This window comes from Gobio gobio (genome assembly GCF_949357685.1).
Source record: "Gobio gobio genome assembly, chromosome: 21".
NCBI classification, from domain to species: Eukaryota; Metazoa; Chordata; class Actinopteri; order Cypriniformes; family Gobionidae; genus Gobio; species Gobio gobio.
The window spans coordinates 38,248,443-38,383,784 of NC_137117.1; the positions used below are offsets into that span (position 1 = coordinate 38,248,443).

Here is a 135,342-nt window from a genome sequence, read left to right on the forward strand (position 1 = left end):
GGCTGCAAATTACATTTGCTGCCGCTAGGCTGCGCCAAGATTTCTAGGCTCTGAGCGGTTATTGAACGCTTAGAGCGTGGAGGGGAAATTGTTGCCGCCAGTGTTAATTTCGTAGACGAATAAATTGTGTCATAATTTTCGTCAACAACCTTTTTTCACTGAAGAAAAAGAGACGATAACTAAATAAAAATCTAGTGTTGGATGACAAAAACTATGACGAAAATCAAATGTAATTTTCGTCAACAAATAAAAACGAGATGAAAATGTTAGGGAGGGACTATTAGGGAAGAGATCCAGTCAGAACTGATATCATAAACGATGCGTACATTTGATTTGAGCGTTGCTGGTCTAACCGCTGGAAAACACTTCTACAGGCTCATCCCCAATCCAGCGCTCCAGACCGGCTCACAATCAATGAACATTAGCACACATTTATGCCAGGCAATTGTTTATGAACTAAGGCTGATGAATAATGACAATGTTTACGATGTTTATATAGTAATTTGTTTTAGACGGTTGTTACAATGCATATTTTATCTCCTCATCTGAACTTGAATGAGCAGCTGCAACCAGGGTTGCCAGGTTTTCACAACAAAACCCGCCCAATTGCTACTCAAAACTAGCCCAAAACAAGCCCAATCGCGTTAATCCGGTATCGCGTTTGGGGGGTAAAATATGTTTTTTTGGTCTTTTTGGGTTGCCTGCTAAAATTCGCATTCCCATGACTTGGCAACACTGGCTGCAACTGCAATAGTAGAGGCACATACTTTTCAAAATAAGAGTCTCTGTGTATTTCGAGCTTGATTATAATTAAAAGTATCACGCATTATATATTCGTTTTTGGTTACACAATAAACTGTATTTAATTGTATTCCCCTTTAATTCAAAGTCAGGAGGAAAGACCAGTATTTGACACATATTCAATGTATCACAGCATCAGGGTTATAATAGTTAACTAAAACCATTAAAAAAAAACGTAATTACTTGAAATTAAATAAATGTTAACTGAAATTTAAAAAATAAATAAACAAACGTATTTGAAGCTTTAGCTTAACCTGATATGGCCTACTAACTAAAACAGAAATACAAAGTTATAAAAACTGTATAGCTGTTTTTAAAAAACAAACAAACAAAAAAGTGAATTGAGCTCTCTTTTGTGTATTTTTAATGTCAAAAACAAAATGATGTCAAAATGTCAGTTCAAGTGACAGTAGGTTATGTAAGGCTTAAATGCTTAATGTATTACAATTTAACTAAACTCATTAGATTTTAGGAGACTAAATCTACAGTAGATTTAGTCTCCTAAAACCTTATGATATTTAGTCGACTAAAACTAAAAACAATTCAAGTGACTAAAATATGACTAAAACTAAATGGCATTTTAGTCAAAAGACTATGACTAAAACTAAATCAAAATATGCTGTCAAAATGAACACTGGCTGCCGCTCCACTCCGCTCACATACTCTGGTTGAAACTTCCCATAATCACAGCCCAATGGAGCAGAATCAGACTCGAATCTGAGTATGACGACGTCAGGCTAGGTGAGTAAATGATGACAGAAATAACATTTTTGGGTGAACTAACCCTTTAAAGGGACTTAATTTTATGAAGCGACGAGAATACTTTTTGTACGCAAAATAACGACTTTATTCAACAATTAAACTCTAGCCTCTGTCAGTCTCCTACGCTGTTTACGTTGTAATTAGTGCGCGCTTTCGAGTTCTACGGCAGCCGGTGCTGTTCAGGTGAGCACCACCACTTATGCTTGTGATGATGACGCGGGAGCTGCACTGTTTTTACAACGCAAACTGCGCAGGAGACTGACACAGGCTACAACCAAATTGCTGAATAAAGTCGTTATTTTTGTTTGTTTTTGCTTCATAAAATTAAGGTTGAACCTCTGGAGTCACATGGACTATTTTAATGAAGTTTTTACTACCTTTCTGGACCTTGATAGTGTTAATTACATTGCTGTCTATGGAGGGGTCAGAAAACTCTCAGATTTCATCAAAAATATCTTCATTTGTGTTCCGCAGATGAACGAAGGTCATACGGGTTTGGAACGACATGAGGGTGAGGAATTAATGACAGAAGTTAAATTTTTGGGTGAACTATCCCTTTAAGTGTATAGGCCCACTGACCTACTTTTGATTTATTCATCCAAAATTTGACAAATTCTGTGATATTCCGCATTTTTTTATGAATGGATTATCTGATTCCGTCGTTCATGGAAATCATGGAAACCACGGCCCTAATTTAATGACATGATGTTGAATTTAAGACTTTCTGCTCCAATTCACCCTTCGCCTGGAGTTTGATTCACAGTCGATCTGACTGATCATAAGCCGCCGAATCTGCCAATTTTGTCCGACAAAGTCAGTCATAAGAGTTCGTAGATTAACGTTTGTGGACTTTAACTTGAAAAAAAGGAGTTTACTGACATCTTTCCGCGGTTGAAACAACATTCCTTCTTAAAGGGATAGTAAAAATGAAAATTAGCCCATAATTTACTCACCCTCAAGTCATCCTAGGTGTATATGACATTCTTCAGCCGAAAGTTTACTTGATAAAGTTTTAAATATGGATATTTTTCTTACACAAATGCATCGATTCGCTTCAGAAGGCCTTTATTAACACCCCAGAGCCGCGTGAAGCAGTTATATGACGGACAGATGCACTTTTTATGGAAAACAGAGCAACTATGAATCAAATTCTAATGCTTGGATTAGCCTGGACTTTTGTAATATAACTCAGATTTTATTCGTCTGAAAGAACAATGTCATATACACCTAGGATGACTTGAGGGTGAGTAAATTATGGGCTAATTTTCATTTTTGGGTGAACTATCCCTTTAAGTTCATTCATTTTTATTTGATACTATAGCCTAACTAGGGTTCACGTACAGCTTTAACTGAGGCGCTACAGCGACCTGTCACCACACATTAAAGAGCCACAAAACGGTATTTATTGTTTACATTTCTTTAAAAAATGACAAACTTTTAGAGTTGAGACTTTGTTTCACATTAAAAGTAACCTGCTCTGTCCTGTCTGTCAGTGCGTTGTCAGTGTCCTCTTTGCTCTGCGATGTGTTTTTCACTGCGTGAGAACGTGTGTGTGGTGTGAGAGCGCGGCTTGTCGGACATAGCAACATTAACTAAAGGGGGCGGGTCTTTGCAAACGGTCAATTTAAGACATTTTAAGGCCTTAAATTGTGGAAGGTCAAATTAAGACTTTTAAGACCCGCAGAAACCCTGGAAGCGATAGCCTATTTCAGCGGTCCATTGTTCATTGGCAATAGTGTAGCGACATATGAAGCGGTGCTCACACAGAACCACGCTTGACCAACTTGAAAATTAGTGAAATCTGCGTGGGGAACTTGTTCGCCCTCATGCGAAACTCCCAAACACGTGGATTCTGGATTTTACCCGCGAAATTTCGCCATAACTGTGCCCTTTAAAGTCCTCGTGAAATCAAAATTGATCATATTTACTTTGTTAGCGCAAATTGCTAGTTTTGTGGTGAACAATCCATCCATGCAAGTCAATCCGCATCAAAAAATTATTTGGCTTCGTAATCTTTAATCATAATCTGAAAAAGCTCCTCCCCTCTACATTGGTAGGCCTTTTTTGATGACGTCTGTTTGACGGCTTGGGCTTCGACACCAACATGCCATCATTAAACACGCCCATCCAACTGACAGTCTGCTGCACGCCAGCTAATAAACAGAGATGGCGAGGATGTGCGTTTTCTGAATGAAACGCCCACGTTTCTATATCCAATCAGTTCACAGGGAGGAAAAAACAAACCACGCCCTCTGTTCTGCTCATGTAGTATTCCGTTTCTCTCGGAAATACGTCAAATCACTGAAATGAAGTCGGTTGCAACTTCCGTTTCACTGGGACTTTAAAGCACTAATGGGACGAATCATCGAATCGAGTCATTGGATTTAAACGATTTTTTAAATCAATTATCAAGTGTCTTTAAATTATATTTTGCTAATAACAAAACGATTATTGAACAGTTATTGAAATTCCACAATATTTCCCAGCAACAATGATATAGCGAACGATAATGTGTTGTCAATGAGCGGAGGGCGTGTATGGCATCCACACACACACACACACACACACACACACACACACACACACACACACACACACACTACTATGGGTAGTATAGTATGAGCGAGTGTGTGTGCGCGCGCGCTCGCCCGTGTGCGCGCAGATAACGGCATGGCCCCGGTCCGTGTCTTTGTAGCCGGTAAGGGGAAGGCGTGGTGAGTGTCTGATCACTGAACGAACAGATGAGGGAATGAAGCAGATGTGCGGCGATACATCCGACAGCGAGCGTGTGAACTGAACGGAAACGCCCTTATAGACCAAGGTAAGATTTATTCGCTCGTATTAATCAAATGAGTCGCGTTTGTATTATTTGTCGCTTTTTTCGTGTTAGTCGGCTTTGACAACAGGCTGCACCAGAGCACGTGAAACACGATGGATTAACCGGGCGATGCTCATTTTATTTCTAAACGAATAGGGTTTTGCTCAAGTGCAGCTTTTCGCATTTATTCAGCAAAATGACGAACCTGAGCCAGATATGATTTTTATTTTCTTTTAGGGGCAATATAAGGTGGGATCTGTTACTGACCATATCTCAGCATTGATAAGAGAAGATTCATTAATGAATCTCATATGGTCACTATGTCCTGTTGAAGCATCTTTGTGAACTGTGAGGTAGCCTACGAGATATTGACAATGTATAGACAGGCAGCTCTTGGTCGGTGTGTTTAGTTCTTTTAGTTATCAGTTTCTGAAGATGGACTGTATTGTCACTCACATCACAGACAGAGGATTGCAAAATTAATATTTCCTCTTTGATGAAGACATAGGAAATGACACAAGATGAAGTCATTGTATATATTATATGGTTACTACTTGTGCATATTTATATGGTTACCACTTGTACTTAGAGTGTGATTTATATTATATTAAACTACAATCAAACTTGGATTGTCAATATGTGTCTGTTGATGATACGCTCTTCTTTTAATCTTCATGTTTTTAGACCGACTCTGCCTTAAATTAAACTATTTTATGTTTATGAAGTCGTATAATAGCTTTGAATTGACTAGAATTTAAACTGTTATTTGCTAATAATCATCATTAACATGGTGTCCGTTTTTATATTCTTTTCGTGGCACAATAATGTATTTTTCTCATTGGAAACACATGCCTATGGTGACATTTCTGCAGACAAATATTATGCTGTTTTTTGCACGTTTTCGACACTATCAAAGTAATATGTCTAATGAGTGGCACTAAAAGCACATTCAGTTTTATGTGAAACAGATCAATGTGGATCTGGCAATGTTTTATTACGCTGGTTGTTGTACATGATATCATGGCAGTTTGGAAATGTAATTAGTGAGTGGCACCAACATGTTAATGGTCTATTGCATTTGAAAAGAATGTAACACTTAAACTAAACCCGACACTAAACCTAACAGACAGTGATAATAAAAGCAAATGTGTGATAAAAAAATGCATTTGGTTCTGTGACTCAAATGTCAAAATGTATTAGTTTACAAATATTGCACTATGATAATATAGTATTGTGCAAGTAACCGATGAAAACAAGTCTTTATTAATCAATAATCTGCCCCAGTATTCATAATTTGGAATACAATTTGTTGGTGTATTTTATTTATTTTTTAGATCAGAATTGTGTGATATAAACTCGCAATTGCGAGTTATAAAGTCAGAATTGTTTGATATTGCAATTGTGAGTTATAAAGTCATAATTGTGAGATATAAAGTCGCAATTGTGAGTTATAAAGTCATAATTGTGAGATATAAAGTCGCAATTGAGAGTTATAAAGTCAGAATTGTGCGTTATAAAGTCAGAATTGTGAGATATAAACTTGCAATTGCGAGTTATAAAGTTGCGAGACATAAAGTCGCAATTCAGTTCAGTCAAAAGTCAGAATTGAGTGATTTAGTCGCAATTATCATTTAAATTGTTTTATTCCGTGGCGAAACAAGCTTCCATAGTTTGTGAACTCTTACTTTTAGAAGCTAATACAATAACCAGGGGCGTCGCTAGGCCCTTTTTAGGTTGGATTCAGCCTAGTGCTGGGCGGTATACCGGTTCATACCGAATACCGGTATTTATTTATTTTATGATATGAATTTTGATGATACCGCTATACCGGTATATGTCGCTTAAACAACGTTCGGAACGTGGCGCAGCACGTCATTGTTTGAGAGGGGACCCATTTCATTGATGCACTGTAGTAAGGAGCAGTCAGAGCACATTAACAGAGATCGCATTAACAGCACAGCCTATGGCTGAATCCTATACTCTCATTCATTATTCCCTATGTTATCACTTTATTTGAAGGAGTGAATGAAAACGTGCGTGAAGTCGGACAGGCAATGTGTGTACATCGGCTGTACACTCGTTATTGCGGTGCAACGGGATAGAATGAGTGCACTCAATAACGTCCACTAGGGTTTCGGACACCACTAAAAAGCGCCGTCCCCTCCAAATAATGCCCTATTTGAGGTTATGGGGGCGATTTCGGATTCAGCCCTTGATTATAGTGGATAATACGAACTACGCGCGGCGCACGAGAGAGAGCGGTTTCTGCGCGGAGCGCCGCTATGGGAGTAACAACGCTCACCACATGGATCATATAGCACTGATATAGACCGGAGCGAGCGAGTTTTCATTTTTTATGGACATATTTCATAAACTCTAGTGCTCTAGACATGAACCAGAAGCGTGTATGCGCGCATATTTCATCACGTCTTATTAAAATGAAATGCACTGATTACACTGATACAACCGTATGTCTGATCACGAACGCGCTGACACGATGGATTATTCTGCTACACAAAAGACAATGATGTAAATTAATAAATAAACTGACAATTCAAAGAAGAATGGGCAAAAAGTAACTGCTTTATTCTTTCTGTGTTAAACTGATGTGTGTCATTCGTTCATAAAGTGCTCTTAAGTGTATTGCAAATATCCGCGTTTCTCCTCGTTTTGGCAGTTTGTTGTTATATAGGGTTAGATTTTTTAAATGCTTAAGGTGCCCTCAACTCAACTTTTAATATTCAGGTGTCTGTAAGTATGACTCTGAGTGTGTTGCAGGTCTGTGTTTTATTGGTTGTTGTCTCTCCACAGCATCATTTTGTGAGGCTTGGTAAACCAGGCCTATTAACTCTAGTGTGGAATTTTTCTACAATATTCACTCGTCATGACAGTAAAACAGGGCATTCTAGTGAATCTCCTGCAGTATTTCCTCTCTTAATCAGTATAAAATGTGATTAACACAGTCATGCATAGGGGGAAAAATACCGTCATATACCGTGAAACCGATATAATTTAGAAAAATACCGTGATATACATTTTTGGTCATACCGCCCAGCACTAATTCAGCCCCCCTAAATTTCTACCCAGCCCCCCTAGAAATGTTTTGATTAGCTCCGTAATATGTTCACAAATTCGTGATCGCCTTAGTCCCCTTTAAAATTGACAGAACCCCCCCTCCCGGAAGGCATGACCTCGCGGCTTGGTGATGAAAAGGAGGAGGCTTAGGAGGACATGGTGATGAGCAGTGAAGGAGGAATGGGAACATCCGGACGACGATATGACCCCCGCGGCGATGGTGGTAGACATTAGGCTTGCTACGATAGTCGGTGTTGCCGGTGTTACCGGTGTCCAGACTCCACACCGGTTACATCACTTGCCCACCGTGGCACCGCCCACCGTCTTTTTGATTTTTTTTTATAGTAATAAAATAATTTAGTTCAGTTAGAGAACAGACAATACAAATAAAAACTGAACGTGTCTGCTTAATAAAGCAGGATCCGACCGTGAGTCTCGGCAGGAGTCATTCATCAGATTTAAGAGTGAGGAGCTGACTGAGATGATCGCGGAAGATTTGGTTTCAAAGCGAAACGTAAAAGCGCCTATTTAAGGGAGTTTGTCATTTGTTTTGTTGTTGTGTTTTTCGTTAAAAATAATAGGCTAATGAACCCACAATTCAAGCAACCCGCAGCCAAATTGGCGCTGATTAAAAACCGAAAGTAAAATGTGCACGGCCGCACAGAGCGCGCATTGTTTACTTTCGCCTGGCTCCGCAGTGCGAGCCTCCGCGCTACGCTGCTGCGCGGATTTATTTTTGCCGCTCGTGCGGGCGCGTCGAGTATAAACGACGCTTTACGGACGAACTAACAGTGTGCATTCATGGCGTGCATCTCAATCATAGACTGATCAATGCTTGATCAGTGCCCTGACTACTGAACTAGGGAACTGATTGAGACGCACCCATGGCCTCACAGAGCGCGCATTTACAGACGAGCGGTCAGTCACGGTGTGTGCGCACTGGCGCGTTTTCAGTTCAGAGCGGTCGTGTGCATGTTACTTTCGGTTAGATAGAATTAGTGATTTAAAAGCCTCCGCCGGTGATACCGGTATTACCGGTGTTGTCACACATCAATTAACCGGTGGGAAAATTTCCTCACCGTCACATCCCTAGTAGACATCCAAAGGCACAAACCCAGAACCCAGAGACGACAGCCCACGGCGGAGTCGAGGGAGGGAGGAGCCAAGGTGAAGTAGAGGCTGAAGTCAACTGGGGGGCGACCGACAGAGGCGGAGCCGATGAATCCCAGGGCGAAGACCGAGAGCCGATGGAGGAGAGCGACATTGCTGGCACACAAGGAGGCCTAGGCGATACCGCGGCGACAAGTGTCTGAAGTGAAGCCAGATTGCCCGAGGACTGAGGTGATGCCGGTGTGATGGAGGACAGAGGCGTACCCGAAGGGAAGGAGGAGCCCGCTGATTTAGAGGTGGAGGAATGGAGCGTAGCGGAAGATCTGCAAGTCTGTGGCGGAGGTGAAGTGATGACTGACCAAGGTGGAGCCGGTGGGACGAGGAAACCAGGTGGAGTCGAAAGGCAGAGGCTGTCTAGTGGAGCTGATGGTGGGAAGAGCCAAGGCGAAACCGACAGGTTGACGTGCAGAGACAGGCACTTTGGTGCAGATGGTGGTTGCTTGACCTGTGGCTCGACGTCACAGCATGGCATTATAGGAGATGGCGAAGGGCTGCAAACCTCCAGCAGAGGCAAGGCTGGAGGAGTAGCTGAGAGGGGTGGTGACAGAGGCAGATGGAGACTTGACAGGGTTGAAGGTAATAATATATCGTCCATGCAAGTCTCTGTGCTATTTAGAAACAGCGATGAAGGTTCACTGTTCAAACAGTCCATAGTGCTGTCTAGAAACAGCGGTGAGGAACACAAAACGGGGTGGGATAGGGTGGGAGTCGATACCTCTGCACTGAAGTCCATCAGCCAGTCCTCAGTCTCTATTTCCACCATTATACCCTCGGCCACAGATGTTGCGGGCTCACACCCCTGGTCAGAGTCACTGGGGGGGCTCCTCTTCCGGGGCGAGGGTCAGGGTTCTCCTCAGGCTCCTCACGGCGGGTGGCAGCTGTCCATCTGCGGGGGGGCTCACACGATTCCTCCGTGGTCGCAGGTGGTGACACAGGCTCTAGGTATGGCTGTGCTCTGGACAGGGGGTAGACACCCTCCAGACACTGGTTGATAGCGTCCCTCCAGTTTAGTCTAGAGTCTGGGAGGTCTAATGGGTGATGATAATTCGCCCCGATCCAGAACAATGACTTCAGCGTCTCTTTGTCGAAGGGGCTGGTGAAGGCAAGAAGACAGAAGTTTTTGGTGAAAATCCAGGCTCTCACGAACCAAAACAGGGTTAGGGTTAGGTTAGGAAACTCAAACAAAGGAAAACTGAAAGTCCATGCAAACAAAACAAAGGATGAATACAATTGAATAGGCATGATATATTCCGTTCACCTAAATAATGACCCAGCAGCTGATTGTGACATATTTATAAGAAAAAGGATTTGTGTTTTTTTGGTATCACTTTGAATTATAAAAGTGGTGAATAGATTAGTGTGTGGTCATTCTTTTAAATCAACAACAAAAAAAAGGAATGGTTTAATATAGGGCGCATTAAAAATGTTGCCAATCTAGACATCTACAGTAGCATAAAGTTTGTCTATTTTCTAAGTAAATATTAATGAATATGATCTGGCTAGTTAAAAGGACTAGGGGTTGACTTGATAGTGTAGAACCTACTGTATATATTCCTGCTTATTTTAGTGTCCTAATTTGACTAAATCCTGGCATAATCTAAACCGTGTCTGTGAAACCAGGCCTATAAGTGTTTTTTTCTTTTCTTTCTTTTTTTTAATTATACCCTCACTGGGGGCTGAACCCCCTAATATTAAAATCCTAAACGCCCCTGACAATATCCATTGTCAGTCTAGTTATTTCTAAGGTTGCTTTTACAGTGTACTGTTGCTTATGTGCAGTCTACTTCCTATATATCTATATACTTTCTTTACCTTTTTCTATTTAACTACCGGTTTTTGTTTATTAGCTTCAGGATTTGGAGATATTTTAGGATGAGCGGACAGGGCACTCATGTTTGCAGGATTCTAGCTCATTGATATTCAAAGTTTTACCTGGAAGTAAAATGAGGTCATGTGGCTGAAGGAATATTTGCATCCCTGTATTTGCATGCCTTGCTGTAGGCGCTCCAAAAAGGATTGATGCTTACTAAAAGCTTATGAAATCACGCTTTTAAAGCGTTACAAATTTTAGAATTTGGCAAATTCAACAAAACTTGACTGTAAAACTAACAGCATTACACAAACGTAATGCACCATGTTTCCTACTGAAACAGGAAGTTTGGGCTCATCCCTTGCTTTTTTAAATAGCCATACACTTTAGTTTTAAAGGTGTCAAGAACTGGCTTTTTAAACTTTTTTATACTGTCTGAGGTCTACTCGTGACGTTCACATGGTTTTTACATTCAAAAACATCATAATGAATAAGTAATAGGCTATTTTCTGCCCTTGTTTTGAGCCTCTCTCAAGACACACTCGGTTTTTATGGGAGTGCTGCACTGAAGACTTGGAAGTAAACGCCCACGGCTATGATTGGATAAGCTTTGCATATTTAATGATATGTGAGTACACGTGAGGCATTGTTTTGAAAGTGTGTGGTGAAACGGCAAACGGAATGATTCGTCCCACAGGGCTCGCAAAATGTCTTTATCAAACAAACACAATGATTTATCTCTCATCCACCCGCAATTAATATGAATGTTATTTTATATTTCTTGGCCCGCTCGATCGGTGGATATACGCGCACGCCAACGTTGCAGACAGCATGATCAAAACTTCCCGATTGTTTTTTTCCTTCAAATATCAAGTCAAGAGAGTGAACAACGCACATCAAGAAAGGAATGTTATTTTATATTAAGATGATACGTATTGGTAGCCCGTCTGGAAAACACAGCCCCGGGACATTGGGCTTTGCGAGCCCTGTGATAGTGGTAAGTAATGTTTAGTTAGACATGTACACAATGTAACATTATATTTGATCTGTAACAATGCAATACTATCACATATACAGTATATAACAAAAAAAAATTACTCACATTAGTGTGTGTTGGTTCATTCATTCATGTAATCTCATCCTGTCTGCAAATCCAGTCTCTTGTTTACAAACAAATCCGTGGTTAAATGAACATATGTGCAATGTCTTCCCCAAGTGAGCTGGATATTAATTAAAAATAAAGTCCAACCACACATTCCCAATATTAGAATCCAAAGGAAGCTTATGCAGTGACTGTGTTCTTCCACAACCAGGCACAGCGCAATATCTTGCTATCTTCGGCATGTTTATTGCTCGGTAGCGTGATCCGTTTAGCTCAGCGAGTCAGTGGGCGGGGCTACAGAATCAGTATCTGTTGAGGCGGCGTTCCAGCATACGATGACGTCAAGGGTTGGCATATTCTGAGTTCGAGCGTTTTCTTGGCCTGGTGTCAATGAAAGCTTTTCTTTGACTAACTAGGAAGTTTTCAGCTCCAAAACTTACTGGATATTCTTATATCACGATGAACTTTTATATAACAAAGGCTCAAGGGAAAGTTGATTTCTCAATTCGTCACCCCTTTAATGTTTGCTGATGCTAGTCAGAGGCAGCCATTGTTATCGGGAGGACCTGATAACAATGCTCAGCGCTCAACACAAACAAAAGTTCAGTTTTGATTTAATGTTATATACAAAAATTCTCATTCGAATCTCATTCGAGTCCTTTGACCTGTTTTTATTGCTTTTTTGTTTTCCTCTTATCTCTCAGGAAAAGAGTCTTTGACGCACAGCTAGCTTGTCAGCCTTGTAAACAGGAACTGGTAGTTAAAAGACGGTCTTAGGAGGTGGAAATAAGCTAGCATCTTCCACCGTCTTTTCTGTGAGAAGCAACTGCAGGAACTCATGTTCAGGAAGCCCTGTCTCAAACAGACATCAACTAATTTTAAACACCAAATCAGAGGACTAATCACTCATTGTTTCTGCATTCAGTCAGTGGAAGTGACAGTACATTATCACATCCTTTTCGCTAGTAGCACATCTTCCTGTAAAACGTTTCGCACAGATTACGTTCAAGGTGCTTTTATGTTCAGATTTAGTTAAGAGTAGATGACCTAGTGCCTGATCTTATTTTTAATTCAGTGTCATTTCTCTTTTCCATCTTCTGAAAGCTCTGGTTCTCTTAACTGTCTGTTTGATGCCTCTGAGCTTCATAGTTGGCAGGTACATTTTCTTCACAGGCAGAGGCGACCGATAATCCTCAAGAAAGGCAGGATTTTTTTTCCCGGACTGCCAAGAAAATCATATTTCACTCTAGAATCAAAAGAAAAAACAAGAAGTTATTTCACATAAAGAAAACAAAGGACCATGAAATTAATCGTTGACCTATGAATGAAAAATCTGGCATTGTTTGCTCATATAAATATTGTTACCCATATGATTTGAACTAGAGGTGCTCCGATCAGCATTTTTGGGGCCGATCACCGATTACCGATCACCAAGATCATGATCTGCCGATTGCCGATCACTGCCGATCACAGAATGGCAGGGGAATGGGAATCTTGTATCTATAATCTTGCAGAGTTTGCACCATTTGTAGAAATGAAACTAACTCTAAATTAACTGTATTGAGAAAAAAAACTGTAGAAATAGGCTAGAGTCAAGATCTTGAAGAACCACCAAGTGTTTATTTTAGAAAATGAGATAACTTAAGGCTACTGTAGGCCATCTTTCCCAAATAAATGTATATAATAAATGTATATAATTATCTCATCTAAATATTTGATCATGCAGTGCTTTAAAGACAAATTTTCAGGTAGGTCTAACATTAGTATTGAGATAAGAAATACTAAAGACATTTAATAAGAAATCAAATGTAAATTTATATTGGTCTTCCCTGAATAAATTAAATTAGATTAATCCTTACACTTAAGGTTGCAAAAGTTAGTCATTCAAGAGCATAAAGGTGTCATAAAGGTTCATCAAACAACACAAGACAGAGAAACTCAGAGACAGCAGCAGTTTATTCGACAGCTGTAACTTTAAGAGTGAACACGGTTACAGTTACATGCGGTTACACAAACGTTCACTCGCGAGTCACGACAGGGTTTACGTGCATACTCGTCAAGACGGTAATTTAGTACAGACATTTGTGTGTATCTGACCATTTCACCGCAATTAATTCTCGCAAGCTTTTTGTGAGATGGCCTGTGTGTGTGTGTGTGTGTGTGTGTGTGTGTGGGCGCGCGCTCACGGTCTGGAGAGCGCGCGAGTGCTGAGCGGTTTGACCACTGGCAAGACTTAAAAATAAATGCAAATGATAAACTTTAGTGACGATGCGACACTGCCTCGATTGTGCAAGTGGCAAATCATGTCAACAGTGGCAAATCCTGTCAACTGTGCAGCTTGATTTTAGTGCAGATGCGATGATATGAAGCCATTTGAGCATTTTGAAAGGGAGACAGAGCGCGCGCACGCGGTGATTCACTCGCGCTGTTTGTGAACTTACGCAGTCATTTGAAAACTTTCTGTGAGACGTAAGTTATTTAATAGAAATATGAATTGTACCTCACCTTCAGCATTATAATTATTTTACCCGCGCTGGAAAGAGAATGAGACGGTGTCGCTGCATATCATGCCGCTCTCACGGCAGGCGCGGGTTTTATGTGTGTCAGCATGCGATCGGTTAATGAGATCGGCCTTTTTAGAGACCGCCGATCAATCATCCCAAAGCGATTATCGACCGATCGAGATCGGATGCCGATCAATTGGTGCACCCCTAATTTGAACAAATTATTTTTGAGTCAGTTCTTTACAATCAGTCTGTTGATCCAGTTCACAAAATTGGTTTTAGTTGTTTTAAAATGATTGATTCAGGTTTGGTTTGACACTAGATTTTCTAATGTTTTTCAAAGTAGTCTCTTATGCTCATCAATGCTGCATTCATTTGATCAAAATACACTAAAACAGTGATATTGTAAAATATTATTACAATATAAAAATTACTATGAGAATATATTGTAAATTGTAATGTATTCCTGTGATCAAAGCTGAATTTTCTGCATCATTACTCCAGTCTTCAGTGTCACATGATCCTTCAGAAATTATTCTAACATGTGACCCTGGACCACAAAACCAGTCATAAGTAGCCTGGGAAAACCCAGGCAAATTTAGATTTGCTCTGCAAGTAGTCTGGCAAAGAGCCCATTCAAGCCCATTTCTAAGCCCCAGAAATCGAGGCACCAATCAGAAACGTTGAGGCGGGCTTTACACGATGACGACAGCGCAGCGACAGTGAAGCAGATTCTGTACACTGACTACAAAGATGGATGCAGCAGTGGAACATCACTATCAGCTATCGCGGCTGTTTTAAGCGATTTAAACTTTTCCATTCCGTTAAAACCAGAGCAAAGAACAACACAAGAAGCCTTCATATCTAAAAAAGATGTTATCGCTGTCTTACCGACTGGATTCGGCAAAAGTCTGATATACCAGCTTGCTTGTCTTAGCGAGAGCCCTCTGGTAGTGTTAATGTTTCACAAAATATACACGGGTTTCCTGTTTACAAACATTACAGGGTGCGTGCGCATCCTGGAGGCAGAAAGACAGATCGCTCAGCTGGTCCGCTACTGCAACAACCTTAAGTATTGAAGCTTTCCTTATTGTTTGTATATAACTGCTGACTCAATAAAACGTGATTTTAGTTGGATCTGTTTGTCTGTCTTTAATTTTGCAGTGTTGCTGTGATACATGTACAGTAGGACTAAAATCTTTGCGTGGCAGGGGGAGCTGCCAACAACAACTTAGCGTTGCGCCTGCCTCAAGATCTCTCGGTGTTTTACAGATTGCACTGCCTGTTGATCTCCTGTATCAATCTGGGTCTAAGCAGCTGTAAAACACAGAGAGATCTTGAGGCAGGCGCGACGCTAAGTTGTGGCTGCCGCGACGCTTAGGACGCGCGTTCCACACAAACACAAATAAAGGAATAAAATATGAATTAAAGTGGTAAATAAGGTCATGACTGCACTGTCTGTTGATCTCGAGGCAGGCGTGACGTTAAACTGGCGGACGCTTATGTGACGGGACGCGCGCTCCATTACAGACAAATGAGTGGATTAAAATACATGGTAAGGTCGCAAATAAGTTAAATAAGAGCATGATAGCACTGTCTGTTGCTTTCGTGCTTCAGTCTGTGTGTCTGGCAGCTTTAAAACAGTGAGAGATCTTGAGGCAGGCGAAAAGCGTTTGGTAAGTGGTGAATATTGACCCATTGTGCGTACCGTAGTGTCTCTCGCGTACTGTAGTTTGTGTAAAAACGGCGGAATTACATATTGTGAAAAAAAGAACAGCGTTGTCCTCGTTCACACGCATCTAGCGGACTGGCAGCTGCCTCCAGCACTGGCAGGTTTTAGAGGAGCTGCCTTGAACAGTGACTGGTTTTGTGACGGCTGCCTTCAGCACTGGCAGGTTTTTGTGGCAGCTCCCCCTGCCACGCAAAGATTTTACCCCCTCTCTACATGTATGAATGATCATGTTAGGCTAGTAATAGCCGCATACAGCGCAAATTTGTTTTTATTTACGTTAAGCTTGTTTACGTTACTTTACGACCTGCCACATTTCATGACTGCACATATATACACAAAATACTAAACTGTAAATAAAATATTTGACAATGGATTACGTGGGAAGCCTTAGTACCTCCGACCGTGCCGATTATATAAAAAAACTTACTCTCAGCAATGGTGAGATCTTGCCAGATCCTTACGCTATACATGACGATCTGTGGATTGTGGATTACAAAAAATGGCCAGCAATTAAATGGCCTGATATATACAATTATCTAATTCAGACACCAAGTGTGTATACTAGAGAAACAGAGCGTACAAATCCCTCGATGCGGTCATGTGCAGCTTGTTAAATACTTTGATGCTGCACCGGATTTTTGCGTGTTTAGGTCAGGTGTGCTCCCTAGTCAAAGGCAAGGGATTAAAGCCAAGCCTTATGATGCCTGGGTGTATGTCCACAAGGCCCTTGGGTACATCCTCACAGCTAACTGCAAATGCATGGCAGGGTACGTCTACCTATCAAAATGTACCTGCAATAACAAAAAAAATTTTTTGGCAAACGCATGCTTCCCCCTAGGTATGTTAAACATCAGGCACCCAGCACTGGCTCTGTTGGTACAATTAACCACGCAGCAACTCCTTGGCATTTTGACTTACAAACACGCCGCTACTAACCTACAACACGAGAGGTTTCTTCTTTCTGCCTCTCGGGTGCGTGCGCAAGCAGTGATGACGTCGCCGAGAAATCCATGTATAGTTTTAAGTCCTTTTCAGGCGAGAATGTAGTTGTTTTTAAAGCCAAAATCTGTGGTTTATTTATAAAGAGAGCGCCTTTTTGAAAATTTGATCTGCCGTTTTTGGAGTTGTGAGCTCCAGTGGACCAGCGGCGCTCAATTGCTCAACCCCACGAGAGGCGCCTTTCCTCGGCCAGTCCTTCTGCCGTCTGCCGCTGGCTCTGATGTGAAGATATGATTCGTCTTGTGTAGATCTAACGGCTGATCTTTGCTCTCATTAATCTATAATTTGTTCCCTGACAGATCGTTTTGTCTGAGGGCAAAGTGAAGTTTCATAACTTTATATTTGTAAGCTATTAAACTTTACCGTTGTAGTCTCCTAGCGCTGACTTTCTTTGACTGAATTGCTTTATGTATTGTATAGCTTCTTATACCTTTTACTTATACTTTTAAAATGGATATTGATCACGCATTAAACTAACATTTAGAGAACACTAACAAAAAGAGACTGGGTTTTGTTTTATGTCATATCTCATTGTATTACAGTGATAATCGGCTATATTATGCACACATGATATTACATGTTTTTATTTTTTAATTTAAACGAAAAGAGGCCGGGTTTTTTAAATATTTCGTTTTGTTATATACATGCATTGAAGATAATATGCATTGCCTTCACTACATTTGTGTGGCTATAATATGTTTAATATTAACTATTACCGTCATCGGGAGTTCATTCTCCGGAGTCAAACTTGGTAAGTCACGGATGCAAGTTGGAAGTTCGCGTACAAAATATGTCATAAAACACCACTGCCTCATTTCAAAAAAAAAAAAAAAAACTTAAACATATTAGCCACACACATGTGGTTCAGGCAACGCGTAGCTAGGCCTACATTGATTATCTTATATATTTATAATAAAACGAAGTATAAAACACCCTGCCTCTTTTCGTTTACATTTAAAAAAATAATTAAACATTAATATGTGGTTTAGGTAAGGTGACCAGATTTCTGAAATGGAAACCGGGGACATTTCCTATTTGAGAACACAAGTACAGACAAGTAAGCATATTGAGAAACGGCCAGAGTCTCAGATGTTTCTCCGTCGCTCTGCATACGTCATCTCCCTCATCGCTCTGATTGGTTTTAGGTCTATCCAATTGCGCCGAGAGACATTTGAGCGACGCCCGTTGGTGACGCCCCTTTGGAAATGATTTCTCTATGAAGCTTTGCCAGACCATAACTCAGTTACTACTGAGAATGGTCTGGTTTTAACCAGGCTAAGTCATAAGGGTATTTTTTTTTTAAATTGATATGTATGCACCGTCTGAAAGCTGAATAAATAAGCTTTCCATTGATGTATGGTTTGTTAGGATATGACAATATTTGGCCGAGATGAAAATCTGGAATCTGAGGGTGCAAAAACTAAATATTGAGAAAATCGCCTTTTTAAGTTGTCCAAATGAAGTCCCTAGCAATGCATATTACTACTAATAATACATTTTTTATATATTTATGATACGAATTTTTACTAAATTTCTTCATGGAACATGATCTTTACTTAATATCCTAATGATTTTTGGCATAAATGAAAAATGTTTGACCCATACAATGTATTGTTGGCTATTATACCCGTGCGACTTATGACTGGTTTTGTGGTCCAGGGTCACATTTGATGATATGATCAAGAAACATTTCCAATTATTATTATAAATGATGAAAACAGTTGTGCTGATTAATATTTTTTGGGGGATTAGAAATTTCAAAAGAACAGCATTTAACTGAAATAGAAATCTAACATTATAAATGTTTTTACTGTCACTTAATTTAACTTGATTAATTTAATGCATCCTTGCTTGCTGCATAAAAGTATGAATTTCTTTCAAAAAGAAAAAAAAATAAACATTTACCCCAAAGTTTTGAACGATAGAAGGGGAGTAAAAAGATTGCATTTTGACTCTATTTTATTGACAATTAAGGATATTTTTATGTTGATTTTAATAATAATAATAATTAAAAAAAAGAATATTAAATGTCTGTGTTACGGTGATGACAATGAGATTATTTGCATGACAGTATTTACAATTTTGGAGGGAAATGTGAATAATTATAATGAAACTAATGTAAAACAGATTTAATGGTGCTAAAACAGGCTTACTTTTCTTTATGGAAAATATAATTTATTACTTTTTGGTATTATTTTTGAGGTAAAATATTACCTACATGTGATAATCACCATATAAGCCTAAATCCCAGTTAACTGAAATCAAAGCATTTTGTTCCCAGTTCCCACGTGAATAATAAACTGACCAAGTTCTCACAAACATGGATGACCTCAGAAGAAAAAATTGGAAGAAAAGGATGTTTCTTTTGAAGAAACATCTGGTAATCAGATCAGTTTGGTTTGAGCTGATTGTAGTATTCCCACTGACCTTCAGAATACAGAATGAACTACACTGTTTAGACTATGAACTGCAGGTGGATTTACTGAAGTCCCAGAGGGCTGCAAACATTCGTAATCTCTTGCCCAAGCAGCTGGCAGACAGACACCCAGCTTTAATCACCCATAGGATATGAGCTGCCGGCGGGACAGTGTATGTGTGTGTGTAAGAGGTGTGTGTAACCAGTCTAGAGCTGGATCCTGTGACATGATATCGACCTCTGTTGTTTAGAGAAACCAAAGACAGTGTTCTGTATGAGGACCTGTACTGTGGACTTTAACTGTATATCACACCACGAGTGTCTTCCGAGTCCCATTGAGTTTCAATATACAAAGACCTTATGAAAATATAACGTCTTATGAGGATATCTTTTGTAATGTTAAATAAACCAAATTTTACAAGACCGTAACATTCATTAGCCCATGAATCAAAATGTACAGTATTTTTCCCCCTTTTTTAGTAAATGTCTTTTCAATTGGGCTTATAATATTGTTGACTCATCTTTCATTCACAAGCCTTTGTCTAATAAAATTATCTCGATAATGAGAATGCCCCTCCCCTTAATAGCAATAATGAAAATATGGAATTCTCTACCACTGTCATTTATTAAAATAACACAGACATTTGATTTTAAGAGGCAGGTAAAGAGACACCTTGGATTATCGTATTTAGAGGAGGTTATGCATAGAAATTAGTTGAATGCGTTAGACCTGGTGTTGGTTAGCAATTTATTTTTACACCGACAATTCCTGCCGGACCTGAGACTCAAACTTGTAGCCTTCCGGTCGCAAGTCCAACTCTCTAACCATTAGGCCACGACTGCCCCAAATAAATGAATACATAAATAGATCCATCAGTCGCTGGACCATCTCACGCACAGCGCTGACAATATCTATTGGCGCTTTCGCCGTGATAACGAGCGCCAGGGAGTAGCTTTATCCATTTGAATTTGATACAAGCGCAGCATCATGTGTACAGTAAAGGCTCTGTGGCGAAACTAGCTGAACCAGACCTCTTGCTCCGACCATGTGAACGGAAGTGTTGAGGTAAACTATAGGCTGCCTATACGACTGTAATCATGGCCATAGTCAGCTATGAGGTCGCCGTGGTCTAGACCTCAGAGGTGTATATAAAAAATGTTGTAAGATAATTTCATCAGATTAGGCATAAGATAATGAATGTGTGTGTACATATTGTGAATGAATTTATTAAACGTATTTACCTAGCGTTCGTAACCTTCAGTGAATTCACTTGTCTAAGAAAATGCTTAATAAAATATAGGCTAAATATCAGTTGACCCTATGTTTACTTTCTTCACTGACACAGAGGAAAATGAGAAGACTATCAGTCAGAGCTCAGCTTTAGGAGGGGAAGAGAGAGGGCAAGAGAAAGAGTGATGGAAATGAGGAGAGAGCAGGTATGACAGATAATCTACTGCCCACTAACATGGTTTTCAAAACTATTTATTATTATTTATTTTGTTTAGCCTTCAACCATCTTAAAATTCACATATGTAGATCAGAGAAACCAAAATTCTTCTTGGGGGACCATGCCCCGCAAAACACCAGTAAATAACTCAAATTTGGGACCTTAGGTTTTAAAACTCCTTAAGGCAGTTGTATGCTCAAAAGTTGTTGCTGTTTCTGGAAACCTGTTTGCTTTGACCTCATATCTGGAGTTAATGCATTTATGCCGTTAATGTGTTGCAGACTGGAATATTTATATATATAGGCCAACTTAATATTAAAACTGAATATTCAGACAGTATATACTCATTGTATCTCTGTGCTTTGACGATATATATTTTTTATTTTTTACTAATTATTTCTGTGGTAGCAAACATTGTGGCACCAAGATCAGCTACATTAGAATATCAAGTAAATAAGTTTTGTGATTCTTGGTGCCACAGTGACACTCTTGTCCCAATATGTATTGCTATACCACGATACTCAATGTTGTCCCACGGTGAGTCATTTTCCCCTGTTGCACCTACACAAAGTTTGAGGGTTCCCCCACCTGCCAAATCCCACTTTAACCACTGCCTTTAAAGCTTGTAAATGTAATAACTAACTGCATAAGTGTGCACCGCCCTGAAAAAAAATACTTAGTTGAAGCACCCTTTGATTTTGTTGCTTTGATTTTATTCAACTTGGCACATTTTGACTTGGGAATATTTTCTCACTCTTTGCAAAAAAACATTCCAGATCTGTTAAATTGCGAGGGCATCTCCTGTGCCAGCCCTCTTCAGGTCTGGGCTCTGTTCCAAAACATTCATCTTTCTTTGCTGAAGCCATTCCTTTGAGGATTTTGGATCATTGTCATGCTGAGGGGTGAAAGTTCTCTTCATTTTCAGCTTTCTAGCAGGCGCCAGAAGGTTCTGTGCCAAAATCAACTGGTACTTGGAGCGACTCTCAATTCCAGGGCCTAAAACTAACTTTTTGCCACACCTGCCAATGGCCAGTGACTAAAATTTACCAACCATAAATATATTTTTACCAGCTTTGTAAATTCTCAATTCTCTATTCCAATTTCAATAGCACAGCTAAAACTACTAGCCTAACTGATGCAAATTTAAACCATTATTAAAGACAAGTGAACAGTAAGTAATAAAATAAAAACAAATAATCAAATTACAAGCAAAATCACAAATAAATACAATATAGCAAATGATAAAAATGAAAATAACAGTAGTTTTGCATGTACAGAGATTTTGTAAAGTAAGCCAATGTTAAATATAGGGCTGTCATTTTAACGTGTTAATTAGATTAATTAATAATGGTAGAAAATAATGTGTCCAAATTATTACCGCATTTAACGCACTTGACCCGCCCCTGACCTACTTAGGTCATCTTACATTTCATACAGTTGATTGATGAAGAATATGATGCAGGGCAACAACTCGCTGTGTGTTAGCCTATAGAATGCAGTCAGAATGGCCACAAAATTCAAGATATGAGGCAAAAATGCCCCTGTTTGAGTTTTAGTCTCAGTTTTTACACTGGGCACGTTTGTTGTGGTCCGCACACTGCAGGCTCACTCTCGCTCGAGTCATATCCAAGGAAAATCATCAACACTATCATCCCTTACATGTGTTTTATTGAACTAAATACATCGTCATCTGATAAAACGCATGCGCTGAGGTTACACATCAGGTTACTTTTCTTGCGCACTCGAGTCCGTGTTGCTTTCACGTGCAACACGGACTTGAGTGCACAAGAAAAGTAACCTGATGTGTTTTTTCTTTGTCTTTTGTTGTTTGGTTAACATGAAAACACAGACAGCAGTAGGAATATTAGGCTGCTGTCACTTTAACAGCGAATGCACAGATCTAATATACTGATACTCAGTGGTGGAGAGAGTACTGAAAAAGCATACTCAAGTAAAAGTACTGTTACTTGTCAAAAAATGTAGTGCAAGTAGAGTAAAAGTACCTGTCCTAAATACTACTCAAAGTAGGAGTAAAAAGTAGCCCTTGTAAAAGTACTCAAGAGTAGAGAGTATTAAGCTCTGAATGTTATTCCACCTCATACCCTGCAAATTAAAAATGTAGCTTACTCTTTTATGGATGATTCTCAGTTAGAACAATAAAACATGAGATCAACAGTATTTCAATATTTCTCCAAGTTTTATTTTTGACTGCTAGCACTAAAAATACAGCCATGTAATATTTGAGAAAGCCACCAATAATCTGGTAACATTTATGACAAGTCTGTAGAGGTTTTCTTGCGGTTAATTAAAAAAGGTTGCAAAGCGTTGTACATTAACAATTTTACTTTAAAAAAAAAGCAGTTCTTTCTTTTCAAGACGCATTCATTGTACTGCTTTAATTTCAATGGATGTTTTCTCTGTTAAAAGAATAGGCTACACTTCAGAAATCAGAATCGAGTAACTCACAATTTTCATCACTGATTATTTTTGCTTGCAATTAAAAACATAAACCTGATTTTTTTGAAAGTTTTATGAAAGTTATTTGCTATATACATGGACTACAATTTTAAATCGCCATGTGAGAACACATTACATTAAAATATGCACTTGTAATGAGTGTAAAATCAGCATTATAATTTTCACTCAAAATCTTTTCTTTATTATTAAAAACTCTGATTCTCTTATTTTGAATATATTGTTTGATTTTCATTGGATTGTCTTTTGCTTTAATTATGCTGGTATGTATATTTTTGGAGTTTTATATGATTTGTAATGAAGTGTACCGCCCCTTTAAGAAACAATTGACTTTGGACGCGTTCTCTCCTCGCTTAGTTGATAAACTACGCTGAGATGAGGATGCATGTTGGCTCACAGAGCAATTTCACGTTTTAAGTCATCATACAGTAACCAGCAACAACCCCCTTTCATAAAGCGCGCGTGCCTCTCGTGACGCATGGAGACAGGACTTATTATTCGCCTTGGCCAATCACATTGACAGGACAAAAATAAACATAATGTAGCGACTGCAGGTTTAGGGAAAATAGCGCAGTAAAAGTACCGATACAGCACTTAAAACGTACTCAAGTAAAAGTAAAACTACTTAATAAAGTACAATTCCTGAGAAAAACTACTCAATTACAGTAACGAGAGTATTTGTAATTCATTACTTTACACCACTGCTGATACTGTACATATGCATTTACTTGCTCAACTGTTTACATTCACTTAAGACATAATTTTTTTTGGTGACAATTTTGTGTGAATTTGTCCACTCAAGTGCAAGAAGACGTCAATGAGAGCTCAGTTTTGTATCCGCACACTGTCTGAAGCAGCTTTCTGGGGGTGTGCTTCGAATGTGCTCGCACACAAAACTTCCCACACAGTGTGTGAGTAACGAAATTAGCTCCCTTTCGCGTCTTTTTGCGCTTGAATATAAATTGTCAAGGCTTAAACTTTCATGGCGATGAAGCGCTGGCACGTCAACTGTGTCCTTAGCATCGTTCACGTTTGTTCACGTTCATGCCTTGTTTGGATTTTAGTATGATGGATATGTTAGCCCTGCTGTTATCTATAAGCTAGTGTGCTCCAAAACAATGACAAGATTCACATTTAGAAGATATAAGCATTCAAAACTTAGTCTTTCACTTCCACCAATAAGGATCAATGATTTTGATGACATCACTCTGCACTTTAGCTTCTCATCAGATTTTCTGTCCAATCAAATGCTCTCTAGAATCTTAAGTGTCCCACCCTCAAATAGTCGCTGAAGCTGCGGCTGAAATTGGTAATTTGTTCACACATTTACTATTCTCTACATGGTGAATGGCACATAGTGCACTATATAGGGGATAGGGAACGATTCACACTGTGTAAATATGCTCTCCATTGGGGCAAATTAAGTCTGGTTTCATGTTAGTGTGGTTTTCAGTGGCATTGCAAGTTATCATTTTTACATTATAGGTGCAAAAGGTCTGATATGATTTATGTAAAAAAAAAAAAAACATCACAAAAACTGCTTGGTCACTTTTTTACGTTGTTACAAATACTTACAAATTGTTTTTACAGTACTTTTGTCATTAAACTGGTAAGGCTACAACATAAACATATCAGAAAATCGAACTAATGCTGTAAAATCAGTGCTATAAACTTAAATATTCATCCACCAATCACAGGTTTCATAGATGTAGCAGCAGTGCGGTGCTTTTGGCACATTTCCAGGAGTGCTGCTGCCTTAATTCCCGAACAATGGCACGATGGCCTATTGGAATAATAAAATATTAAACATGCAGGTTCAAAGAGTCCTGCTGAAAAGTACATCTGTTGCGCCCTTGATTGAGCCACTTAACCCCTACACAGCCTCTCAAGGGACATTATAACTCGCCTGTAGCCACACCACAACGCCAGCAGTGTCCAGTGTGCCAGAGAGAAAACGCTCCGTCTCAATATATAATCAACTGACTTGACGTCTACTGCCTGCACGGCCATCTGTCTACATTGACATCAAAATGAAACCACATACAGTAGGTGAGAGATTTGAAAAGGGCAAGATCCATATCTGGATTGGTCTATTTAAGCTTCTTTTAACATATACCTAGATTGTTGTTTGCCTGTGCTAAAATCACTGTGTTGTGGGTGGTTGTCAGTGTATTGTTAGGTGGTTGTTTACTGGCTCACCCCCAAGTCTCTTTGAAATTTTGGTCTGTAGATATGGCTCGTGTTCCTCCCTCAGTATACGTCTATGGGATTTTTTTATTTATTTTCCATTGAATCATCTGACAGGTGGGGAAAAAAAGATGGATTAGTAAAGTAGTAGCAGTCTTCTTCTGTAAGCCACACTTTCTGTGGGATCATTCATTACGGCCTTCAAATCCTCAAAGTATACTTTTAAAGGGTTAGTTCACCAAAAAATGAAAATTCTGTCATTAATTACTCACCCTCATGTCGTTCGACACCCGTAAGACCTCCGTTCATCTTCGGAACACAAATGAAGATATTTTTGTTGAAAGCTGAGAAAGGCTTCAGATAGGCCTCCATTGGCATTCAGTACATTTACACTCACAAGACCCATAAAAGGCACTTAAAACGTCGTTACAAAGTCCATCTCACCACAGTGGCTCTAAAATAATTTTACGATGCGATGACAATAGTTTTTGTGCGCAAAAAAAATCTAAATAACGCCTTTATCCAACTTGCACATGTAGGGCCCCATTTTAACAATCTGAGCACATGTTCTGAAGCACATGGCGCAGGTGCAATTAGGGAGTGTCCGAATCCACTTTTGCCAGTTTAACAATGGATGAAACGGTCAGTGCTTCAGGCGCATGGTCCAAAAGGGTTGTCATGGGTGTGTTTTGAGCGTAACTTGCAATAAACTTGCAATCAGAGTCTCATCTCCCATTCCCTTTAAAAGCCAGTTGCGCTCACACCACGCCTATTTACATGACGGGATTTGCGAGCGGAAAGACTGAACGCTTCTCCAGAGAGGAATACTTTTATTTTTAATATTTGAAAATGTTTGTGTGCTGCTGCGCATCCCTGTGTGTGTAATAAGCAGAGTGTATGCACATTGTGCACCCGCCTATAGGCACATATTACTAACACACCCTTTAAATAACACAATAAATACTGCGCTATTGACGTTAGAGCAGGTTTTTGTTGGTCAATGGCGCAGTCGTTTTCAGTTCCTCAAAATAGGGACACGCCAACAATGCGCCTGAACACACCTGGTTTTCAGACCAGCACGCCCATGGGCGAACCGATGGAGCGAGTGCATTTGCTATTTAAACAACGTGGCGCTGGACGTGAAAATGAAACTGCGTTGAGATGAAACTGGCAAAAAACACTTGCGTCGCGCCTGGTGTCGCATTGCGCCGGGTGTATGATAGGGCCCTAACGTTTTCATGACACTTAAGTTTCTTAACACACTTAAGTACACTTTTAAAAAGTGTTCTTTCAAAATAAAGTTTTACAATTTAAATCATGATGTTTTCATAATCGTTTGTCTTGCTTTAATGAAGTCCACTTATTCGGATGTGTTGACTAACAAACGAATGTCACGTTTGAGTTTGTTCAGTGTTGTTTAGAGTTTGTTTTTGATCTGTTTTCCTGTTCATTGGTCTGTTCTGTGTACCTCGCTTATTACATCTGAGATGATTTAACAGATCCCAGATCTTCTAATCGTGATAACTGAACTCTGGCTAATTACCAGAGTTCAGAACCTTCTTGGTTCTTCAAACGAATTTGCGGATTGGATCAAAATATCTGGATTAAGTTATCTGAGATTACTGCGCGTTCCTGTGTTCCCTGAAGAGGGCAGATGCATCGATACTTGAAACCACATGAGTGGTTACATGAGTAATGCAGCGATTGGCTGGCGTCAAGACCGCAACGTAATGACATCATATAATTTAAAAAGACAATAAAGCTTATGACGTGTTTCGCTTTTCCTTCTTGATATCAACTGATTATGTACGTGTCTAACTAAACATATCTTCCACGCTGTCACAGGCTTTGTATTTGAGTTTGGTTCATTGTCCTGCGATTCGTGATCAGACTCGAACATGTATGGTGCAGGGCTCCCACTGTCTTAAATAGTGAAATGCACGTGTGTGTGTGTGTGTGTTAGAGATGCACGGGTCATGGTTATATTCACCGATCGGGCGGGAAAAGTAACATTCCAATTAATTGCGGGTGGATGAGAGATAAATCATTGTATTTGTTTGATTAAGACATTTGGCGAATCCGGTTGCTGTTTCCCCACACACTTTAAAAACAATGCCTCAGGTGTACTCCTGGGGGAGCAGAAGCTCATTATAATATGCAAAACTGTTATCCAATCATAGCAGTGGGCATTTACTTCCAAGTCTTTAGTGCAGCACGCTCATAAAAACCAAGTGTTTCAGGTGAGATGCTCAAAACCAGGACAGAAAATAGCCTATTACTTATTCATTATGATGTAAAAACAAAGCAAACGTAATAAGTTGACCTCAGACAACAGTATAATAATTTAAAAAAAAAGCCTGTTCATGACCCCTTTAATAAAACCTGTAAACAGCTGCCATTCGATCCTGTCTCATACTTTGCTGCAACCAGTGTGTGACAACTAAAACACATGTAAAGGACTTGATTATAATCTTAACTATAGTGCGTCATTCAATATTACATATAAAGTTAATTTATTTTAAATGTAAATTGCGACAATCATTGCAAATGTATATATAATATATAAGATAAAAGTATTAAATACATTACATACAAGTTTCTAGAGAAATTACAATAAAGCGTATTTGAGTTTACAAAAAATGCTTATCATTTGGCAGTATCCTTTAACCATTAAAATGACATATTAAAATGTATTACTTAATGTCTTAAAACACTAAGTTCAGCTAATTGCATTTAATATAAATGTAAACTATAAGACTGTAATATATTGTCATTTAATTGCAAATAACATGCAATTGATCGTTTAAAAACATTGCAAGTTTAAATGATATTATTTCTGTATAAGTGCTCTTTTTCACAAGGGTTGCACCTGCAGTCCTAGAAATGTTATCTAGGTAGTCACCAGGGCTCACTAGGCACATTATCTTTCTAAATGTCAGCTGAAAATAACACAACCCGTGAAAAGCTTGAGCGCTAAGACTGAGCGCAGAGCAGATGAATCTTGATAGGCCACGTGTGTGTAGCGGCTCAGACTGCTGTGAAATGCTGCACATGTGTACAGGTACACTGTCAGCACAGGTTACAGAAGATGCTCTGCTCTTGAATTGGTGACAAGCCGTGTCCTCGGCTCATTTACGGCTTGAGTGGTTTTCCTTCTCCCCCTCGGCCCGGACGGGAGAGACCCCTCCCGTGGGGACTGCAGTCCAACTGCAGAACTAGTGCAGTTTCTCTCTGATGCTGCGGTGGAGCGCTTCGGCTCTGATGAGAGACCAGCATCAGCACTGAGAATAAATACACTTACTGAAACACATCACCAACACACTAATTAGGGATGCACGATATACGATATGCCGATATTTTTCAACTAATTTTGGCCGATGCCGATATCGATACCGATATATGTTTATTTTTTCCCTTTGTTTGGAAACCACCATTTTGAGCAAACATGTTTTTTTTTTTCATTCTGGTTTAAGATTTCTGAGGTCTCCTTACTAAAAGGATACTTGTTAAAGATAATAATGTTAAGAAAGTTCTTTTTATAATAAGAGTATTTTAAAAGGGCTGAAAATAACAATAGTAAAGTCAGTGATTTTTCACCCCAGACAGATGCAGTTCTAACCTAAATATTTTATTTTTGGATGTAACGTTTGTGCGCATGAAGTGGGGGTGGCATGGCATCAGTTGATGCTGTATTTAGCTTCAAATAAAATAATAATAATTTTAGTGCCCCTTGGATTATTTTTCTAGCCTGGATGCCAGCCGAACTTAGCCCCGCCCACAACATTTTTACTCGGGCAGTTCGGTCTGGACTTGCTCAATAGAGAAGTAATTATGCCCGAACAGAAGCTGTTCGGACCAATGAAATTGTCAGGGCGGGCTTTATACGATGATGGACAGATGATCAACATTAACGTAATCATCCACGTCATCGAAAGGCGCTTGGGTTGAATTTGTTCTAATCCTAATGGAGAACTTGTTCATATATACATTCACCTTTACTATTTCTCTCAGAAATGATGATCGTGTTGGTAAGTACTCTGTGTATCCTTAAATTCTTTTTTTACAACACCGGCAAAGTTAGTTTACACTCATCTTTTTCTTCTAACGTTAGTCCAGCTTGCGTGCAGACAGAGTTGCCAAGTGTTTACAACAAAACTCGCCCAATTGCTAACGTTCCTCAAAACTAGCCAAAAACAAGCCCAATAGCTTTCCAAGGGGATTCTCCGGGAAAAAAGGCATTTGGGGGGTAAAATATGTGTTATTTTGGCAGGGCTGCCTGCTAAAATTCGCATTCCTGGGTCTGTATATCACATAATTGCGGTCGCTTCAACCCGCGGACTTGTTGAGTTCTGTTGACATTTGACAACTAACGTTATGCGTCGCTCGGTCGCTCCGTTGCTCTGATTGGTTGTAGGTCTATCTAATTGAGGTCTTTCCTGGTTCGGTTGAAACACGCCCCATAATCACAGCCCAACGGAGCAGAATCAGACTCATATTCTGACTAGAATTGAGTATGACGACGTCAGGCTATTATTTTTCATCATCCATTTCATAAAATTGTATTACAGATTTATAAACTGTATATAAAAGTATTTAAGTTACAAGTGTCATGCTTGTGCTTTGACATCATTACTGCTTTATTTATTCAGAAAAAGAAGTAACTTCTATTTATTTGTGTATTCTACTTTTCATTTTATTACTATAACAACAGCGCCCCCACTAAATAGGCTATATACACATTCTACAGGGCGGGCACTAGGACCTGGAGGCGGCTTCATCTGCTGTGGAGGCTGCTGCGTGCGCTAGAGAGTGGGGAGACGCGATTGGGCTTGTTTTGGGCTTGTTTTGTTGTGAAAACCTTGCAATCCTGCGTTGATTCACAAATCAACTGTCAATATAAATAGCCATACATGAAATGTATTTGCTTGTTTTCACTTCAAGAATGACCACACGGCTGACATGATCTCATCGCTATAGCACTCCTTGCACACTTGAGTTATTGCAGGCTCATATCAACACATTATCATATCGGCAAGGCATATCGGCATAATTTTTCATTTCGGCCGATGCCGATTTTTATATTTTAAGCGTTTATCTGCTGATTCCGATAATATCGTGCATCCCTGACACTAATGCTAATTTTAGTTTACCTATACAAGACATTTGAGAGGCTAAATAATGCTAATTTCCACTTACTACGGTTATTGTTACTATGGTAAAACAGTGTTAACTTGGTATTCAAAATTAAATAAAAAAAAATAGATTCTGAAAGCTTTCTTAACTGTTTGAAGGAGATATGATTATGAGTTTATAGCAGTACACAACAATAACTGCTATGCTATAATGGTGGAAACTACTAAGGTTTTCCCACTTTGTTAGCTAGTCATTTTTACCCTTTGGTTGACATTATCTTATTCCATGTTTTGAATGAATCAGTAAATTATGATTTAATATATTGAATGGGTTCATCATTTCTTTTACATTTGTCTTCCTTTTGAGAATCTTTTTCATCAAATACTGATATACTTTATGTATGCACTTATTTGAATAAATCCATCAGCATATCTTAAAGGTCCCGTTTTTCCTGTGTTTTTGAAGCTTTGATTGTGTTTACAGTGTGCAATATAACATGTGTTCATGTTTCGCGTGTAAAAAAACACAGTATTTTTCACACAATGTACTTATCTGTATACCACAGTTTTCACTGTCCTAAAAACGGCTTGAGGATTTCCCTATTCTATGAAGTCCCTCCTTCAGAAATCCGTAACGAGTTCTGATTGTACCAGCGGTTCCCGTGTTGTGATTGGACAGCAGCTTAGCGCACGTTACCCGGAAAGGTCACACCTCTTACCATAACGGGGAGATGCATGCGCTCAAACTACAGCGTCCCTGAAGGCCAAACAAAGGTGATTTGACTCCGGGATGAAAATAACAGCGTCTTGACGACATGGCGACAAACACACTGCAAACGCAACCGAACGCAACACTTCCTCTTCTCCACGTGGGAGAGCAACAAGACCACGCCCCCTTTTTTGCGAATTTTCTTGTGGGTGGAGGTTAGTCAACAAACTGTTCTACTGACGTCATTAAAGCAGGATGTACAGGGATGTAGTCCAAACCGGCCGTTCACTGTAGGCTTTGAAAGGGAACTTCTGTTAAATAAAATATTTCGCTTGGCATTGAACTTTGAGCTTTATACTTTATTTATGCTCTAACAGCAACATTACACACTAACTAAAGTTTGAAAAATGGGATCACGAAGACCAGGACCTTTAATTCAATCTGATAAATGTTATTCAATATTTTGAAATGCTCATATTAAGCTACTTTAAGGATTCCTAATTTAGTTTTGGAGTCTCCTACAACAGGTTTACATGCATCCAAGGTCAAAAACACTTTAGTTTTCTCATAATATACACTCACCTAAAGGATTATTAGGAACACATACTAATACTGTGTTTGACCCCCTTTCGCCTTCAGAACTGCCTTAATTCTACGTGGCATTGATTCAACGAGGTGCTGAAAGCATTCTTTAGAAATGTTGGCCCATATTGATAGGAGAGCATCTTGCAGTTGATGGAGATTTGTGGGATGCACATCCAGGGCACGAAGCTCCCGTTCCACCACATCCCAAAAGTTGCTCTTCTATCAGCTTGAATCAGTCGGCCCATTCTCCTCTGACCTCTAGCATCAACAAGGCATTTTCGCCCACAGGACTGCCGCATACTGGATGTTTTTCCCTTTTCACACCATTCTTTGTAAACCCTAGAAATGGTTGTGTGTGAAAATCCCAGTAACTGAGCAGATTGTGAAATACTCAGACCGGCCCGTCTGGCACCAACAACCATGCCACGCTCAAAATTGCTTAAATCACTTTTCTTTCCCATTCTGACATTCAGTGTGGAGTTCAGGAGATTGTCTTGACCAGGACCACACCCCTAAATGCATTGAAGCAACTGCCATGTGATTGGTTGATTAGAAAATTGCATTAATGAGAAATTGAACAGGTGTTCCTAATAATCCTTTAGGTGAGTGTACATTGCACATCACCTCTTTATCTCACAGTGTCTGAAACGGTTCGAAAAAGGATTCGGTCTCTCTAAAGCCGACGGTGACGAACTAGTGGCGACTGCGGGGTCTGCGGGGTCGGCTCACGACGGCAGCGTCTGGGTCCAAAGTTGCCCTGATACACCAAGCCCAAGTAGCACGTCCGTTCTGCGCCTGCGTAAGAGGACATATCTTTTCAACCAGCCGATAGCAGTAGCTGAACTGCCAATCAGAATGATCAGATGACTGACGAGCTCTGACACCGATTTGACCAAAAATCTGCCAAAAGAAAAGCAGACGAGGATTCAGCCGACGGTGCGGAACACACTGAGAAAGCGTAGTCGGCCGACACACAAAAACTGCCCGACTGCCGACCGTCAGCTCGGTGTGTTCCAGGCTTTACTGTGCATGTCGAAAATGAAACAACCCTTATCATATCTAAATTTCAGCTCTATACACAGTGATAAGAACAGTAAGGATGCAGTCGTGTTTTCCCCCGTATCAATTCCATCGTCATTTGACAGTTGAAATTGAATTAAGATCCACACCATCCACGGTCTAGAGTGTTTAGGCTGGGATTAGAGGTGTCCGACTCAGTGACTCATCCAACACTGAATGGAGGGTCAGAGGTCATGACTGAGCACTTGAGGAAGCCGAAGAGGTGTTAATATCAGCTGAGATGGAGCGATAGAGAGAGAGAGGCAGAAGAGAAAGGAGTGACACACACACACACACATGCTAGGTGACTAAATAGCCACTGGATAATAAATTGTTAGATTTCACTCGCCAGTGTTTGAGTTAGAGCCAAAGTATAAGTTTAGCACAGATATATTTTCGCTCGTCTTGAACACTCTGACTGAGCACTTGCCAATTCGTCTCAATGGATCCAGTTATTCTCAAATGGATTATTTTCCTGTCAAAATAACGGAGTTCAACTTCAGCCTTTAAACACAAGCAGAAGCAGGCCCGTCGCGACAAGGCAGGCAAACCAAGCAATTGCTTGGGGCCCCGAGCTGGCCTGGGGCCCCAAGACAACGACAGGTTAAGAATAAAATGAAACGACAAACTGTGTGAGCGCCCCATTGATAGTCAATGCAGTAAAGTGCAATGACACTGTTATCGGGATCCCCCTTAAAAGGCCCCTCTCAGTAGTCGCTGACAGCAGCCAGCCAACCACGCGATCTCTGCTGCGGCAAAATACAAAACATCCTCGGATTTGAAGCGGAATTATGCTTCAAGAAGCCAGAAAAGAAAATAGAGAAAGGAAGAGGAGGATAAGAAAAAACAAGATAGTGGTATGTGATAAATTACACTGGATAAAATAGCTCTACTTGTCTTGTACAAAAATGGTGTAAGTTTGCAGCAGGTAGGCTAGCAAAAATATGTTTATGTTAGCTATCGTTATGTTAGCTATCGTTCGCCTGACGGCAAATGCTGCTTGTAACGAACACTCAGTGCAACTTTTTTTTCGAACAGGAATGACATGAGATCGCTATAGCTTTGTAATAGGTTTTGATGAAAGTGGCATAGCATGCTATACTAACTATTATTTATGCTATGCATAAATAACCTGGAATAGTTAATATAGCATGCTATATTAACAATTATTATAAACATTATTTAACCAGAAAGGCAGAGGAACATGATTTTTTTCATAGCTTTTTCATATCTTAATGTGCTAGTGTCGGGATATACGGTAGTGACAGTTTGCAAATATGACATTATTTTTATGAGTTACCAATGGATCTTGAACAATTACTTTATTCTGTGGCAAGTTTTACACTGTTACATTTTGAAGTACAGTATCAGGACAACCCACATGTTTTACTGGTACTGTTTACATGTTTTACTGGTACTGCCCATATGTTTTACTGGTACTGTTTATTAACTATTCAACAAGGTATTATAGTCATCTGTTGCAACTTTATAATAACCATCCAGATAATGTTTATAGACAGTTTACAAACCAACTAGTAACCCTTAAGTATTCCCAAAGTGTTAGGAATATCTGGTCCGTCTATCTATGTAAATGTAATCTCCATGTCCATTTTGCTTGGGGCCCCCAAATTTCTTCAAACGGCCCTGAGCAGAAGCCACTGCCGGTTTCTTTAGTAATGGGCGGAACCAATGCACAAACGGCAATCTCATCGGCTAGCGCTCACCTATTACTTTTGATTTCAGCAAATCAGTTCAAGCGAAGGCAGACAATGCGATTAATATTCATTAACCCAGCAGCTCATCAGACCTTAGTACGTTTATATTGTTATTAGTAATAGAATTAGTAGTAGTAGTAGTATTATCATATCAGTATTATTGTTTAGTTTTTTTCTTTAGAGAAACACTGAATGACCAATAATGTCTCAAGCACCACCACCAGTCCTAAATTCAGTTAAAATGACAAATATGCATTCATACATTTTCATTCATTCATGGTTATGTACTGTAGTCTGGCAACTAAACTAAAAACATTTCTAGCTAATGGCAATTCTATTGCCAAGGTGTGCGTTTCATGTTTTATGGGGACTTTCCAGCATAGACATAATGGGCCTCATTCATGAAATGTTCGTAAATATATGAGCAAATTCGTAGTTTGCGTGTAAAATGGACCTTTACGAAAACTCTCATCCAGATTCACAAACGCTTCGTATACCACGGATTCGGTAGTTAAACGTGTGTATATTAATGAATTCCAAACATCTGTAAGCACGCTCATTCATAATTAGCATAATCCCCGCCCATGAGTTACTGCAAATGGCGTATGCAGGAACGCTGTGGAGTCTTCTGGACTTCTTTCTCAGGTTTGGCGCCAGTATTTTGCATAAATGCTAAAGAGACTAATTGACCATATGCCTAGCAATAAATATTAAATTATCGTGTGTCCACCAAAGCATTTTAGCCAGCTAAAAAACGGCTGGTGCTCTTCTGAAAACGGCCAGCTGGTGGCGCTTCAAAGCGCTTTGCAAGGGCAGTGTTTTTCCAGCTGAGATAATTTGGTTGCTGATACAGAATATCCATGGCAGTAATGTGTTACTAGTATCTCATTTTGAAGAATATTACTGAATATGAAAAATGCTGTAAAAAAAGCAATATTAACTTCTCCATTTTTGTTGTTCAGTCGGTGTATAAGTCGGATGATTGGTCGGTGTAGTATTTGTCCCGCCCCTCCTCCACTGTGATTGGACGGCCTGGTAAAGGTTGACAGTGACGAGCACTGCCCAACGTTACCCAAAGTTGAACAGTAAAAAAAAAAAATACGGGGCAAATCAACTCTTTGAATATTATTATGGTGCATAGTGCATCAAAATGCAATGTCATCAGTTTGCCTAAATCTGAACACAGAATGTTCAAATGTTTTACGCACTTGGTAGGGAGCAGGTGTACATTTCTTTCATACCAACTAACATTTTGAAAATACGAACATTTTCGTGAATCCGAAAATTTACGTCAGAGCAGCTTTATGAATGATTTACACACAGATTTGTTCTGCTCGTGTTTCATGGATGAGGCCCATTGATTTTTATACTGTACAAACTGTATATTCTGTCCCCCTTACACTAACCCTACCCATCACAGAAAACTTTCTGCATTTTTTCATTTTCCAAAAAACTCTATATGATTTATAAGCTGTCATGGGGACCCAAAAAATGTCCCTACAAATACAAGGATATCGAATATAAATTTTTTTGTCGGGATAGGGTTTACCAGGACCACACATGCACACGCACGCACGTACGCACACACAGACAATTGAACACAACAGCAGCTCTGTGAGAGATTCTCTTCAGAATTGGTATTGCGGTAAACATGAGGTGCAGTAAATGTGTGTGACAAGGACTTGATTGTTCGAGAGAGAGAGAGAGAGAGAGTATCCTGCGAGGGTGAGATTGTTTACAGGGATCTAGACCAGTGGTTCTCAACCTTTTTTCAGTGATGTACCCCCTGTGAAATATTTTTTCAGCCAAGTACCCCCTAACCAGCGCAAAGCATTTTTGGTTGAAAAAAAAGACTTAAAACAGAGCACTGTGCCATCAGTGTCTGATTTATTAAACTTTGGAACAGATAAACGCATACAAAATTCAAACATTTGAAAAAAAATTACTATTTCGAACATTTTAAATGATAATAATCCATGACTAAATTTATTGCAAATATTTATCATCACTAAAATGTAGTGATTCAAACTAATGTAGTGAAAACAGTGACCATATTTCTGAAATGGAAACCGGGGACATTTCATATTTGAGTGGTCAAAATATCACTTAAATCTCATTTGTTTGATTATTAGGATTTTTGGTCTGGATTTAATACAATAAAAAAACACAAAAAAACAAACAAACAATGAAAACAGTTATTGGTAAGCTAACCATTGTAAATAAGCAGTTCAAAACAATATTGTAACATGACTTAACAAAAACACATAACAAAAATAAAACATAAATATGATAAATAAAACTATTCAACAAATATTGTAACATTTTATAATTTTATTTAAGTTTATAGGCAACTATATAAATTACTTTTTTTACTTCAAAAGTTTTGTTACGTTTATGCTTGAAAATAATTCTTACTGTCCTTAATTGGTCTTGTTATTTAGCTTTTTAGGATTATTTTAAGCAGAAAGTATATGTATTCTGCACATGTTGGTTGCAAGTGTAATTGTTTGGGGTTAGGGTTAAGGTTTTTATATTGAAGTTATAGTTCAGATGTGTGGTAATCACTGCATTGTGACTGCAGATCTTTTGGGGACAAAACAATCCCGCACCTTGTTGAGGCTCTGTTATAAAGCACATACAATATTACTTTAAATTAAAAACGAATAGTTAGTATGTTACTACCTTGAAAGCGACAACGAGGTTTCTTTTGATATTTGACGATAATGGCGCTCTGTCTGCTCTCGACTCGGTACGTTCTTCATGAAGTTGAAGCGGGCGGAGCGTGCGCTACCAAGTAGAGTCAGCGTAGCAGCTGTATGTTGGTTGGGCGCTTTTTTTCCAATATATCTGCGGGTTGTTTGGAACGAGCTGTAAAACGGGGACATTTCCGGGGACAACTCCAGTCGGGGACAGAACATTAAAAACCCTCACCCTATCACCCTATTGTTGATCCAAGTGATTGACAGGTGATGCCAGGCGGCATATGACAGGTTGGGTCAAACCATCCTGGTATGGGGGAGACTCTGGGTTTTTAGGATAATGAAATCGAATAGCCTACTGAATATAAAATTAATTTTATGAACTTATACTTATATTTTTCTGAAATATTTATTAAAGAATTATTTTTAAAGTATTTTTGCATGGATGCTTCTTTTTAAATATATGTAGGCAATAATTAAAAATCTCACGTACCCCCTGGAATGCCTTCACGTACCCCCAGGGGTACGCGTACCCCCATTTGAGAACCACTGATCTAGACCGACAGGAAGACATGTTTTGGTCAGAAGGAAAGTTTTGCTTTGTTTCAAAGCAGGGACCTGATAACCCTTGAAACTGCCCGTCAGACTCCGCACGTGCATCTGTGCTTTGAGTTCATGGCCTGGAAAAGCTGGAATGATCTCTAGGGTTAGGTTTATTTTTAAACTGAAGGAATCACATGTTTTTATGATGTACGCTTCTATTTGCGATTCAGTCAGAACCAGTGTTATTTTAGTATAATTGCGATTGTTGGTTGGTTTTTATTAATATTTTATTTTGATATTTTCTGTTTTAATTAACATTTTATATAAAGTAAAAAAAAATTAAAAAAATGTAATAAAAGTAAAATAATAATCAAATAAAAAGTTAAAATGCTAACAAAAATAGTATCGTTTTTGTTTGGTATTTTAGTATAGTTTCCTCAAAAGTACTAAAAGTATAATTAATGGAATTGTTAATGAACCACAATCGTTAATCAGAATCTGAATCGTTACATTTCTTGCAATTCCCCATCCATATACATTGTTCTAGTAACTCTTTTGTGTTTAGTAAATTATGTAGTAGGGTTATCTTTCCACATAATTTCTTGAATTTCTTGGCCCTGATATACTCTAAACGAAATCGAAAGAACTGAACTTCATTTTGAACAAAATCAGGCCCAAACAAAGTTCGTTTGGTGTTCATTTTAGGAGTTTGAAACAGCTTGCAAAAGCAAACATTCCGGAAAAGTTCACTCCGGCTGGTAAATCAGTGTTGGACTACTTTAAAGGTGCAGTGTGTAGATTTTAGTGGAATCTAGTGGTGAGGTTGTGAAATTTCAACCGCCCAACGCTCACGCCTCCCTTTCGGAGCACATAGAGAAGATATGGTGGCCGACACAGGACAAATATGTGGTCATCTGTGAGAGCAGAGGGTAGCTAGTGCTCTGTAGAGAAGTTTGTCCCTTTAGGGCTACTGTAGAAACATGACGGCACAAAATGGCGATATCACTGTAAAAGAACCCGCGGTGTATGAAGATTGAAATGGCTCATTCTAAGGTAATAAAAACATAACGCTTCATTTTGTAAGTTCTTTATACTCCACTGAAAAGATAGTTATGTATATGATATTGCATTTCTGTCAATAGAGCCTCATAAATGCTACACACTGCACCTTTATCACTGTTGCCGCGGGCTGTTTTTTATGTCCACAGGTTGAAGCGACACCAATAATGTGATATTTATCCCCGGGAATGTGAATTTTAGCAGGGGAAGCCCAACAAAAATACAAATTTAACCCCTAGAACACAAACTTTTACCGGGGGACCCCCCTGAAACGTGATTGGGCTAGTTTTGGGCGGCTTTTGTTGTGAAAACCTGGCAACCCCGTGGTAAATACCTTTAAACTACCATTTGTCCACGGCGATTACGCATTGGGTAGGTGTGTGCTGAGGCTCCACCCTCTTTTACAGTCATTTACAGTCACATTACAGCTAGATGATGCAAAAAAACGCATTCTACAATATTTGGACAGTGGAATTGATAATGTTAGCTATGCAGTCGCACATTTAGCCTTGATCTTTAGATTGCTTTTGACTAAAGATGGGTACGTTCAGAGAATAAGAAGAGCACATTCAGACAGTGTGTGACAGAGCGCTACGTCTCTGCTCATACCCGGAGAGACTGTGACACAAGTGCTGTTAAATTATTCATCACATGGAGTAAACAGAGATAAGCTGAACACAGACTGGGACGGAGTTTGATAAAGGCTCCTGCTTGGGTTCACTCGCAGACATGATATCCACGACAAATCTGACTCTGAACACACGCTAGGCCTGGAGAGATACATCTCTGTCCCTGCAGATTCCTGGAATAGTTGTGAATGGAATTATAAATGCCACAGAATAGAGTCTTGTGGCGAGGAGATGAATTTTCTAGGATTTTAATCTGTTTTGTCGTGGTAAGGCATATAAGAGCATAATTCAAGCCATTAAGAATGTGGAAACACATTCAGTGTGGCTTCTCATGCAAACATGGGTGTGCCATAGTCATGCTGTTTGCCAAGCGCTCCTCGTATGGCCATATAAACAGGCAATATCCTAGATATTTGCGTTAATGTGGCCAATAGTGACCAAAGTCCTGGTTTGCTGAAGCATTTTGTTTGTGAAATCCTGTTTTGCAGAGACATTATAGAGACACATTTAGCAGGATCATTTGCTCCGTTCATAGGTCTTGTGGGCCTTCATCCCTTGAAGTGCATATAATTGTATTGAATATGCACTTGTAGTGTACTTATTTAAAAAATAACTGTACTTTCAGATAATTTCATATTAATGAAATAAAGCCCACTTAAGATTTGTTTTTTAATTATGTTTCTTAACACACTTAAGTACACTTCTATCCCCCCCCCCCCCCCCCCCCCAAATTTCCGGCTTATATGCTGTTATATCTTATATAGCTTATAACTTATATGCTAGGGGGCGCTATTACACATCTTCTGAAAGAATACTGAATGTCCTGATCAAAACACAGGTGAAGAAGAAGCAGAAACAAGCGATATCATGTAAGCAGATGCAATCTAGACAAATGTATTTTTATAATTTGTTTTGAGTTTTATGAGTTTTATGTTTCTTTCAATTTAGACAAACTTAAGTTTAACTGAAACTTGGCCGGCGATTTCTATTTCCCAGCATGCCATGCCACGGCACTCAAAAAGGAGAATAAATGCTAAAATTAAGTGCTATATAATGTTTTTTGTTCAAGGTTAATGTTAAGTGGGAGATTTAGTAGTGTTTAATGCTTTGTTATGCTAGTTTAGAAGAGTTTCCGTTATGTTGGCATAGGGTTTCCATCACAGTCACAAGTGGAGCGTGAACTTAGTTTGAGAACAGATTCATGTTACATTTATTATATTGCCATACTCTTTCAGCAATAGCTATGCTAATGTTATCAAAACACTGTGTTACCAATTAGCATTTTCTGAATTAGCTAGTTATAGATAGCTAAATTGCCACTACTTAAAATATTTAAATTGAGATTACACAATATTTTTTAAGTTAAATGTAGGAATGAACTTGCTCAAAATGTTCAAGTTAAGAGCAATTAAAATGTACAACATTGAAATCTGCCAGTTCTGCTTAAACTTTGAATTTCTTACCTTAAAAAAAGTATGAAACTGATTACCTCAATTTATTTGTTTTTCAAACTTATTTGGGTTTACAGTGCATTGTAATGTCAAATTAAAAGTATTACTTTAAAGTACATTTCAAACCATTGTTTTAATAATCTTGCATTTTTGCTTTAAAGAAGATATTTAATATTAAATATAAATATATTAAATGCAATATTGAATAACACTACAGTTACAATTATAATCAAGAACTTTACATTTGCTTTAAAATGTTAGTCAACAGATGAAAAAAGTGTACTTCTATTAAAACATGATGATTTAAAATGTACTTTGTAAAGTAAAACTTTGTCATACATTACATGTCGTTACTGTAGTAGCATAACCCACTGGTAAGTGCACGGTTAGTTAAAATTACTCAGTACTTAATGTAATGTATAATTACACTGTAATACGGACACCTTAAAATAAAGTGTAACCAAAAAATTTAACTTGACAGTATTGCAGTGCATTTTTAAAATGTGTTAAGAAACAGTCATGAAAAAAACTCTCTTTAAGTATAAGTGACCTTTATGTCATTAATATAATCTGCAAGTACAGTTTTAAACAACTACAAGTGCACAACTACAAGCGTAGATTAGGTACAATTAAGCACACTTCTTTTTCACAAAGGAAATCAAGAATTTTCACTTCAAAGATCCAGTTTTACTAAAATGTGCATGTGCATTGACTGAATCAGCCTGTGGCGTGATTTTAGCTCAAAAAAAGCTAAATTCATGATACAATTGATTTAATTGGTGCTGTAACATGTTATCGAAACAACCTTGACGGGTTGTTCTTTCCCCATTCAAGTAGATAGAGCTGCATTAGTTTGCCTATTACCTACATAGAAAACAGCCGCCTGGGGACATTACAAGATGGCCGCCGAGTGAACTGACTCGCCTTAAACGCACAAACTCATAACTAGGACTTCAACAAGCACTTGAAGACAACATTACTTTGTTATAGGCCATTAATGTTAGAGGCTGTAGTGTTTTATAGTAGTGTTTTTGATACTGGGGCCTCAGCTGCAGGTTGTTTGTTTGCTAACATCAGTGAAGTGGACAGGTGGCTATTAGATGAACAATGCACAGACTCTTGAGGCAGTCCCCCTTCCTCTCATCTAGTGCCTCTAAAAAAAGAGTGACTTTAATCCGCGCCATCAATGTTCTAGTAATTATACGATTTAATTGTGTCATCTGTTAAGGCAGAGTCTCAAACAAGTCACTGTTTTTTCTTTAGATTGTGTATTCGACAAAGACCAAACCCCAAAGAGCAGATTGAAAGATGCACTTTTAGGATCCTCATCCATTAGGGCGGTCGCCTCACAAAAGGGTCCCGTTTATGACTTATCTTCTCAGTCTATAAATGTTTCTCCACTGGGAAAAGTGTACGTTAATTCAACTCAATTAGGTTTCTTTTGTTAGTAAGCAGAAGAGCTCTTCTCAGTGTGGCAGATTAAAGGACAAAGGGTTTTTGTCGGAGGCTTTACATGGATTTACTGGAGTCTGCCCTACTCAGGACGGACAGTTTAAATGTGTCTTTTTAACTTCCCTGAGCCCAAGGGTCTTGTCTTGTGTACCCTCCCCCATGGGACTCAATACTCGTGACACCAAATAACAAAAATCACACACACACACACACACACACACACACACACACACACACACACACACACACACACACACACACACACACACACACACATGCTGTGTAACAGTGGCTTGTGGTCACATGGGCATTTTGCAGACTGTCCAAATGAGCAGTTTACATGCTATTTCTATGCTTTAAAGGAGACCCGTAATGCAAAATTCACTTTTACTTGGTGTTTGAACATAAATGTGTGTCGGCAGTGTGTACACAACCACCCTATAATGGTAAAAATCCGCACAGTCCTCTTTTTTTTTAATCCCCATAAATCATAAGCAGTGTCTCAGAACAAGCCATTTGCAGATTGTAGCTTTTGTGATGTCACATGTGCTTAGGCTCCACCCACGACTGCTGATGGACTCCGCCCTATTTTCTTAGCTCCTCCCCTGAGTGAGCTGTACACAGTCCGCCATGTTTATCTCCTCGCCAATCAATCAAAAGCAGTGAGTAATAATAATTTTCGTCATCATTTTCGTCAACAACCTTTTTTCACTGACGAAAACGAGACGATAACTAAATAAAAACTAGAGTTGGATGACAAAAACTATAACGAAAACCTACTGTCATTTTCGTCAACAAATAAAAACGAGACGAAAATGTTAGGGAGGGTCGATTAGGGAAGAGATCCAGTCAGAACTGATGTTCTGTGTAACAGATGCGCACATTCGATTTGAACATGTGCTGATCTAACCGCTGGAAAACACGGCGCTGTTGCGCTTCTACAGGCTCACACATCCCCAATCCAGCGCTCCAGAGCGGCTCACAATCAATCAATAACACACATTTATGCCAGCCAATTGTTTATGAACTAATGCTGATGAATAATGACAATGTTTACTTTACGATGCTTATATAGTAATATGTTTTAGACGGTTGTAACAATGCATATTTTATCTCCTGAACTTTAATGAGCTCCTGCAACTGCAATAGTAAGGCGCAGACATTTCAAAATAAGAGTCCCGATGTATTTCGAGCTTGTTTATAATTAAAAGTCACGCATTATATATTCGTTTTTGCTTACACAATAAACTGTATTTAATTTCATTCACATTTAATTCATAGTCAAGAGGAAAGACCAGTATTTGACACACATTCAATAAAGTATCAGGGTTATAATAGTTCACTAAAACCATTAAACAAATCTTAATTACTTGAAATTAAATAAATGTTAACTGAAATTAAAAAAATAAATAAACAAACTTATTTGAAGCTTTAGCTTAACCTGATATGGCCTATTAACTAAAACAGAAATACAAAGTTATAAAAACTATATAGATGTTTTTAAAAAACAAACAAAAAAGTGAATTGAGCTCTCTTTGTTTTTGACATTAAAAATACACAAAAATGATGTCAAAATGTCAGTTCAAGTGACAGTCGGTTATGTAATGCTTAAATGCTTAATGTATTACAATTTAACTAAACTCATTCAATTTGAAGAGACTAAATCTACTGTAGATTTAGTCTCCTAAAATCTTATGATATTTAGTCGACTAAAACTAAAAACAATTCAGGTGACTAAAATATGACTAAAACTAAATCAAAATTTGCTGTAAAAATTAACACTGGTGCGCTCAGAAAATCATATATCAGAAGTTTAGATTGATATGGCTTTAAAACGCATGCAGATCATAAACTTTCATAATGACGAAGAACTGCAATGTCACATGAGCGTGAGTGCGATAGAGATGATCATCAAAACCCAACGGATGTTTTAGTTTTTGGCAGAGTATCCGAGGAGCTGTAAGGCTCTGCCCTCTTCTGGAAAGGGGGCGGGGAGCAGCAGCTAATTTGCATTTAAAGATACACGCACAAAAACAGCATGCTTTTCTTTCCACTCAAAAATGGGCATTTACAACATTGTATAACAAATAATCTAAGGGGTATTTTGAGCTGAAACTTCAGACATTCTGAGGACACCTGAGACTTATATTACATCTTGTTAAAAAGTAGTTCCCCTTTAAAGTCAGTGAATAGCCTGTTGTATATAATAGCCTATACTATTACACCAAATAGCCATGGAACAAGTCGAAATACACAAATACTTAAAATACATTACTGTAGCCTTGATATTTTATGCATATGCAAATGTTTAATACTGGGATTCATATTGGGGCTGGTTGGTTTGGTTAATGACTTGAAGAATTTTCTGAATTCTTATTAAGAAAATGATTGGAAAAAGTTCTTCAAGAACCAAAGCTGCTGATAAAGTGGTCTGCTCGGTCACTGTTTTGCTCTGTTGGATAAAGAGACAATTTCATTTTCAAAATTAAAGTCTCACATTAGTGTGTCACTCATGTGATTGTATTGTACTTTTAGTCAGTCCTCTCTATGTCCTCTATGGTCTACTGAGGAGAAAACAGAAACAAACAAAAAAGGTTATTTTTTCTATTTATTTACATTTTATTTACTTTTTACATTTAATTCACTATATGATTCATTGAATTAAGTCATCACAGAAGGATATTATCTTTGATAATCAATGGAAATTAGAATCAGTTCAAAAGAATCAGGACAAATTACTGTTTTCACTGTATTTTTGATCAAATAAATTTAGCCTTGATGAGTATGAGACTCAAAAACATGACAAAAATCTTACCGACCCCAATCTTTTGAACATCAGTGTATGTAATGTATGACATATTATCGATATATTTAAAACTATATATTGTGTTTGTTATTTGTTACCAGTACAGCAAAGCCAGTATTGACATGAATTGAATGTGAAATGCGCTGCCATCAGCTGGTAGCATGTGTCATTACAACAGGGCCTGACAGGATATGAGCTTTGGTGGCAGCCCAGCCACTTATAAATAGCAATTTAAAAATGACATAGATAAACATCTAATATCTGCCATGGCAAATATCATCCACGCTTTCAAAATCCTCACAGGTTTATCTTTACAACCAGCAGTGTTTATCTGAGTGCGCGCAATGCGTTAAGTGGTTTCAAGCTGTCGTATAAAAGCAGTGAGTCATATTTTTATGAATCTTATGCTACCGAAAACCAATAAAGATGGAATAGCTGAAGTGGAGAGATGTAAGTTATTATACCGAAATAGATTTTCTGCTTGCCGCTCAGTTACTTCAGTTAAGTATAACATTTTAAAACCAGAACCATTTTCTCTCAAATGAACCCAAACGGTGAAGATTATGCTTTAGTGTGTAGGGGACAGAGTGTGTATGAGTGGCTGAATGGCTGTTGATTGGGGTGTTAATTGATGCAGAGGGTAATGCTGGTCACGTGATTTGTGTGTGGGCGGGCTAAGCGAGTGTGTGTGCTCTCTTTGGGGAGGAGATCTATCAGTTTAACCAGGGTTTGACGGGTCTGAAACTGCTCTCTTGCTCTCTGTCTGACAAGCAACATCTGTAATCTTCCCACCAGCTAACAAAAACATGCTCTAAGAACGTTTTGCTGACATCCCCACTAAAACGTTATTTTGAATGTTTTCTGAACGTTCAAACTGGCCAGTTTTTTAAACGTTTAAAAAAAATGTCTTGGTTATGAAGACTTTAAGGGAACATTCATTCGATCATCGTGCACACATTATGGGAACGATACTTTTGAATGTTCTTTAACACTTAGCAACATTTAACCCTCTGGGGTTCTTCATTTTTCGGTCACACTCAGGACCTTCGGCTCAAAAATGACCCGGAGGGCAGGATTAAGATAAAAAAGATTTGAGCAAAATCAAGGAAATATATTTTTGTTCTATAATATTTTTTCTTTTCTTTTTTGGTGGTTTGAGATAATTTTATGATTTATAATTAATATTTGTGCAATAATTATGACCCATTTTTTCCCATTGAATATAATAAAAAATGTGTGTATATATATTATATATAATTTTTTTTTAAATTTTTTATTAAAGCTGTATTTCATTTTAGAGTCAAGCCTAGGCCTCATGAAAGCAATTTTTTAAATGAGGTCGGTGCCATCCGGTGGACACATTGAGCATTTTTATCACGCAATAGCACATTTTTACCACTATAGTGGATCTTGCGATTTATAATTTAAAAAAAAAAAGATCATAGCTTCATCGGAATGGTCCGAAACTTTATTGGTACTTGGTATATGAACACCCAAAACAATTTTGGACAGGATTTGAAAAGTCTAAGTGGTCGTAAAAAAAAATAGTCACACTCAGGACCTTCGGGTCAAAAATGACCCCCATAGGAAATGAATGGGAAATTGGGAAAAATATGAAAATACAGAAAAAAAATACACACTTATACACACAAAAACACACGCACACACAAATTAACACGTGCCATTCCAAAGGCTAATTGTGTTTTTGTGTGTGAGTTTTTTTGTCTGTTTTGCACTCTTGATGTTTTAGAGATTCACCCCTTCACTCTTGAGTCCTTTTTTTCTGCATCCTGGCTCATTTGTAGATTGTATGCACAAAAAAACTCTGTATTTTCACATTTTTCCAACATATCCAATTTCACATGAATTTCCTTTGGGGGTCATTTTTGACCCAAAGGTCCTGAGTGTGACTATTTTTTTTACGAATACAAATCCTGTCCCCAATTTTTTTGGGTGTTCATATACCAAGTACCAATAAAGTCACCAAGTCCGATGAAGCTACGATTTTTAACATTTAAAAAAATAATAATAATTCGGGTCAGAAATGACCGAAGAACCCCAGAGGGTTAATACTCATCAAGGGCGCTGTTGCACCTCTTTGATCAGAGTGGCAGTGTTGATGGTCCAGGAAAGATGCATCATTCACTCTCTATCATATCCCACAATCCTGTGTGTGTGCGGTTCAGCAGATTTCTTCTTCTTCTTTTTTTAAAGGTTTATATTGAGAAATAAGCATTGCAGTCATTAATCACTTGTGTAAAGGTTATCAGATGTGACATTTGGTGCTTCAGAAGTTAGAGGTGCCTTCATACAAAAAGTCCCAATTATTGAAAGCATATTGCTGACAGATTTCTAACCCCCACCTTCATTTGTTTTTGAATTGGTATTTTTAATGAGAAATCAGCAGTGTCGTTAAGACATTAACACAATGCTGTAGTGTTTCCAGATAAAAGTCTGAGACTTCATCTCTTGGCCGCTGCTGTTCTTCTGGTTTTCCGCTGGTTCCTTTCTAATAACAGCGTAGCATTATGGGCCGCTCAACAGAACGGGCTATAATTTCAACATGCTGCACTTTTCCACGCACTCCCGTCAGTCAAAATCTGCTAATAAACTGCAATCAAATGGGTGTAGCTGGTCCTTGCATGGCCTGATACTCAGGAATATAACAGTTGTTCTTTATTTTCCGTGGCCTGATGAAGTAATGATGAGCCGTGAGGCTGGGTTAACCTCTTCTGTCTGTTTTTTCACACAGGCATTGTGCATCAAGTCAGTCTAGGAGATGCAGATTAATGTGAACTTTTCTGAACATCAAGACACAGATGTGTTGCCCTATGAATATATTCCTCAAATACACCGGATGTTAGCTCATTAGCTAAAGAGATTTAATGAGGTTCTTAGTTCCCTATCTGTCGACATATACCACTTGGGAGCCCCAAACACCTCTGATACTTCAGAAAAGGCCAATGACAATTCGACAAGTTTGATTGACAGGTGATCTGACCAATCATAACGCAGAACCCGCCATTTTGTCCGAAAAACAAACCAGACAGGAGAGTTAGTAGATTAACGTCAGTGGACTTGAATTGGTGCGTATTGACGTCTTTCAGCCGTTGAGACGACATACCTTCTGATGTTCATTCATGTTTATTTTGTGGGAAGAGATGATCGGTTCACGTGCCGCTTGAACTGAGGCGCTACAGTAAACAATTAATTTTTATTTATTTAAAAAATGACAATTTGAAAGCTGAGACTTTGTTTCATATTCAAAGTAACCTGCTCTGTCCTGTCTGTCGGCACGTTGTCAGTGTCCTCTTTGCTCAGCGATGTATTTTTCACAGTGTGAGAACGTGATATGTGGCGTGAGAGCGCGATGGCTTTACTGAAGTAGCAGTAATGGGGGGCTGGTCTTTGCGGACAATTAATTGGTAAGAACGAGTAATAAGTTGCTGACTGCAGTTCACTTAACCGCCACCAGTGTTGCTAATAACAATGGTTTCTGAATTCTACATATAGCCCCTTTAATCATTATTTAAAAAAATGTAAAGGCAATTTTGCTTTTTCAAATATCATTAATTAATCATTCATAAATATCAGAATTGTTTTGTCGCACCACATTCTGTTGTCCATTCTATGACATAATTTCCTGTTTTATGTTTTTGTATGTTGGTTGGATCACATAACTGTTAGTCTCGCCATGACTTTTGGCAGACAAGCTGTTTAACATTAATACGTTTTTTTTGATTTTCATCTTTTTATTTGGTGTGTTTTTCTTCATTATGATATCAGGGCAGTTGTATCACTAACATTTCATGCACCTGACACTTTATGCACTCAAAACTATCAAAATGAATTGTAATTCAGAAATTAAAAACATACATACATTTTTTTAAATGTATTTTTTATAGTGATGCACTGAAATATTTTTTTTTTTTACTGAAACACAAAAAGTTTTTTATTTAGCTGGAAAACGAAAGGTTTATGTAATTAAATTTGGGTAATTGCATAATTAATCTTAGTGACTTAGACTTAGACTTGTTCTTAGGTGATAAATTAAACTAATCGCAGTAAAGTTCTTCGGCAATGAGCCGCCTCGCGATATTTCAGCCAAAAATATTTTTTACATATTACAATTAGTATATCCACTTTATGTGCATGAATTAAATGCGGACACGGTCAAAACACGTCATTGGAAAAGTGCTAATTAAACATAAATGTTTCAGTCAATGTTTACATCCCTCAACTATTTCAGCTGAAACTGATTTTTAGGTTCTTTTTGCTTACTCTTCTGAAACTCTAGAGGTCTTTTCTCAGTAGAAAAATGTGCAAAACAGGAGATTTACTGTAAGCAAATGTCTCCATTTACTTTGCATTTAATTCTATTACTGTTTAAAAGAAAGACATAGAGAGCTAAAACTTCTGATGTACACTATACTGCCAAAAGTATTGGGACGCCGCTCCAAATCATTGAATTCAGGTGTTCCAGTCACTTCCATGGCCACAGGTGTATAAATCAAGCACTAGACATGCAGACGCTTCTACACACATCTGTGAAAGAATGGGTCGCTCTCAGGAGCTCAGTGAACTCAAGCGTGGTGCCGTGATTGGTTGCCACTAGTGCTGTCAGTTAAACGCGTTATTAACGAAGTTAACGCAAACCTATTTTAACGGCGTAAATTTTTTTATCGCGAGATTAATGTTCTTTTTGGCCTAACAAACTTTGTAGTTTTTTCACATGCTGTTGCAACAACTAGTAACGTTAGAAAAACTACAACACCACTCCGGATGTAGATAGACCGGAAACAAAACATCAGGCACGCTGCGGCTGCCCACACTTGTTTGGGCCATTAAAAGAGTAGACATGGATGGCAAGCGTGAGACGCCGAAATGGATGCCAATAGTATTCTGAATGGAAAGTTTTCTTTTAAAAAGTTGCCAAATGGTTCCATTGACAAGACCAAAGTGGTCTGAGGCCTAGTCCACACGTACACGGGTCATTTTATTACCGGAGTTTTTCCTTCTCCGTTTTAAAAAACGCGTCCACATAAGCACGGTTTTAAAAAAATCTCCGTCCACATGAAAACGCAAAACCGCGCTATGATTGGCTGCTTGATTTCCACATGGGTCCCATCCACGGCACCGATGCACTGATGCCATGGGCTCAGTGAAACCCTTCTACAAGTTTACTTTGGACTCAGTGACAGGTAACTGTATATACACAGGGGCAGGGCCCAAGTGGACTGAAGCTTCACACACTTGCCTTACTATGTTGTATTATTGTATTCTGGCGCCTCTGTTCTGCAATACAATGAGATAACTGCGCATGTATCTGTATATATGTAATAAACGCTGTTAGCAGAGTTATTAAAAGTTACGTCCGCCATTGCATAGACTCCACTCATGTATAAACAAAAGCGATAACGGCGCACATTTCGACTTAACAAGCCGAAATCTCCGGTTTCACCGTCTACACGACAACGCTGTAACCGGAGTCTCTAAAAAACTTCACCATGGCCGCAGTTTTCAAAAAAGCCCGGTTTCAGTAACCGGATACTGCGTTTGCGTGTGGACAAACAGCCAAACCGCGTAGAAAAAGCTGCAGTTTTGAAAATACCCGTGTTCGTGTGGACAGGGCCTGAGCTATCATCGCAGCACGAGCAGTCTGAAATACCACTTAATGGCCAGGCGTCAAAGCCAGGCAACAATGGATGACTTCAGACAGAAACACATGGATACCACAACTGCACTATAGGCTGAGTCCTAGCTTACCTTGCATGTGCACTTTGTAATTTTATTTTGTATCACCCTGTTTTGATCCCTTAGAAAGGGCTGTTGAAGGGGCTGTTTGTGCGACAAAGTATTTTTTTCACCCTTTTATTGATGGACAGTGTTGCATTGTATGAACGATTATTTGCTTCAAGTGAGAATGTTGGTGTGAAGTCGAACACTACAGTATGCCAGTGTTGTTTTCAATAAAACAAACATTTGCCCAAAGCAAGCCGATCCACTTTTCTATGTTGATAAGAGCATTAAAATAAGAAAAAAATAATGGGACAAAAAGAAATCAAGGGACATTTAGAATAAACAAAAATGTGCGATTAATTGTGAGTTAACTGACATTAATGCGATTAATCGCGATTAAATATTTTAATCGTTTGACAGCACTAGTTGCCACCTGTGCAATAAGTCCATTCGTGAAATTTCCTCACTACTAAATATTCCACACTCAACTGTTAGTGGTATTATAACAAAGTCAATGTCAGCGCATGCTGAGGGTCACAGTGCGCAGAAGTTAATGCAAAGCGTGGGATGCAGTGGGGTAAAGCACGCCGCCACTGGACTCTAGAGCAGTGGAGACGTGTTCTCTGGAGTGACCAATCACGCTTCTCTGTCTGGCAATCCGATGGACGAGTCTGGGTTTGGCGGTTGCCAGGAGAACGGTACTTGCCGGACTGCATCGTGCCAAGTGTAAAGTTTGGTGGAGGGGGGATTATGGTGTGGGTTGTTTTTCAGGGGTTGGGCTTGGCCCCTTAGTTCCAGTGAAAGAAACTCTTAATGCTTCAGCATACCAAGACATTTGGGATGTCATTAAAGTTCATGTGCATGTAACTTTAGGCAGACGTCCCAACTTTTGACAATATAGTGTATCTTTCCTGTGGACGTTTGAACCCAATAAGCATTTCACCATTGAACCCCACACACATTTTTGTGGAGCTATAGGATTGTTATGTATATTTTAAGCTGTGTTGCCATGTAAATCCTTTCACTTTGTGTCAAGCAGTAAAGTAGGAGGGATGGTAGCAGCTTTTTGGGACACGTGGACAGGCCGCAGAAATCGATGTGGCAGAGCCTGGTTTACTTTTGGAAGCAAAATGTCAGGATTGTGTGTGTGTGTGTGTGTGTGCGAACAAATCTGCCCTTTAAGTCTCCATATGTGCTCGAAAAGGACCAGTGAAACCGTGAGCTAAAATCGTGACTGGCAGGGCAGCCCAGGACTGCGTCCCCACAAACCTCAGCTCTTTCCTTCGCTGCCTGGCCGGCCTCCCAGAGTCTCCAGCTCTAACCTCAGCGCACAGACGGCAAAAAGAAATTCCCCTTCCATCCTCTCCAGGGGCTCAGCGGAGTCTCCACGCACATGGGGAATGTAGTCGAAACGCATGTCACCTAGTTGGCGATCTTGCACGAGGGAGCAAAGATTAGGAGGTGGTGAAAGAACGGTCTGTCTAGAGTTTGACCCAGAAAAGGTCCGCTTGCGTAAGAGAGGGGCGACCCGGGTACCAGCCGGTGGCGGGGCGGCCATGGCTTGGGGCTTAGTGTGTGGGGTGGAAGCTCTGCTGCTGCGGAGTGGCAGTTTCATATGGCAGATCGTCGTGTGGATGATCCGGAGGTGTTACCTGCAAAGGATGAGGTCATGCCAGCAGTGCTTACAAACCTGCTTCTACCCGGGCCACGTCTATCAGGTACTGCCGGTCTTTTGTAACAGCATGGGGATGGCGGTTGCTTTGGCACTCTTGGTCTGTTTTTGGTTCTTTGACTCTTCTACCATGAAGAATATAGTTTGGTCTTTGTTTCTTATTTCTCAAAGTCTGCCAACTGAAGTTTGAGATTTTAATATGAAACGCATAATAAACTCGATCTGAACATTTCCCATCAGGCTGAATAATCGTATCTATCCATATTTACAGCTCTATTCTCTTATTTAGACAAAAATGGTCTTGTTTTGTCTACTTTTATTTCTCTTTTTAATTTAACAATGTCAACAATGTTGATACTTTAATACATAACTGAGATCTTCAAACATAACTGAGAAGTGTGAGTTATTTTTTTCTCTGGCCATGATGAGTTGGAAAATCTGAGATCAGAAGCTTTTGGATTTTAAAAAAGAAAAGTTGTGATGTTAAATAAAGATAAATATGTGAGATTGATATTGTTACTATTATTACTAGTTGGCCTACTGTATAACAAACTTGTGACATTGATCATATACTGATAGTATAATTTGTAATGAAACAATTAATTATGAAAATGCCAAATACAAGCTGGATCCTACTGTACATCGTTCATTGTATTGCATTGTTAAACACAATAAAAAGTTAATTTTCTCCAATAAACAGCTCATGAAAACAGAAAATTAGACACTTTTCCAGGATATCATAATGCAATAACTGAGAAATTCAGCACGTTTTCAGCTCTCCTCAGTGCGGATGAAAGATGTGAGCTATAGTAAGAACGCATGTTTTCTTAGAACTAATCTGAGTCCACTAAAAAAACGTAAAGTATTATTATCCACATTTATCCTGACCAAAGATTATATCATATTTTAAATCATTTGGACTCGACTTTTACAAGAACACCTCAACAGCTACATGAAATTATACATCAACTCCACCACAGTATATTGTAAACAGACATTTTTGGTATTGGTCGGTTTATAGCACAGTCTTTGTGCCGAACTGAAAAACAAAGCAATTTTGTGCCGTTTTTGTGGTTACATAAGATTCAACTGGTTTGTTAACAGATGTTTTTATCTATTTTAACTTCACTTCTTTGTCCAACATCCTGTTGTTATTTTCAGTGACAGAAAAATAACTAGTTTCTGTTTTGTTCTGCACACCAAATGTGTGTTTTTCCACAATAATCTGTGTGTGCATGGCATCTGGTGGTGCAGAAGATACATGAAGAAAAGAGCTTTTGAAAGGGCCAGTTTATGCTGGTTAAATGCTTCTCATTAAAAAAAAGTTTCAACGTTTTTTTGAATTTGTCACCAAATTGACCCTACATTAGCAGTGATACAAAAATAAACATACAATGCCTATTGACATTATGCACGGAGCCATTTTTGCGCTCTCCTTCAACCCTGTAATGTTCAACCCTAAATGTAACATGAATGTAACAGGGTTCTGGAAGAGATACATCATGGGTTATTTGTTTGCTTGTTTTGGTCGATTGTCTCTTTGTTTTGCTTCAGTTGTTTATTTATCATTTGTTTATTAATTGGTTTGGTTGATTGTTTTGGTTGGTTGATAGTTTTTGTTTGGTTGCTTGCTTGCTAGGTTGGGTGGCTGGTTGTTTGTTTGTTTGGTTGGTTGCTTTATTTGTTTGTTTTTTGCTGTTTGTTTATTTAGCTTGGTTGACTGTCTGGTTGGTTGTTTATTTAGTAGATTGGTTGGCTGGTTTGTTTTTTTGGTTGGTTGTTTATTTTTTGTTGTTGATTGGATGTTTGTTTTGTTGTCTGGTTGGTTGTTTATTTAGTAGATTGGTTGGCTGGTTTGTTTTGTTGTCTGGTTGTTTGTTTGTTTAGAAGTTTAGTTGGCTGGTTTGTTTTTTGGTTGGTTGTTTTGTCTGTTTGTTTGTTCATGTGTTTGCTTGTTTGTTTTGGTTGGTTTGTTTGTATGTTTGGATTGTTGGTTGGTTTTCTGGTTTGTTTGTTTTCTTGTTAAGTTGAGTGGCTGGTTGTTTCATTGTTTATTTGCTTTTTGCTGGTTGTTTGGTTTGTTGATTGGATGTTTGTTTTGTTGTCTGGTTGTTTGTTTGTTTAGAAGTTGCTGGTTGTTTGCTTGTTGTTTTTGTTTCATTGTTTATTTGCTTTTTGCTGGTTGTTTGTTTTTTTAGAAGTTTAGTTGGCTGGTTTGTTTGTTTTGTTTGGTTGTTTGATTGGTTGGTTGGTTGGTTTTTTATGGTTTGTTTGTTTGCTTGTTATGTTGGGTGGCTGGGTTTTTGATTTTTGTTTGGTTATTTATTTGTTTTTTATGGTTGATTATTTGCTTGGTTGGTTGGCTTTTTGTTTATCTTTGCTTGGTTGGTTGATTGTTTGTTTAGTATATTGGTTGGCTGATTTGTTTTTTTTTGTTGGCTATTTATTTATTTTTTGCTGGTTGTTTATTTGTTTGTTTGGTTGACTGGCCGTTTGTTTGTTTGTTTTTGTTTGTTTTGTTATCTGGTTGGTTGTCGGTTTAGTAGATTGGTTGTCTGGATTCCAAACTTACTAATCATGTAGGTTAATCACTTGAATTTGAAAATAAAAATAACAATGTCTAGCAGTAATGCTGAAATGAAATGTATTTTCAGGCACTTGAGAATTAATCAGCCATTTGCAGAAATGTCTCATCTCCATCTCAATATGCCACCATAACAGATTTTTTCTGGATTGTTTTGGCTGTTGCTGCTGAGAGATGCCTTGTGATTTATACCTTTTGATGGCAGTTGTTATGTGAAAATATTTCTGTCTGTTTACTTTCCCATACACGTGTATGTTTTCCAACTGAAAGAGGTCATTGTACAACTTGAATTCTGAATCTAATATGTTAAGTTGGTGTTCAGTGTGTCACTATAGTGAGGAGAGAAGGTGTCAATCATCTGAATTCATATCTGTGTCCACAGATGACCGAGGGACGACTCTGCCAGGTGCAGCTCCTGGACGACAGGAAGCTGGAAATGTTGGTTCAGGTAAAACGTCTCACAGTTCTGATCCCAGCTCTAGTCTATTACACCTCCCACTCAAAGTGTAATGGACCTCAGTAAACCTCCCTGTCTCACATCATATTGATCAATGGATTTTCTCTCGCAGCCGAAGCTGTTGTCTCGTGAACTCTTGGATTTGGTCTCGTCGCATTTTAACCTCAAGGAGAAGGAATACTTTGGGTTCACCTATGTGGATGACACGTGAGTGCCACTTTTTAATGATGTTGTCTATAGAGGTTCCTTGTTCCCAAATTGAACTTTTGGAAAAACAATGAATATGCAAATGAGCCCCGCCTCCACTCACTCACACAATATCAGAAATCCACTCGCTCAACTTTACTGTCCCGCCCCCCTCGTAACAGGATGGGGTACAAACTTTTTTTCACTACTTTTTTAAGGAGAAAATACTCAGCAATGGTGTTGACTTATGAATTTACACATGGTTTGTCTTAAAGCATGTTAAAAACACCACATAGACATATAAACAACATAAAAAATTAATTAACTATTTATATATAACAATGTTTCAGTCATCACTGAGGCAAAATCTCATCTAGTTGTGCTCAGTGGAGTCCTGTTGAAGTCGTCTCTGTGCAGATGATTTTCATATATTAGTGTTGAATTGCAGAGCGTTTACTGGGTTGAATAAGAATGTCTGATCGCACATTTCATCCAGATTAACTTTCCTCTTCCAGTGGTCAGTGCAAATGGTTGCAGCTGGACCGCAGAGTGCTGGATCACGACTTCTCCAAGAAATCAGGGCCTATTGCTCTTCAATTCCTGGTGAGGTATGTGATCGCTACCTCATGATGTCTTAAGTCACATGACCGCATCAACCACAGAATGCAGCACATTCCTGGACTGAATCACTGTGGTGCCGCTCCAAAGAAGCACCTTGTTTTAGATTTGAAGTGAGGTTTTTGTCATTTGGCTACGACTCGCCCTGTTTATTACGACGAAATTGCGATTAACTGAAGGATTTGTCATTTGCAGGTTTTACATCGAGAGCATTTCACTTCTAAAGGAGCACACAACTGTGGAGTTATTCTTTCTGAATGCTAAGTCTGCCATCTATAACGTGAGTACTTTTGTGTCTGTTTACCCACTGAAGTGATTCACAGTCTCATTCCTCGCCTCCATAAACAATTAAAAAGCCACAGACCTCAGAGTGTTAATGTACCAGTTATTGCATCCCGGGGCCATAGAAGAAGAATGTGTAACCGATTCGCTTGTGAATCAAGAAAACAGAGCCATTCCTCTAAGATTCTTCACAACCATGAGGACTATTTTGCGTCATTGCAGCATGGGCAACAACAAAATACACTCTTCGTCATGGCTCAACACTTTATGAGCTTGCGGCAGAATTGGATGTAATACAGAGGAAGCATTTGATTTGTATGGAAGCTTGGTTCTAGCCTGGTCTTTCATTTGTACAGAATCTGGCCACCCTCCATTGACAAGCGTTAACTTCCTTCTCTGTTGAAGTTTAAAACTATTGGATCTGCCATAACCAATCGCTAATGATGTATGTCATCTCAAACTAGCGCAAGCCATCAACGTCATCGTTCTCACTCACTCTGTTTACCCCCCAAAATTTCACGATATAAACTCGCAATTGTAAGGGAAAAAGTCTGAATTGTGAGTTTATATCTCACTATATCTCAACATATAAATGAATAAAGTTAATTCAGACTTTATTTCTCGCAATTCCGAGTTTATAACTTGCAATTCTGAGAAAAAAGTCAAAATCGTGAGATATAAACCTGCAATTGTGAGGGAAAAAGTCTCAGTATATCTCAATATATAAAGACTAAAGAAAATGCTCATAATTTTCATAAATGCTCACAAACTTGTGAGTGTTTGCTTTGGTTGGTTGGTTGGTTGTTTTTGTTTGTTTGTTTGATTGGTTCGTTTTCTGGTTTCCTTGTTTGCTTGCTTGCAAGGTTGGGTGGCTGGTTGGTTGATTGTTTGTTTATTTATTTGTTTGTCTAGCAGTTTATATCTCAATATAAAACAATTATCAATTCTGACTTGTCAAACTCGCTCAAATTCTTACGCTTGCCCATTTTTCCTGCTTCTAACACATCAACTTTGAGGACAAAATGTTCACTTGCTGCCTAATATATCCCACCCACTAACAGGTGTTATACATATAAAATAAAGTAAATTCTGACTTTATTTCTATTTCTATATTACTAGTTTATAACTCGCAGTTCTGATAAATAAAGTCAGAATTGTGAGAATTAAAGATTTGTGTTTGCTCTGAAATCTTTTATTTTTATATTGTGTCTGCTGAGTGGTTGTTGTGATTGTTATCGGTGGCAGAAAGCGACAGCGGTTATATGTTCTCTGTCACACACACCTCTCTCAATCTATTTTGCTTTTCCACGGCTCACTATCCGTTCCAGTGAAATCACAAACATAATGTAAACATGTGTCTCCAACATACAGCGGCAATTTTTCTTTATTATAATAAACGCTTCTATCAAAGCAGTTGGTTCAGTGACTATTTCTTATACATGACAGACTAGTTATTTATGAAAACAGTAAAATATAATTTTAAATTATTTGTGTGTAACCTAATTATTATTCATGAGCTAAGCCATTTCGCCAAAAACAAATCGACACCCATGGCAGAAATATCACATGCATAGTTTCTCATTACATTAATAAATGGACATGATGAATATGATTTCAAAGCATTGTGATTCACAGCATGTATTTAAAAGTGACGCTTTGCTTGTTTGTCGTCCACAGGGTGACATTGAGGTGGAGAGCGAGGTGGTTTTTAAATTAGCTGCTCATGCATTGCAGGTAGGACTATCAGAGCTTTTATATATATATATATGACATGTTCTTATTTATTTTAGTCAGTGTTATGTATTAAATGTATTTTGTTTTACAGGAATCTAAAGGAGACTATACAAGGTGTGTAGTTTTACCACACTTATTTATGACCTTGTAAAAATGTCTTTAAGTGTTGAAATAAAACTTGAAGAGTTTTGACCCGGGACAATAAGAAAGGCATTGCAGGACGTCTGTGCACTGATATATAAAACATATACCTATTTATACTGTATATATTCTTTATATTAATTGGTTGCTTCTATAGAGAGCAAAATCACTATTAAAATAAATCTCTCTCTATCAGACAGTGCAGTGATGCAGTGAATCCAAGATTATGGCAAAATACATTAAGGGTTGTTAATTGAGAAGCAAGGTCAGCATGAGATTAGAATAATGTAATAATGAAAGTTCCTCGGGTCAGAAAAGTTTTAAAGTTTGACAGAATATTCTGTCATCATTTACTCAGAATCACGTCTTTCCAAACCTATATGACTTTTTTAATGGGGTTATTTAGTGGAATGTTCAAGCTGCTGTTTTAGAAATAGCTAAAAAGCATGTTGATTCTGACTTTCAGGTCTAAAATGAACCATAAAAGTAGTCCACATGATTTGTGTGCTATATTTAAATCATATGGTAGCTTTTAATTTAAGCTGTTATTCACTTTACTAGAGCAAACCATATACAAATTAGTTTGTTTATTGTCTAATCATTTTGTGAAAAATAATGACATCGTTACATCTCTGTACGTTATTACAACCCCAAATCAGAAAAAGTTGGGACAGTATGGAAAACGCAAATAAAAAAAAAAGAAGTGATTTTTAAATTTACTTTGACTTGTATTTCATTGCAGACAATATGAACACAAAATATTTCATGTTTTGTCTGGTCAACTTCATGTAATTTGTAAATATGCATCCTTTCCTGTCATTCAGACCTGCAACACATTTCAAAAAAAGTGGGAACAGGAGCAATTTAGGGCTAGTAATGAGGTAAAATGGTTAAATAATGATGTGATTTGAAACAGGTGATGTCAACAGGTGATTGTAATTATGATTTGGTACAAAAGCAGCATCGAAGAAAGGTCTAATCCTTTAGGAGCAAAGATGGGCCGAGGATCGCCAGTTTGCCAACAAATACATGAGAAAATTATTTAAATGTTCCTCAAAGAAAGATAGGAAGAGATTTGGATATTTCACATTCAACAGTGCATAACATAATTAAAAGATTCAAGGAATCTGGAGGAATGTCAGTGCGTAAAGGACAAGGGCGCAAGCCTAAGCTGAACAACCGTGATCTCCGATCCCTCAGGCGGCACTGCATCAAGAATCGTCATTCATCTATAAGCGATATCACCACATGGGCTCAGGACTACTTTGGCAAACCTTTGTCAAGTACCACAATACGTAGTTACATCCACAAATGCCAGTTAAAACTGTACTGTGAAGACCAGGTTTTTGTTGGTCAATGGCGCAGACGTTTTCAGTTCCTCAAAATAGCAACGCGCCAACAATGCGCCTGAACACACCTGGTTTTCAGACCAGCACGCCCATGGGCGCGCGAGTGCATTTGCTATTTAAACAACTTGGCGCTGGATGTGAAAATGATAACCGTTTCAGGCTGAAACTAGCAAAAAAACACTAGCGTCGCACCTGGAATTTCATTGTGCCGGGTGTATGAAAGGGCCCATTGTGTTAAAAATGTCAGTTATTGAATCTTATTGCATGCTGACGGTGTATTTTTGTTGATTTTAGTGATGAAAATACCAGAGCAGAGCTGAAGAAGCTTCCAGCATTGCCCACTAAAGTACTGAAGGAGCATCCGTCTCTAGCATACTGGTAAAACATGTTTTTACACAGCTATTTCAATACAGAAAACACGCTCACACTTTATATTAGGAGACTTGCACTACTATGTACTTGCATCAAAAAATTAGTACAATGTTGTCTATCATTGTGTATCAAATTATTAATGTTAGTACATAGTGACACTATATATATATATATATATATATATATATATATATATATATATATATATATATATATATATATATATATATATATATATATATATATATATATATATATATATATATATATATATATATATATATATATATATATATATATATATATATATATATTACAGTGTATGTATAACTAGCTTATTAAAGGTCACATATTATGCAAAATTCACTTTTACAAGGTGTTTGGCTATAAATGTGTGTTGACAGTGTGTGAACACAACCACCCTACAATGATAAAAATCCACCCACTCCTTATTTTTTTAATCCCCATTAAACAAAAGCAGTCTCATCAGACAAGCCGTTTTGATTCTCTGGGAATGTGATGTCACATTCCTCATGCCCCGCCCATGGCCGCTGACTGACAGCCCTGCATCACCATAGTTTCCGAAAACAACAGGCCAATCAGAAGAGAGGCTCATGAATATTAATTAGACAGGCCTGTTCTTATCAGAGCTCCTGAGAAAGGATATATTGAGATGGTTTTCGGTACTTATACCGCAAATATATATTCGTAAGGACAACAACACCTAAAATAAAACTCCAGAAAGGTGTACAAAATGGGACCTTTAAAAAAATGAAGTGTCTTCCTATTTTGTCTGATATGTTTGCCTTATAGTATAATGTTGTTTAAATACTACCAGTGCTGATCTGTCATTTAAGGTAGCGGCACAGACAGCCATGAGATTTACATTCAGGGCAGACGAGTCAGTGGTGCTGAAGCTGCATTTATAGCCTTTTATGAGAGCTTTATGGCTGATGATCCGTGCTGTACTGTCTTTATGCTGAGGTTTGGGGGGAGGGTTGCCTCATTTCATGGGTGGGGAATATATCCTCCGTGGAGCAGATTTCATCATCCTTCTCTTTTGCAGTGAGGAGCGTGTGATTGAGTACTACAAGCTGCTGAAAGGGCTCTCCAGAGGGCAGGCCATTGTGCAGTGAGTATCAGAAAAACAATGATTAGCCTCAAGGGGGCGGGTCATCGGGAGGGACATGATTTATGATTGGCTGCTTAAATCCTTCACGCCCACACCTCAGGCCTGCTGAGTGCTGATAGATCCTTAAGATGCTGCTAAACATCAATCTTAACTTCATTATGTTTGTTTTAGGTATTTGACCCTGGTGGAGTCGCTGCCCACATATGGAGTGCATTATTATGAAGTAAAGGTAAAAACTACCTGCAAAGTATAAAGATTAGACCAACTGCTATACTCTTTTATGCATGGGTCATAGTGTCACATTTGAACTGGGATTTTTTTTTATATGTAAATATTCACTATATTGCCAAAAGTATTGGGACACCCTTCCAAATTATTGACTTCAGGTGTTCCAATCACTTCCATGTGAATTCAAGCGTGGTACCGTGATAGGTTGCCACCTGTGCAATAAGTTCATTCATGAAATTTCTACACTACTAAATATTCCACGGTCAACTGTTAGTGGTATTATAACAAAGTGGAGGCAATGGGGAACAACAGCAACTCAGCCACGAAGTGGTAGGCCACGTAAAATTCTCTGGAGTGACCAATCACCCTTCTCTGTCTGGCAATCCGATGGACGAGTCTGGGTTTGGCGGTTGCCAGGGTCTTGGCATGCTCCCTATGAGTTGGTTGCATTGCTGTTTTGCGACTTTTTGCCACTCCTGGTGAAAACAATTCAAGCAGCTCAGCTTTATTTAATGGCTGGTGACCCTCTTGATTAGCCTGGTCCTACGTATGGCATCTCAAACTAGCACACGACATCAATGTCATCGTTCTCAGCCACTTCCTCTGTTCGCTGATTGGACCGGTATCTGAGAAAACCAGAGAATATACCGCAATCCCAGATGGAGTACTGAAGGAAAATGAAAATTGAGTGGAAGTAAGTAGGAGGCCGGAGCCAGGCTAGCTCTTGAACAGATTCCAGAGGTTTTCAGTGGGGTTCAGGTCTGGAGAGTGTGATGACCATGACAGGGTCTGGATCTGGTGGTCCTCCATCCACACCTTAATTGGCCTGGCTGTGTGGATTGGAGCGTTGTCCTTCGAGTTGCCCTTCATTGTCAAAACAGAAGGAAGCATGTTTTCTTCCAGGATAACCTTATACGTGGCTTGAGTCACACGTCCTTCACAAAACAGATCTGCCTGATTCTGATCTTCTCTGATGATTCCAGTTTTCAGCTTTGCCCAACACCTGGCCCTCTAATGGTTTGGCAGAGTCCTGGAGAGGCCTACAACCCACAGTCTCTCCTACTGTGTAATTTGGTGAGGATTGGTGATGATCTGGTGGTTCTTCAGTAAAGCTAGAGTCGGGCAGATACGTCTTTGCGAAGGATGCTGAAAGAATAATTGCTTCCTTCTGCTCTGACAGTGTTCCCCAACTCGAAGGATTGGTTTTTCCCACAGGACAATTCCCACAGCTCCAATCCACACAGCCAGGCCAATCAAGGTGTGGATGGAGGAATCATTTTCAATAAAAATATCTGTGAATACAAGATATCAGAACACAATAAAAACACAGAATATATTTAATTGTATATAATTGGCTGGTATTTAGCTCTGCATTGCTAAAATAATATTTATCACTCGCGTTCTGTCAAACGATAAAGTTGCTTGATCCACGATTTAATCGGATAGTGCCAAATCCATTCAGATTTGACTCAGAATGTTGTGTTTTGGCAGAAATGTTGCTATTTATTAAAAATGTTGCTGGTACAATATTAAATATTGGGTAATATAAATATCTTTCATAGAGGTTGTTTTTGTAGTTTTTCATGTTTTTACACTTGTTTTATTGTTATTGTTGTTTTTTTAGAAACCATATCCATGGTAACGAAGAGCATGGTTTTACCTGTTTAACTTTTTGGTTCTAATGAATTTTAATTGAAGTAAATTTTAATTCAGATTGAGTTAATTAGAGCTTGAAATATGAAATATAAACATCTAGCCTACATTAGGTGTTAACTCTTTAACAATGTTACTGTTAGGGATAGATCTGAAACACACAAAATATATATTTTGAAGGATGTTGGTAACCAAACCATTTAGGTTAACCTTGACTTCTATTAAAAAACAGACATTTCTCAAATTATCTTTTATGATCCACAGAAAGAGAGTCATATAGGTTTGCAATGACATTAGGGTGAGCAGTACATTTAGCTGCTTTACGTAATACTAGATCAAAATCAGTGCTTTACTGTCAAGTACATTTCTATGTGACAAAAATTAAATATTAATGAAATACTGTATTTACAGTAAATTCAATAATATGTATCATTATTTGTTTCTCTCCTATTTTATTTATTCATTTATATACTCAAATTTAAGGCCTTAACCCCAGAAAAACATTCACGGGTGAACTCGTGGGTAGGATGGGATGGATTTGTCCAGGGCCAAATTTTATCCCCAGTCCAGCCCTGCACACACCCATACAGAAAATGCTAATTATGAACCAGTTATGTTATTTTGAAAATGTATGTTTCTAATAAGTAACTATATAAGAACGTTTGTCCCCTCTGTTTAATATCTTGGGCATTTTTGTTTATTTTTGTGGCATTTTGCAAAAAACAAGTAATGGATCATACGTGTTTTGTGTTGTGACTGAATCCATTTAGTGTACATTTTTAAACATTTCAGTATTTATTTATTTAATAAATTAAGCACCAGCCGTTTAAGCTGTCGATGTGTAACTAATGGAAAGGTCTTTCTGGTCTTCCAGGATAAGCAAGGTATGCCCTGGTGGCTGGGCATCAGCTATAAAGGCATAGGACAGTATGACCAACAGGATAAAGTCAAACCTCGGAAGGTACGTTGCGTTTTCCTGCCTTTCGGCATTTGGGGAAATATGTGTTATCTAAACATAATCTTGAGTCATTGTACAGAGCTCAATATCCTGTGATATCAGGCTTTGATTTCCCCAGATGTGACTAATAGCATGTCGGCACTTGCATTCATATTTTATTTACTCTTGAGACCACTATGATGTTATGGAAATGAGGCGTTACATTCAGCACATACAGTCTGTACAGGACATCTGCTTGTGTTATGTAACACAATGAAACACAGTGATGAAACTCACAGGTGAAACACCACTTGTATCGGTGTGTGTGGCTTGATTTTGTTGCATAATATGTACAGAATTGGAGAATGACAGGAAATTATCGGATAAAGATTATGGCACACTGATAATTGTAACGTCAGTTGGTTTAGAAACAATAGAGAGCAGGATCCAAATGCAGTTATATAATGTTTATTAACAAAATATAACACAATTATAATCCATTGGGGCTTTCGCACCGGGTAGTTATAGGAACTAGGCACCAGGGTGGTTCCCCAAGAACTAAAAGTTCCCCTAGGATCATTTTCCTGGTTGCATTCGCCAGGCTTGTTGTATTTTGACAGCGCTGAGAACGGCAGTGCCTGAGCACACACTCTCCTATTCTCCATCTTCATTCGTTTACGATCTGTTTATCAGTCCTGTCTAATACGGTATTAGATGGAACTGCTTTATAAAGAAAGTAGACAGCATATAGACAAGTATTTGCGTTTGTCGTGTGGTTGATGTCCAGTGTCACTAGTTGAGCAGAAATACATAATCATGTTTCTTTTGGTCCCCTCAAAGTTGTGTTGGATTTTCTCTTTAGTGTAAAGGTTGGGAGGTCCATCCATCACTGTGTTCCTTGTTCATAGAGTTTGTTTCTGGAGGAAATATATAGACTATAATCTGTGTGTGTAGACGTTTTTTTTTAATGGCGGGTACTGGTGTTTTGCGTGTGTTCGGCCAATCAGAGGACACTTATGTCACTGGTAGTTCCTATTGTGCTGGTTTAGACCCGACTCTGAAGTAGGAGCTAGTTTAGTTCCCCTAAAAAGGAGTTCCCAGTTCCTGCGGTGCGAGCACGCCGAAATCTGGGTACTTCCACCAATTGTTATAGAAACGATAAAAAGGTTCCTCCGGTGCGAAAGTCCCTCGTGTAACAACTAGATGGTCAAAACCAAGGCAAACTATACAAACTATGACAGAGTCCAAAAAGCAAACAAACAGCAGAAGATTAAGACCATAAAACATGACGAGGGAAACGCTCAGAACGAGCTCAGAGCGAGCGCTCAGAAATGCAGTGTGACCCTAGCAAGACTTTGCAAAGAGTGAGAGAAAATACAGGGCTTATATACACAGACATTAACAAGCTAATGACACATAGGTGGATGTAATCGCACGATAATGCGTCAAGGCAAAGGTTTATGGGGAATGTAGTTCATGATGGAATAGCAAAGGACTTTCAAAGGATCGTAAGCACTCGGCACTCCGGCTGGCAAGCGTGCAGTCATATACTGAATTATATAACACATTACACACACATGACATTATGAACTGAACAACTGGTTTAGTAATCTCCAGCAGGGTTAGACCAGGTGGAGCAGTGGCCCAGCCTGAGTGCGAGTGATCCACCCTGAGCTTTAGATCAGTTTCACTCCGGAATCCCAGAAGGGAGGAGAGCCGGAGACGCTTCAGTCCTGTGAGGAGCTGCTCTGGTATCTGAGTGATGTCATGCGCAGCAAGGCTGGGCCGAGACCGCATGCCTGAAGCTTCTGTAGGAAACCTGATGAGACAAGTCAGGCTCAGCGAGTAAAGACAGCTTCAGCAGAGTAGACGGTAACATAATGAAGAAGCTCAGGATTTGATTAACATCATTTAACCTTCCGAACCACCGGTAAGAGGCTCTAAAAGCTGGATAATTCAATTTCACACGTGAAGTCTTGAGAGTTTAAACTAGAGAATGTTCTTGTGGAAAACCTGCAGACACCTTCACTGAAATGTTGTGATGACGTATAGCATAGAAGGTGAAAGTGTTTTTACTGTATGTTATAATGTTTATAAATATTAGCAGAAATGCTTTTTTTTTTTTTCTTCAGCAACCATACACCTACTGTGTTTAATGATAGAATAACCATAAATAATGTAGGGTTACTGTCTGCAGGGTTAATATGCACTTAGCGTTTACAAATTTGGGGTCGGTATGATTTTTTCTTTTTTTAAAGAAATGTTTGTTCAGTCAGCAATGACTAATTAAGTTGATCAAATGTGACAGTAAAGACCTTTATAATGTTGCAAAGGTTTTCTATTTTAAATAAATGCTGTTCTTTTGAACTTTCTATTCATCAAAGAATCCTGAAAAAAGAAAATTACGATTTCCACAAAAATGTAAAGCAACAGCAGCTGTTTTCAACATTGATAATAATTATAATAATTAATTTATTATAATTAATAAATGTTTATGATCATCAAATCATCATATCTGAATGATTTCTGAAGGATCATGTGACACTGAAGACTGGAGTAATGATGATAAATTCAGCTTTGTTCAGAGGAATACATTTCATTTTACAACATATTCAAATAGAAAACAGCTATTTTAAATTGTAGTAGTATTTCACAATATTACTGTTTTACTGTATTTTTATCAAATAAATGCAGCCTTGATGAGCAGAAGAGACTTTTAACAAAAACAGAAATATTAGTGTCCCCAGATATTTGAATGGTAGTGTATTTGTATTTAATATGATGGAATCAACTTGAGTATGAATGTAGTTTTAATAACAGTTTGTAATATTTCACTCATAACTGAAAAACCTTCTCACCTTCATCTCATGGAAGCTTGGTTTCACCACAGAATAAAAAAAAGGGTAAGTGCCTTTTTATCTCAATATTCTGACTTTTTTTCTCAGAATTGTACGTTTATATCACGCAATTCTGACTTTATAACTCACATTTCTGACTTTTCTTTTAATTGCTAGTTATAAAGTCTAATTCTGAGGGGAAAAGACTGACTTTTATATATCGCACAATTCTGACTTTATTACACACTTGCTTACAATTGCAAGTTAATATCATACAATTCCGAAATTGTCCGAATTGAGAGATGTTAACTTGCGCCTTTTTATCTCACAATTCTGAGAATTGCGTGATATAAACTCAATTGTGAGAAAAAATTTTTTATTCTGTGGCAAAAACAAGCTTCCATACATGCTGTGTGCTGTTATTTTTTCCACAGAAGAAAGTGAGATAGATAGTGACCATGTCTGCTCAAAAAGGACTCAAATTTACAGGGTTTTTTTTACAATCGCTATGACACATTTCTCAAAAATGCATTCAATGATGACATCTTTCAAATGACATTAATTCTTTTCTCATTTCGACACAACAACCGCCAAAACTCTGTGCCAATTTGCACATGCTTACAATCTGTTTAAACTGAAGTTCAAAACAATAACATAATACAAAACTGAATAAGACAGACATTTGCTAAATTTCTATAGTAATATTTTAATGAGATATATTCTGAATCTAAAAAATGAAATACTATCAAAGCAATTAGATGAAACTGAACTCCTACACAAGCGTTAGATTTTCAGCTTCATTACTTAGGAATAATTTTGTACTGTAGTGTAAATATGGACCATGTAACATATAAGCAGTAAAGAGTGTCATTCTTGTTTTGTAAAGACATTTTACAAAAGAAATCATTGTATAATGTTACCTATTGTTAGTGTTTTTAAGGTCTGCGTTGTATGATTGACGTGTGTTTGTTGGTTGAAAACCTTTTGCTAGTGTTCAGGAAGAGTTGATTTGAGACATGGATGAAGTATTTTGGTAGTTTTAGTGCATTTTTAATGTGAAATTAATTACTGTGCCAAAAATGAAAGTTGGTTAGGAGAACTGTGTGAAGGGTTTTGAAAAAATGACCTAAGTATTGAGAAATGTGTCCTGACTATTGTAAAACACTGTAGGTCAATATTTACTGATAATACTTACCCACCCACCCTCCCTTCAGATGATTTAGCTTAAAATCAAAACATTGCTAAAATCCTAACTGAATGGAACCGAATAGAAATTGAGGATTGCTTTGGTTGCATACACAGCTGTGTGTCAGACATGCTGTGAGTCATTTGTCTTCTGGAGCCCAGTGAAAGTCTCACATGTTGTTTTACCTGCTTTAGCTCTTCCAGTGGAAACAGTTGGAGAACTTGTACTTCAGAGAGAAGAAGTTTGCTGTGGAGGTGAATGACCCTCACAGGTGAGGAGAAATTGAGGTTTTTGGAGATTGTGTGTGAGCATAAGAGATCATAGGAGGGCACCTTATACACACTACCGTTCAAATGTTTGACAAATAATAATGTGATCAGGGCAAGTTTTTATTATTATGAGCTAATAAAAGGTTAGTAACTATTTATTAAAAATGTGTCTTGGCATGCATTGTGTTGTTAGCCACTATTTTCTGCCGAGTGTGAGCGCGAGTGTTTCCTCTGTGAGTGTATCCCAGTGATCATTCTGCGTGTGTGTGTCTGCTTGTAGGCGAACGGTGACTAAACGCACTTTCGGCCAGACCGGGCTGGTGATCCACACTTGGTATGCCAGTCACTCATTGATCAAAACCATCTGGGTCATGGCCATCAGCCAACACCAGTTCTACCTGAACAGAAAACAGAGCAAAGTAAGTACCCATACACATGTGCGAAATGAAGTATTTTTACTCTACTCAAGTACATTTTTCAAGTATCTGTACTTTATCAGTGAAAACTTTGACTTCACAACATTCCAAAGCATAATATTGTATACAAAAAGATTTACTTGGGTACAAGTAAGAAAGTACTACATTTTATTAAATGATATTCAGTATGAAACGCAGTGCAGTAAAAAGAACAATATTATGCTTTGGAAGTAAAAGTTTTCCAAAGAAAAACACTCAAGTAGTGAGACATGAAAAATGTACTTGAGCAGAGTAAAAATACTTCACTACTGTCCGCCTCTGGACACATGACTGTAGATTGCTCATATAAGTACAGTAGATTCATACGGACTGACGAGATTCAACGCACCCAAATCCAAACATTATAGCAGGCGTTACATCATTCCTGAATAATGAAACATTTCCTAGTATTAATAATAGTCGCTCTACACCCACTGTCTAATTAAATCACAGGTGTGTTGTGTGTGTGTGTGTGTGTGTGTGTGTTTCATAAGTATTAGTGTTTTAAAGTTGTTATAGTCTCTTATTTAACCTAGAGCAATTAGATTAGGAAAGTTTAAAGGGATAGTTCACCCAAAAATGAAAATTAGCCCATGATTTACTCACCCTCAAGTCATCCTAGGTGTACATGACATTCTTCTTTCAGATGAATAAAATCAGAGTTATACTACAAAATCCAGGCTAATCCAAGCTTTATTATAGCAGTAATGGTTGTTCTGTTTTTGAAGTCCATAAAAAATGCATCTGTCCGTCAAATAACTGCTCCACGCGGCTCTGGGGGGTTAATAAAGGCCTTCCGAAGCGAATCGATGAGTTTGTGTAAGAAAAATATCCATATTTAAAACTTTATCAAGTAAACTTTCGGCCGACCGCCTTCCCTGTTCAATTTCTGGAAAAATTGTTGAAAGTGCCCCTGCCGATGGAAAGACTAACGCGACCAGGTCCGCTCATCATGACGTCACGTACACATCTTGAGTTTCACTTTCAACTTTCAACACTTTTCAACAGAAGGCCAAAAGTTTACTTGATAAAGTTTTAAATATGGATATTTTTCTTACACAAACGCACCGATTCACTTCAGAAGGCACGTTATTTGATGGACAGATGCACTTTTTATGGACTTCAAAAACAGCAACTATAACTGCAATTATAACGCTTGGATTAGCCAGAACTTTTGTAATATAACTCTGATTATATTCGTCTGAAAGAAGAATGTCATATACACCTAGGGTGAGTAAATCATGGGCTAATTTTCATTTTTGGGTGAACTATCCCTTTAACTTTATTATAAGTACACTTTATTTTGATGGTCCAATTTAGACATTCTTCTGACTATAAGTAACTTTGCAACTACATGTCAACTAACACTCATTAGAGTATTAGTAGACTGTTAAGTTACGGTTAGTAGAATATGCTTGTAGTTGCAAAGTTACTTATAGTCGGTAGAGTTTCTGTTGGGGGAGCATCACAATAAAGAGTTAGCTGATATTAAGCAGACAGTCTACTAATACTCTCATGAGAGTTAGTTGACATGTAGTTGCAAAGTTACTTATAGTTAGTAGAATGTCTAACTAGAAGTGGACCATCAAAAATATGTTTTAAGATTGTTTTGCTAACATTCGCGTTAAGTTAATGTTCTCTGAACATTCAAAAAAATTGAATTCAAATTATCGGTAATGCAGATATTAAGGAAACAAGTAGTAACATTTAAAAAACGAGTATTCAACTAAAACATTTTTCAAAAAAATCTTCATGAATGATGCAATATTTTGAGAGCATTATTTAAGATCAGATGCCTTTGTATGAACATCCTATTAACGTTACTGGAAGAACGTTTGTTTATAACTTTGAGAGAACCTTGCCAGAACGTTCCGTGTTAGCTGGGAACCCATTGGAAATAAAAGCACAAATTAGATTTTTTCTTTCTTTCATATTTCAATATCCTATTTCCTTTATATATTATTTAACAGGCAAAAATCACCACAGCCCGAAGTTTAGGAGACATCGCGACTGACCTGACAGAGAACGGAGCATCAAAGATGAACAAACTGAGTGCAGCAGTGAAAAATCAGCTCATCATGGCCAGTAACGGGAGTCTCGTCTCAACAGGTACATGAGCTCTCGTCTTACCCTCGGGATACTTAGAGAGTAGCTGATGATTGAGTCAGAACTGAAACCTCTGTTTGTCCACGTCAACACACAGCGGCAGATCTCTGTTCGCTTTATTTAGCCGCCGTTAATGAGCTGCTCGCCTCGGATGGCTTCTTTTCCTTGCTTTTTCTCAAGACTCACTGACTCACCGAAATGTCATTGAAGTTCATGTGCTTTAAACAGTCTCAACATGATATTTTCTTTTATTACCTGTCATTATGAATGCATTCATTATTGTATGAATGCATTATTTCACAGGTTCGGCAGACTCAGAAATGAACGACGACCAGAAAAAAGAGAAACTTGCCGAGTTGAGAAAGAAAGAGAGGGAGATCCAGGATATACTTAGCCAAAAACTGACGGAGCTGAAGGAAATTTGCCTGCGAGAAGCTGTAAGAGCAAACAACAACTAAAAAATTCCCTTTTTAACTGTGTTGTAATTACACTGAAAAACATCCAGTCTAATAATGAAATAAATAGTCCATATACTATGTACTGTTAAAGTTATATTCAATTATGTAGCATGTGTTATTTGTAGTGCATTACCCCAACACTGGTTATATTGCATTTATATAAACAAGTAACAATTTTTTTCATATACAATACTTCATTCTATATGTTTGTATCATGACCGCATTTATTAGTGCGACTGGCCGACTATATATTATCCCTAACGTATTATTTTTGAGAAAATCAATAATTTTTATGATTTTCAGAGTCATGTCTAGGTAATATTTCACCCCAAAATTATCAAAAGGCGTTCAAAAGTTTGGCCTTAATAAAAAAATTTTTTGTAAGAAATTCATACTTTTATTTAACAAGGACACATTAAATTGATCAAAAGTGTTAAAATATTTCTATTTCAAATCAATGCTGTTCTTTTGAACTTTCTATTCATCAAATAATCCTGTAAAGTGTATCACAGTTTCCACAAAATATTAATCAGCACAACTGTTTTCAACATTGATAATAATCAGTTTCTTGAGCATCAAATCATCATATCAGAATGATTTCTGGACTGGAGTAATGATGCTGAAAATTCAGCTTTGATCACAGAAATGTATTATATTTTACAATATATTCAAATAGAAAACAGCTATTTTAAATCGTAATAATATTTCACAATATTACTTTTTTACTGTATTTTATTTGATCTAACCAACTCCTTTTTAGCCAATTTTAGCCAACTAGAAAGCAAAGCAGCTGGACACATTACAGTAATGAGAATGAGATTTTTGGGCATTGCTTTAATGCGAGGGGGAAATCATTTTGGTTCTAAAATTGGTTGCATTGTCTTTAAGCAAAATATTATTTATTATTTGTTTTGTCTTTGGGGTGAAATATGACCCACACGTGTTCTTTTTGTCCTATTTACAGTATGTTTGATGTTTTCCAGGAACTCACTGGCAAACTCCCAAAAGAGTATCCCATCATCAAAGGCGAAACCCCTCCTCATGTTCGGAGGAGAGTCGGGACGGCCTTCAAATTGGATGACCTTTTCCCATATAATGAGGTTAGTGTGAAACACTGCCACACAACAATGTTGCCAAGTATAGAGGGCTGAATAAAATATTAGACACCGGGGGTTTGGCTTTATTGCTCTGAGGCTGTCCTGAGCTGGTCAAATGCCAACATGCCGCTTTCAGCTTGTGTGTCAGTATCTTCTTCGAGCATTTGTCCATTATCACCTGTAAGATTTTAGCTGCCAAATAATTCCAGCATGGGGCCTTGTATTGGAGCTCAATCTTGGAAAACAGCCACTTGTTTTGGACAAAGAATTCTGTTTATTGATTGGTGGTTTCAACCAAATCGAGAACAATCCCAGGATGTGTTTGTTTTAGATTGTGGCCTAAGAGATCATGAAATGTGCTATGTTATGGATTGTAACTGCGATAGCATTGAGGCTATGTACATGCTAGTAAAAAGTTGACAAAATAAACATACTTTTGCATTTCGGAAAACAGCCTCATCTCACTCGTACCGACAGGCGTATTTACATTTTTGGACAGATTTATGAATAGAATACAAATTAAACTACATCTCAGTTTTCTTTTGATTGACAATCCTTCTTCCCAGGATCCATACCTCAGAAATCTGGAGAGCCGATTTGCGCTGCAGCAGAAAATCGTGGAAGCGGCCAAGAAGCTCGCTGCCGATCCTGACATCTCTAAATTAGTGAGGAAAAAAAGGAGGAGGAACTGTCTGGACGCCATGCAGAAACTGCAGATGATCGAAGATGAAATGAACCAGTACAGACTGAAGAAAGGACAGAAACCCACACAGAGAGCATCTGTGATCATAGCCGGTATGTAAGACAGATGTCCACTGAAGTGGCTCATCGCAGGGCAAGGACACCCCACGATGCATAAAAAAACACTAGATTATACTTTTTTTCTTCTCACATGCCTCAAAAATCTTTAGTCATATCATCAATGCCACATCTTTATTTAGAATGCTTCCAACACTTTATCCCTTGTCAAAAAGAAGTGTGCTTAGTAGTACTGAATGTGCACTTTTAGTGTATTCAAATCTTAAAAGTATATTATTAAGAAACTGCACTGGCAGATTATATTAAAATAAGCATATTTAAAGAGAGCACACTCTCATGACTGTTTCTTAACCAGTGTTGGGGGTTACATAATCACAGTAATGAGTAAAGTAACAGATTACATAATACAAATGCACTTTATGTATTTAATCTCACTTTATTAACCAATATCTTTGCTGCTGACCTTCGATGATCCAGTTCAACCATACTAATAAGCAAAAATGACTTTAGATAAACATCACATTTGATTAATTTAGTTTTTATTGCTGAAGTAAGAGTGTTGAACTTTCTCCTGCGTCCTATTCTTGAATGAAAATCAATTTGAATCAACTTAAATGAAAGTCAATTTGTAGTCTAGCGGTAGAGCGTTGGTCAACAATGTCAATGACACAGGTTCAAATCCTGAGCAAATACAGGCTTCTGTTGGGTGCATGAATTTGCATTTCCTTCAGCCTGAGGTTTATTCATCTCACTTTTGGTGTCAAAAGGCATTTACATTTGTCAAAAATAGAAAGTTTTTTGTTGTTATTACAAAAAGAAACAAGCCCAGCCCAGGTGAGAAAAAGTAACGCAAAAGTAACTAAATGCATTACTTCCTATAAAAAGTAATTACATAACTCAATTAGTTACTTTTTAGGGAGTAATGCAATATTGTAACAAATTAAAAGTAACTTTTAAAAGTAACTTTCCACAACACTGTTCTTAATACGCAAAAGTAACATAACGCAAAAGTAACATAACGCAAAAGTAACGTAACACAAATGTAACGTTAATGCTTTACTTTCTATAAAAAGTAATTAAGTAACAGTACGTAAGTTACTTTTTTAGGAAGTAATGCAATATTGTAACAAATTAAAAGTAACTTTCCCCAACAATGTTCTTAATACGCAAAAGTAACGTAATGCATTTCTTACTATAAAAAGTAATTAACAGAATTTGTAACTTTTTTAGGAAGTAATGCAATATTGTAATAAATTAAAAGTAACTTTCCACAACACGGTTCTTAATACACAAAAGTAACATAACACAAAGTAACGTAACGCAAAAGTAACAACGCAAAAGTGACATAACGCAAAAGTAACGTAACACAAATGTAACGTTAATGCTTTACTTCCTATAAAAAGTAATTAAGTAACAGTACGCAAGTTACTTTTTAGGGAGTAATGCAATATTGTAACAAATTAAAAGTAACTTTCCCCAGCAGTGTTCTTAATATGCAAAAGTAACGTAGCGCAAAAGTAATGTAATGCATTTCTTACTGTAAAAGGAATTAACACAATTTGTTACTTTTTTAGGGAGTAATGCAATATTGTAACAAATGAAAAGTAACTTTCCCCAGCACTGTTCTTAATACGCAAAAGCAACACAACGCAAAAGTAATGTAATGCAAAAGTAACGTAACACAAAAGTAACGTAACACAAAAGTAACGTAACGCAAAAGTAACATAATGCAAAAGTAACGTAACACAAATGTAACATTGCTTTACTTTCTATACAAAGTAATTAAGTAACAGTACGTAAGTTACTTTTTTAGGGAGTAATGCAATATTGTAACAAATTTAAAGTAACTTTTAAAAGTAACTTTCCCCAACACTGTTCTTAATACACAACTGCTGTAACCTGATTTTAAGGGCAGAATTGTGTTAATGTGGCTTGTATTTATATTTAATATTTATTTATTTAACCAAACCTTGTGACCAAAAGCTCAGAAATTCAGTTCATCTGAAGGAAGCATTTAAAGCAAGACAATCCAAAATATACACATGAACAAAAAATAAAGCAAAAAAACACGAGATGGTGAAACACAATTTTACAGTCACTATAGCTCATGCAATCATATTTCACATATATGTTTATTAGGCTGTGATTTTAACATTAATTTAGTCTGATTAATTACAAAAAAGGGTTACAAAAAATTAACAATTAGAAAGTTGATTAACCCTTCAACTCATACCTCGAGTTTTTAGCGACCCAGGATGTCCTTCACCCCCCCCCCCCCCCCCCCCCCATTCAAGTTAGACATCATATCTATTCATTATAAACAATATAACAAGGAAAAGGAAAAATAATGTCTGTTTCCTAATGATTTAAAAAAAAATTGTATAAGGTCGCTAGCGACCCGATGTGTGTAATAGTGCAAGTATATTTTTCCTGCACAACAATAATTAAATATCTGATGACTGAATAAGTGCAATTCACCTTTATTCCTCAAGGTGGCACTGTGATGGTAAAATCTTCTGATCAAATTAAACCCTTCCAAGTTTCAAAAGGTAACAAAGTATGCTTTATTGTATTCTTTTGTAATTGTTAATAAAACTGCAGGAGAGTTTTATGCTATTGCAGCATAAATCCGTCAGTGTTAGATATAGATCCGGGTCCCTAAATACCCGAATATGTATTAATGATTTGCGAAACATTCATGCATTTAAGGGTTAATCATTTCATGTAGCTATTTTTATTAAATGTTTGGTTTCATTAACATAATTTCTCTTTCTCCCACAGATGAACTGGCTCAGTCTGAGTGCAGCTCCCTGTGTGATAGTCTTCCTCTAGATGACGGTAATGACATCAATTATGAAACTACTATCAACTCTCTGATTATGTAATTAAGATCTATTACAGCTCACTAGCTCACTTCCAATGCTTCTTCCTCAGAATTGTTCCCTATTGTAGACACTGAGTCATGCACATTAACACTCACAATAGATCATTTATCATGCAAAACCAACAATGAATTTACATAATATTATTCGAACTGGATGCAACCGAATGCAGTGGAGCACACAGTCAAAAGCCATTTTTGTGTCTTCAGAAGATGACAGCCAGAGGCCACGTTCTCGCTCCGTCCAGTGTTCCCCATGTCTCAGTCCTCCTCTGTCATCATCTGGCCTGGAGTACGACCCCGAGAGACGATCCTCAGCCAGCGACACGCACCACGACAGAGCTCTTAACAGGTGGGATTATGCACTGTAAACCGTCAAGAACATTAATGCTCCCAAAAGGACATAAAAGCACCATACAAGTATGTATAACTCTAATACTATATTCCAAGTGTTCTAGCCCATTCGATAGCTTTGTGTGACATCAAACCTAGCATATAAAACGTCATAAAAATGATGTTCCATTGTCCTTATGCAGAAACATTATTGCTTATTTTTTGTCTTTTGATTTTGGGGTGAAAGATTACCCAGACATGTTCTCTTTCATCAGTAGTATTGCTCTGTCTGTTTGAATTCAGATTAGATCATGAGGTCCAAGGGCCAGGACATTTTTACGCCCCCCGAGAGGTGTTCTCTGCCCAAAGCAGTCCGTGTAAAACTTTACCCAGAATGCTGAAGAACCCCCGCAGCTTACCGCAGACCCCCGTCATGCCCCGTAATGCCTACAGCAGCAGCCAACTCAGGTAAGTTGACATGGGCACACTGGGTTCAGTAGCAACTACTACTTGCAATTTCTTGATAAATTGTAAAAATCTAGTTCTGATTAGGATTGGGTATCGTTTGAATTTTAACGATTCCAATTCCGATTCCTAATTTCGCTTCAATTAGGTAAAAAACTTAAAAACTTAGATATTCATATTTATTCTAAGTCTTATTGCAAAACATCGTATTGTCTCTGAATACCAATCAACAGGCTAAAGAACACCTACACAAGGAACTTTTGTCTATGCTTTAAAAATACCATAGCAAAAACAACTAGCCTAACTAATATAAATGTCAAGCATTATTAAAGACAAGCAAACTCTCAGTAATTTAAAAAGAACAAGTAAACAAATTTAGCCAGACGTTTTCATACTCATTGTGAGTCTGATACTGCTCCGTTGGGCTGTGATTATGGGGCGTGTTTCAACCGAACCAGGAAAGACCTCAATTGGATAGACCTACAACCAATCAGAGCAACGGAGCGACGCAAAACGTTAGTTGTCAAATGTCAACAGAACTCAATTGCACAGTGTTGCCAAGTCCGCGGTTTTCCAGCGGGCTGTTTTTCCATGTCCGCGGGTTGAAGCGACCCCAGTTATGTGATATTTAGACCCAGGAATGCAAATTTTAGCAGGCAACCCTGCCAAAATAAAAAACACAACAAAAACACTAGAATTGGAATCGATTTGTGATTCCCAACCCTATTTCTGATGCAAGTACTTCATTTTATTCAGTGCATTCTTTCACCAAAACAAACAAGACGTGTTTATCTGTGTCCTGTAGGTCGGAAGGTCACATCCGTGGTTTCCGTCACCGTAGCGGCAGTTTGGAGTCTCAGTCACAACTTCTCCACTCTCACTGCGCAAACAAGTTGGTGTTCCCGCTGTCTCCTTCACGCCGGAGCAACAGCACTGAGGTGTTGGATGACTGCTCGTCCTATACCAGCATGTCCAGCATGGACTACTGCCTCCCCTGCTCGGCCACTCCTCCCTACTCACAATCCCACGACTACCGGCTCAACCGCAAAGTGGAGATCTACGGCAATACAGGCAGCATGCCCAACTTGGTCCCTCAAAACTCCAGCTGTTATGGCTACCAGCAGAATCACTGCGGACCGGCTGCCTACTACGTGACTGGGTATCCCGGCTTCGAATATGAGCCTTGTTCTAACGGAGCTTACGTTTATGAGAGTGAACTCGAGGGTCACTATAACATCAACCCCACTTACCCAGCACATGGTTACCAGGGCCGTAGTCGCAACAGGCATTATGGAATAGAAGGGTCGGATAAATTGTTACAGAATCCATATGCAACCGTTAGGCCCCCCAGAGGAAGGCAGGGACCCTTGAATGAGGTGTTGACGAAGAACATGTACAAGGCTTTGGTGGCAGAGCATTTGAAGGGATGGTACAATCGCAGCGCTGGGCAAAGGGACCCAGGTGCCTATCAGCTGGTGTACACCTACAAATATGACAGAGGTTCCCAGCACAGTCTAGGCTACCAGACGCTGCCCGCACCCTTCAGCCATTCCAGCCGAACCAACTCATTCTCCTCAGGTAAGTACAGTTTCTCAAACATGTAGACACAATGTAGAACAGGGGGTCTCAACCCTGCAGGAAAGTGGACCTCAAAGGCCAGTGTTTAGCTCCAACCTTGATCAAACTCACCTGCCTCTAACTTTTTAGTAATCTCGAAGACCTTGATTTGCTTGTTCAGGAGTGTTTGATCAGGTTTGGAGCAAAACTCTGCAGGAAAGTGGATCTCGAGGGCCAGAGTTTATCTCCAACCTTGATCAAACTCACCTGCCTCTACTCACTTTCTAGTAATCTGAAAGACCGTGATTAGCTTGTTCAACTGTGTTTGGTTCTTGAACAAGCAAATCAAGGTCTTCCAGATTACTAGAAAGTTAGAGGCAGGTGAGTTTGATCAAGGTTGGAGCTAAACTCTGGTCCTTGAGATCCACTTTTCTCTGGTCCTTGAGCTCCAACCTTGATCAAACTCACCAGCCTCTAACTTTCTAGTAATCCCAAAGACCTTGATTTGCTTGTTCAGGTGTGTTTGATCAGACATGGAGCAAAACTCTGCAGGAAAGTCGATTTTGAGGGCCAGAGTTGAGAACCCTTGATGTAGACCAGGGGTGGGGAACGTTGATCCTGGAGGGCAACTCTCTTGCAGAGTTTAGCTCCAACCCTGAAAAAAAAACACTCACCTGCCTGTAACTTTAGAAATCCTGAAGATCTTGATTAGCTTCAGGTGTGTTTGATTAGGGTTGAGGCTAAACTCTGCAAGAGAGTGGCCCTCCAGAATCAACGTTTCCGACCGCTGATGTAGACTATGGACACAATTAATAATTTGGCTAATAAAATCCTAGGTTCTTGTCCAGGGCCGCAGTAAGCAATTGTTGGGCTATGGTCTCGGGGGTTCTGAATCCTCCGCAATCCAGTCCGGGCCACCCTCAAGCCCACTCCTGGGACAAAAGGTCCAGTTGTCTCCTGTGTTTGGCGGCCCTGTTCTGGTGGAACAGAAATGATTCCTTCCAAAAGAGCCAACAAATTTAATTTATTTTTTTTAAAAAACTGCACAGTGGAAATAGTCAACAACAAATAAATATCTACTTGTTGGTCCACCAGAACAATTTGAAAATCTAATAAACTTTGGCACGTAACTCGCCCTGCACCCCTTGTCTGAATGATACCTCATTGTGGCTTTTTGAGGAAAATGTGCTAGTAGTTCTCTAAATGATTGAACTCACGGTTTTAATCTGGTAGGCGATAAAATGAGCAGAAAGTGTTGTAGATTTGCATTGAACGAGTTAATCAAGTCAGGGGCCAGGTGCATAACCTAGTTTGACCAACTTGCAGTTAACTATCCAACTTTTCCAATTCAAATTAGACCGATCTACCTTTTTATGTAACTGACTTGACTTTTTAGCACTTTTAAGACTTACTCTAAGCAGTTTATGCAACCGACCACAGATCTGTAGATCAGAATATTGTACATTTTGACTTGGGCCAGTAAGCAACCTACTAAAACACCCTAGTAACCCCACGCAACACCCTAGCATTGTAGCAGTGATTTCTACCCCTAACATTTTCTTCTAATGAAAATTAAGTTTAAGGTTTGATGTTACGTAACATATCACACTTTTCTTCCTCAATAGTGTCATCTACTGCCAGCGGAGGGGGAAACTGGCAGAATCATTTGGCAGTGGGCCTGACTGACGGTGAATTGCCAGATGTTCCCTCGAGCACTGGGACTTACAGTCCTTCACACAGTCGCAGCCCTACACACAACAGGTGAGATTAGAAAAGGAGTTCTTCCATGTGAGGCTACTTTGGAAAAGCCCCACAAAACAGCTATTTAGTTGTATTTATAATGGCCATGAAGGCGGCCATGCATAGTATGCATTCATGTTTATGGATGCTGGAATGTAAAGCTTGATTTCAGTAACGGCTCCCAATTTAGGTTCTTCACACTGAATTCAATCACATTCAGTCTCTACCCAGTCCTGCACATGGAGGACCACCTTCTTGTAGAGTTTAGCTGCCTGGAAGTTCTAGTAATTCTGGGACCTTGAATAGCTGGGTCAGGTGTGTTTAATTAATGTTGAAGATAGACTGCAATGCTGCGTTCCAGTTCATTTTTATTATGCTCTTCACTCGTTAACTTCCCTCCGTCTCGTTCACTCGGATCGGATGTGCGTCATTGCTTATGTGCATGAGTGCCCACTACTGGAGGAACATTTGCAATGGACTGAACTGGAACGTACTAAGCCCTTGATGACTTCGAATCCACTATGGAGTTGATTTATAATTTTTTTTTTTTCCTTTACGAAATTGTTTAATGCAGCATTCTATATGTGTATTTGGGTTGTTTTAAATGTTTTTAAAAATAATAAAAATATCAGAGTTGTTTGTGGTGGGGTAAATTAAACGCGATATGTGGTGACGTCACAATCGTGTTGCATTGTTGTATATGAAGCTGCCTGAAGTGTACATATGAAGTAGACTCGGTCAAAATTGAGGGAGCAAGGGTCTGTCCATATAAACTTGCCTTGTCCACTTCACAAAGTGGAACGCACTTCAAAATGGCGGCGGGGATTCCCCCGAGGGGAAGTGCTTAGGGAATTTCGCAAGTGCATGTCTAAAACTGGAGTGGAACGCAGCACATCACAATGGTCCTGTACACCCAAGCCTTACTATGACTTTTGACTGGTGTTCTGAAGCAGGTGACTTTAATCACTTTGGATTACAAACTTAGTTTGTCAAATTAAAATGAGGATTTGAGAGTTAATATGTCATAATGGCTTAAGGTCCTAGGTAACTAGGACTCCTAGTTTATTTTGGATTTTTTTTGTTGGTCCTCCGGATATTCATGCAAATAAGTACTTTCACTTTGTCCTGTCTAAATATGGCTTCTACCCTGACTAAGGTCAATATAATATCAGCATTAGATCATAGTGAAGTCATTTTGTGTTTTCAGAAAATATCCTAGTACAATGATATTTGGTTGCAGCCCCTTTTGGGAAACGTGACCACATTTAGCAACCACCCAACAAGCGCAAAAACATTTTCAAAACACTTCCCAGTGAAATAAAAAAAATGAAAAGATTTCACAAATAATGCACACAAAACAAATAAAAAAACAAACAGACAGACAGATCAAAACAAACAAAGACAGAGAGCTCAAACAAACAAAACAAATAAAAAGGAGATTAAACGAAGCAAATAATAAAAGCAAAAAGAGATCAATCAAAAAATGCAAACAAAACTAATAATAAAAACAAAAGGAGTTCAAACGAAACATTTAAATAGCACATCATGTGCATTGTAAATATATTTGGTTTTGGTATTTTGTTGCTGGGTTTTGTACAAGCAAAATAAGAGATTGAAACGTTATAAAAACACCTAGCAGCCTTCAAGCATCAGTAGCAGATTTTTAGGATGAAAGGAAAATCAGACCAAACTACAATGTTTGTTTAGGCACTAAAAGTCCCATATGCCATTTATGTGAATTATATAATTTCTGTTGAGCACTGTCAGAGAGTTCAATCTTTTGTCCATACTTTTACTGGCATATTAATCCCTTTTACAATGGGATTTTTTTGTGATTGCATCAGACAAATAAACAAAGTCCTCAGGCTGTTTGGTGTCTATCCATGGATCCAACTGGATTATTATGACAACCTCCACTTCAAGGCATGACCGGTTGACATGTTGACATGTTTTAATGTTTGCTTTTTCTTTGTCTTTCATGGCAGGTTCCCAGCAGAAAGTGCCACCTCTCACACCCCAGAGCCGGAAGAGGTGTTCGGTGCCATGGCCAGCTGTTCCGACGCAGACCATTAAAGAGCACACGAGGACAGGTCAGCCGTCAAACTGTCATCTTTCATAGCTGTGATTTTATTTTATACTGTTATTGTTAGCCCTTTTCCACCGACCCGGTTCAAGTGCGAGTCGATCGCCAGTTGGCCGGTAACATTTTTATGAATTCTTACAAAGTAATGTTGAGAGAACATGAATGTGAACAAAAGTGAACCACGTTCGGGATAGTGGACAGGTCAGCGCTGCATCGCCACGAAAGTTTGACCCTTGTCAATTGAAATATTCAAGTGCAAGAAGATGCGCAAGGGAGCTCAATTTGTTACTTGTGCAGTTTGTAGATGAGACCCTCGTTCCTCATCTGGGATCGTGTAGAGCTCTTTAAAGCTGCATTGAAATTGCAATTTGGACCTTCAACCCGTTGAAGTCCACTATATGGAGAAACATCCTGGGATGTTTTCCTCAAAAATCTTCATTTCTTTTCGACTGAAGAAAGAAAGACCTGATTATCCTGTTGACATGGGGGTGAGGAAATTATCCGGAATTTTTTCTCTTCTGAAGTGAACTACTCCTTTAAGTCACGGCCCTGGTTGCACTACATTGCTCTTTATATCTAAATATATAAAACGATGCACCCGAGAGAGACCCAGCGTGAGATCAATCAATAGTTTCAGTTTCAATTAATCTCCTGTTTTGCTGTTCACAGTACTAGGAGCTTGCATAAACGAAGTGCCACACTGCCCAGCACAAACACCAGGACATGCACGGTTTGATTTTAGAATGGTAATAGTCACGTAAATAACAAATAGCTGCGTTATGTCACTGTTAGTTCCTCAGCTCTGTGTAACACATGGTTGGTTCGCAACAGGCTCGTTCGCCTGGCCGAGAACAGAATCTGGTGGAAAAGGGGCGTGACAGCACTGTGATTTAAAGCTCTGCTTATGCTCTCTTTAAACCTTGAGCTATGCGTATAGACCATTGAAAACCAATGATAGAGATTTATGATTTTTATAAGATGACCTTAAAGGGATAGTTCACCCAAAAATGAAAATTACCCCATGATTTACTCACCCTCAAGCCATCCTAGGTATGTAGGACCTTCTTCTTTTAGACGAACACAATCAGAGTTATATTAAAAATGTCCTGGCTAATCCAAGCTTTATAATGGCAGAGCCCAAAATGTTAAGCTCAAAAAAGTGCATCTATCCATTATAAAAGTGCATCCATCCATTATAAAAGTGCTCCACACGGCTCCAGGGGTTAATAAAGGCCTTCTGAAGTGAATCGATGGGTTTGTGTAAGAAAAATATCCATATTTAAAACGTTATAAAGTAAAATATCTAGCTTTCAGCGGACCCCCTTATGCAGAAAGTGTAAGGTCTCTCTCAGATCAAAACGCTTACGCTACGTCCCACGTCATCGTCACGCCAGTCACGCTTTTCTCATAAAGTTGAATACAGAAGGCAGTCCACCAGAAGCTAGATATTTTACTTTATAACGTGTTAAATATGGATATTCATTGATTCACTTCAGAAGGCCTTTATTAACCCCTGGAGCCGTGTGGAGCACTTTTATAATGGATGGATGCACTTTTATGGGCTCCAACTTTTGGGCTCCCATTCACTGCCATTATAAAGCTTAGATTAGCCAGGACATTTTTTAATATAACTTTGATTGTATTCGTCTGAAAGAATAATGTCATGTACACCTATAGGATTTCTTGAGGGTGAGTAAATTTCCTTTTTGGGAGAACTATCCCTTTAAACGTCTGGGACCAGACCTATCCACTAATTTTTGGAATTCACTGATTGGCCGTTGGAATAACTCATTTCACATGTCACACAGAGCACACGCCGATACCGCAGCAACACGACTGCTGTATTTCCCAACGTCTGGAGGACCAAAAGACATATTGGCACAACAGAAAGCAGAAAGGAAACAGAAGCACCTTACCGACAGATGTGGACGACATGGACCTAATTCTCTCGTGCCTTGGAATGAGTCTTTCAGTTCCAGAGTGACAGGAGAAGCGCTGTGGTCATGCTAGTGGATGTCTAGCTGAACAAATGACTCGTAAAAAGCCCAGAACTGTCAGAGCATCAGTGTTTATTTGCGTTAAAACTGTGGCGAGCACAGAGAAAAAAAAAAGCCAACCAAATGAGAAGTGCACACATATAGTGAATGTCATTCTAAGAAGGTGAAGAAACTAGCCATATCACATGACCTTTTTTTTTTACGTTGGCATACACAGAACAGTTGATCGATTTGAACTTCAAAACAATGCAACTAAATAATGTAAATATTATTATGAACGAGTGGCTGTTTTTAAATTGCTTCTCATTTTTAATTTATTGAGTTGTCCATGCTTGTAGACGTGCATAATATGTGAGTCGTTGATACTGTATATACTTTGTCCTGCACAAATTCCGTTAGAACAGCACTTGATTGAAGAGAAGCTTGGCAAGACTGCCGATACAAGACCCTGGGAAATCCAGACTTTGGTTTTTCTGCTTTAAGAAAAAAAAAAAAAAAAAAAGATGTTTTCTGTTTTTACTACAGAACGCTGTAAGAATGTTGTCAATGTTCTTAAAGGGATAGCTCACCCGAAAATGAGTGAACTATCCCTTTAAAGGAATGTTCGGGTTCAACACAAGTTAAGCTCATGTGAATCGTTCGCTCGTTCCTCAGTACTGTGTGCGAACAAACAAATGTACAAACTGAACTTAAACATAGTACAATAATGCACTTACAATGGACGTCTAGGCAAACTTTACAGGGGAAATGTAAAGCTTCTACTTAAAGCACTTATATTATGCCTGCTACAGACTGTGCGATTTCTTCAATCCTAGAAGATCGTTACAAATCACACCGTGCGACATGGATCTGATAAATTGTATGATGTGTGTAGACTGTACGATGACGGACACCTATTGAATCGTAGAATACCAAGTTAGTATAGAAGAATAAAACGTCATCCGCTTGAGCTAGTGGTGAACAAATAGAGCAAGATGAATCGTACTTTGGCGAGAGGAAGCGAAAGACAAGAGTATGGACGCGGTCATTGCTAGGGAAAATAGGCCAACTTGGCATGCCAATCTTGCAAATGGAGCTTGAGGTAAGTAGTTTTAAGATTTAGCGCCATGTTAAAAGCTATATAAATAATGTGACTGTCCCTCCTGTTCGATCTGCCCGCTCCAAGCGGGACTCGAACCCGGTCCACGGCATGAGAGTTGGATGCTCTAACAAGGAGGCTAAAGGCTGCAACCTCTAGCGTCAGTCGCTAGAGCGTCTCTTGAGATCAGAGGAGTGAGGTTTACTCGCACAGCAACTACTAGCTGGCCTCTGTTACACTCACCCCCCTAAACCTCACTCCCATCCGGGTCACGGCACCAATGCAACCCCTCCTGTTCGAACCACCTGCTCCAAGCAGGACTCGAACTCGGGTCCGCCAGCATGAGTCGGACGCTCTAACAAGGAGGCTAAAGGCTGCAAACCTCTAGCGTCAGTCGCTAGAGCGTCTCTGAGATCAGAGGAGTGAGGTTTACTCGCACAGCAACTACTAGCTGGCCTCCGTTACACTCACCCCCCTAACCCTCACTCCCATCCGGGTCACGGCACCAATGCAACCCCTCCTGTTCGAACCACCTGCTCTAAGCGGGACTCGAACTCGGGTCCGCCAGCATGAGTCGGACGCTCTAACAAGGAGGCTAAAGGCTGCAAACCTCTAGCGTCAGTCGCTAGAGCGTCTCTGAGATCAGAGGAGTGAGGTTTACTCGCACAGCAACTACTAGCTGGCCTCTGTTACACTCACCCCCCTAAACCTCACTCCCATCCGGGTCACGGCACCAATGCAACCCCTCCTGTTCGAACCACCTGCTCTAAGCGGGACTCGAACCCCGGTCCGCCGGCATGAGTGGGACGCTCTGACGCTAGAGGTTGCAGCCTTTAACCCTCTTTGTTAGTCGCTAGAGTGTCTCTTGAGATCAGGGGAGTGAGGTTGACTCGCATAGACTACTAACTGGCCTCCGTTACATATACATATAAATATGTTATTTCATGTTGCATTTTTATTAGCTAGTCAGTAGACCCAGGTCGTAGCAGCAAACACACTGTGAGATGATCCTCCTGAAATTATCACAGGCTATCTTCAGCCGTCTTTGAACCTCTCTCACTGTACGACGTAGGACCAGCGTTTAGCCACGACCACAGAAATCACCACGATTGGTCATCTTTCGTCTGGGAAAGCCCAAGAACGTACAATGTGTACCGGGCATTAGTTCTTCCTTTCGGAAATGTGTAAAATAAGCTGTAAAAGTTGTAATTAAACAAAATAGAAATATTAGATGAGAAACTAAACATTTTGTTTTTAAATGTTGCCTAGACAACTAACTAGCACTAAAATGGGAAATAAATAAAAACTAAAATGGAAATAATCCATTAATTAAACCTATATAGTAATACATATACACGTCAAAACATGAAAACAATAATAGTACTGTATAAATGACATAGTAAAAAAAAACTTTTCACAAGAGATAGCACACATACATCTGTTAAAGAGCGCTTTATCTGGAAAGCATCTGCTGTGTACAAACGTCTTTAAGATGACAGTTTTACATAAATCATAAAGATCTTAAAGACATTTTCTAAACGTCTATTTAACATCTGACAGGAAACGTCCTTGAGACAGATTGCAGATGAGCAAACACTAAAAATATGTCTGAGATGTACGCATGCTTCTCCCCCCCAATAGTCTTGTGTATTATTTTAGTTTTGTGCGAATAGCCTACTTACAAACTTTGATTTTCAACCTAGTGCAGTGTCCCGCCACATACACACCAACTGTAAGTGCATTACTGTACTTTTTTATTTATTTCTTTTTACTGTGGGACAAGACATTTATTTATATCATAGGTCAAACTTATGGAAGCCTGTGTCTGCCTCGGAATAAAAAAAGAATTGCAACTTTTTCCTCTCACAATTGCAAGTTATAAACTCGGAATTCTGAGAAAATAAGTGCGAATTGCGAGATAAAAAGTCGCAATTGCCCTTTATATTCAGTGGCGGAAACAAGCTTCCTTACACACTTAACTTGCGCGGAGCCTGAAACGTTCCTTTTAGCCAACAAAACGCCCATGTGCCATGCTGGGATACACAGACCTCCTGCTTTGAATGTGTCAATCTGATGTACAGATTGTAATTTCCTGTATTGTCTGTATTTGTGGCTTAGAAGCATGTGATGTACAAGCACACGTTTTAGAAAGTTTTTGGTGTTTTTTAAACTCTATGGTTTGAATGTGATCAATGACCGTTGACCCAGCACACCTTTCATTGGAAAAATTATCTATTCATTCCTTGAATTAGTCTGTCGTTTTCCAACAGGATGTGAATAAAAAAAACACACAAAAAAACAAAGTGTGTATTCAATTATGACTTTTTACATTACAATGTTGCGTATGTGTTGTTGGTGATGATACACTGGGCAACTTTTTGCGCAATGTTGTCGAGCGATGTAGCTTGGGCACTTTCTATACGGATAAATTAGATCGGTCGTGGGCGCTGTCGCTCACCTGGTTGTCCGTTGACGGCAACATTGCTCAAAAAGTCGCCCCGTGTATCATCACGTTCATATAGAAAAGAGCTGACAGGAATGTCTTTTGTGCTGTTTGTGTTGCACATGCAGCGACTCCCTCAAGGACAGGGCGGAAACTGTATGAGCGTGTATGACAGGCATTTCCCACCTGCTCCCAAGAACGCTTAATCCAAGGACCATTTTCTTATTCATTCCAGTTTAAGCGAAACAACCAACAAGACTTCACTTGTTAACACCTTATGCTGCCATGCCGACCATATGTTTGTATGTAGCAGGTTCATATGCTGTATGAATGGTAATATAATTATCTCAACAGTCTTTCTGGTACAATAGTCTTGCCCTAACAAGAATCTTTCCCATGTTAGCTCTTGAACACTTGGCCTGTGTTGTGGTACAAGGCCCGGCTTATGCAGCATTTCACTAAGAACCACAAGAATCTAAGACATGCAGCCTGCAATTAAAATGCACTGGAATGCCAAAAAGAGGCTGTTATTATTAGGATATAAGATATTTGGGATTGGTAAGATTTATCAAGGCTGCATCTATGTGAACAAAAATAATATTATGGATTATTACAATTAACCTCCTTAGCTCTGGGACCATTTTGGGGGATTTCCAACTGGATTTGGCCAACCCAAATTGAAAAGCTTCCCATACCCACATACAGTGGTCTCTAAATACACAATTTTGGTGTAAATTTACAGGAAACTCTTTGAGGTTTCATAAACCACTGCTAAAAGTTATAAATATTTAAGTATGTGTTGTCTAAGCTGCAATAAACCACCCCCCAAAAAGGTGCTTTTTTATTTTTTTGGTTATAAATTCATTTTTGAAAGTGAGTATCTCAGGCCCTGTGTGCTCTAGCACCCTGCAGACAGTTTGGGCTGTTTCCACTAGATTCCAGAAAACACTGGAAAAAAGAATTGTCTGGATCATGTATGCAAGATTTATTCTTGAATGGATCTGAAGGGAGGAATATTAACTTTTTTATGTAATTTCCACCTACCCAAATCCCTCCAATATATAATGCTGCGTTCCAGGCAGGTTTTTGGGACCGCAAGTTACAATTTCAAACGACGACTCATGACTTTGTACACTCTGAAAAAAAAAGGTTCTATATGGCACTAAAAAAGGTTCCCCTATGATTACGAGCCAAGAACCATTTTTGGTGCCATATAGAACCTTGTTTTTTTTTTTAGAGTGTAACGTTCCGGGCAAAGTCACGGCAAACTGCCTGAGTAAGCGGAATAGCGGTAGCTAGATGTAAACAAAGCATGGCGTACCGTACGGGGCTTATGCTCATTTACAATAATTTATTTTGCCAAAGGTACTTACTCCTGGTTTATTTGAGGGAAACGGAGAAAAAAAACGGCGCATACGGCAAGAGAAGCTGTTATACCTTTTATCTTACGTTATTCGTATATTTGTTTCATAAACACTGCATCCATCCATAGGGGCTGCCATTGTCGTTTCGCGGGCTATGTGACGTCAGAGCTCGTAACTGGGAGTACATCGATCTAGTACGAGTTCACGGGTGGGAAGTCATGGGTTTGACTGCCTTCCAGTGCACTATCACGGGTAGAAGGTTGGAAAAACACGGGTTGCCTGGAACGTGGCATAAGTTTCCCCATATACAGTGGTTATAAATGCAATATCCCAGTGTCACAAAAAAAAATTCTCCAGTGTTTGCTGCCATCTAGTGGAAACAGCCAAAACTGTCTGCAGGGTGCTAGAGCACAGGGCACACAGTTATACACTTTCAAAAATGAATTAATAAACAAAAACAAAAAGTCTGTTTTTGGGGGGTTTATTACAGCTCAGACAACATATCTTTACATATTTATCAGTGGTTTATGAAACTTCAAAGCAGGGCTCCAGACTAACTTTTTTGACTAGGAGCACAATGGCCCCCAACTGAAAATTTTAGGGGCACAACCAGAAATTTTAGGGGCGCACACCGTAAATCAACATGCTAACCAAATCTACTAATATCCACTTTATTACTAATAGGTATCGGTATCGTTAAGGTTTTAATGGTATTACTACTCTTACCGATACTGCTTATCGATCCGGTACTTTTAACAGTATTCTTACCGGTTCTTTTTATTATACTTTATTTTATTTTTATTATATATATATATATATATATATATATATATATATATATATATATATATATATATATATATATATATATATATATATATATATAAACATAATTAAGAACATAATTAACATGGCTTTATAACCTGAAAAGTAAAATATCTATTGCAAAAGAAACCGCAAAGTTTGAACAAAAATATAAAACATCTATTTGTAAATGGACCAGTGTGCAGGCATTCGGAAGGTCTGCTAACATTAATATTACAGTAAAGAACAAACCTACAAAGAAATCTAATAAAGTAATGAAATGTAAAATAACACTGCATAGTTTTCACTGTATAAATTGATAGATTAATGCTTATAAAAGCTAAAGTTATTAATTCAAGAGATGTGAATATTTGCCTTTTGTTCGATTCGAATGAATGGCTCAATCGTCAGCAAGTTTATTAGACGCTGCCCCTTTAAGACCGATCGAATGTAGAACTAATAATATCATATTCTCCTATTTCTCCAAACTATTTACGCCCATTTAAGATATAAACTGTTAAAATAACTACTCTCCGGTCATTTTGACACCGGCTATTTGTTGTTTATTTGATGGTTTAGACGCGCACACGAAGCCTAAAATAATATTAAGTGCAAGTCGGTCCATTTCGCAGCACACACACATAAGCCGCCTTGAAGTTGGAAACAGCGTCTCTTGCGCGGATTATTGTGCATTTAATAGCTCTTTATTATCAAACACATCCCGCAGTTTAGCAACAGTAGAGACTGCAGTTTACAACAATCACTGAATCTGACGTTTAGTTTAGGTTTAAGGAGAAATGACAGCAGCTGTGAAGGGAAGGATGAGCTCGACTGAACACGGCTATAGGAATAGTTTTACCCTCATACCATCTTTTTATAATTCTTGGAAGCCAAAATCGAAAATAAAATTAGATTAATATCACAGCACATGCCTAAAGTTTAAGCAGAATAAACTTTTGTTTAGTTCTTGGCCATCGTCACTCATTAAAGCGGACTGACGTGTTGTGTTCGCTGTAGCTCCACGTGAGAGCGCTCGCTTTTTCTCTCTCCTGGATTGCGAATGGCAAAAATGCATCACGGACAAATGGTTTAATATAATCTCCAGTGTTGTGCCAGTTCACAGCTTTTCTGAACTAGTTCAAGTTCAGTTCATACATGCTCAAAGTGAACAGTTCACGTTCAAAGTTCACAATTTTAATTCTGAACTAGTTCAAAGTTCAGTTCATTTTACTTTTTTCGTGAGATATTCAAATAAATACTTTTTTTCACACTACGAGCTAGAAATCACTATACGTTCCTTGAAGCTGCTCATTGTAGACATTTGCTCATGACACTGCAATTGTGGGTTTCTTACCAGGTGATGAAACTTGCAGCAGTACAGACAAGGTAGACCAGTTATATACTTAGTGCAATGAAATCTACCAGCATTTAATTAAAAAAAGAATATATAATATGAAATATGTATATATTATTTGATATATATGATATTATATATAGCCTACATATGTGTGTGTATGAAATGAGCAAAACTCTTGAATGAAGGTAATGAAGGCAAAACTCAAAGGCACAACAAACTTCCACTAGCCATTTTTTTTAAAATTGCAGCGCTTTCTCTCACTCTCGTCTTTGGTCTGTCTCTCTCTCTCTCTCGCTCCTCTAGCCCTCCGCGCTCTCGTCGTTGCCTGCTACGCGGCGTTGCTATGCCTACCCCGCTCTGCTGCATTTCATCACGGGTAACGTTGTGCGGAAGCCAGTATGCTATTCAACTATTCTCAGCCGGACACTACGTTGCCCGCAATGCATTGCGCACACAATGTCAAAACCATTTCTGTCTGGTGATACATGATTTAAGCGGCACCAGCGAGAATACAGGAGGGAGGAACTTTCTCTCGTTGCGTTTCAAAAGAGAAAACAGATGTCACTCAGTTTTCAATGGAAAACAAATTCCAACGTTCATTTACAGTGATGTCTGCCGTTCATGACACATAATGTGAACTAATTCACGTTCAAGTTCTTTATTAAAAAATGTGTTGCGTTCAGTTCAACGTTCACGAAAAAATGAGCGTGTTCAATGAACGCGTTCTTTTGAACTCGTTCACGCACAACACTGATAATCTCATATAGAAACGGCTGGCAAAGATAGAATTTGCCAGACATAACGTCTATCAATTATAATTAGTAAGTGTATTTTCTTAATTTCTCCAGTACCGACAGCAGGCAAATTTACTGGTTGCACATGTGCGACTGGATGTAAAATTCAGTCGCACACTCTCAAATTTTAGTCGCAAAATGCGACCATTTAGTCGCACTCTGGAGCCCTGCTTCAAAGGGTTTCCTGTAAAATGACACGCAACTTGTGTATTTAGAGACCACTGTATGTGGGTATGGGAAGCTTTTCAATTTGGGTAGGCCAAATCCAGATGGAAATGGTACCAGAGTAATTTAGAGTAAATAAATGCCAAAGTGATGCATATCTCCAGAAAGTAGAGACTCCAAGCTTTCAAATGGTACCAGATGAGGTCCTCCACAGACTTTTATATTTTAAGAATATACTTGATTATGTCATCAGGGTCCTTGGAGTTTAAGAGGTTAAAAATACCTGTTCCCTTTCAGTCGGTCACGTTCGACGTTACGTCGACGTCGCGACATATTGGGATCCCAATATGTCTGTGACATTGACGTAACCGAGACATTTTCTATTTTAATGTCTGAATTTCAAGCATCATTACTCCAGTCTTCAGTGTCACATGATCCTTCAGAAATCATTCTAATGTGATGATTTGATGATCAAGCAATATTTATTATCATTATCAATGTTGAAAACAGTTATGGTGATTAATATTATTGTTTTGTCAGGATTCTTTGATGAATAGAAAGTTGAAAAGAGCAATCTTTTGTGACATTATGAATGTCTTTACTGTCAATTTAATGTGTCCTTGCTTAATAAAAGTATTAAAAAAAAAACGGACCCCGAACTGATATAGGAAGCTGTATTGTGCAAATGCATTCTCTCAGTACATGTCGGGTTGTTGGGGACAAACTCACTCATTGCAAACGTCATGTCTCACAGTCATTTCACAGCGAAATTTAGAAGAAAAAAAACTTTTTCCTCAAATTACCATAAAAAAAGGAAGATCCCCCACACACTATGTTAATAATAAAAAGCTGAACTGGAAGGAAAAGTCACAATAGAATAGAATATTTTCTTCTTGTATAATTGAACACATTATAGGAAATAAAATTAGCCTTTTTTTCTAACTTGGATTGTGGTAAAATGAGACCCAGACGTGTTTAGGCGTCAATACATTTAAAAAAAAACAAAAAAAACATCTGCTTTCAAAACATGTCCCATTATCAATATTCATACAGCAAGTCCTATATTTCACATGAAACAATTCTTATAAGGAACCATTTTCTAAATCATAATCATCCAACAAAATAACCTTTTCTGTTAACATCCGAGCAAAATTAGTATGAATAAAACAAACAAAATAAACATAACGGCACTTAGTGCTAATAAGGACAAGTACTCACAAACTCACTCTGACCACCTTAAATTCACATTTAAAAACCTGTATACCAGCTTATACAGCTTATAAGTCATATGATATGATATATTTACTGCAAATTAGGCTAATAAAAATCCTCTGCTGTGCCTTTTCTTGAAGAGACGATCACTAAAGAATAATCTACTGTGCAAGTCTTCACAGACACCTGCTGTCTGTCATTTCTGCATAGACTGTCATGTCACGGGAGACATGCGAAATGCATAGCACACGTACTTGCAAATCAGCAAAAGCTTCTGCTTAGGGTCACTGGCTGTTGATCAAAGAATATATAAAGGGACAAAACCGTGTGTTAAAAGTCGAAAGAAACGTATTCTGAATTGTCCCAGTTTTCCATCCTGACATCATTTTCTCAGCTTCCCAGAATTGCAAAATGTTTCGCCTAAATTCAGGTCATCCGCACATGTTCACAAATTGCTTTCTGGGAAGCTGACGGTGGGCTAAAGTCACAGAGCTGGACTGTATTTACAGTAACGGTGTGCTGTGTGGTGGGTTTTTTCTTCAGGGTCCTGAGGGTATTCAACCTGAATCCAATTTAGAGAGATATATATATATGCACTTTCCACTTGACTCTAAATAAATAGGATTCAGGCTGATTAAGGAAAAACACTTTCCTAAATCAACCTGAATCCGATATTTATCTGCATCATTCCAATCTTTGATAAATGGTCTCTTAGCTGCATTGTCGCTCTGTGCACACGTTCCGCACCACAAGGTTACAAACTGCTCACGAGGCGTTTCGTTTAGTATTGGAGAAGGTCCAAAGACGTACAGCATTACTCCACTGGGAGGTTGCGAATGAAAAAGCCTTTCTCCATCCTTCCAGGAAGCATCTGAGATCCAACGCCACTGCTGACCATGGGCAAGAGCAAAACAGAAGACATTACACTCAAACACCACAATGTTACCATAGCACACCCCCAAAATAACGTGTTATTTCCATGGTACAATGTCTTAAACTGCACTTACGAAGGGCTGAATCTCCTCTTTTTTGCATCTGGTTGTTGTGGGACAGCCCCTTTTTCTCTCCTTTCTGCTGCCCGGTCCCTGTATTTCAGCTAAAAAGAGCGCCACCCAGAGGTCAATACTTCAGAAGTGTCAAAATCAATGAATCATAGGAAAAAAATAACAGTTAAGAGGGAAATACAGTCCTGAATGTATCAGGAGTTTGGAGATGTAATCGGGGGTTTACCTCAATTTCGGATCGCTCGTGTGACTCTGGCTGGCCCGGTCTGGCTCTCCTCTGCTCCAGGTTTTGCTGCACATGGATGAACAAAGACAATGACGTGTATTATTCTGATAATTAATTTGGTTTGTTGTTGCAGCTTGAATTTGGATTCATAGATTTTTCCAGCAAAAATATCCAAACTAAAACGAGACAAAAATGAACAATCAGACTGAGTGTGAACAACAATAAAGTGTTTTAGTTGCACAGCGAGCACCGTTGGTCTAGTTATAGCTGGTGTTATTTGTATAGTATTATGGTATTTATTCATATTTTAAGTTAGCAGTTTTTAGTAATACTGCTGTTTTTGTAATTTGTATTAGTTCTGTTGACAGTCGTCTTTTATTGCGTGTTCCACTGCATTCGGGCCAGTCTGAGGTAATATTCATATTTCATTATATTCAAGCTTTTTTGAAATGAACAAAAACTTTTTTTAATAGTTTTATTTTAGGCCCTGTTCACATCTGGTATTAAGATGCATTCATGGTCGATCGGATCACAAGTGGACGAAGCTAAATACAGCTGTAAACGGGTCTAAAAATGTTTTGAGCTTGTCCACTTTCCACCACTTCCAGGGGGTAGTCGAATGTGTTCAAACAGCCACGGAAAAAACCCGTCTACTCTACGCCTACTGACCTAATGCATAAACATTATGGGAAGCGCGCTAGCCAGACAGGATTTAAACTCAATTCACTCAATTTTGTTTTGACGATGAAAAACGTCCCAAGCTGAATGTTCTCTCACCATTCCTGATTTCTAACACACACTAACAGCGTTCGGCTGGTCTTGTGTCTGTCAGAGCAGAAACTAAAGCTGATGCTCTCCGTGTTTTTCCGTTGTCTAAATTCCACAAGCTAATTTCATCCATTAGACCGAAAGAGCTGAAAAAGCCCATGCATATGCCCGCCCATAGACCCTCCACTCACACAAATCAGGACAGAAGTGGTTGAAAGTGGACAAAAGAGATGGATTAAAACACCAGGTGTAAACGGGTGTGTCTCCCTCGTCTACTTGAGATCTGATCGACCAAAACGCATCTTAATACCAGGTGTAAACAGGACTTTAGATAACAGTAATAGCACTGTTTATTGCTAATATTCTTTTCAATGTACACTATATTGCAAAAAGTTTTGGGACGCCTGCCTTTACATGCACATGAACTTTAATAACATCCCATTCTTAATCCGTAGGGTTTAATATGGAGTTGGCCCACCCTTTGCAGCTCTAACAGCTTCAACTCTTCTGGGAAGGCTTTCCACAAGGTTTAGGAGTGTGTTTATGGGAATTTTTGACCATTCTTCTAGAAGCTCATTTGTGAGGTCAGGCACTGATGTTGGACGAGAAGGCCTGGCTCTCAGTCTCCGCTCTAATTCATCCCAAAGGTGTTCAATCGGGTTGAGCTCAGGACTCTGTGCAGGACAGTCAAGTTCCTCCACACCAAACTCACTCATCCATGTCTTTATGGACATTTGTGCACTGTTCTTGAGCTAATCTGAAGGCCACAGGAAATTTGTAGGTCTTTAGCTATTGACTCTGCAGAAAGTTGCCGACTTCTGCGCACTGTGACCCTCAGCATGTGCTGACCCCGCTCTGTGATTTATGCGTCCTACCACTTCATGGCTGAGTTGCTGTTGTTCCCAATTGCTTCCACTTTGTTATTATACCACTAACAGTTGAGCGTGGAATATTTAGTAGTGAGGAAATTTCCTGAATGGTCTTATGGCACAGGTGGCAACCGATCACGGCACCACGCTTGAGTTCACTGAGCTCCTGAGAGAGACCCATTCTTTCACAGATGTTTGTAGGAGCGTCTGCATGTCTAGTGCTTGATTTATACACCTGTGGCCATGGAAGTGATTGGAGCACCTGATTCAATGATTTGGGAGGAGTGTCCCAATACTTTTGGCAATATAGTGTATGAAAAAAAAAATTTACATATAAAAATGAAAACAACATCCTCTTGGCATTCAACAAGGCTCATATGTTGGCAGATCTCCAGCCATCACTCACTCTGTGTAGCTCTGAGAGCTGCTGATGTCTGATCAGAGCCTCTTTACTGGGGAACTGTCTCCTGCACAGCAGACAGGCCAGTTTAGACCAGTCTGTCAGTCTCTCCTCTCGCTCTCCGCCCTCCTCCTCGCTGTCCGTCTCTCCGCTGTAGCCTGCCACCAGACCCAGAGGAGGACTCTGCTGAGAGAAGCAACAATTCATTTTTTAAAACACTTCAGTGCCAATAATAGAAAATGTTTATTTTGTGCATCTTGTATGTGTACTGTTTGAAAAACAAGACAAAAAGAAACCAGTCAAAATCACTAATAAAATAATCCCCAAAATCCCAACATGCAATAAAACAAAACAACAAAAATACAAAATAAAATGGAAAATAATATAAAGACCCGAACATGTAATGATTGGAAAACCATTCATATGGTGGAAGTAGTGGAAAGCCATGCTTTCTTAACAGCTGTTTTTTCACCGCTGTCATTTTTGTTGTGGATTTATTTTGTGTGGGCGGCATTGTATGTTCTCTAACAGTATATGACGGTTCACGTTTTTCAAACTTTTTACTTTTTCCCCCTTAAGCGAGGAACGAAAAATAACTTTCCCATGAGTATAACAGGCCCGTAGGGTAACAAAACACAAAACATACTTCTCTTTCTTCTGGATGTCTGATCTGCTCCATCAGAATCTGAGGTCTCTCCAGCAAGACACCCTGTGGGAAAATTTCACACCATCAGTGAGACATGATGTGGCATTTTAACAGCAGGGCATTAGTCAGACGTGTACAAACCCAACCTTCATCTCCAGGACGGCGTAACCCGCATCCGCGCTGGCAGATTCCCGCCTGTCGTCCGGTCTACCCTGTGCCATCAATCGAGAGTTTGTGCTCAACGTGGAAGACGAGGACGACCGGCCATTATCCTTCTGCCTGTTCAGACTTTTGGCCCACCGCTCCATGTCTTTGGCTATCTGAAGAAACATACAAATACTCGATTTAAATCACATGTCATCTCACCAAAACCTCAACGGTCGAAAAAGAAACTTGTTGTGGAGATGGCAACAACAACAGACAGTTTGTTTCAGCTGATACATCAGTACACCTTAACATGCGAAATGATTCACATGCAGTGAGCATTTCTGACTTCTAACACATTTCCTTTAAAGTCGGCATGAAATGGAAGACAAAATGTAGGGCGGGACTTGGTTTTGTCCATGGGGAATTGATTGGATGGTTGTGGTTTGCTAACGGTGGATCTCATGTGAGTGACAGGTTGCGCCAGTAAACACATTTTTCATGGTGACTTAAGTAGTTTGAGGATGTACCTGCTGTGCTGTCTTACTCTTGGGCTTGTCCTTCTTGTCCTTGCCGTTGTTGGGAGCACCTGAAAGGTCAGAGGACGCTCCCGTGGCCGCAGGGTCTGTGGGGTCATCGGACGTCTGTGATGGGGCAGGAACATACGTGCGGCTTTCCCCATCCCAGTACATGTACTGCTGCGTATGGGCATTATAATAGTACTAGAAGAACATCACAAAGCATTCTCAGTATCAGTATGCTTGTATAGAAGCTGTATTAAGTTGCTTGGTCATCACTGACGGACTAGTCATCAAATAAAAGACAAGAACCTTACACAATTAAACTCACCTGAATCGGTCGGAAATCAATGGGGGCTTGGGGCAAAAATGACACCAAACTGAACAAAGATGCTCATAATAGATAAGGGGGCATAAACTGCTCAATTAAACTAAATCTATTATAACTGTTGTTATTAAAAGTGAAATATGAAAATTAAAAGTGTTGATTGCAGCATTACATTTAGATCTGCTCACGTTGCATCAGATTTATTTTTGTGTGTTGTTTTTTGCAGCGCTGAGCATTACAACCAATAACACACGTTTCTGTTGAGCTTATGAATGCAATGGTCAATCAGAGGTTTAGATCTGACAGCTGAAAGCACCGCCGTTTTATTCTGTGACTAAATCCTGAATCTGAAAATGATTCTTGTCATCATAACACTTTATTATCAGGTGTTACATGTACTTATTGTGGTAATAACAGATCTGCAAAATTACAAGTAACTACTCCTAAACCAAAACCTATAGTAAGTACATGTAGGTCATCAATATTTCTCAGTACTTATTTATGTAATTTAGTGCCGAGCAAATTAACGTGGGTGATTATTTTTTTTCAGTTTAACGCATTCAAAATATTTAACGCAATTAACGCAGCGTCCGTTTTTATATCCATTTTTGCCTAGCGTTACATTATATGATCACGCCTTTATTCATGTAAATGCTTTTAAACAATCCAAGCGCGACAAGACACAAGAGAACACGCTGTATGTCATTGTCCTGTCTGTGTGTGTGCGCATCTCATGTCAGCTAATCGAGGGACACCCTGACACACACTCGACATTTTAACATTTATTATAATGGGGTTACGAGAAGATTGTTTTAAGTTCACTTAAATTAAAACTTGTTTTTTTAAAGCCTAATAAATGTTGAAATTGGTAGCTTTCAGTTATACTGTAATGTAACGACATTAATGTTTCATAGAGACATTAGTATCAGTGATACTGGCCTTCATTCATATAGAGATGCCATTACAACAAATATTTAAAAATATGCTGTCTTTAAATTGTTTCTACATTAATTTGGAGAGTAACTAAAATTATTAAAATATAATAAAACATATGTTTTTAATCGCGATTAATTACAGAAAAAAAAAAGCGATTAATTAGTGCAAAAAATGTTAATCGATTCCCAGCACTAGTGTAATTACATAAAGTCACCTTAAAATAAAATACCCAATATTGCAGCCCTACCCTGTAATGAATTCCTGTTTTTTAGTTTAATAACTGATATACTTTATTTCGGCTATTTACATTATGAATTGGTGTAAATACATGTATGCCAACTTTGAGCAGCATTAAACAGTCAATTAACATAAATGCCATTCAGGTGGAGCTTTTGTCCCACCTTGTCAGTGTAAAGACGGCTTTTGTTGATGCTGGTATAATTTGATTGGTAACAGTCCATAGTATTCGGAATAATTGAAGTAACTGGTCAAATTTAAGCATTTGTCATAAAAACACAGATATATTCCATAAGGTAATGATATAAATCCACCTATATAGAATAAAAAACACCCCAGATATAAACAGCTACATGATATTCAGGGTTTAACTTTGGGTTCCTCAAATCCAGCCCTGAAGGTACTATATGCGGTCCTCCAGAGTTTAGCTCCAACCCTGATTAAACTCAAGCAACTCTGAAGATTGACCAGCTGGTCCATGTGTGTGTTTGATTAGGGTTGGAGCTAGAGGTCTTCACGGGTCCACCTGGATCTGAAAACCCGCAGTCCGACCCATTTTAAATATCAGAGTAATTTAAAATAAATGTGCTTTTACCGAACAGTAAATATGCTAACTTTTCAATTTAAAACAAATACATATTAAATCACAATTTTATGACAACGTTATTATGCCCCTTCTTCCCAGTCAACATGCGCTTATGTGTAAATGACCAAATCCTCCAGCACGCACTTCATAAACTGTGTTCTGCAATCCCCAAGCCTTTTTTATTACCTGTGAATTTGCGTCATAATAGAGGCCTGTAAGAGGGTCATAATAATAGCCAGAGCTCTCATCGTACTGGTACGTGGACACGTCAGGATCCGCTGCAGGAAAGAGGAAACACAATTGATGCACCTTGTTTATATGAAAATGAAGATGCACAGGAATTCATTAGTCAGCTGAAGTAACTGCAAATACATTTTTGGTAAAATTAATATTAAAGTGCCCCTCATTATGCAAGTTTGAATATTTCCTTCCATGCAGTGTGTAATATAGCCGTTTGTGAAAGTAAAAGTTCAGCAGTTTCATAGATCAAAATGCACAATAAATGGCATTATTGTCTCCTTAAAAGAAAGAACCAATTCTGAACTGCCGAAATGAGCAATTCCAGTCTTACTTACATAATAAACCTCCGGAGGTTTGTAACTAGCCTATGGTCTCTACTGGCGGCCCAAGAACAATGTCTACTTTGACGTTCAAACTCTGTAGTTGTAGCTGAGACTGGAAGAGTTTGGTTCAGGTTGTCGACATGTCAAAGCAAATCCTCTTTGCATGCACTTCCAAAGAATGATGACATGGGCTTGAATTGATTTGGTAAAACAAAACGCCATTGTTACGGTTTGTATCACCGTGTATACAACATACTGGGCCATCTGACCAAACAGAAGAGTAGACCAAGCACAACAGACTGGACCATCTGACCAATCAGAGAAGAGTAGACCAGTTACATCCGACTGGACCATCTGACCAAATCAGAGCAGAGTAGACCAATCACAACAAAAATGTTTTTAACTTGGATGCATGTAAACCTATTGTAGGAGACAAAATTAGGAGCCTTTAAACTAACATAATAGGAGCACTTTAATGTTTTGGACGGTGTGCTTACGGTACTGCTGGCACTCCAGGGCAGTTCCAGGTGTGGCAGGCTGGTTCGGGGTAGCAGGCTGAGGTTTCCCAATTATCTCCACCTGGAGACACACAGACACACGGAGTATAAAGACAGACAATAAGTGCATCGGAAATTTAAAAAATGGTTCACTGAATTTTGATAGCAACACAGAAAATAAAATAACGAATGAACAGGAAAAACAGAACTCCACCTGGTTGGCCAGTGTGGAGGTTGTTGTGGCGACAAGCTGGCTGTGGGATGCTGCGAGCGCCAGTATGGAGGTAGCACCTGTTTCTCCTGCGATTAAAAACACATTTACACTTACTTCAGTAAAAGATTCAGGGGCTGGCAGCAGATGTAACGGAGATGTAGGTATACCTGTAGAGGCAGTTCCTCCGTCAGGAGTGCCTAATGAAGTGTGGCTAGTCAGCCCCGCAGCCGCTAGCCTTTTAAAGGGTTGCGCCTCTGCACTGAAACCATGTACGGCCTCTTGCCCAAACACAGCTGCCGCCCCCTGCGGGTGCACACTGAAATCACCACCTGCAGCTGCACCCGAGAGCTGCGCCGTCTGGAACAATAACCAGACATTTGTCAGAGGAAAATCACTGAATGCAAGTAATCCAAAAAACGAAATCAATCTAAAAACAGACTAATTAAAGACTTTTAAAATCAATGTACATGTTCTTTAGGAACAGTTTTAAATAAAACTTTCTAATGTTCATTTGTGTTTGAATGAAGATAATTAAACATCACTGTTTCTGTCAATCATTTGTTCAAAACCAAAACTTCATTTTCAGCCATATATTTCCAGTTGCATCACTAGATAGTATTGTGCTAATATTAAAAAAAAAACACAGTCAGTTTTACTTTTAAAAAAATCTTGCTTCTGATTGGTTGAGACTCGTTCACAGTTGTTTGCTGTATTTGTGTGGCTATTATACATCCAGATTAGCCTTTGAGAGTTACACATCACAGATTTTTCCCAATTGTCATGTAAGATTTGAACGGTTTCTAAGCAAAATAGGTTTCTAAAGGGATAGTTCACCCAAAAATGAAAATGTTGTCATTACTTACCCTCATGTTGTTCCAAACCTGTATACGTTTCTTGCTTCTGCTGAACACACAATTGGTTAGACAGTTGACGGTAGCTATTGACTTCCATAGTATTTTTTCCTCCCTATTTTTTTGGCTACCGTCAACTGTCTAACCAGTATTCTTCAAAATATCTTCTTTTGTGTTCCAAGAAACTCATTTATGGGTGAACTATCCCTTTAAGTGGAATAACTGATATCAAATCAATCTGCTTTGCAACATGGCCGCATTTACACCTTGGATGCACATTCATTATCACTAATTGAACATCCTAGAGTAAATTATTCCCTACATATTAGTCTTTATGTTGTGAGTACCTGAGTGACGGCCCACTGCGCTGCAGCTATAGCTGTACTCGCTACTGTCGCCACACTCACCCGACTCCCATCTGCCAGAAAAGCATCGCTGAGAGAGAGAGGGAGAACACTCACAAAGCTGCATAACATACATGTAAAGCATTATAGTAATAGTAAGATCTGTAAACATTCTCAAATGTGTGGCTCTGCTGCATTTTACTTTTCCTATTACACAACTATGACATCAGTGTAGCGCTGCTGGATCGGTATAGGCTTTTAAAAATCACAGTTCGCTTGTTGTCACATCCTGCTCTGATTAGTGGCATAAAGGAATTTCTGCCTGCATTATTGTCAACTTAACAATAATGTCAATATTTAAAACAAATTATTTAGACTTACATGATACCCTGCTGCTATGCGTGTCATCTTTTATTTTACTGTTTAACATTATCTGGGAGACACGATCATATGTGCTGCCGGTGCTGCCATTATTAATATAATTTCCCCACAAACCTTTAATTTACTTTAGTTGAAATTAATATTGGTTTCATTCTGATGCTCTTTAATGTGATACACTATATAGCCAAAAGTATTGGGACACCCCTCCAAATCATTGAATTCAGGTGTTCCCATCACTTCCATGGCCACAGGTGTATAAATCAAGCTACTAGACATGCAGACGCTTCTACAAACATTTGTGAGAGAATGGGTCGCTCTCAGGAGCTCAGTGAACTCAAGCGCGGGACCGGGATCGGCTGCCACCTGTGCAATAAGACCATTCGTGAAATTTCCTCACTACTAAATATTCCACGGTCAACTGTTAGTGGTATAATAACAAAGTGGAGGCAATTGGGAACAACAGCAACTCAGCCACGAAGTGGTAGGCCACATAAAAATAAAAAAGCGGGGTCAGCGCATGCTGAGGGTCACAGAGCGCAGAAGTCGCCAACTTTCTGCAGAGTCAATAGACCTCCAAACTTCATGTGGCCTTCAGATTAGCTCAAGAACAGTGTGTAGAGCTTTATGGAGAGGGTTTCCATGGCCGAGCAGCTCATCCAAGACTTACATCACCAAGTGTAATGCAAAGCGTCGGATGCAGTGGGGTAAAGCGCGCCGCCACTGGACTCTAGAGCAGTGGAGACGTGTTCTCTGGAGTGACCAATCACGCTTCTCTGTCTGGCAATCCGATGGATGAGTCTGGGTTTGGCGGTTGCCAGGAGAACGGGACTTTCCTGACTGCATTGTGCCAAGTGTAAAGTTTGGTGGAGGGGGATTATGGTGTGGGTTTGTTTTCCAGGGGTTGGGCTTGGCCCCTTAGTTCCAGTGAAAGGAACTCTTAATGCTTCAGCATACCTAATTTTGCTCATTTTGGACAATTTCATGCTCCCAACTTTGTGGGGACAGTTTGGGGATGGCCCCTTCCTGCTCCAACATGACTGCTCTCCAGTGCACAAAGCATCGGCCCATAAAGACATGAATGAGCAAGTTGGGTGTGGAGGAACTTGAGTCATGAGCTCAACCCGATTGAACACCTTTGGGATGAATTAGAGCAGAGACTCGAGCCAGGCCTTCTCGTCCAACATCAGTGCCTGACCTCACAAATGAGCTTCTAGAAGAATGGTCAAAAATCCCCATAAACACACTCCTAAACCTTGTGGAAAGCCTTCCCAGAAGAGTTGAAGCTGTTAGAGCTGCAAAGGGTGGGCCAACTCCATATTAAACCCTACAGATTAAGAATGGGATGTCATTAAAGTTCATGTGCATGTAAAGGCAGGCGTCCCAAAACTTTTGGCAGTATAGTGTATATTGTTTGTTTCGTATTCTTGCAGTTCTGTAATAAAATAAGGCAAACAGACTGAAGTATTGCGTAAACACATACAGTACGGCTTGGACGCTCCCCTTTAAAATCACAAAATATGCACTCAGAATATTGACACCTTTTTTCTTTGTTTCACAATACTCAATTAATGATTGTAAACTGAGGTTGGTGTCTTTAAAATAAGTATCTGTGCTGAATTTTACATAAATAAATCTCAAGAATCCCATGCTATGGGCACAGCCTACAGCAGAAGTTTATTTTTAAGCTTCCGCTTTTTTAAACGCAGAAGTGTGATAAAGGCCTATTAGAAAGTTATGAACTCATACCGTTTGGAGCCCTTGGCAAACTCTACAGAGATGAGCTTGCCGTCAATAGAGAGAGGAGGCTGCAGGGACTGGAGGATCTGAAGCAGCTGTGAAGCTTCCTAAAACATGATACAATACCTGTTTGTGTTAGTCTTACACATATGCGTTGAAGCCGCAACTTCCCAGCAAAACAAGCAGATGCCATTTGCAAGTAGAGTCGCTGTCTTACCACGATAGTAGTGAGCTGCAGGAAAGCAAACCCTCGGTTGAGCTGTGTCTGTTTGTCTTTGATGAGCCGGACATTTGAAGAGGAGAGAGTAGCAAATGGGGACAAAGCGGACAAAATGGCCTCTAGTGTCGTATGGGGTCCCAGATTCCGCAGTATCAGAGCTGAAGACATGTGAACACAGATGGAAGCAATGTCTTACCCAAAAGGAAAAGTGTTAAACGTGTGTACGACTTACTGTCATTGGCCACCTCGCCAGCCTGGGTCGAGGAACTTAAGTTGAGAATTGGAGATGCTGTCTGGTATATGATGGGAAGGGGCAGTAAACCCTGAGCTGAGTCCTTTAACTGACCCAAAGGTAAACTCTTTGGCACCAGAGGCAGTTTTTTTAGCTCAGCCTCTGAAAAGAAAGAGCCATACGTGCAAGAATGTACATTAATATACATGTTTTTACCATTTGGAGCATGAGAAAGGCCATTTCAATTCTCACCTGATTTTGGAACTCCGCATTTGAAACACTTTTCTCTTCGTTTGAAGTTCTGCACTCCACACTGCCAAGCAAAACAGATGTTTAGGCCAACAAGAAAGAAATTAATACAATCACACCATTATTTTGGTGTTTTCCCAAATGGTCCATTATTGTGACATCAATATATTAATAATAATAGTAATAAGGCTCAACAGCAGCTCAACATTGCTTAACGAGCAACAAACCTCATTGGCTCAACATTAGCCCAAACAAGCTTGATTTGCGACTGAGAACCAGTTAAGTTTGCTCTTCCATTTCCCATATTTGATGTGCTCTATGTATGTGCATTGATCAATGTCTACATGTGAAAATATGATAAACAAATTTAATTTAGGCTTATAAACGATCTGAAAGTGCATCTTCAAAAGACTTAGATTAAACTGCTTGATTCATATGGATTACTGTTATTCATATTGAAGCATCAGAGTTTTGGTTGCATGGACTTTCAATGGAGGGTCAGAAATTTCTCAGGTTTCATGAAAAATATCTTCATTTGTGTTTCGAAGATGAATGAAAGTCTTAGGTTTGGAATGAAAAGATGCAAAAGTGTCACACAATGATCCAGTGTAACGTGTGTCATATATTCCAAGTGTTCTGGGGAATATTTTCAAGTGTATACGATAGGGTTTAGGGAAAAACAAACCGAAATGTAATATATTATTTAATGAAAATCCAGATATTGTCCATTGATCATCTGTGCACAACTACACGTCTGTGAGACTCAAGATGAACAAAAACGCGACATGAAATACAATTCATGTAATTTCTTCTCTGAGGTTAATATATCCGTTGTGTTCGCCGAAACATAGTTATTGCCAACTATTATTCTGACTGTTATCTAGTGTTGGGGAGTAGCTAACTACAAGTAGCGACACTACTAACTTAACTACATTTTTCAGTAGCTCAGCTGTAGTGTAACAGTGTAGCTTGACAGTAGCTATAAACTTTTTCCAGCTAGTAGCGGTGTAGCATGACCAAAAGCTATATTGCGTTTTGAAGCATCACAGCGTCGTCTTCTTATTAGATCACAAACTGAAATTGTGAATTACATACAGGTGAATTGCAGCGCACTTATCACACAGCAAAGGCTGAGATCTAATTAAATAGGTTGTGTTGGTTTTCAGAATGAAGCGCACTGTTTTCATGCAAGTAGCTCTTGATTCGCGTCTCAGAGCGGCTCCGTTCACAGTAAATGAGCTTCATCACTGCATGTGCTGTGAGTTTAACCTGCATTTTTGACTACTCCCGTGTATACAATTTCATCTGCATACATTTTGTTCCTGCATTGATGTTACATGTGTAGCAATTTTGCACTTTCAGTTTGAGATATAGGCTTAAATTTGAATATTATTGTGTGTTTCTTTGGATAGTTTATAAAATAAACAATACTGTGAAATCATAATTGTATTACATTATGTTGTTTTAAACCCCAAATCCTAATTACTTATAACATTCTTCATTAAAAAGTATTCAATTATTTGTAATATACAATGTCATTGTAAAAAAGAAAAGTTTTCAATGCGGCTAGCTACTTTTTGATAGTAAGTTGTAGTGTAGCTCACTACGTTTTCAGAAGGTTTGCTTGACTGTACCTTAACTACTTTGTAGTTTGACTAGCTACTCATAAGTTAGTCTCAGAGTAGCTTCCCAAACACTGCTGTCTTCATCTTGAGTTCCGGTCCTGAAATATTCAACCCAGTGGAGAAAGTCCACAAATACTTTTTGGGAATTTCTAGGCATTGCATTTCATGTCGTGCATTTATTAATCTTGATTTCTCACAAATTGTGTGCTTTCGGAGTGAACTGTGGAGTCTCACGAACGCACATGCGCATAGCTGTGCATCAAAGACCAATGGCTAAGGTCAGGATTTTCATTAAAAAATACATTAAATATAGGTATGTTATAGTACAAACCCATAGTATATCCATAGAACACTTGGAATATACGACACAAGTTACACTAGATCATTCTGTGATACTTTTGCGCCTTTTTTTGAAAAGCTTGATGCTGGGCACTATTCACTGCCATTATATGGAGGAGCGGGACAATTTTTAACAATTGTCCTTTTGTTGTCCGAAAAAAAGAAAGAAGGGCATATGGCATTAGAACAACACCAGGGTAAGTAAATTATGACTTCATTTTCATTTTAAGATGAGCTATGCCTTTAAAAGCACAATAATTCAAGAATAAATTTTTACTTGGACTTAATTTAAAATGATTCTTTATTAATTGAAATTAAGAACCTTTAGAAAGTTACCTTATTGCAGAGCCAGTCTTCATTAGCACGGGGCTTTGGGTCGCTGTAGTGCATAGATACTCGCTGTCCCAAAATAGTGAGCACTCTCTGAAAACGAGACACAGAGGAAGAGAGGGGACAAAAGAATAAATATCATTTTCAGGGTGGAATTGGTACACTTGAGACCTTATCTCACACAAGAGGGGAGAAGAAGACTGGATAAAAGAGAGAGAGGAAGACAGATATCACCATCAGCTTGAGAGGACTCAGAAAGACGCGCCGGCCTGCGTGTGAGAGAGTGTGTGCGGACACTCTCTCTGGCCAGAAGCCTCAACCTCCCCCATTCAGGGGAAAAAAAAAAAGTCGCGCTCACTCCTGCCCACCCACATTAAGCCACAAATAACACATCCAGACAGAAGTTTCACAAAAGCAAATTCATACAGCGATGACAAGATACATTGAATAAAGACTTGATCGTATTACTGTACCTGAGCCAAACATAAATCCTTCAGGACCTCAATGCTTAAAAATAAATGCAGACAACTTCCCTCATTTGAGCTACTGCCATTAAGAAAACATCCTTAATGTAACTGAATACTTAAAGAAATCTAACCACTATCCAATTACCCAATTTTGAGCATGTCAGAGCCCTGATAAATAAATACAAACATGACTCCATGCTTGTGTACATAAAAACAAATACGCCTTGATATTGTTTCACGTCTATTTGTTATGGCACCCCTTCGTACCCACGAATAATACAGAAATAACCTAAAGTTAGCCTTTTTAAAATCAAGATCTAGGCTAGTAATGGACCACGCAGTCCATTCATGAACCATCTGCTACATGAAAAAATGGCAAAAAACTGGCTGAAAATTGGTGATTTCAATCTCACGGCCTGGCTGCTACACAAATACCAGAGATCAGGGTGCACAGCATGAAAGAAAGTGTTGTTTACCAGGAATTGGGCTGCTGCAGCACATTTAATGAAGAACAAATCTGTGAATTTGCCCAATTCTGCAAGGATTGTGGCAATAAATTAACAGCACACTTAAAGGGGTGGTAAAACACATTCTTTTGAAGGCTTGACTGTGTTTGTGGGGTGCACTGTAACATGTGTTCATGCTTCGTTTTAAAAAAAATTGCCTTATTTTTCATATATTTGACCTTTATTCTACACTGCTCTGTCCCTCCTTGTAAAACGGTCTGATGCTTTCCGGGTTGTATGAAGCCAGTCCCTCAAAAATACGCAGTGGGCTCTGATTGGTTAGCTGGCCCAGTGTGTTGTGATTCGCTAAACGCCTAGTGCACGCATGTCGGAAACGTCACGCCCCTTACCGGAGGCTGTGCTTTGGTCAGTGTTAGAAACAACGGCGTCAATAAAACCATATGAGCCCGAATCAGACCCAGAACATTTGAGTGAAGATGATCGAGCAGAACCTGTTCAGTCCTCAAGAGTAAAGACTGCGGATCTATAGTGATCGCTACTGAATGGCACTTTAACTTTTGTATTTTTAGAACGATTATAGCCAAATATCTGTCGCAAGAACTAACCCAAAACAAACACTAAGCACTGGCTTTAACTAGTAAGTTAGCCAAATCACACACAGAACCATGTTTAGCATGCCTGTAGATAAACACTACATAAAAGCTCTAATCAAAGAATCATTTACACTAATGTCAGGTTCGCTGTTGAGATTTTAACGTTAGTGTTTGTAACGTTAGGTGTTCGTCGGATAACGTTAAGTATGAATGATCATTTAACAGACTGGTTTGCAGAACAGTGTTGTCATCTGTTTACTTCCTCGCTACAACCTATTACAGGAAAACACATCGATGAAATATAAATCAGACTTACAGGTTGTGGCCCGTAAACAGCTTCTGTTTGTAAATCCAGCTTTCAGGACAAGCCGTTGTGCATATCCTGTATTGAACTTGCGAAGTTTGTGGAAGTTTGTGTTGTCCTCCGTGAAATGTGCAGCGCGCGTCATGCATCCACGCACCGGCAGTGTTTTTTTCACGCAGCTGACGTTGTGCAAATCTGGCATTGAAATCGCGAAGACGGTGGATGTTTTCCTCTGTTAGATGTGCTGCAGGGAGCCCCGCGCGCGCCTGATTCCCCGCTGACTCAAACACACGTGCATATAACATGTTTTATGTTAAACGCTCTGCAACGCACCCCCGTCCCAAGGAAGGCTGAACAGAGCAAGTACCCCAGACCTGCAATCCGGATGAAAATAACAGCGTTTCCTCGGCATCGCGGCAACAACACTCCAGCCTACTATACCACAACAGCGCCGCGATACAAAATGGCCTCACCCCCCCTTATTTAATATTCTCGGAGGAGGGGTTTATGTAAATATTGAGCCTGTTGATGTCACCAACCCTGGAGGAATGTGTGTAGTCACCTACTGGCCGTTTGCTGTAGTTCTTAGAAACTGATTTCTTTAAAAGCAAATATCTCCCTTTGCTTTAAACTTTGAACGTTGTAACTTTGCAGATGTTGTTTATGCTCAAGCAGCAACATTACACGCTAGCTAAAGTTAGAATAGTGAAATCGTGGTTTACCACCCCTTTAACTTTTGTGAAATATTAGGTAGTTATTCATTCGCTTTCGACGCTGCGTCATGATGTTGACACTATGGGAATGCCTTCAGTGTGCGCCGGTGTCTGAAACACGTGTGAAACCACGCCAATGTTATCGGACAAGGCAATCAAATGATATCACTGGTGCGCCGGCATGACTACAAAAGGGCACCTGCATTAAACGTCACCAGTTTTGTTGTCTTCAGGAAGCCGCTTTGTTTGGGAGTGCGAGAAAGAAATAGTTTGTGTGTGTGTCCTCGATTTAATACAGGTCATCACACACAAACACTGTGTTGTCTGTTTGGGAGCGGAGCACGCTCTGTTTCTCTCTCAATGGGGTTCTGCTGCTCTTGCTTGGTTCTCTTTGCATGGGGATGGGGGCCAGGCATCAGCGCCTCATGGTATGGATTGTTTCTACCTGATCTCCATACTAAAAGGTGTCGAGATCATGGGGAATTCCGCTCACATAGTCACCTCTGTTGAAATATTTGAACATGGAGGCGCTATGTGAGCATGGATACAAGAAAATGCCCCTAGTTGAAGAGGTGTTTGCAAGTCATCTCTCCCTTGTCTTCCCTGAAGGGACCGGTCTTGCCCTCTAGGCCAGGGTTTCTCAACCCTGGTCCTGGAGGACCCCCAAACACCGATCTCAAAGTCTGCTCTTTCTGAACACCCGATTCAGGTCCTGGAGTTACTTCTAATGAGCTGATGAGTTGAATCAGGTGTGTTTAACTAGGGAGACAAAGAAAATGTGCAGTGTTGAGGGTCCTTCAGGAGCAGGGTTTAGAAACACTGCTCCAAGCCTTTCCAGATTTGCCAAGTCGTACGCAGTGGCGGGTCAGGCCAGTGGAGCCCTGCACAGTATGGCAATGTTGCAGGCCGACCTTCTGAAGGACCTGGTCCAAGGGGAGGGACCATCTCCAGAGGCAGCCCTGGAGCACCGCAGAGCCACAGATCTTGCCCTTCGTGCCACCAAGCAGATGGCCTGTGCCAATGGCCATTCTATGGCTGTGATGGTTGCCACAGAGAGGCATCTATGGTTAAACATTTCGGGTATAAAGGAAAAGGAGAAATCCTCTCTCTTTAACACCCCGGTCTCACCCTCTGGCCTTTTTGGCACTGCCATAGATGCAGTATGAGGTTCAGAGAGGTGAGGGTTCAGTCTGCGGCCTTTACAAAGTTTGTGTTCAGTGTCCTTCAGCCCCGCAGTGTGGACATGAACTATGTTGGCACGCTTCCTGGAATTCTGAGAGGAATGGGTGAATTGACAGTGTTAAGTTCTCCTTTTGTCAGCTCGTTTCCTTGCTGGAATTACGATGATAATAAGCAACCATTAGTGGAGGTATGGGCTACGTTGCAGAAGGGTGGCCAGTACACTTCCCTAGAGGACCTGTTAAACAGACAGTGTCTCTCCCTGGTGGATAGGCGGAAATAGTCTTTCAGTTCCTTTTTTGGTGACAACCGAGGAAGGGCAGTTGACAGAGAGGAAGTCGGGCTCTGTCTGTCTCCCCCTGAAGCTTTAACTCATAGTGGCGATAGGCGATAGTGCAGATGAGCAATGACGGCACACTTCCCCCGAGGTCCACCCAAAGGTTTTTCTTAGCTAGATCTCCTGAAAGTACTTTTGCTATTCTTCTACAAGTTGACTGAGGGCTTTGAGCTGGTAGTTTATAGAGCAGATGGTTCGAACACTAACCGCCGTTCCTCACTCTTGTGCAGTCTTCGCCAGCTCTTTGAGACTGGATGCTGAATACATGCTCCCCTTGGTGGGGTTGCTTTTAAAGAGCTTTACAAATTGGGAATGGCTAATGTGGTGGTACAGTATGTGGTGGTACAGTAACAGTAGTCTGCCCTCTTCCAGAGTGGGGCACACAGCTGAAGCTGCAGCCTCTCTAGTCAGCTCTGCCCTATAGGGGCCCTAGTAAGAAGATGACCTACTCAACTTTGGTCCTAGGACCAGTCTGCTCGCTGAAGCAGTTATTAGATAAAGGCACCTCTTGGTGTTAAAGTGCTTAGCATGTATCTTGTTTGGCACCTCTAGGTTCAGACCCTGGGTTTGGGCTATGCTTGGTTCAAGGTCAAGTCAAGTCACCATTTATATAGCGCTTTTTACAATATAGATTGTTTCAAAGCAGCTTTACAGTCATAATAGGACATTAATGGAAGATGGGTTGTTTATGGCCTTGTGGGTATTTATGTTCCCATAGCATCAACACCATGACGCAGCGTCGAGTTACCTCAAAAGGGAATGTCTTAGGGTCACGTATGTAACCCGGTTCCCCTGAAAAGGGAACGAGATGCTGTGTTGCGTTGCCATGCTTCAGGCATGCCTGTACGTTTTCAGACAACTGACAATCAGACAACTCTAAGTTGATGACATTTAATGCAGGCACACTTTTATGGTCATGCTGCCGCACCAGTGACATCGTATGACTGCCGTGGCCAACAAAATGACTCTTTCTCCAGGCAACTGCACCATTATTTGGATCAGTTTTTTCCACATGGTCTATCATTTTGGCATCATCAATACAAAAACAAAATTGTGGTCAATTGCTTTTCAAGGCCTTCAAAAAAAATCTTCCTGTCCAAGCGTGTGGTTCTTGATCAGAATAAGCTGAAGTGTGGACCAGAATGCATTCTGATGTTGTTTCCGCAAGGTTTACTTCAGGTACATTGAGAGACCCTCGTTCAGACTATCAGTCCGAATCCGAATTTTTGTGCCTATCCGATTGAAATCCGATCAGATTTAGCAAGTGTGAATATAAATATAATTCACAAATGCGATTTTTACAAATCTGTTTTTGAGCTACATTCATGTTGTTTGAAATCCTATTCAAATCTCCTTTCTGGAAATCCATTTCAGTCTGACGGCTCTGATCGAGTTTGACATGGTTTATGTGACCCTCACAGCATATAAAACAAACTTCAGACGTTGTTATGGGAAGCTGAAAGTCGCTGCAGAAACAAGGTTGTGTTGGTGCAAAATGCAGGACGAGCAGAAAATGATAATATAGGAGACATGTTTTGAATCCGGCGGAGACGACAGCACAGAACAAAAGCCACACATACCAGCCTCCTACGTTTCTGTCCCCGTCTCAGAAGACGCAGTAGTCCTACACATCGTCATGATGTAAATAAGACAACATCTGTATTGCAAACCCCTCTATGTTGCGGCTGTTGTTGTTGTTTTTGGGTTATACCTACCTAAGGCAACATCACTGCCATAGAAACCAATGCAGATATTCCGGAAAATGAAAGAGCGGTATGGGACACACATATCATATCATATCTGAACAGTTGCAATACACAATGTGGACAGGCAATAATTTTGATCAGATTCCAATCGGATACACAAATAAGCGGATCTGGACTGACGGTGTGAACGTAGCCTTAGTGTACCATAAGTTTCTCTGAACAAATATGTCTGCCACAGTATTACATTACTAACTTCTTCCTATCTTTCATGTAAACTAACATACAGTATACAGGTCAGCTAATCTATGAACTCACTGGTAATTTAAAGATGCTCTAGAGGAACATTCTGGTCAAATGCTCATGCTTTCTGAAACCATCGAGTGATTATGACACTTTTCAAAGCCTTGAAGATTCCACTACAGAGACACAAAAAATAGGGCAGGTCTCACACTAGGATTTTACGGCTGCCAAGAGACACTTCGCAGCTAACTGAAAAAGGGAGATGATAAAACACAAACTGAGCTTTCGGAGGGGCGTGAATACTGTTGAACTTATATAAAGCTTAGGGATTTCCATTAAATGCCCAACTAGTAGCACAGTTGAATGTATGTGCTAGACCGACTGCATATTAGAGTGGCAACAGACAGACCTCATTCTTAAGAGATGGCGAAATCTGTGAAATCATAAGGAATCCAGCTGTAAAGGGCATATATATCCATACACGTGTGGTCTTGTAGTGTGTATGTGTGTGTGCAGTGTGAAGTGACCTGGTTGGTCTCCATCCAGTGGCTGGCATCCTGCAAGTGATTAAACTCGACGAAGCCGAATCCTCTGCTCTGACCTGGAGACACAGCCGTCGCCGGGCCACAATGACAGAACAACACAACGCAGTGAGGGTTAGTGTTTTCATATCGACAGAGAGGGAGAAAGAGAGAGAGACAGAGATGGTAGAAAGAGGTATAGCTGTATTCTAACCAATAATCACACTGCTGCCTTTAAACTGCTAGGACTGAGAGATCTTTTCGTCCCCCTGCTATTTACACACAGGGCATTCATTTGAAAATGTGGGTACACACAAAACTATAGGTCTATTAGATTTCTGATGTTTTACCAACAAAACCTAACATCTGAAAACCGTTAACATGCACTGCCATTCACAAGTTCGGGGGTTTAGAAAGTGTCTTATGCTCACCTAGGCTGTTTTTATTTAATCAAATATACAGTTAAAACAGTAATATTGTGAAACATGAAATATATTTTTTCTAACTTTTTTTTGTTTGTTGTAACAATGTAAAAAGTCTTCTTTGTCACTTGATGAATTTAATACATCCTTTCTGAATAAAATAAAATGAATACAAAAAATTGAATCCTACTGATACACACACTATATTGCCAAAAGTATTGGGACACCTAGGCATGCAGACTCGTCTACAAACTTATTTGTGAAAGAATGGGTCGCTCTCAGGAGCTCAGTGAAATTTCCTCACTACTAAATATTCAACGGTCAACTGTTAATGGTATTATAACAAAGTGGAAGCAATTGGGAACAACATAAAAGACCACATAACGACCACAGAGAGGGGTCAGCACATGCTGAGGGTCACAGTGCGCAGAAGTCGCCAACTTTCTGCAGAGTCAACAGCTATAGACCTCCAAACTTCATGTGGCCTTCAGATTAGCTCAAGAACAGTGTGTAGAGCTTTATGGAGAGGGTTTCCATGGCCGAGCAGCTCATCCAAGCCTTACATCACCAAGAGCAATGCAAAGCATGGGATGCAGTGGGGTAAAGCGCGCCGCCACTGGACTCTAGAGCAGTGGAGACGTGTTCTCTGGAGTGACCAATCACGCTTCTCTGTCTGGCAATCCGATGGACGAGTCTGGGTTTGGCAGTTGTCAGGAGAACGGGACTTGCCTGACTTTATTGTGCCAAGTGTAAAGTTTGGTGGAGGGGGCATTATGGTGTGGGGTTGTTTTTAAGGGGTTGGGCTTGGCCCTTTAGTTCCAGTGAAAGGAACTCTTAATGGTTCAGCATACCAAGACATTTTGGACAATTTCAACAGTTTGGGGATGGCCCCTTCCTGTTCCAACATGACTGCACCAGTGCTCAAAGCATCGCTCCATAAAGACATGGATGAGTGAGTTTGGTGTGGAGGAACTTGACTGTCCTGCACAGAGTCCTGACCTCAACCCGATTGAACACCTTTGGGATGAATTAGAGCGGAGACTGAGAGCCAGGCCTTCTCGTCCAACATCAGTGCCTGACCTCAGAAATGAGCTTCTAGAAGAATGGTCAATAATCCCCATAAACACACTCCTAAACCTTGTGGAAAGCCTTCCCAGAAGAGTTGAAGCTGTTAAAGCTGCAAAGGGTGGGCCAACTCCATATTAAACCCTACAGATTAAGAATGGGATGTTATTAAAGTTCATGTGCATGTAAAAGGCAGGCGTCCCAAAACTTTTGACAATATAGTGTATATATATTTAGTAATTGCTTTGCTTTACCTTACAACACTTACATAATTATCTAAAATGTTTTTGGATACTCACTTTTTATGGTTAACGGTCTGAGTCTAATTTATATACAAGTCTAATTAATACCCCAAAACAAATTTTTATGAGGTTTGTCTGAAATCACACCAGACAGTACAGTACAGGTCGATAAAATCAGTCGGCCTGAAATGCCAAAGGACTGTGTTTAACAAACTGCCCACATGGGATATAAGCTGTTTGCATAGTGGACCGCTTGAAATGCAGAAATGCAAACAAAACATAAGCACAATACGTTTCATTACTATAGTTAATTGATTAAAAAAAACATTACATTTGAACGATAACCATTTTAATACGGATTAAATTGACTAACCTCTAAACTACAGTGAATAGCTGTTCCACATGCATTAAAAGTCAATAGCTAAGAACTTTAATCTTCTCTCCAAAATACCTTCATGCCACTGACACATAAACAGGGTGGAAAAAATAAAGGAAACACCTAATAATACATTAATATCAGGGTCTATACAGGAAAACGCCCACCTTTGCCTTTACATCTGGTAATCAGCAAGGGATTTGACCTTATCCTGCTGTTCAGGAAGTCATTCTCAGTTGTATCTCAGCAGGTATTATCACTCTTGGATATGGCAACGGTGTTTGCCTCTTAGGGGGCACCTAAGTCTGCTGTTACATAACTGTGTGTATTACAGCAATCAGACAAAATGAGTCCAATAATGCAGCTGCCTATATCTTTACAGATTATATACAATATTTAACATTTACTGTGATGGGTTTTTCTAATGTAAACCCATTAGAACAGAGACTAAACCTGACTAACCTTTGTAGCTGTCTAAATAAGGCTGTGTTCAAACTTGGCAGGTTTGAGAAAGAGTGCGGTTCTTTTTATTAAGTGCGAACGCCATCCAAACCCTGGTGTGCACTGAACAAGAGAACAGAGATCCCTGAAAAGATGGGTCTCTGTCCGCTTCCACTGGTGCGGTTCGACTGATAAATGAACGCAACAGACCAAAGGCATGTAAACGAACCAAAAACAGGATGTGATGTCACAAGATGTGACCCTAAAAAGGACCCTTTCTCGTGATATTAGTCACGATGTTGCCCAAAAGCTCGGTACAAGCGTCGGAAACAGGCTCCTCGTTTGTGTGTGTGACGGAGGGATTCAGGCCGCTGTTTTATTCCTTTACACATTTTAGAAGCTATTTGAGAGTTCTCAGCTGGTCAAAATACCATCATATGTAGCTATGCACATACAACGGGCACATTTAGCCCAGCACGCAGCATTGTTTTCACAAAATATACGTCATAAAATCTGTTTGGGGTGGGCGATATGTCCAAAATCTATGAGAAATTTTATGATAACGATATACATCACAATATAGTTATTAAGAACAAAGACACAAACGAAATAGACCTAAAAAAAAACTAAAATACTACATAAAATGTATAAAGTACTTTGTCTTTGACATAGGTATGTATATTTAACCGTTCAAGCCCAATTAGGCGGCAAAAAGCACATTTCTCACATGCTCTGTGAGCAGCGGCTTCATGTCGCACGTCTCTCAGACAGCATTGAGAAACACTCTCTCAGAGAGCGTGCGCATACTGAAACGAATCGTCTTTAGCTGCTTCAATTTTTAAACCGCAATGCTTAAAACGTTAAGATTTTGTGACCGTGCAGACAGCAACGCACAGGGAGAGTAACCACGATAGAGATGATAGTACAAAATCTCTACCGGTTGGCAAATTTCTACCGATTAATCGCGTCTGCCGGTATATCGCCCACCCAATGTTGGGGAGAAACTAGTTACATGTAACAGAGTTATGTAATTTAAGTACAAAATAAATGCAACTGTAATCAGTTACAGTTCCTGAGAAAAAAAAAAAAAGTGTAGTTAAATTACAGTTACTTATGAAAATTGTATTGATTACAATGGTTACATCTGAATATTTTCTGTAAAAAGCACAGTGCCTCCTGCCATTTAAAGGCCGTTTAGTGAAGCTATGCTTTTGATTGGCTCTCGTTTGAATTTGCAGAGCACCACGTCTGCCAATTACATCAATCCACATTGCCGCTTAAAGCTTTAGGCTACAACCTGTCTGAGAGTTGACACCATGGCAAGCGACAAAAGGGCATTCCAGTGCTGGAAATTAGAAAAGTAATCAAAAAGTTATCAAATTTAATAATTTACATTACTTTAAAAAAAGTAATTAAAATGGTTACACTACTTATTATATTTTAAAAAGGATAACTTGTAATCTGTAACCCATTACAAAGTAACCGCCCCAACACTGCACCCACCCCTAGAGAACACTACGCGAACCAGGACTAATGCAGAGTTCAGACTGCCCGTTTTTAGCCCCGATTTTGACTCGCCGACAGGTTTTGCGAAATCGCAGACAAATTCCCGAAATCATAGGCAAATCGGTGCTCGTGCACGCGAGTGACAATCACGCAGTGTGAATGATCAAAGACGCGATCAGAGAGAATCACCGATGAGTCGCCGACGCCCGCAAGATATTTGGCGTGCGATTCAAAATCCTGCTGTGTGAAACGAGTTCTGACCGAAATTATCTTGGCAATGACCGACAGCCAATGAGAGAGCAAGATACAGGGCAGCGGGAGGTTCAGGGAGGAGTTATAGACCAGAATATCAGTATTTTAATAGATATATTTACAATTATCAAACAGAATCAAAAGCACAAACATTTTCTTGACTAGCCGCAACTGCAGCACATTGCAAAAGGATTTCTTTACCCTTTTTTAAGGATTTCTAAACTCTCTTTGCAGAACACAATCTTTGCTCTGCCTCCCCAACCATTTCCTCCACAATAATCTTTTTCTTTTTCTAATTTTCACTGCAAATCAGTGCATAGACAATTTGGATCGCAAGTTTTAGCGGCCTATATTTTTAAGAATAATTCCAGTCTCACGCACGTGTGATCACGAGTTGTTTCCTTCACTTCTCGTGTGTGTTTGCTTGTTAAACGTCGTTTACGAACAGGACAGAGTTGTCTGCGATTCTTCCTCTTGTACAGTCATGCAGTGTGAAACCCCCTGTCGCCGATCCATCGTGCAGTGTGAAAAGAGCAGTGATCCGACGAGTTTGAAAATCGTGCAGTGTGAACTCGGCATTAATGTATCATTTTCTTTTTTGGTAAAGACCAAAAGAACCGAAATACCAGAGTGAACACACCCTAAATGGCCTGAAAGAAAAGAAACGCTTTTAAATGGTGTTTACCTTACTTTGTCCACCCTTTTAGCTGAGGTTACAAAATTCCAAAACCTTTTCATACCCATCAAAAAAGCCCAAAATTGCTCATGTAATGGTCAGCCACACTTAGTATCTTCTCAACACAGCTATTGCAAAATACTTACACAAAACAAGGCGCAAGATCTTCCACAGACTTCAGGACAAGGGCAATCAAAGTGAGATGAGGGATAAGGCTGGAAGGACATGTGAGGCAAGCTTGGCACGTGGAGTAGATGTGTTTTTGCTTGTGTGCCAGTGTATATATTTCTGTTCCGTGTGGATGTATCAAGTGAGTATGTGAATGGTGTCTGGTTAAGAATAGTCTGGCAAGGGGTATGGTAAGAAAATGATCATACACACTACAGAACAGGAAACAATCAGAAGTGATGGCTTAAATGAAAAGATGTGCAGGGGGTTAAGGAAACATACACCTGAATATTTCAAAACACCAGTACTGAGCAGCCTTTTCATTCAACTCAAATACACCAGGAGGAAAGTGAGACAGAAGAGAGAGACTGGACTGAAATAACACACTGAACTAGGCAGACGCAAGAGTGAGCTAAGGCTTGTTATGAAAGGCAGTGGAAGAGAGACTTGGATGTCAGTCTGGGGTACAAAGAAGCCCCCTTGGTAGAGCATGCTTACCCGAAGACTTGTTCCTCATGAGGCGAACTTCCCTGGGGCGCATCCCCTGCTCCTGCAGCAGAGCCCGAATCTAAAGAGCAAACAGCAAACGCTTAACTACACCAGACCTCAAATATGGGATTTGCCCAAAATGGGTATCCTAACTGCTGGATGACTAAATACTCCGGGTTAAATACAAGTAAAGCTCTATCATGTGTAGTATACTGTGTAGTGTTCATTTTGTCAGCTATTTTCTTAAATTAGTCATGGTCCTGTGTAGGGATGGGAATCGAGAACCGGTTTCCCAGAACCAGTCATTTCGCCGATTTCGCTTATCGGTTCCTTATCGGCCTCCGTGCTTGCCATAACTCTAGCCTAGCTTAGCACAACTCTAGCCTAGGGTTGGGTACCGTTCACATTTTAACCGGTATCGGTACCGGTACCCAACGGTACCTTTTTTCGGTACTTTAGGGATTTACATTAATAACCTTATAAGTCATTTATAGAAGTGTTATTGACATTATGCCAGAGCTGCCCTGGTCTCTGTCTGCCATTGTCTGTGATGTTTGTATACTGTAATATTTACTAGATAGTAGGCTACTAGGTACTTCGATTAATTAAAGTTTTGATTATTATTATTACATTTGTGTTAGTATTATTAATTGAGACTTATCTAAATTCTACTGTACAACAGTGATGTATTTGTCATTTGACTTTTATTTTGACGGGTTGCCGTTCCTTTGAGTTTCTGTGTTTATGACGGTAGTTTTTCTCAAATTAAACAGTAAAATGCTCATAAATTGACTCTGGAGATGACGTTCGTGCGTTCATGTCCTCATATGAGACGACAGAGATGGAAACACACGACCGGCATTGTGATAGCGAGCGCGATAGTGAGTGAGTGAGTGTGAGAGAGTGTGTGTGTGTGTGTGTGGTAAACCGCGCTTCTACGGCATTAATTCGCACAGACACGCAGGATTCATATTTAAATAGTCTTTTTGCGGCTTAATATTCACAGACACTAGTCTATATCACCAGATGCATTCTCAGGTACATTTACATTACATTTACATTTATGCATTTGGCAGACGCTTTTATCCAAAGCGACATACATTGCATTCAAGGTACACATTTTACATTTTGTCAGTTCTTGCTTTCCCTGGGAATCGAACCCATGACCTTGGCGTTGCTAGCGCCATGCTCTACAGTTTGAGCTACAGGAAAGCCTGTGTACTAAGACCGATATGGGTAGGAACTATTCTCTCATTCCTGCGTAGGAACTTTGCTGCCGTATCATGAGTGCAGCGGCGCAATGATATTACACAGCGCCTGAAAATAGGCTAACTTCCGCCAACATGACCGTTTACCTCCAGTCAAGCTAGGCTAGAGTAGGGTACCGATTGATTTAATGTGAATCGGTACTCGGCAGAGCATGTAAGCGGAGCGGAGCGGGGAGCGTAGCGGTAATATTTCCTCCAGAGCGGTGAGCGCCTTTCTGAAGATTCCGCTCAACTCGCTCAGCGCCGCTCGCTCAACCCGCTTAACACAGAATGTCCTTTGGTGATTTGCTAGATCTAGAATCTGTGAAATAGCTAAGCAATAGTGGAGCAATAGGTTATGGAGTTCAAATATTGTTTTAATGAAGTTGCGAACCTTATACATAAATGCACAAAGTTGAGAACGAGCAGGGAGAAGAAATTGAAAGGGAGTGTGGAGAGATTGTGAGAGTTAGCTAAGATATTGGAATCTAAAGCGACATTGCCAGAAAGCACGAGGATGTGCTACGCAAACATGGCAGTGCAGCAAAAGGTGAGCTATATATCATTCGATAATAAATTAATAGATAAATAGGTAAGGCACGGTAGGTCTATCGTGTATACGGAGCCCTGCTCGTAACATGCAGACAAAAATATACCATGGCCATTGGCCACAAATTAATATTTCGTTCCCATGAATTAAGAATTCGTTTTCTCATTTCTAAATCGTAGCCACGAATTAAATTCGTTCCCACAACTTCTTAATTCGTTCTCCCTGGTTAAGTAAATCGTGGCCACGTTGAACTAATTCGTTCTCCAATTTTATTAAAACTATAGGGAACGGATTATTACAATGTGGCCACGATCTAATTAAAATGAGGAAACAAATTATTAAAACATGCTGACGGGTGGTAATGAATTGTTAATTCGTTATGCAATCATGGAAAGCACATTTTTTTTGCACTCTGCGCAAAAGTTCAGTTAAGAATTTTGGACTAATAGTTCATTTTAAAACTTTGATCTAGGCCTATAGCCTGTATATTTTTATTTATATAATTAGGCCCATTAATTCGTTTAATTTTACAGCTTTCTTTTTGTACAATTGATATAAGCCAATTTAAATTAATCCTGCGCGCTGCGCAAAAATCAGTTACAAGAATGTGAAATCAATTACAAGAATGTTGGCCTAATAGTTAATTTATTTTTAAAACGTTTGGGGATTTTGTATATTTTTGTTTATATAGCCTACATTTTATTTATATTATTAGGCCCATTTATTCATTTAATTTTACAGCAGTTTGTGTGTACAATGGATGGATATAAGCCAATTTAAATTTTAATCATGGGCGTTGCGCAGAAGTTCACTAATCAAAATTCTGGCCTAATAGTTCATTTACTTTTAAAACTTTTATGTATATTTTTGTTTATATCATTTTTATTTATATTATAAGGCCCATTTATTCGTTTAATTTTACAGGACTTTTTGTGACTAGCCTAATTTGTAATTTGAAATAAAACATTTTTGTTTGAAAAATGTTGTTGTTGCTCAGTTCTTTAGGAGGTAAGGCTGTGGTCTAAGCTAAAAGTGATATACATGTAGATTTTTTTCCTTTTTTGGAGCGAGCGGGGGGGCGATTTGAGTGGAGCCCAAAGCAAACTGCGTTGAGCGCTGAGCGATAATGAGCGGAGCGGCCTGATGTAGCTTTGAGCGGGGGAGCGGAGGGGTGAACAGTTCCGTGAGCGATGAGCGGAGATTCTCACCGCTCCACTCCGCTCATATGCTCTGGTACTCGGTAGTAGCGACGTAATACGGTCGGTGCCCTTAAAAGTACCGAGTTCGGTACCCAACCCTACTCTAGCCTAGCTTGACTGGAGGTAAACGGTCATGTTGGCGGAAGTTAGCCTATTTTCAGGCGCTGTGTAATATCATTGCGCCGCTGCACTCATGATACGGCAGCAAAGTTCCTACGCAGGAATGAGAGAATAGTTCCTACCCATATCGGTCTTAGTACACGATGTAACTATACACATCACAACATGTAAATAGGAAAATGTTGGCGTTATTTTGTCACTTATTGAGCAGTAGGCTAGCTGGAGCCATTTACCTCTAGTCTTTGTGCTAAGCTAGGCTAGCGGGGGATGTGTCAGACAGAGTTATGGCGCGCACGGAGATGAGAATGGTATGTAGGGACTTATCGAACTCTGGGGGATACGGGGAATAAGCTAAAGTCCCAAAAAGTCGGCGTGTTCCTTTATGGAAAACGTGTGCTTTTAGCGGCTCTGATTGGGGCATTTAAATCTGGCAACCGTAAGCATGAAAGCTGTAATGTCTTTAATCTGTAATGTTTTGAGAGACTTGTTTTTATTTTGTCACTACATTTTAGCCTCGTCTTTTTCATCGACAATATTCCATGCTGATATAGTCACAGTCATCTATTAATGACACTGCTGTCGTCTCGTCTTAGTCACGGAAAAAAAAGTCATCAGCGAACATTTTTTGTCATAGATTTCGTTAACGAAATGAACACTAGTTGGAACAAAACCTCTGATTGACATGGGCAAGCTGTGTTTTATCGCATATCGTGACCCGTCTGGTTAGGACACAGTGTATGCCACAGATGTTTGGTTATTGCATTCAAGTCCAAAAATACAAATATTGTCAAACCTCGTTAACAGTTGCATTCGGTGGGAGAATTCTCAGCATGACAACGTTGCTGGGTTTCTGGACCGGCTCTGTATCAGACCTGTAGTCCTGGTCACGGGGTTCTGGCTCCTCCTGGCTCATTTCCATAGCATGCTGGTAGTCTCCATCTCTCATTTTGACCCTAGCTGACTGGACTTGGTCAGGAACACCCTAAATCAGGAAGACAGTCATCCTCCTATATATTACTCTTCTCAATTTTTAATAACCAAGAGAAATGTTAAAATGTTTAGAGAGTAAACAGCAATAAACGGCTAGTAATGGATATTAAGATTTAAGAATTTAAGCAACTGAATCCATTTCAATAGTCAATACCTTTTTCTGTAATCATGATTCATACAAAACTAAAAAGCGTTCCGGAGAGAAAACTGTACTCACTTGTTTGTGCCCAAGATGTCTGGTATATTTGTCTTCCTCAGCCCTCCATTCAGCAGCGTATTCGCCCTGAGAGTTGTGCCGTCCTCTATCTCCGCCCCAGGTGTTGTCCTCCTTTTCTTCACCTTCATCTGGCGTTTGGTCATCCAGGTGCACCTTCTGTCCTGATCTAAATGTCTTCACATCTCTCCTGTGTGCATCGATCTCTGGTTCAAACTCATAATCCTTTTCATCTTGCTGGAATCTTGAGTGGACGATCTGATTTGGGGGACTTTGGAGGAGACCTTTACCAAGTTGGTTGTCTTTGGATCCACGGTTCACCTTTTGGCTGAATCCAGGTCGATTATTCGAGAAATTGCCTGAGGCAAAGTCTCTCGCGCCTTCAAAACTATTGTCCCGCTCGTGCTGTCTTGCATTTGTTAATCTGCTATTCACTCCTAAGCCATTTTCTTGTCCATAGCCACGATAGTCCATGTCCCTGTAGTCGTGATCATCAGAATCTTTCCCATAGCGACCCATGCGGTCACCACGACCGCCCCTATGACATCGGAAAAGAGCAAGATTTAGGCACTCTGCAGTTTAAAGGCGCACCAAGCGATTTCTGAAAATGTAAATCCACACCCACATTTTGTGTATTTATGAGCGAGTCATTGAATCATTCATTCAAACCTTCACTTGTTTCTTACACAAACGCATTGATTCGCTTCAAAGGCCTTTATTGAAGGGGTACTTCAGCGCTGGGAAGACGAATGTGTATTTAAACTGGGTCATAAGTAGAAATGTGAAATTATTTTTTAATTTGGTGCCTTTAGACCGAGAAAAGACGTGGATGAAAGACAACAACTCCCAGAATGCATTTGCTTCGCTGCCCTACAAGCACAGCCACGGTTACTGGTTATTTGTTTTGATCTTCATAATAATACAATAATTTCGTTCAGTTAGAGAATAAACACTACAATTAAAAACTGAACGTGTCTTTTCAATAAAGTGTGAGTGAGCCGAAGGAAAGTCACGGCACAGACGCAGCAGGAGTCAGATTTCATTCATCACGAGAGAAGAGCTGAGGTAAGCGCGGCATCATTCACGGCGAGTGTCCAGTCTGGCACGTTTTCAGATCATGCCTATGGAAGCTTAACTTTCATAGACCCTTTTCACAGACTGTGATGACGCGTTTTAACGGTCATCAATATCGTAAATCCAGCAACATTTTTTGTATTTTAATTTTTTTTTTTTTTGTATGTACACTACATTTATAACACTAATACTTTGTATTGTATTACTTTTGCATCAAATTACAAAAAAACAAGTTGCCGCTGCTGTGAGGGTGTTTCTAATAAGGCAAGGCAAGGCAAGTTTATTTGTATAGCACATTTCATACACAGTGGAAATTCAAAGTGCTTTACACAGAAATGAAGTTAAAATAGTTATAAGTGAATAAAATAAAAATATATATAGTATAATAGTTATAAAAGGAATTAAAAGGAAATAAAAATAAAGATGAAATCCTATCTGGGGTGGAAGAAAATGGAGAGTCAGGTTTACTTTAAAAATATTTGTCAGGTAACTGTGCGTTTAGACAGTACCCTTACAGACAAATCTTCTTGGCCTAACTTGAGGGTGTTCTCTAGATGTTTTACCCGCCAGATAAATAAAGCGTCTATGGGAGTGTTGGTAAAAATTAACATCTTTCTCTCTTTTGACTGCCGTTATCAATCTCACTCTATGTTTTCCCTCTTTTTGAAAGTTGTAAAATCACTATTGTGGAGCTTCTCTTTTGCCATTTGAGCAAATGGGCACACAAAAAATATATTTAATGTATTCTCTCATTCACAACTGCAATAGTTAACCCAACTATGACGACTTCCGCTCTGAGAAACCCGGGAATGTGAAAAGGGTCTATAAGAATTAATTGAAAAGTTGAAACACTCACTTTGCTCTGCACCGCTCAGTTATTAATGCCCGATCCGAGCGGCCGTGCGCATTTACATTCAGTGAGTGAGATCCCACCCCTATGGGCTGGTTGAAAACATGTGGAACTAGCTCCTGCTACTGGCTGTAGTCTCTAGCCAAAATGACGATATTTGCGTCATCTGAGGATTTTTTTCCAGAAATAAAATGTATAATTCTTTTAGCCTGACAAGCCAGACCCACATCAAGATGTTGGGTCTGGGAACTCACCATTGGCAGGGCTCAATCCGAGGGGCGGGATAAACGGTTGGCTTTCAAATTCCCTCTGCACGCAATTGGATAGCGCCATGAGCGCCACAACCAACCAGAAGAAGAAGGTGAAGCCGAGCTAACATTAGTTGATAGACTTTCGCCGTATCCGGTAGGCAAAACTTCGAACATATCTTCTTTTCTTAAGAATGACTTCAGTGGCGTTCTTTGTTCTTTTCTCAAAGAAAAGCTGAACTCCAAGTCTTCCAGAGTCGCAGCCAAAGCCGATTCGAAAGACCGCTGTTCGTCAGCTTCTTTGTTTACGAGAGCCGTCATTATGTTAAGCCCGCCCACCGACTCTACACATCTACACACGCTGTGATTGGCCTGACCAGGTTTTTCCAGCTCTCAGGTCTACTGAGAGTTGCTAGACTACACTCGCGGCAAAATACATTTTCTGCCGCTAGGGTGCGTCTAGATTTCTAGGCTATAATTATCTCGTCTCAGGGGGACATGGGGGGGGGGGGGGGGGAGGGGGGGGGGGGTACGATAATTCGAATATACTACCAGGTTTCTACTGATACAAAGCTTAATGCTAAATCACTGAAGTAACCCTTTAACCCCTGGAGCCGTGTGGAGCCGTTTTATAATGGCTGGATGCACTTTTTTGGGCTTCAAATTTTGGGCTCCCATTCACTACCATTATAAAGCTTTGAAGAGCCAGAATTTTTTTTTTTTAAATATAACTCTATGACATTCTTCTTTCAGACGAATACAATCATAAACCTAGAATGGCTTGAGGGCGAGGAAATCATGGGGTAATTTTCATTTTTGGGTGAACTATCCCTTTAAATATATACTTCCCAGTATGCATTTACATACCTACAATCTTTTGTAAATAAAATAGCAGCATGTACAAGCCATTAGACAATGAACTTACCGTGCTTGACAGCATGAGGTTATGCAATAAGGTCAGAAAACGTATGCATGAATCCATCCAGTGGTTAAATGCAAATTAGCATTAAAAACAGAAGATAATACACTGCAGGGCTGAAGGGCTTTTGACCTACCTCCTCTCATAATCCATGTTTCAGTGCAAATCGACAGAAACGCCCACTTTTTCCTCTGCCAGACTCATTTGCAACTGTTGAGAAAATATGTAATGATCAACCCTCACATTTATTTATTTTTTAAAAAGCATAAAAACATGGAGATCGTGTTGACTTTTAAGCTGTTTCTAAGCTGCCAAGCACACGAGCAGGAAGGACACATTAGGTGTGTATGAATTGGCCAGTGCCAAAAACTCGTTTGCCTGTCGTTTCTTGTAGCCTTTACGCCATTTGGGGAAAAAACTACAAAAGGGTATAAAAATGCGGCTGTCAGAAATCATATCCAATATTTTCTGCAGAGCTGTTGAGTCCTGCAGATGCTAAACTGCGTCTGACACTAATCTAACCTGAAAAAATATATCAAATAAATACATAAACAACAACCGTCAGTTAAATCTCTACCTATGCGTAACCAAAAAAATAGCATGTGCAAAGCATATGCTTAATAAAGCTGCGTGTGTGACAGCTTCAGTCCAGAGGGCACGGACGCCAAACAAACCCAGCACACCCAGACAAACGTCCAGCTACGCAGAACTTTTAAACGACAGTACTTTAATTGCATATTAATAACAACATGAAGTCATTTACCTCTGTTACAGCAGCAGCGTCACAAGCACCGAAACTGATATCATACAGTGCGTGACGCCTCTGTGTAAGATGGCCTCGGTCCGGTGGGCGGGGACTGAGCTCTCACGCTGATTGGCTGAAAGCACACTATCACACAAACGCATGTGTGTGTTAGATAAGGTAACTATGCCAGTAGTGAACATGCAAACATGTTGTTCGTTGCATTTCTTTTCTAAAATACTATACTGCACGTTGGGATCACATGGGCACCCTACTCAGAGTCAGGCTGTGTCTGAAATTGCACACTTTTAGCTTTGCTGTGTGTGTGAGAGAAGTACGGTGTCCCATTTGTCATTTCAGGTTCCAGAAAAGTGCTGCTCTCAAGCGCCCCCTATGCGTCTCACTCACTGTCATATTAAAACTGTAGGGAGTACACTGTGCAGTATAGACCTTATTCACAGCAGCGCCATCTTTGACTTTTAACGTGAATGAAAGCGAGGCTGTGAGGGATAGACCCAGAGGCGAACCAACATTGAGTGGGGGCCCCAGGCAAAATTAATCAAAGAGGCCCTATTAAATGTTTTTGTTTTATGTTAATATATCTTCGTTATCTAACTTTACAACATACAAAAAGTAGTCAAAATACATCTAACAAAAAAAAATGTATTTTTTTTAAGTGTTTTAATTTTTAAAACATTAAAGTGCTTTTTGTTTAATTAACAAAATGTCAATCTTTATCTTCGTAATGTGAGATACAATACAATATCTTCAAAATACAGTAAGCTTCATATTGATAACCAGTTGTCACCTTAAAAACGGTGCTTTGTGTGGTGGTGACAGGAAAATTCCATTCTCCACATATAGAAATATATGGTTATCATTATAATGTAATCTTTATTTTATTAGTTTATCAACTAGCCGATTACATAAGCAGAGAGTATTTGTTTTCGATTTGAATTTGTTTGTTTAAAAGTACACATTTCAAGCTTTCTATAGGCTAGATATGTTTCTCATATATAGCCTATGTGAGGCAAGAAGCCTGTTACGCTTAGTTTCGGTCCATTTATGAGATGCGCTGCAGACTAACGAAAGAAAGCGCGCGTCCTGTTTGTTCTGTATGACCATAAATTATGGAGTATTTGAAGTTGTTTTCTCTGTTGTTTTCTATGCCAGTGACCGCGCCGGCGCCTTCATGTCATGCAAGCGCACTATACTTCAGCTTCCACACTCCACACAAACACTTGGATATGTGCTGAATAATAACGCATATTTATCTAGGTTAACATTAGAGCAAACGGCCAAACCAGACGGATAAGTTCTCTCCATGCTTATTTGTTAAGCATAAGGAGAACTTATCTATGAGGCGCCGTATATGACAAAAGCGAAGCGAACGCCGCGAGAGATGCCGAGTGTGTCCGCGAGAGAGACCGACAGTGCGCGAGAGATGCTGAACCAGAATGAAGCTCTGACCATGTCAACGGAAGTGTTGAGGTAAACTAGACTGTAATCATGATGTAGTCGGCTATGGAGTTGCCGTGGTCCAGACCTCAGTATTTTTCAGAGGTGCAAATAATAAATGTTGTAAAATAATTTCCCCATATTAGGCATATGATGTGTAGGCCTACTTGTGAATTAATTTATTAAATGTATTTAGCTAGCGTTTGTAACCTTCCCTAAATTAACTTGTCTAAGAAAATGCTTAATAAAACATAAGCTAAACATCAGTTGACCATATGTTTACTTTCTTCGCTGACCCAGACAAAAATGAAAAGACTAGAAGTCAAAGCTCAGGTGTGGGGAAGAGACAGGGCAAGAGACTGAGAGAAACAGAAAGAGTAATGGAAATGAGAGTGTGATGAAATGAGGAGAGAGCAGGTATGACAGATAATCTGCTTCATTATAAAAAAAATTAGTTCACCTGTCTTAAAATGCTCATATGTAGACTATGCCCCCCGAACCCCCTAAATAGTTCAAATTTGGGACCTACTGGTTTTAAAACTCCTTAAGGCACTTGTTTATGCTATAAGTTACAGGAAAAAAAAGTTTACAAAAGTTCCCATTTTTTTGTTTGGATTTACATTGTGAATATGTTCATATTGTGGTGCTTGGCAATTTACATTATAGTCATCATCATCATCATCATCATCATCATCATCATCATCATCATCATCATCATCATCATCATCATATCAGTGTAGATGATGGACCAAAATAAAACCATTAAAATAGGCTATCAAATAAATAAGTACTGTGATACTTGGTGGTGCCACAGTGACACTCTTATCCCCAAAAATATTGCTATATCACAATACTCAATATGTTGTCCCACGGTGAGTCATTTTTCTCTGTTACACCTACACAAAATTTGAGGGTTCCCCCACCTGCCAAATCCCACTTTAACCACTGGTTAGTAGCCTAATGTATAGTATGTAGCCTACCCTAACTAAACCTGAAGGAAACTAGCAGTATAAGTTTTGTTACCCATATTTAAAATGTCTGTATCTACAACAAAGTTTGTGTGTGTGTGTGTGTTGTTTAAGCCTCTCTCACAGCTATAGACAGGTAGACACCTGCAAATAAACAAATGAATAAAATGTATTTATTTATTTGTTTATCTAGCCTATCTAATGCTATGTCAATGTAAACATATGTAAACATATCTCTAATAATAATTATAAATAATTGCAATTATATACATTCAATAATATGTGAAGTAGGCCTACAGCAAACGAATATAATGGGTTAACCATTATATATAGATTCAGTATCAGACTGATTGAGGTGATGCCAGAATTTAACAGGACTCTCTCTCGCGGACACGCTCGGTCTCTCGCGCACTGTCGGTCTCTCTCGCGCACTGTCGGTCTCTCTCGCGGACACGCTCGGCATCTCTCGCGCACTGTCGGTCTCTCGCGGCGTTCGTTTTCTACAGTTTGAAGAAGGCGGCCGATGCGAGGTAACGAAAGCATTACCAACGTAACGAGATGCAGGGGTGCAGGGATGCAGAGATGTCGCTGCATGTTTATATGACTATTTCTGATTGTTTAAATGATCAGCCCTCGGGGGCCCCCTCAAAATGCGGGGCCCCAGGCAAGTGCCTGCCTTGCCTGCCCTATTGCGACGCCTCTGGATAGACCTACATCTCTTCAGTGGGCTGTACTGCTATTTAATGTGTTTTTGAATTGTTAAATGCTGATGAAACACCACAACAATATCTTTCAAAGAAGTTTCAGTAGGCAAGAAACTCCAGACAACATGAGCTGTGGAAAATTATAAGTGATCAAGGAGCTTGTACAGCTTTTTACTGCGGATGCCATTGAAACACAGTAAGTCTATCCCTCACAGCCTCACTTTCACATCTGTCATGGCGCTGCTCTGAATATTTGAATATTGAATGAATTTAACCAGTTACCGTACTACTGCTACTTGAACTAATTAAAATATAATTGTGATTCTGACTTTACAACACAAGATTCTGACTTTACGTCACATGATTCTGACTTTACAACTCGCGATTTTGACTTTACGTCACGCGATTCTGACTTTACGTCACGCGATTCTGACTTTACAACTCGTGATTCTGACTTTACGTCACGCGATTCTGACTTTACAACACAAGATTCTGACTTTACGTTACGCAAATCTGACTTTACAACACGAGATTCTGACTTTACATCTCGCTATTCTTACTTTACAACTCACGATTTGGACTTTACAACACAAGATTCTGACTTTACGTTACGCGATTCTGACTTTACAACTCGCAATTCTGACTTTACGTCACGCGATTCTGACTTTACGTCACGCGATTCTGACTTTACGTCACGCGATTCTGACTTTACGTCACGCGATTCTGACTTTACAACTCGCGATTCTGACTTTACGTCACGCGATTCTGACTTTACGTCATGCGATTCTGACTTTACCACACAAGTCACGCAATTACGTCACGTAATTGCTTGACGTAACTCACGATTCTGACTTTACATCTCGCGATTCTGACTTTACGTCACGCGATTCTGACTTTACAACACAAGATTCTGACTTTACGTTACGCAAATCTGACTTTACAACACGAGATTCTGACTTTACATCTCGCTATTCTTACTTTACAACTCACGATTTGGACTTTACAACACAAGATTCTGACTTTACAACACAAGATTCTGACTTTACGTCACGCGATTCTGACTTTACGTCACGCGATTCTGACTTTACGTCACGCGATTCTGACTTTACGTCACGCGATTCTGACTTTACGTCACGCGATTCTGACTTTACAACTCGCAATTCTGACTTTACGTCACGCGATTCTGACTTTACGTCACGCGATTCTGACTTTACGTCATGCGATTCTGACTTTACAACTCGCGATTCTGACTTTACGTCACGCGATTCTGACTTTACGTCATGCGATTCTGACTTTACGTCACGCGATTCTGACTTTACAACTCGCGATTCTGACTTTACGTCACGCGATTCTGACTTTACGTCATGCGATTCTGACTTTACCACACAAGTCACGCAATTACGTCACGTAATTGCTTGACGTAACTCACGATTCTGACTTTACATCTCGCGATTCTGACTTTACGTCACGCGATTCTGACTTTACAACACAAGATTCTGACTTTACGTTACGCAAATCTGACTTTACAACACGAGATTCTGACTTTACATCTCGCTATTCTTACTTTACAACTCACGATTTGGACTTTACATCACGCGATTCTGACTTTACAACACAAGATTCTGACTTTACAACTCGCAATTCTGACTTTACGTCACGCGATTCTGACTTTACGTCACGCGATTCTGACTTTACGTCACGCGATTCTGACTTTACAACTCGCGATTCTGACTTTACGTCACGCGATTCTGACTTTACATCTCGCGATTCTGACTTTACAACTCACAATTCTGACTTTACATCTCGCGATTCTGACTTTGCAACACGAGATTCTGACTTTACAACAAGAGATTCTGACTTTACAACAAATCGATTCACGAGTTCACACTTACATCAAATTAAATGGAGTAAAAGATTATGCGTATTTGGCGCGCTGTCCGGGGGAGGGCTCCGGGCTCTGAATTTTGGCCCGAACCCAGAGTATCCCCCCCCATGATAGGATTGGTCTAGAACTAGACTGTATTGCGTTATGAATTGAGTTGACGTCTAATAGGTTTTTATTCAATCAAGTGAGGAGATGGGGTGGTGGAGGGATGCTAAGAAACTGTCAACGAAAGGAAGGTGAGTAAGCTGTATATAAACACTCCTCCGGTTGTTGATTGAATTGATTAGTTCAGTATGCTCCACTCGTGTTTAATTAGGTTTTAATTATCTGGGCGTGCTCCACTTGGGTTTGATTAGATTTACATTATCTGGCCTGCTCCATTATTTAGAAAGGTTTAATTATCTGGACGTGCTCCTCTCGAAATTAGTTACTAAAACTTCACTTCTGACTTTACATTTCACGATTCTGACTTTACATCTCGCGATTCTGACTTTACATCTCGCGATTCTGACTTTACATCTCGCAGTTCTGAATTTACATCTCGCGATTCTGACTTTACATCTCGCTATTCTGACTTTGAAAATCACTATTTTGACTTTACATCACGCGATTCTGACTTTGAAAATCACTATTCTGACTTTACAACACGATTCTGACTTTACATCTCGCTATTCTGACTTTACAACTCACGATTTGGACTTTACATCACGCGATTCTGACTTTACAACACGAGATTCTGACTTTACAACAAGAGATTCTGACTTTACAACAAGAGATTCTGACTTTACATCTCACGATTCTGACTTTACATCTCGCTATTCTAACTTTACAACTCACGATTTTGACTTTACATCACGCGATTTTGACTTTACATCTCGCGATTTTGACTTTACATCTTGCTATTCTGACTTTACAACACGCGATTCTGACTTTACATCTCGCTATTCTAACTTTACAACTCACGATTTTGACTTTACATCACGCGATTTTGACTTTACATCTCGCGATTCTGACTTTACATCACGCGATTCTGACTTTACATCACGCGATTCTGACTTTACAACATGCGATTCTAATTTTACATCTCGCGATTCTGACTTTACATCACGCAATTCTGACTTTACATCTCGCGATTCTGACTTTACAACTCGCGATTCTGACTTTACGTCACGCGATTCTGACTTTACAACACGAGATTCTGACTTTACGTTACGCAAATCTGACTTTACAACACGAGATTCTGACTTTACATCTCACTATTCTTACTTTACAACTCACGATTTGGACTTTACATCACGCGATTCTGACTTTACAACACAAGATTCTGACTTTACGTTACGCGATTCTGACTTTACATCTCGCAATTCTGACTTTACATCACGCGATTCTGACTTTACATCACGCGATTCTGACTTTATATCTCATCATTCTGACTTTACAACATGCGATTCTGACTTTACATCTCGCGATTCTGACTTTACATCACGCAATTCTGACTTTACATCTCGCGATTCTGACTTTACATCTCACGATTCTGACTTTACAACACGAGATTCTGACTTTACAACACAAGATTCTGACTTTACAACACAAGATTTTGACTTTACATCTCACGATTCTGACTTTACATCTCGCTATTCTGACTTTACATCTCGCTATTCTGACTTTACAACACGCGATTCTGACTTTACATCTCGCAATTCTGACTTTACATCACGCAATTCTGACTTTACATCTCGCGATTCTGACTTTACTTCACGCGATTCTTGCACACTTTAATGTGTTCTTGCGCTTTGCTGTGTGTGTGAGAGAAGTACGGTGTCCCATTTGTCATTTCAGGTTCCAGAAAAGTGCTGCTCTCAAGCGCTCCCTATGAACCCTTTAGCAACGTAGCATACTACAGTCTCACTCACTGTCATATTAAAACAGTAGGGAGTACACTGTGTGCAGTAAAGAGCTTATTCAAAGCAGCGCCCTCTTGTGACTTTTAACAGGGGCTGTGAGGGATAGACCTACATCTCTTCAGTGGGCTGTACTGCTATGTAGTGTTTTTGAATTTTTATGCTGATGAAACACCACAACAATATCTTTCAAAGAAGTTTCA

The 135,342-nt window shown here is 39.3% G+C and overlaps 2 protein-coding genes across 9 annotated transcripts; one reads left to right on the top strand and one right to left on the bottom strand.

Moving 5' to 3' along the window:
- Positions 1-4,161: 4,161 nt before the first annotated feature.
- On the top strand, positions 4,162-84,925 carry frmd4bb (FERM domain containing 4Bb). 4 transcript variants are annotated; one of them, XM_079802996.1, is made up of 25 exons: positions 4,162-4,384; positions 55,516-55,581; positions 55,703-55,797; positions 56,292-56,384; positions 56,590-56,674; positions 58,354-58,410; positions 58,502-58,524; positions 60,195-60,278; positions 61,339-61,404; positions 61,576-61,633; positions 64,160-64,246; positions 68,440-68,516; positions 68,795-68,933; positions 70,940-71,078; positions 71,379-71,512; positions 72,517-72,633; positions 73,197-73,425; positions 75,882-75,938; positions 76,171-76,227; positions 76,481-76,622; positions 76,907-77,071; positions 77,874-78,646; positions 80,251-80,386; positions 82,351-82,455; positions 84,257-84,925. In XM_079802996.1, exons 2-24 carry the CDS (start codon positions 55,516-55,518, stop codon positions 82,436-82,438), a joined length of 2,967 nt encoding a protein of 988 aa, XP_079659122.1. In that variant the 5' UTR covers positions 4,162-4,384; the 3' UTR covers positions 82,439-82,455; positions 84,257-84,925. The 4 variants fall into 4 exon arrangements, with proteins under 4 accessions (XP_079659122.1, XP_079659123.1, XP_079659124.1 ...); XM_079802995.1 differs by lacking the exon at positions 4,162-4,384 and adding an exon at positions 52,414-52,595; XM_079802997.1 differs by lacking the exon at positions 75,882-75,938 and having other exon boundaries at positions 4,218-4,384.
- Positions 84,926-93,110: 8,185 nt separating this feature from the next.
- rbm10 (RNA binding motif protein 10) lies at positions 93,111-128,329 on the bottom strand. Of its 5 annotated transcripts, none has more exons than XM_079803003.1 (23): positions 128,245-128,329; positions 127,618-127,691; positions 124,394-124,928; positions 123,980-124,168; positions 120,080-120,149; positions 114,440-114,513; positions 107,913-107,999; positions 105,616-105,676; positions 105,364-105,525; positions 105,129-105,289; positions 104,921-105,018; positions 102,797-102,884; positions 101,766-101,955; positions 101,599-101,684; positions 101,385-101,466; positions 100,511-100,602; positions 98,250-98,441; positions 97,722-97,895; positions 97,576-97,638; positions 96,936-97,112; positions 94,893-94,958; positions 94,670-94,758; positions 93,111-94,549 (listed from the first exon to the last, which is right to left on the bottom strand). In XM_079803003.1, the coding sequence occupies exons 2-23, from the start codon at positions 127,632-127,634 to the stop codon at positions 94,477-94,479; spliced, it is 2,826 nt and encodes a 941-aa protein (XP_079659129.1). In that variant the 5' UTR covers positions 127,635-127,691; positions 128,245-128,329; the 3' UTR covers positions 93,111-94,476. The 5 variants fall into 5 exon arrangements, with proteins under 5 accessions (XP_079659129.1, XP_079659127.1, XP_079659128.1 ...); XM_079803001.1 differs by having other exon boundaries at positions 93,111-94,552; XM_079803002.1 differs by having other exon boundaries at positions 96,936-97,115.
- Positions 128,330-135,342: the final 7,013 nt, after the last annotated feature.

Excerpts from the sequence above, each read along its gene's own strand:
- frmd4bb (XM_079802995.1), top strand. The coding sequence starts at position 52,434 with ATGGCTTGGGGCTTAGTGTGTGGGGTGGAAGCTCTGCTGCTGCGGAGT. Across the intron at positions 68,517-68,794 it reads GAGGTGAATGACCCTCACAG|GCGAACGGTGACTAAACGCA; the intron begins GTGAGGAGAAAT and ends GTCTGCTTGTAG. Across the intron at positions 76,228-76,480 it reads TAGTCTTCCTCTAGATGACG|AAGATGACAGCCAGAGGCCA; the intron begins GTAATGACATCA and ends TTGTGTCTTCAG.
- rbm10 (XM_079802999.1), bottom strand. Across the intron at positions 120,150-123,979 it reads CGAATGCAACTGTTAACGAG|ATTCGGGCTCTGCTGCAGGA; the intron begins GTTTGACAATAT and ends TTTGCTCTTTAG. Across the intron at positions 94,959-96,935 it reads AGCTCTCAGAGCTACACAGA|CAAAACCTGGAGCAGAGGAG; the intron begins GTGAGTGATGGC and ends ATCCATGTGCAG.